This window comes from Phragmites australis, chromosome 7 (genome assembly GCF_958298935.1).
Source record: "Phragmites australis chromosome 7, lpPhrAust1.1, whole genome shotgun sequence".
Lineage (NCBI taxonomy): Eukaryota > Viridiplantae > Streptophyta > Magnoliopsida > Poales > Poaceae > Phragmites > Phragmites australis.
The window spans coordinates 8,496,112-8,640,290 of record NC_084927.1 but is presented as its reverse complement, the minus strand read 5'-3'; the positions used below and the strand labels follow the sequence as shown (position 1 = coordinate 8,640,290).

General features: G+C 44.7%; 5 protein-coding genes across 13 annotated transcripts in view; 3 read left to right on the top strand and 2 right to left on the bottom strand.

The window, feature by feature from the left end:
- Positions 1-15,418, bottom strand: part of LOC133923954 (acetyl-CoA carboxylase 2) — a 15,856-nt gene extending 438 nt beyond the window's left edge. Inside the window, exons 1-34 of one of the 3 annotated variants that reach the window (XM_062369276.1) lie at positions 15,053-15,418; positions 13,206-13,492; positions 12,649-12,706; positions 11,563-11,935; positions 11,155-11,361; positions 10,914-11,075; positions 10,710-10,802; positions 10,001-10,096; positions 9,730-9,903; positions 9,561-9,654; positions 9,299-9,486; positions 9,167-9,217; positions 8,994-9,033; positions 8,786-8,910; positions 8,550-8,666; positions 8,375-8,449; positions 8,245-8,301; positions 8,052-8,156; positions 7,872-7,958; positions 6,661-6,852; positions 6,380-6,568; positions 5,841-5,951; positions 5,532-5,621; positions 5,282-5,458; positions 4,955-5,032; positions 4,748-4,870; positions 4,414-4,653; positions 3,938-4,218; positions 3,607-3,844; positions 3,150-3,502; positions 2,850-3,063; positions 2,556-2,735; positions 294-2,444; positions 1-133 (exon numbers count right to left, since the gene is read on the bottom strand). The exon at positions 1-133 is cut by the window's left edge and continues 438 nt beyond it. In XM_062369276.1, coding sequence (XP_062225260.1) covers positions 77-133; positions 294-2,444; positions 2,556-2,735; positions 2,850-3,063; positions 3,150-3,502; positions 3,607-3,844; positions 3,938-4,218; positions 4,414-4,653; positions 4,748-4,870; positions 4,955-5,032; positions 5,282-5,458; positions 5,532-5,621; positions 5,841-5,951; positions 6,380-6,568; positions 6,661-6,852; positions 7,872-7,958; positions 8,052-8,156; positions 8,245-8,301; positions 8,375-8,449; positions 8,550-8,666; positions 8,786-8,910; positions 8,994-9,033; positions 9,167-9,217; positions 9,299-9,486; positions 9,561-9,654; positions 9,730-9,903; positions 10,001-10,096; positions 10,710-10,802; positions 10,914-11,075; positions 11,155-11,361; positions 11,563-11,935; positions 12,649-12,706; positions 13,206-13,410 — 6,981 coding nt within the window. In that variant the 5' untranslated portion in view covers positions 13,411-13,492; positions 15,053-15,418 and the 3' untranslated portion in view covers positions 1-76. The remainder of the gene's footprint in view (positions 134-293; positions 2,445-2,555; positions 2,736-2,849; positions 3,064-3,149; positions 3,503-3,606; positions 3,845-3,937; positions 4,219-4,413; positions 4,654-4,747; positions 4,871-4,954; positions 5,033-5,281; positions 5,459-5,531; positions 5,622-5,840; positions 5,952-6,379; positions 6,569-6,660; positions 6,853-7,871; positions 7,959-8,051; positions 8,157-8,244; positions 8,302-8,374; positions 8,450-8,549; positions 8,667-8,785; positions 8,911-8,993; positions 9,034-9,166; positions 9,218-9,298; positions 9,487-9,560; positions 9,655-9,729; positions 9,904-10,000; positions 10,097-10,709; positions 10,803-10,913; positions 11,076-11,154; positions 11,362-11,562; positions 11,936-12,648; positions 12,707-13,205; positions 13,493-15,052) is intronic. The other 2 variants (XM_062369277.1, XM_062369278.1) reach the window with 2 other exon arrangements.
- Positions 15,419-69,977: 54,559 nt separating this feature from the next.
- On the top strand, positions 69,978-83,826 carry LOC133923953 (glycerol-3-phosphate dehydrogenase SDP6, mitochondrial). The gene is made up of 7 exons (XM_062369275.1): positions 69,978-70,532; positions 73,080-73,553; positions 74,501-74,832; positions 75,713-75,873; positions 81,491-81,749; positions 82,901-83,198; positions 83,274-83,826. Exons 1-7 carry the CDS (start codon positions 70,169-70,171, stop codon positions 83,279-83,281), a joined length of 1,896 nt encoding a protein of 631 aa, XP_062225259.1. The 5' UTR covers positions 69,978-70,168; the 3' UTR covers positions 83,282-83,826.
- Positions 83,827-99,136: 15,310 nt separating this feature from the next.
- LOC133923952 (uncharacterized) lies at positions 99,137-104,717 on the top strand. 2 transcript variants are annotated; one of them, XR_009910694.1, is made up of 2 exons: positions 99,137-99,576; positions 100,028-100,605. XR_009910694.1 is itself a non-coding variant. In XM_062369273.1 (2 exons), exon 2 carries the CDS (start codon positions 100,613-100,615, stop codon positions 101,339-101,341), a length of 729 nt encoding a protein of 242 aa, XP_062225257.1. In that variant the 5' UTR covers positions 99,137-99,576; position 100,612; the 3' UTR covers positions 101,342-104,717. The 2 variants fall into 2 exon arrangements, 1 of the variants encoding a protein (XP_062225257.1); XM_062369273.1 differs by lacking the exon at positions 100,028-100,605 and adding an exon at positions 100,612-104,717.
- A 1,375-nt stretch (positions 104,718-106,092) lies between these two features.
- On the top strand, positions 106,093-110,053 carry LOC133923951 (probable LRR receptor-like serine/threonine-protein kinase At3g47570). The gene is made up of 3 exons (XM_062369272.1): positions 106,093-106,646; positions 107,133-109,420; positions 109,515-110,053. Exons 1-3 carry the CDS (start codon positions 106,108-106,110, stop codon positions 109,856-109,858), a joined length of 3,171 nt encoding a protein of 1,056 aa, XP_062225256.1. The 5' UTR covers positions 106,093-106,107; the 3' UTR covers positions 109,859-110,053.
- A 25,984-nt stretch (positions 110,054-136,037) lies between these two features.
- Positions 136,038-140,235, bottom strand: LOC133923949 (disease resistance protein RGA5). 6 transcript variants are annotated; one of them, XM_062369271.1, is made up of 4 exons: positions 140,163-140,235; positions 139,891-140,053; positions 138,959-139,794; positions 136,038-138,235 (listed from the first exon to the last, which is right to left on the bottom strand). In XM_062369271.1, exons 3-4 carry the CDS (start codon positions 139,756-139,758, stop codon positions 136,156-136,158), a joined length of 2,880 nt encoding a protein of 959 aa, XP_062225255.1. In that variant the 5' UTR covers positions 139,759-139,794; positions 139,891-140,053; positions 140,163-140,235; the 3' UTR covers positions 136,038-136,155. The 6 variants fall into 6 exon arrangements, with proteins under 6 accessions (XP_062225255.1, XP_062225254.1, XP_062225253.1 ...); XM_062369270.1 differs by having other exon boundaries at positions 140,142-140,199; XM_062369269.1 differs by having other exon boundaries at positions 139,863-140,192.
- Positions 140,236-144,179: the final 3,944 nt, after the last annotated feature.

Here is a 144,179-nt window from a genome sequence, read left to right as displayed (position 1 = left end):
TATTATTAATCAAGGCCTTCTTGTATGTACTTGAATAAAAACAGCATTTTGTGTTGGATGTGTTGGTACCATTTCATCAACCAAGGACCTTCTTGACTTCCTGAACAAACTGTGCTCTCTGAGAGGGATCCATCTGAACAAAGCATCCAAGTGTACGTATTAAAATCATGATTTGATAAGATGCAATTGAAATGGGACATCTTACAAAAGAGACACCATATACCACCAGTTGTACCACAGTATCAGCAACTTAATTGTAAATAGGAAACACGTAAAACTATAAGCATGCTTACCTTATCTAGTAGCGTAGCAAGACCATGAGAAAATGCTTGCAGATCTGAACTGGATCCTGCAAGATTGGAGAGAGATTGAGAAACTTTTTGAGCCCTTAGCTCTTGAATATAGCCCTTATAGTTTTCAGGATTGTCCTTCCAGGCAACGAAAGCATCATCATCATCCCATTCAGTGCTTCCTGTTTCACCTTGAGAGGCCAAGTACCATTTCTTGATCAGCTCGATTGCCGATTGGTGAGAAAACTGCTCACCAGCTACCCCCCTAATTTCTTTTGCAATAATATCCTCAGAGATCCTCCTCCGCAACCTCTTATAGAAGAAAGAGCGTGATTCATCCCAGTCCACAACTTTCTTAATCACACCTTTAGCAGCCATTCTGAGGGAAGTATCGTGCAATTCAGCAAACCGTATTGCAATCTGAGTGTATAAAGGCAACAAATGTTTCGTACGAGCTTCTATACTCTTCTGAATGGACTCTATGTCAGGTAGACTTCCGTTTCCAAGCTTTGCACCTTGGAGTTTTGCTTTGAGATTTATCAACTCTGGGTCAAGCCTACCCATACAGTCTTGGAGTTCCTCTGACCTGAACTTGATTTCAATTAACCCTTGAGGTTCGAGAACATTGCCTTTTGCAGTCCTCTCAGCATAACACTCAATCCGGTCTGGATTTATTTTGCTATCAACCACGACCCAAGCTCCTCCACGTAGTTCTCCAGCCATGGGAATGTAGACAAAGGCAGGCTGGTTGTATGTCCTAAGGTTCTCAACAATTGTTGACCCAGCCTGAAGAATTCCTTCAAACAGATCTCTTTGTCCACCGGAGAAGCCTCTCCAGTTAGCAAGGATGAACAGAGGTAATCCTTCACGGTTGAAGTCCGACAATGCCTGAGCTGTCTTGGTTGCAGAATCTGGGAACCACACTTGTCCAGCCAGAGGAACAGATCGCTCATGGGAATCAAGCTGGCCTGGATCAGCAGGGATGAGCTGCATCATGGTCTGTGTCTCCACAGCTATGACACCCACAGGAATTCCTCCAAGCTTTGCTCTGCCAGTAACCACTGTTTTCGCCCATCCTTCAAATGTCTCCACAAAGCTGTCTTTGTCGAACATACCACCCAACCATTTCCCTTGACTGTCATCAACACCACGGATGGCTGCACGAGGATCGCATGTGTTCTCAGGGATGTAGGCAACAGGTCTGTCCAGTGGGTCCAAAGGTTTTGTAATAGGAAGAGGTCCACCGATGTTAGCAGGAACATAGCTGAGCCACCTCAATATATTAGAAACACCTTCAAGGTCATCTGAAACAGTCAGGTGGACAACACCATTGGCCGCCATGATCTTGGGACCACCCAACTGCATGTGGGAGCTGTACACTTCCCGCCCGAGAAGCTTGTTCAGGGCAGAATACCCTGTTAAAATAATAGGTTGGTCAAGACGCTGTATGCACCGTATACCAAGTCGGGCAAGATAAGCTCCTATTCCTACAGTACGTCCAGTCACGAATGTAAGCGTAAACGTCTCCTCGTATGCCCTAGAATAAGCACTGGCGATAGCAGCACTTCCATGTGTATTCTCCACACCAAGTCCATCCTCCTTGCCCACAACAGAGTCAATAATCCACCTAATTTCACCAGTATCTAGCTGCAGCTTATGTGCTATAACAGAAGAGCCAATACGAGTATAGTCTTCTTCAGTCAGATAAATGTACTGAAACCCACGTTCAGGGCTGCCTTCATCAGACCACCCAACACGGAAGCAAGATTTCACTTCATCTGCTATGCCAATCCTAGCACCAGAGTTTGCGGCCAAGTATATAAGAGGAAGTTTCCTCTCACACGCTAGGTTGGTGACAGCTTCAAAAAATGCATCTTCCCTTGGGCCAAATGATCCAGCTCTGAAAGTAATATCATTTGCTACAACAATAATCTGCCTGCCATTGGGAAATTCAAGAGTGGACATGTCTAAGATCCAAGCTACCATACCAATGTCATTGAGCCCAGCAGGCCGCTCCATGGGGATTATAGGACTGCCCCAAGACCCATGCTTGTCAGCAAACACCAGCTCTGTTGCTTTAACATATGATCGACTATTTTCACTGCCTTCAGAGGCATTAGAGTACCATGACTGCTGCAGTGCAGTTTCAAATGCCTACAATTTTTTGAGCCTTTATCAGCTTAGGTTGAAAATACCTACTACAGATAGGTATGAGAGAGAGAGAGAGAGAGAGAGAGAGAGAGAGAGAGAGAGTGGTCAACTCACCAGTGGGAAATCATAGCAATAAGTAGCTCTGTTGTTCCTAGCAGAGCAGCGTTTTAGATCAATAACACTCAAAGGTTGATACGGACTGTTCAGTGCAACACCATGCAAAGGACCAGCTGATGAAGTGGCAGAATGATATACTAACTTCTGCAATTCTGTATCTTCCACCTCTCGGTAGATCTAAAACCATTAAAAGTACATGTTCTTCAGGACATAATTAAATGGGAATGATAGTCAAGATTGTATAGGAACAACATTGGTTCGAAATATAAAACAGCAGGGAGCACAACTTACATCCACAGTGCAGGTGTGACTCGTAACATTGGTAGTTACAACTCTCCAGGTACCACTGGCAGGTCCATCACAGTCCAACTTGAGTTTCACTTCCCATTGGCATACAGAAAGATGATGCATCCTTGCACCAACAAGTTTGTGTATCTTCAGAGCCATTGCTTTTAAAAGTGAGCATGCAGTAGCTTCATCTTGGCCAACATCAACAATTGTGGTCCTGAGTAATATGAAAAGCTTGTTGAGGAGCCCAACCTCAGAAGCAAGGCATATATGTTCCCCAAAAAGTATTATGTGCACACTTACCCTGAAACTGGAATGAGATCAAGAAGCTTTTGTTCTTTCAATATGCACAAGTACAAGTGAGTATGACCAGTCCTAATCGCATGAAGTTCTAGTTCTTCTATTGCAGTCATCAATGATCTTAAAATGCTATTCGATGTAAATGACAGAGATTCCTCAGAACCTCCTACTTCAATGTCACCAATCTGGGTTGCTGTAAACTTGTTGCCTGCTTTGGGTTGCCTGACAACAGTTCGGAAAAATACCCTATGCAGCATTTTGGGATTTTCAGTTTTTGTTAGTGTGTAGATATGCCACTGGCGATCACGTGATGGAGTATACTTCATTTCATTATATCCTTTCACTTTCAATTTATCCTGTATTCACAACAGGCAAAATAAGTACAAATAGTGAAGAAAATAAGCAAAGCATAATAATAGAAGTGTAGCAAAACAGCATGCAGTTATTTTGATAAACAGACCAATTCAAGAAGTGCAGAGAGAGGAGGCTCCACATGGCGGAGAATCTGCTCTTCCTCATAGCAAAGCTTTTCATCTGACCAGAGGAATGTGTGGCGCATCGTCATGCGTGCTTCATCTCTTTGAACAATGCAACTTATAACCTTCAGACCAGCAGCACGGAGATCACTTGTGACACTACTATCCTTGAGTATTTTGGAAAGTTTGGTCATCTTATGTTGAGCTTGATCATCGTCACTGCTGGAAGAAATGGATTCAGTAACTTAAAATATTTCACAGATCACAAACAAGAGACAATAGCTCCTTTGGACCTGGTACTGCACATGAACAGACCTGTTTTCGCTTATATTCGTCTCAGTATCAGCACCTAATACGGCAATGTGCATCATGTTGCCCTCAGAGCTGGTGTAGTGTGCCAAATCCTTTAGTGCAGCTCCAACGGCAGTTGGCACAGATTCAAGTAGCTTGACAATGACCATGGCACCCCATCTCTTCCCACCAGGAACGGCCCCTTGGACATTTCTTGTACCAACATGCCCTTCAGAGAATTCCCATAAAGCAATAGCACCAGATTCCTTCCATTTCATCTGGATACTATCCTTCACAAGATGAGGCTGAAAAATATTATTGGCAGGTTAGCAAGCATAACGTGCAGTTACATGTAGCTCAAGTTGTGAGATCACAACTTTCCACACCAGTTAATTTGTCAATGATGAGCATCTCATTTCATTAGCAGATTTTATAGCATATGCATACCAGATGTACTCAGAGAGAATATAAAAGACTTCAAAAGTTGGTTCATATAATACCTGGTATAATCGAGATATGTATGCCTCAATTACTTTCTGATAAACAGTTGGATCACTGTAATCAAACAAAGAAATAAGTGCATCTTCAACAGGCAGTGGAGCAGTGACTAAATCTTCCATGATATCCCTAATAGTCATTTCTCCCTTGTGCATCCCCAGCTCTGAAAGGCTTCTTGCAATGCATGTCCGGAGTTCACTTAGTTTGGTTTGTTCCAGAAGTTCACTTGCTTTAAGGGCCAACTGTGTTTATTAAGATGCATGAAATTCATTAGACTAAGATATAAAATTAAATTATTATTGAGAGACCTCCATTGTTTCATGTTGCCATCAGTACCTTATAATATCTTTTATGATTGAGGGAAGAAAAGCGAATCAACAGATCCCTGTAAGCAGCAGGATTTGGATAGACCAGCTTCTCCATGAGTGCTGTTATCAGCTTAGCTTTGTTCCTCACACCCTATGAACAAAATCATACTATGAATAACAAAGATTGCTTCAGGAATCATTTGCACACAAGTCATCAGACCATAAAGAAATTTACCTGGTGAGACAACACAATGTCTACAACCTTCTGCAGGTCTTTACTGTGTTGATGGCGCAGGCTTTCAATCACATCAGACTGCCGAGATATAATAATTTAAGAAAAAATGGGTCAAACTGCTTTCAGTAAATCCATCTTAAGCCATGTTAAAGTTATTTGCTACATAATCGCACAAAATTCTTTGATGTAATTATGTAATTGTAAACTACAATATGTGCCTGACATATTTTAAAATGTGCTTCTAGGTAAAATAACGGAAAGGGAATGAACAGTTTAGCTCTTTTTTAAAATTTTACTGAACTGCTTAGTTTGGATATGTAAGATAACCTGAATGCTATCACTGAAAAGTTCTTCCACGGAAAGATACTCCTCGAAAAGGGACTTCACGACAAAATGAGCATGGCTTTCTGTCCCTCCCTCGTATGACTTAAGTAGACTCATAAGAGGCTCAACAAGCCTCTCAGTCGTAGCCTTTTCCTTCTCAGAACCACACGTAAGGTTTGCCTACAAATAACACTAATTAGAAGAATAGCAAATATTTTAGAAAGTGATACAACAAAAGAAACCTAAAACTGACCCCAATGGTGTCTCTTAGCAACTTGGATGGAAATTCCTTGGTCTTCCCATGGTAAAAATTCAACTTGTATTCCATGTATTTATCCTCTAACTGAACGCACAAAAGTTAAATATCAGAGCTAGAACACAAAAAAGATTATGCAAGGACATACCAGAAGAACTAGAGTTAAGAAATCAAATAAAAACTTCCTGAAAGATTTTGCTCCTAGCATCAACATAAGCCAATATGTCAAATTATGATAATCTGTCTAGTAAAATGAATCGTCTTTCCTTTAAGCCAGATTGATACATCTTTCTAATTGTCACACACCTCACTCTTAAGATCTCTTGGAAGCCTAGTTGCTAGAACTGACATAAGTTCATCCCACTGTAGGAAACGAAGCTCAGGATTGTCCAGGCAGAATACCAAATCTTGTACGACCTGAGAAATAGAGTTTAAAACGACTCAATCAATAAGTGGCTAATTACATGCTATGCAGCTAGACACCAAATTTCAATAATTAAAATTAAATAATTATGACTGAAAATTATCAAACTAGAACATAAAATTTCTGAAAGAAAGCAAAATGATTGATGTAGCAGATAGATTTGCAATTGCACACTAACATGGGCATGATCAACATATATGTGAAAGAGCATTAGAATCTAGATCTGCCAACAAGGCCATCGAAAAATACCATAGCTTCTACACAGTTTGCAACCAAAAGTTAACAGACCCCAAAGAGGAACCCAGGTTAACCCAGAACTAATATAAACATACACAAAACATATTTCAAAAAAATAAAGGGGGAAACAGATAAACAAAGAAACGAAAATAAAACATAATCACACTACAGGTTCGATATTTACTTGGTTAATATTATGCTCATATCCTGCAAGGATCATTCGAGCAGCATTCAAACTTGCAGCATATCTTTTGTGTACTTGGCTAGAGGCAGCAACGGGAAGGCCCATTTTTGGGAAACTGCCATCAAATGGTTCAGCCCTCTTCACAGCAGAAGGGTCATCAAGATCCAGCCTTGCTATAAGATCACCAGCCTAGAATAAAATATAAGTTCTGAAATCATGCAATGGTTATGTGAATATGTGATGCATGCACAACACAAGGAGTGGTGATGTACAAAAATAACCTGCAACGCCTGGCCCTCAGACATCATAACATGAATGACACCAGAAGCAGGTGACAAGAGGGGCATGCACATCTTCATAACCTCAACTTCCGCATATGGTACATCGGCATCGACATGAGCACCATCAGAAACCAAGAAACGAAGAAGTTTGCAGGGTGTCTCAGCTAACAACTTCGATGGATCATGGTCATTCTGCAAAAACACAGTGTCAAGAATCTTTCTATTTCTATGACTTAATAGCACATGGCTTGTTCGAAACATGAGATACAAGCAGTCTAGAAGTAGAAGGTATCATGACATGATGTTAAAAGGCATCTTCTTGACTTTCGGTCACCCTTATAAGACATGCTTGTATTCTTAGAAGTATAGGTATTGTCGTTAAATTCATAGTTGTTATAGCGGCGTGGCGAGACGCGGCAACCCACCACCTTCACAATTTTACAGCGCCTATGGCGCACGGTGTGGCAACGCCATACAAACATCAGCATGGCGAATACACACATCATAGTATAAGATAGTACAAAATTATTGTAGCAAACAACAATGTAAATGTAGCTCAAAAGTGATAGTCTAGGATTTTAGTTAATCAAAATAGCATTGTAATAGCTGATTTGCTTTTTTTTTGTTTTTTCAGTGAACAATTAACCATCTTACATGTGGGACCCATAGTCCATGCACTCAAAAGCTCAGCACAGCACGCACAACACGGCACAACAGCGTCACTCCCTCGAGCTCGACGTGGGCGGTGGCAGGCAGGTGCGGAGCTCGGGCGGGCGCACGGAGCTCGAGCAGGCGGGTGGGCACGAAGCATGGGCGGCCAGATCTAAGCATGACAGCGCCGCAGCAGATGGATCTTAGCGCGGGCGGCGCTGCAGCGGGTGGATCTGAGACCGGGCAGTGGACACCATACACGCTGTCACCGTGGTGAGGTCCAGTTCACCGCCACACCGCTATATCGTCGATATGGCGACGCCATGACAGCTATGGTTAAATTTATTAAAATCAAGGATGGTATAACCCCACAAGGATTTAGTCACATTTTTTTTATGATGTGTCTTGTAGAAGCACACAACAGGATTCATCTTTTAAGGATAAGGTAGTAGTGACAAAAAAGTGAATGCAGTAAAAAAATAAGTTACGAATATAACCGGCAAAAGTTTCCAAATCAAACACCAAAATATATAAATAACAGGAAAAATAGACTATTTTACCTCTAACAAACATGTCTTTCCATCGATAAGAAGCCGTGTACCCGCCGCCTCTTCTTCCGCATAAATTACATGGCTGTTTCCATCCAACTGAAGCCATTACAGTTCAATAATTAGAACTGCCATCAATTTAACAACCATATATTATATTTATTAATAAAGTATAAAGGCAAGAACATGTACCTGCATTAAGAGGCCACCATCACATAATGTTTTTACATTCGCTTCAATCACTGATCCATTCATTTTCAATCTGTAGCTACCATGCCCAGTTCTTTCAGTTTGAACCTACACAATGTAGATGAAACTCAAAAATTATACCTACTACTTTATTGTAACAACTGAATATTTCCTTCTTAAGGAATGCCACACTTACTGTGTATTTGCTCCCCTCTATATTCAAATTAACTGTTGAATTGACAAGGGATATATGCTGCAGATAAGAATTATTGGTCAACCATTTTTCACCTTCAAAAAACATTCAGAGTTAGGCCCACAAAACATACCTTTGGTGGAATCTGACCCTTGGTGAGATAACTAACATAATCAGAAACAGTGGCTGCATTGGCGGTTACTGTTTTCTGTAGCATGTAACAATGATTTAAATTAGACCACACATTGATATGTTTTTCATAGTAGCTTGCCGAAAGTGCTAGCGGGAGTATGGTTTCTTCATCTTACATATAAAGCTCCTCCAACCACTGAAATATACCATGGGGGCCTCTCAGCTTGAACACGCAGAGCTATTCTGGTATCCAGCCAACCAGTATGAATCTTATTGTCTCTGAAGTCTGAGGCCTGGATTGATATAGGGAAATTGCACCGTGTGTTTAGTTTTAAGGGAAAATCAAATGTAATGATCGTATAAATTATAAAACCAAAAAAAAGGGCTCAAAAGGCAGTTAACATCTTCTTACATTCAAGAGATCAACTGTGTAGTCAACATTAGAATGAATTTCTCCACGAATTTGAATCTCTTTTAATGCAAGAGCCATGGTGGTTATTGCTGCTGATCTAGAGGGTCCATATGCAAAAACATGTCCTGTAATGAAAGGAGAAATCATCTTTCGAAAGTGAGGGCCGATATAAATTACAAAGAAGAATGTTCACTTGATTTACACATACCAAACTGAGAATCAGCAAATTCATGAATGCCTCCGCCAGACTGAAAACAGATAAAAGGGGAATCGGAGTGAAAATTAATTGGATTAATCAAATGAAACAACAAATGGTTACAAAACAAACAGCTCCAGCCAAATTATCTGTACAGCTCAAAACAATGTGACAGTGCAAGTTACCTTTACTGAGAAGTAGCCCCAAACATTAGGCTTGCTTTTAAAACTTATCTCCTGAAAAATAAGAAAATCAAGACCAGGTCATTTTTAACAATAATGTCTTTGATCTATATATCTGACATCACAAAATCTCACCTTTACTTTTCCACCAGTAGGCTTGAAACCATCATCTGGATCCTCGCTAGTTATTCTGACTGCCACACAATGGGCCTTTGGCCATTGAGAATCTACTTCATCAAAGTTAAATGGTGTAGCAAGTGCTGCTGCTTTCCTCCAGATGTCATAGCCTCCTCCATGGTCCATTCCATAGAAGCGTCTGATCTCTGCATATGGAGACAGTTCAGAAATTAAAATAACAAGGAAAAGTAACTAAATAAGTTGGTACATTAATAATTACCCGGAATCTGCCAAAGGGGTATGCCCATTCCAACAGCAACTTGAGCTGCAGGCAGATTTACTTCAGCTATCCACTCAGTGACTGGATGCTCGACCTGGATGGAGACCATTTAACATTTTAAAAGAATTCCCAACAGGTTAATTCTTCAAGAATGTTCAAGGGAACAAACCTGCAATCGGGGATTAAGCTCCAGAAAGTAGTATTCTCCTGTCTCCATGCTGTAAAGATATTCGACAGTAGCAGCACCAACATAACCCACAGCCTTAGCAAGCCTCCTTGCTGCCTGCTCAAGTGCTTTAACCGTCTCACGAGGAGCAACAGTAACAGGGCCTTCCTCAATAATCTGTAGTAAACAAAAAACATTAATTATTTGATCAGAACTACAGGAAAGTAGAAGATCATTTAAAAAAAAGATGGATTTAGAATGTGGGACAGCAGACCTTTTGGTGTCGCCGTTGCACACTGCAATCACGACTGTGAAGTGCTGCTACGTTGCCATATTGATCACAAAGCAACTGAACTTCAAGATGGCGACTCTACAAAAGAAAATAAGGTTTAAAATGAAATATAACAGATAAGTACAGATAGCAGAACACATTTCCAAGCTTCCAGCCTGAAAAGAAGGGTAAAGAATGGACAAGTTTTGGTTTTTTGGCAAAGCACAGTTCAATATTAAGTGAAACTCTTGAGAACCTAATGCGAGTGCATACAAGATAGTCCAACAAGTAGTTTGAGAAAAAGGGGTTACGTATCTTCCACATAAAACTAGTTTTGTGAAATCAGATGTGTTGTTTCTCTCTTCTATAAATTAGGCAGCCATTATCTCAGTTTTTCCACGATCATGGAAAAAGACATAAACTGCTCATGTCTAGGACATATGTGATGAACAAAACTAATGAAGATAAGTTTAGTCCAACTCCAGTGATAGCAATTTTTCTTCCAAAAACACTAAATTCTACACTCTAAATACTTTATGCAATTTTGAAGAGTGCATCAATTAAATTTTCATACATCTGTTGATCTCCCTAACCGATGGTCATTGATGCATTTGTCCATAATATACCAAATGAAGCTTCCAGAACATACAACGATAACTTTGAAACTACACTTAGGGGGCAATACAACTTCCAGAAAGAAAAAAAAACTAACCTGGGATGCAAGCCTCATGATAAATATTGGGGAGCCAGGGACTTCACCTTGTACTTGCTTAAACAGTGCTCTAACCTCATCATCATTATGAACCTGCAAGGAAAATTGAGTTAATCATGAAAACAGGGGGTTAGTTCTGCACACCGAACAACCCCAGTCCGCACAATCTCTTGGCCAATAGTTGGAACTACATGAATAACAAACCTTTCTTATTCCTTTACCACCACCTCCCCAGGATGCCTTGATCATGGCAGGATAACCAATCACCTGACAACTCACGACTGCTTCCTCTGAGGTAGTAACACAAGCTTTTCTATACATCTCCTCAGGTATCGAGTCCAAGCAGCACTCTAATGGAACTTCGACCTAAATGTAATGTAATTAGAATATAAAATGCATACACCAAAAAGATCAGCAGATAATTATAAGAGAGTGTGAGGCTCACATGTGATCCACTCCAAGCAAGAGTTGGAACCCCTGCTGCTTGAGCAATGAGAGCTGAACCAACCTTGTCTCCCAATGCATTCATTGATGAGGCTGGTGGCCCAAGGAAAACAATTCCTTTTGCAGTCAGAGCATCTGGGAGTTCAGGATTCTCAGAAGCATGACCCCAACCAGGCCAAACAGCAGAAACTCCTACTCTCTCTGCTATCTGCATTATTAAAACTTCATAGTTAACGGTGAAGATTGAACTTTCACAACAGCTGAGCAGGAGAAGTATGAACTTGAAGATTGAACTTTCACAACAGCTGAGCAGAAGTATGAACTTCTCTAACTTAAATATGCCTAAAGCTACAAAAGAAAGGAAGACAATAGTCCATCGATAGTACACCAAAGGATGAGCAGTGCTAACCTCCACTATGAGTTGGACATTTGCATAGTTGTTATTGTTTGTTCCACCAGGTACCTCTACAAATTGATCAGCAATTCTAATGTGTTCTGCATTTATCCTCATGTCTTCCGGAGTTGCCATAGCTATAAGCTGAATTGCCTTCTCTGATCCAAAAGTATCGTTAGCCCATGTTCGGACACTCCTCATGAACTTAGCTGCTGCCATTCCATTGTTGGCCACCAATATACTGTGGATTGGAGTTTTGCCACCTAGCGCCTCACAAAATTCAACAACCTTTGACACTGAGGCATGCCTCCCATTATGTGTTTCATTTATGATCCCATTCATTTGATAGGACTCTGCGGCTGTTGGTCCTCTGGGATCTTCAGATCCACTGCAAAAAAAAAAAGGATAAATTACTGTTGTGTTCAGAATGCATATTATAAAATATGCATGGCTATCACAAATCAGCAAACTGCAAATGAGCTCGTGCAACTATCGTATGGGTCCAGTTTAAGTCAAAGCATTTACATAAGATTTATGTTCATAATTGTCCATTATCCATTGTCCAGCAATGAATTTATTGATGATGCTGGAAAAGAAATTATGCAGACATGTTTTTATAAGTGTCCATTGTCCAGCAATGTTGCAAGTAAATGTGTATGATCTGTAACCACAACATATATGTGAACACAGTAATAGGTATTCATGTGTCCTATATAGCAGATTATGGAAGCAGGTCCCTTGCTATATTACAATCTGCAACAACACAACCCACATTTTGGAGCATTTATCATTCAAGAGAATATATAACTTGTATAATAAACAAAGTTTCTTTCAAAACAATACTACTGATTACATAATGTCTAATATATTAAAAAAATGCACAAAAGACAGTGCACCACATGCATCTAGGATCATGCTTCCAACAAATTCAGACTGCACATAGTGCATCATTATGATATATTGAAGTATACGGCTTTCAACATTTCAGCACGAAGCAACATCAAGACAACAATATTAAAGGAAACAAGTGTAAATAAGCTGCCGAATAATATTTTTACAAAACAAACATATAATAGAACTTTAAAACGCTAATTTGCTTACTGTGAAATATCCACCTCCAAAGCAGCCTCATTTGGGAGGTCGATGATGCCAGCAAGACCTAGATGCAGAAACACGTTCAAAACAGAGCATGTCTACATCAATACCTGGCAAGAGGAACTAATGCTTCCTACCTAACATTCTGTGTATTTCATTTAACAAAAAATGGTGTAAAACATTCCTTGTTTCTAGGGGAATGGATATAAAGAAAATAAAGGTTCAGATATAAGAGTTTTGATGAACTGCATTTATGTTACTTGCAGTATACTTTTTTGTTTAAGAAAATATTTTTAGATGCGCTAACGAGAACATCATATCGAATATTTAACAGTTATTCTTAGTTATCAAAAAAGCGAGATTAATCAATAACAATATGTAAGAACTGTAGGCTTGTTGCAATACTTTTGTATCTAAACCAGTTCTACATTTAACATTATTATGCCTTACTATTGAGGTTTCAAACATTACAATGTTAAAACGTAAAAGCTATCAGCCAAGAAAAATTTCCCACACATCTACACTTTTAGCAAAATTAAGTTTGTGCCAAAAAAAAGTCGTACCTTGACGAACTGACTGGTTATGCTTTTTGGAATCTGATACGCCTCCATCACCTCCATCCCGAATTGACCGAGTACGGCCATTCCTCCGGTTGGAGGGTCTTGATGATGCAGGTGATGGCAATGTGGTCCCAGCTGAACTTCTCTGGCGATTAGGGATTAGTGGCAGCGCCTTTGAGGCAGCTGCAGCTAATCCAAGCTGCGACATTGTTGTTCTGTAGCCAGATAGCACAATTGAAGAGTTTTTCAAAGGCACAGTGCCATACAAAGAGGGAAATTTTCTGGGAAATCTGGCAGAAGCAATTGAATAAGAATTATTAGTTTCCTCACCAATGCACAAAAACTTTATCAAACTTTCTAGCAGAACCACTCTTAAGAAGTTTGAATATCCAAAAATTGAAATCACATTTCTAGTTTATAGGCCACTCACTAGTAAAACATGTTCAGGATTTAGAAAGGTACCATATCTCCAGCCAGCAACTGGCACCCTTTTCTAGGGTTTTGTGTTGTTTCCAGTTTTCTCTCTCATTTTATAGGGTTTTATTAACCACCTCTGTTGAAGATTACAGAAAAACGTTCACTAGTAAAACATACGCAAGATAGAAAAGTCCAATTTCTACCTCCACAACTACTACTACGTGCTTGCAACTTTTTCCTAACATGTTTCTTTTTTACTCTCATTCGACAAGTATCAGCGCTACCTACTGGTTTGAGATCTTTGCTCAATCTATTTGTCATACAAAACCCATATTTAGTGTGTAATCAGTTGGCTTTCTTTTTAGTAAAAGGGAAGGTGGGGTGAGGGCTGAGGTAGGTAGGAAAACTCGACCTGGGCTGAGGAAATCAAGAAGCTCACTAAATGGCAAGAAAAATTATTTCCTATGAATCACCGTGCTTGTCTTTTTTATCAGTGGCAATGGGTTCATAAGGTTGGTTAGCTTGTCCAAGTAAGCTCGAGAGCAAAATCCAAAGTTTCGGCCATCCAGAAAATTGTTAGCCAGAAATATTTTTTTCTGAAGAAGATAAATCAACTTTGTGACATTAAATGACTCTTCAACTATAGAACGGATTGAACAAAAAACCATGTTTTTCCCCAAAGTTCAGGTTTCGTACACAATATACTGAGTAGACAACATTGTACTTTCAGGTTTGACACCCAGGACAAAAGAAGAGAAAAAAATAGCATGCAAATGTTGGTCAGCAGCAATACAACAACCGCTAGATAACCAGTGAAACGAGAAAAAACAAACAGCACCACCTATCATCAAACGGTGCAATATCATAGTACTACTACGTAGCATGGAAACGACGATACATAATCCAAAACTAACAAGCAACGAAACCAATCAAATACCCTCCCTGTCCCATAGGAACAGGGGAGCTTAAAACCTACATGCGAGTACCCACAAAAACTGCACCTTAAACCTCAAACCCGCACCACCACGACGCAGACCCACCACCTACCAAGTACCAACAGAACAGCAGCTAGCAATCTAGCATGGGCATCCCTCACAGGACCACAGCCAGCAACGCTAGACACTAGCAGAGCCAGCTACAGCGGTACAGCCTGCCCATCCATCCTGCAACCAGAGACAGCCTACAGTTCACCACCGCAGCAGCATCCCGCAACGACTAGAGAGCTCGAATCCATCCCCGACCCGTAATCTCACTCCCATTTGCTTACGAAGCACCTAGAATTCCGTAGCCCCGGGGCAAAACTCCGGCGAGAGCCGACGAATCCGGCCCGGCATTAAACCCTCTACCCACACAAAGCAAACCAACCCATCGACCAGACGGCCACCCGCAACAGGAAGCGCGACAGCAAGAGCAATGACGGCGCGCGGTCTCACCGTCGGGGGCGCAGATCAGCGTGCGGCGCGCGGATCTGGCTGGGCTGCGCTGCGACAGAGGAAGCGGCGCTGGCGACGAGCCGGCCTCCTAATAAATAGCGGGCGTGTACCTTCAGAGGGAAGCGCGAATGGGGAGGCGGAGAAGGCGACGCGCGGGGTGGCTTCGAGGGTGACGGCGGCGCAGTTGGATCCTTGCAGCGGCCGGGCGGAGGAGGCGCCGGGTGAGGCGAGGCGGATATCCCGAGGGGTGGGGGCGAGGCAGGAGGGACGAGCGGGGCAGAGGGATGGAGGCTTGTGCGGCCTAAAATAATTATTTCGCGGCCCGCATCGGCATCGGGGACTCCGCCTGGGGGGAATGGCACGTGACGGGCCGGGGTGGTGGCCGCCGGATGGGGATATGGTGGGCAAGTGGGCGGCCAGGATGGAGACGGGTGGATGGGGTGGTCTGACGCGCGTCGGGCGCAGGGTTTCTGACGGGTTGTCTCGGTGGGGAGGAGTTGGCGATGCGGGTGGATTCTCCCCCTTCTCGCTCGCTGTAATGGCGTGTCTCTGTTTGGACGGGTTTGACGGCGGTAACCGGGATTTAAGTCGCCATAAACCTCAGTGGTTGAGCTGTTACTTGCCGTGATCGCGACTCTATTTTGGAAAAGAAATTTTATAAGATATTTTTACCGAAAGACTTCTATAACATTTTATTTTATATTATTTTTACTCGATCTAATGACACGTGCAACTAAAAAAAGAAAAGAGACATATGGTATATCTTTTTGACATCGGATCTCATAAAATTTCCTTCCTCATTTTTGCCGATCTGAATTATGCAATCACCTATTATAATCCTTTTCTTCTAATCTGAAATTGTTTCATAATCAATTATGTAGGAGTCTTCCGGTAGAAAATGTTGTGAACAATTTCAAAGTAGAGTCAATATATGCTGCGAAAGTACTTGTATTAATTTATATAAGACTTGAAATGTTATGCGTCCTTAAAAATATGCTTTTAACTACCTTAAACATCCAAATCTTAAAAAAAAAAGAGTCCATCAAGGAAAAAATTTCTTTAAATGTGTTCAACGGTATAGCATTTCTTAGGATGGGTCACAACTTTAAGGTAGAGTTGTTGATTTTTATTCATGGATAGATAAAATCGTGGGATTCACTTAAACTTGTTCATTTAATATTATATATACATATATTTTTAAGAAAATAAAAAGTCAAACGCACATACACAACACACTCACACCAGCACAATCACATACTCACATGTCATGAACTTATTATAGACCTTACGAAAAGCGAGTATATGCTTTCACACCGAACGCTCAAGTTTATGAACTCTTAAAATTGGTGGACACCAATGTCAAGTCTCGGAATCAAACTCTGCCGACCAAATGATTAAGAACTAATGTATACATATGTGGTTATTGTATTAATTAAGCTTCTAGAAAAAATGTATAAACTATTTTAATTACTAAATACCTCATAATATATCTCATGAGCAGAAGACATAAATGATAGTATCTCCTTTCAAAAAATGATAGTACCGCGTAAAGGAGGCACCCACGGTCAGAGATGAATCTACTCGAAATTCGGTGGGCTCAATCCCCTACCTCTTGCAATACCATTAGTGAAAAGGGTAGAAGAGGAGAAGAAAAAGAGAGAAGATGAAGACGAAAATAGAAGGGAGGTAGAGACGGAGGAGCAAGAATATTGTCAGCCCCGCCTCTTCAGGCTGCGTCTTCCTTTGACTCGATACGCTTTAGGCTGGCTAGTTTCGCCCACCGCACCGGCCGTATCGAATATGCCATGGCTGTTTGGTCATCGCGTTGCCACCTGCAGCCTCTGGTCTGTCTGGTGAGAGGACATCTCAGAGGACAAATCTTTTAACAACCTATTCATTTCTTAGGAGGAGAAACCAGCAAAGTTTGTACTGTGTGTAGCTCAGTTTTTGTTTCGTTTTGTTTTGTTTCATTTCAGAGGACAAATCGCCGGTGCTTCCTTGGCCTAGAGGCAAGGTACGTATTCTCGACGGCACTTTTGGGTAGAATTACATTTAATTTGAATTACTATTGAAATTGAAGAGGTCGGACACGTCATCCAACTGGGACTTGCCGAACAACACTCGACTGGATCATTTTGTAATTTTAACTGGAGTTTTTAATCTTTTAAATGTGCTTCAAGAAAATTTTGAAGCAAGGCGATAGGTGCTCGACCATTTCATTTAAATAAGGATCGAGTTCAAAAACAGAGTAAAAGAAATTGGATGCGACAGCTCTACATGCTACATTGGTTAGTATAAATACGAGGACAGAGTAGTGCTCCTATTAGAATTCATGGGATGATCCCACGAATTGACAATCCCATTTTAGGATGGGTTAATTTCTGAAACCAAGCATCCTAAAGAATGTCGTGCTCCACGGCCTCTTTCACCCTATCTGCCCCAACCAGCAGTGAATAATTCTGCCATAACCAGCCATGTCTAAGTGCATCTTACTACAAATCCATGCGTGTGCAATGCGTGAGACTCAGCTGAAAAAGTTTGGCACCACTACATAGTATCGCCAGGAACCAAATGCTTATCTAACTTGATCAAAATTGCATAAGCGAATTGAAAAATCATAGCAGATCCAATGGAAGGGCGGACCTTCGGTACCTCTTTAAGACCGGATACCACCAAATACAGCCTAGTATGGGGCTGAGACTTTGGGCCTGATTCGAAGGAGTGGTGATTTGAGTTTGGCCAGTCAATGCACCCACGAGGTTGGAACAGGGGTGATTTTTTTTTAAATATTTTTTTCTATTTTTTTAAGATTATATGTCCGTTTCAAAAGTAATAAAATCTATTTTTACAGCCTGCAGGGGGTAATTCTTTACCTACACGACTCAAGGATCATTCATCTCATGTGTCCACACATGCCCACGTAAGGGGTACTCATGTCAACCTTTCCGAATAAGCCTCAATTATTTGATCATGCGTCGATAGATGCGGGGGTAATACAGAACTACTCCCGGAGCAAATTAGATACCCCTACAAGCCTATTATGCCCACGACACCATTGACTTACACGCCAAAAGGCCATAGCTACAAAGGTATTCGGCTTATCGTTCCCATATGCGAAATTTAGTAAGTACGGAAAGTGCAAAAACTAATTGCATCGACATATGGTGCTTAAACGATGCAAGCGCTCTATAGCAGCCGAGCTCCTCTCCCAAACTGCACCAATGAACCTCTCTGGTGAAAAAGATACCCCTAACATTGCCCACATCTCACCTCATCTTCACCTCTCATACAACCTACATCATTGTGATTGTGTTTATAAACAATAAGTGAGTCCTAAGCCCACGAATAATGGTTGCATCATTGCTCGACTTCTACCGATGACCTATATATTACTAAGCATTTTGAATAAATCTTAAGTTAGACATCAATAATGTTATCAATGCTACAAGAAAATAGATCATCAACAACTCAAGATAGAGATAATGCAAATCAATATAGATTCTACCCATCTAGACCCGACATCGACATCGCTAAACATGCAAACCTACACAAGCTATGACTTATCAATTTAGACTCTATTTAATTTAAACAAAATGGTGTACTATTCTTAGATGCTTGCCTTGCTACTCTGGCGGTTGAATGATACAACCCGCACATCACTCACAGAACTCAGGTAGCTCGACGTTGCCTTTACTCGTTTGGACCGTCAGTGCAACGCTCTCTAAATGAATCAAGAATGCATTGCATAAATAATCAAATGATGAAAAAGTGTACATATGATGCAAGCTTGAACATTAATAGAGTGCTGTGTTTCAAAAATATTTGCAAAAGGCCGCCAAAAAATTAGGGTTTCAAAGTTAAAAACCCAGACAAGGTAACTTAAGTACATACAATCTGAAATGGCTGGTGGTCAGACCGATGTGGAAGTGGTGGTATGACCGTCGGCCTGTAAAATGTTTTGGTGTCTAGCAATTGGACTGACGGTATGTCGGCAGTTAAATCACCGTCCGATGGTCAGATCGACCATAATGGCGGTCAGACCGTGAGACTTTACCGGCAACACCTTTCGAAGGTAACCAACGAAGGTTCTAGTGATGCCTTCAACCATGAAGGGTACCGAAATGCTCTATGGAACTAGTAGGGTGCTTATAAGGTGATTTAGATAACATTTATTGGGCTAAACTCAAAACACCCTATGGAGAAGCTCTAGGCTAGGGTTGAACTTGAGTCTAAACGGAATGGGGGCCGATTAGAGTTCGGGAACAGTGAGGAAATAGTAAGGGATGCCTCGTCTTAATGTAGAGAAGCTTTCTATTGGAGGGGTTCATTCCGGGGAAGCTCCGATTTAGAGATCGGGCTCCGGAGTGGTGTAGGGGCTTGAGGTGGATGAACGCGCATAGAAACTCCTCGACGACGAGGATGAAGAGGATGAGCTCAAGGAAGCCTTCAGGGAGCTGAAGAAAATTATCTCTATCGATCTCCGGTCGTTGTGGACGTCGAGGTTGTAACACACTAATTTTCAACTTTTTCCTAATAGTAATGAATTTTTGTTAGAGGTGTTGTGCTAGCTCTTGAAACCCTAGAGAAAAACATTAATTTATAAAGCAAATAATTAATTTAGGAATTGTTTGTCACATTCATGTCGGAGTAGATGCATTAGGGTTTTATTGTGTGGAAAGTCCCTTTTGAAAACCCCGCGAGGAGCCGTTTAAAAATCATGGAAGAAATCGTTGCAAAATCCTAAATCAGAAACTCAGAAAATCCTCCCGGGCCGATTTCTCTTTTTCTTCCTTTTTCCGCCGACCCAATCTTCTTTTTTTTTTCTTCCGACCCGGCCTGCTTTTCCTCCTCTTCCTTCCCCCGGCCGCCCGCGTGGGCCGAGCCGCGCCGGCCCAGCTTCTCCTCCCGCTCGCGCTCGCCCTCGCTGCCCGTCGCTAGCGTGTGGGTCCCGCGCCGTCTTCGTCTCCGCGCCGCGCCGCTCGCCGAGTCCATCTCTGCGTCGTCTCCGGGTCGCGCCGCCGTCTTCACATTGAATCCCAACAACCCGAGCCCGAATCGGTTGCACCGTGCTTATCCCCGCGCCCTCCTAACCTATATAAAGCCCCGAGCCCCCCCCCCTTTTTTTCCTTCGCCCAGATCCAATTGCCGAGCTGTGCGGCCGCCCACCATTGCCCTCGGCCGAGCTCGCCGTCCGCCGTTGCCGCCGCCTCTCCGCCGCTTTTGAGAGCGCCGTTGTGACCGCGTGCTTGCATAGAGTCTCCCCCGCCGCTCGTCGTCGCCTTTCCGCCGCCGGAGCCCCGTCCCCGACAAAGAGCCGAGCGCCGCCGAAGCCTCTCAGTCGCTGACCCCCTTCCCGAGCCACGCCATCAAAGGTGAGCCGTCCATCGAGTTCCCCGTGTGCCCCTCTCCGTTTTCCACCGCTCGCCGTCGTCCCCCGTGCCCGGCGACGAGGTCTTCGCTTTCGCCGGCAAAGTCACCGATGCCGTTCCCCTCCCGCCGCTGCGTCTGCTCTGCCGCCGCCACCGGAGCGCCTCCCCTCGCCCAGAGTCGTCGGATCTGTTCTGGACGTCCCATATTAGATCCTGATACCCCTTCGGCCACCCAATCCCGAGCCGCCACGTGGCACCACTTAAACCCAGTCAGCACCACATCAGCCTGCCACTTCAGCACCCATGCCGATGTATCATCCCAGTCATCATGCCACGTCAACCGCAGCAGCCCAGTCAGCAAAATCAGCCTTTTTCAATACAAAAATAATTCCAAGAATTCCAGAAATTGGTAATTTTGCAATAAAGCCCTGAACTCTTCTGAAATTAGGTGAAAGCCCTTGCCTTTTTGCAGTTTAGTCCCTGATCTTTCCCATAATTTCAATTAGGTCCCTCTATTTTTACAAAAAGGTCCCTGTTCTTTCTGTTTAATTCAAATTAGGTCCTTTTCTTTTTTTTTTCAGATTAACCCTAAAACTTGTTTCTAGCATAACTTTCTCGTTCTAGCTCCGATTTAGACAATTTTCGCGCTCCCGCGTTCGTAGCAACGTGTACTATCTTGTAGTACCTTTTTCATAGCTGTTAGTTACTGTGTGGTGTACTGTTCTTAGTTGGTTTTGTTGTTTGCTTTTCCGGTGTGTGTCGAAAGCAGACGAAGAGCAGTTCGAGAACCTTCAGGACCAAGTTTTTGAAGAGTCTGAGCAGCAAGTTGGGAGAGGAAAGTGTCCTTGAACATTTTGATCCCAGTTTGTTTAAAATGCGTTCTTTTCAAACATGCATGTTGTTAATCCTGAATCCTATGTATGTATAGTACCCTGTTCCATATAATTCCTTGTCGCCATGTTGATAATAAAGGATATGATGGGTAGTCATGCTTAGCTTCGCACAAAGGGATTGAAGGGTTAAGGGTTAAACATGATTAACTAATTAATGCAATTATGAGTGAAAATATTAATGATGGCAATAGCAACATGGAATCTTAGGCCTTGAGCAAAGTTGGGTCAGTGATGATGAAGTTATGATGTTGATTTAGTCTTTGCTCAAGTAACCTAAGTAAGGACCGGTTCGTGGAGCGACAACCCAAGAAATATTGTACCAACCACGAGACCTGGTATGGGACAGGCCTAGCCTATTAATTAGTGGATTCCAGTTTTTGTGCATGCCAAACGGAAGAGTGGATGTGTGGGGATGGTAAATACCAGAACCATTTGGTTAGTGGTATGAGATGTGTAGTGGAAGGGAAGGGTGAAAACTTCCTGGAGCTACAAGGCGCAAAAGGGGGCTTCTGGGTGGTGTGATGCCACTTTGACGGTGGTGAAACCTAGCGGGTATGCACTTACTGGATGAAACTTTGTAACAGCTTTGTAGTGACTTTCCGGACGACACACCACTGGAGTGTGTTAAGTGTTTCGCAGACACGGCAACAAGGAAAATCACGGCTTGTGGGGAAAGCTGGACAACCTCTGCAGAGTGTAAAACTGTTATAACAGCCGTACTCACGGTTATGAGAGAATTGGATCCTCACATGATTAGTCAAGAGGGTTGGGTCGTTTTGGTCTGTTGGGAGCCTGATGTGGGAACTCAGGTGGAGGGAAAAACTGTGGAGATGGTTCTAGGAGTTGGAGGCCTAATGATGATGAACCTAGTTAAGTAGGTTGCTTTCATAAAACTTCGTTAGTACAGTTGGCTTTTATGCAAAAATATAATTGTTATGGCCTGTTCCTTGTTTAAGCTTGCATAGCATTTTATTTCCCACACTTGTGGAGTACTAGTTGTACTCACACTTGTTGTTTTTACCCCAAATGCCGTTCAAGCGCTGCTCAGACAATGAAGGAGATCCAGATTTCTTCGATGATGAAGAGGAAGACTGCTAGGCTGGCATTTCCCCCGGTCAAGTGCCTGTGGAAGTTGGAGTTTCGCGGAGTATCGCTGTGTGCTTTTTGTTAAAGACTTTTTAGTCTCATTATTTGTTATAGTTAAAACGTTGTAATAATGACACTGGATGTGATACACTGATGAAGTCATTGCATGTATGAAACTTGATCCTGGCATACATGTGGTTTACATCTGGTTTTGCCCCTTTCTAAAACCGGGTGTGACAGAGGTGGTCTCTCGCCCTCTCTTGGTGTGGGTGAAGTGGTAAGTGAGAGTGAGAGTGTGAGAGGGAGTGAGTGTGAGAGAGTTGGCTGATTTTCTTAAATAGAGCCTCTGCACTATGGCGGTCATACCGTAGGAAGCCCAAGTGGCTGTCTCCTGACGGTCAGATCACAGTGAGACCCAGTCAGACCATGAGAAGAATTTTTTTGCTGAATTCTCTTAATCCCCCTCTTTTCTTTCTTCTTTTCTCAAAGGTATTTAGGGTCTTCCTAAATCATTTTCATTCTAAAAGATATCCAAAATAATAATTAATCGTATAAAACATAACGCCATGAGGACTATGCATGTTTAATTGCGTAATTAGCATTTTAGGATGTGACACCCTGGACCCAATTTCTCCTGGTCATGGACACTGATAGCGACGACGAGAGTCACAAAAGTGGTGACTGAAAAATCATAGGCAATGGTGGCTGAGAAACAGCTAGGGAAATCACCAAGGCCCTGCCTACTCTACAAGAGTTGAACAAGTTGATTCTGGTGACCATGACGGACCTAGCGGGGTGGAAGATGAAGATGGACACTGCAGTGGATGGAGTTCGGGATGATCTTGGGGTCCTGCGCACACAGGTGGATCTCATATCGCTAGCAACTGATGCTGACCGTGAAGCCATCAAATTTGCTACCCTTGATTGGGAAGCCTCCATCACTACCGATGCCACCGTCACCGCCAACAACAGAGTGGAGAAAGAAGGGTGAGTCTTCATCAAGAAAGGTGAGCCACACGCTTAGGCCGGGAGGCCATCATGAGGAATTATGGAACCGAGGACCAAAAATTATGGGAAAATCTCACCCAATTATACCTTCGAGTAAGGATATGTGGAATAGGCTCTTCTGAGGTAAGTCACTGGGTGAACAGTACCTATGATTTATTTCGTAAACAGTGCCTGTAAAACAGTGGGTTGTAAACAATAACTACATTAACAGTAACCTCGTACATAATATTTTATGAATAGTAGTATCATAGTCCATCCTTATAAACAATAAATTGCTATAGTTTCCTGTTCACTTAAACTTATAGCACTGTTCATCTCTGGCTTACCCAGAGGAACCGGTTTCAGTATATGTACTCTACACCAAATTCAAATCGATCACTAGATGCAATTGGTGAGGGGACACACCACGCGCGGGGGAATTATCACCTAGGAATGCTGCCAAGAATGGGTTTCCCCTCATTCGAGGGAGATAATCCATGGGCTTGGCAGTTAAAGTGTGAGGGTTCCTTTAGAATGTTTAGTGTTCAGGAGGATCTGTGGGTGAGTGTGGCCTCTATGCACATGGCGGGCAGAGCGGTCTTGTGGTTGCAATCTAATCATGGCGCCCTTCTTGCCTCTTGGGATAGGTTCATGCATTCAGTTAGTGAGAAGTTTGGCAACGGGGAGTTTCAAAACGTGCTGCAACAATTCCCGCAGCTGAGACATACTGGCAGTGTGCAACAGTATGCTGAAAAATTTAGCCTCTTAACGCACCATTCGTCCTGGGATCCTCAATTTTTCATCACCCAATTTTTAGATGGACTTAAGGATGATGTTCGAGCTCCTATTATTCTGCACCATCCTACGGAATTGGATGATGTTATTTCCTTGACATGTTTGCAGTAGGAGGTCTTGGAGACCAGGCTCCACTGAGATGCTCGGCGATACGAGCCGACCGCCGTGAGGTCTACTGCATGGACAGGGCTACCACTGCCCCCACCACCAAGTCGACCCTGACCCCCTACTGCGCCTCCATCCAAGGACCGAAGAGGAAGTGAAGCTGCCAAGATATCATCCTCTGAAGATAGCTTGGGCGCACTACGTGGTTATCACAAATCTCAAGGGATATGCGTGAAGTGCAAGGAAAGATGGTCTCGAGATCACAGATGTGCTGCCACGGTCCAGCTACATGTAGCAGAGGAGATGCTTGAGCTCTTGGGGAGTCAAGAGCATCTGACGGCATTTTTGGATAGTGAACAGTCCTAGGAAGGTGAGGACACACTAATGGTCATCTCAGTTGATGTCGTTCTTGGAATAGAAGGTCCCAGAACTATGGGCTTAAGGGGAATTATTAAGAAAAAGGTGGTGCTCATGTTAATCAACTCGGGTAGCTCCAATAGCTTCGTCAGCAGCAGATTTGCCAAGGTGTTGGCTGGAGTATATTGCCCTCTCCCTTCATTCTCAGTCAGAATAGCAGATGGGGGAGTCTTGCACTGTAATCACAAGCCGGCAGGTTGTGAATGTGGGCTTAAGGGGTATCTGTCGGTGTATCTGAAACCGGGGGTCCCTGAGTCCCGAGGCCAAGCAAGCTGTCCGCCACGTGTCACCATCTCGTGAGGTCCCTCCTGCGAGGTGAGGAAAGTCTAAGTTCCGGGAGAAGGTGCTCGGGGCCACAGTCCCTGGTCCCTGAGCACCCCAGTTCCCCGAGCACCCCAGTTCCCCGATGACCCGCAGAGTCTAAGTACTGGGAAGATAGTGCTCGGGGAGGTGCCCGGTCACCCCCGAGCACCCTAGTCCCCCGACGATCAGAAGAGCTAAGTTCCGGGAGAGAGTGCTCGGGGACTGCGCGCAGCAGTCCCCGAGCGCACGGTTCCCCGAGGGTCTGTGTGAGAGTTTTCGGGAGAGAGTGCTCGGGGCTGCACGTGGCAGCCCCCGGGCTCTCGGTTCCCCGAAAGATCTGTGCAAAAGTGCTCGGGAGAGAGTGCTCGGGGTTGCACGTGGCAGCCCTCGGGCTTTCGGTTCCCCGAAGGTTTGTACAAGAGTGCTCGAGAGAGAGTGCTCAGGGAGGTAAACAGTACCCCCGAGCACCCGGTGCCCCGAGGACAAGGATAAGCATTCTCGGGAGATAGTGCTCGGGGAGGTGAACAGTACCCCCGAGCGCTCGGTGCCCCGACGACCCGGAAAGGCCCCAGAGGGGCCCACCGATGAGGTGTCAATCAGTTAGAGGCCTGAGGCCGCATTTAATGAGCGTGCGCGGCCTGACATTCCCAACTGCTCCCGCCGCAGTGTCAGTTCCTGCCACGTTTTGGCAGAGAGGCATGGGGCTATTAATTGCACGGGTCCCGTCCCGTATCATCCGGTGTGTCTCGGGATAACATCGCCAGGATCAAGGCATTCGGCCTGCCACCCTGTCGTGGCAGAGGAACAAGACAGGGCGGGCATGCCGGGTAGCTCTGTGGCTGCCCGATGGGCCCTCTCAACGGCGCTCGTTGCCAGGGCGTTTATGGTGACAAGTGACCGGGCGTGCGTCGCGTTTTCCACTTCCCTGGTCACTTCACCCAGAGGAAATGATGACGCCTTTCCCAGTCATGGTGTCTTGGAACTTGTGCCCCCTCCTTCCTGTTTGGGGCATGTCGCAGCCGGCGAGTGCATAAAAGAGTCGGCATACAGAAGAGAACGGGCAAGGAACCGCCCCCCGATCAACCAAAAATAGACCGAAAAACAACCCAAGAAGATAACAAAAAGGACAGCAAAAACCCAAAGCACAGGACGAGAGCATAGTTCCAGCCGAAGAACAAGGAGCATCAAGCTCTTAGTTAGACAAATATTCTTGTAACCAGCAACATCCTTGAGGGACTTCCTCGGGACAGTTAGTACATCCACACAGGAGTAGGGTATTACGCCCCCGTGCGGCCCGAACTTGTCTAAATTTCCAGTGCATTTACTTCTTTCTGCACTAGATTATCGTCCCCACCACCGGCCGTTGCATTTACTCTCATTCATTTCTCCGACGAACTTGTTCAGGATCATCCCCCAGGCCGAATCTCAAAAAAGGGTCTCTCGGGATCCCTGCGACAGGAGTTAATCCTCCGACAGTATCCTTCCACACCAACCTGAAATTTTTGCCACTAGGGTGCTATGATGTCATATTGAGCATGGATTAGCTAGAAGATCACAACCCCATGTCCATACATTGGAAGCACAAACTCATGTCCTTTGAGTATCAGGGGCAATGGGTAACCTTGCAAGGGGTTTCAACAAAGGGGCAGGAGTTTGGAATTATCTCGGCTGGGGAGCTGCGCAGCCTGATCTGTCGAGAAGCCATTACCAGAGTGGTTCATTTATGTAGTGTAAAGTTCGATCAAGAAGATGACCAATTACCTGTGCCAATTGTGCAACTGTTAGAAGAGTTGATCTATTCACAGAGCCAAAAGTGATGTGATCATGCTACCTTCGGATATGACCACTAATGAGCAATGACATGTGAATTCGTTTATAAAGCTTTTATTTATGTTGGGTGAGAATATGCTACTCACTAATATTAGAGAATTATATGTTTTCAGGTTATTATCCTTGGTATGCTCTTGTGGGCTAGGGGCCATCTCGCCAAACTTGGGTCGAAGACAATGAAGCTTCTCCAACCTTTTACAAGCCATCACATCACCTTCAAGCCAAGTCAATTCGAATTGTAATTCATATCCCCACTTAGATTCAGAATCCAAATCAAATTTGGAGTCTCCTAATAGGTCTGCATAAAAGTATTAATAATTCTTTCATCTAAAATCTAATGGAGATGTGTGAGTACAATCTAGAAAGAGGACTTCATCTATATTCTAATGAATTTGGTCCCACCTCAAAACTCATTCAAGAAGTGGAAATTAAGATTGCAAGAAGTTAGCTCGGCCTTAGAATTTGATTCGGATTCAAACAGACAACTGTATGACAATCGGATCATATCTTTTTAATACGAAGTCCTACAAAGGTATTTAAATGCAATCTAGAAAGGTTATGAGACGATCTTTCCAACGGATCTGGTCTCACTATGTAATTCATTTTGTGCACGCCGCAATCGCGCGAGAGAGCCGCGATGTCATCCTGTATATATAGTTAGCCACAGACACTTGAACAATTCTGGTTTTGCTTAGATTATTCTGTTTTAGATATTTTCACCATATATCAGTTTGTGGAACACCAATTTGAGTTCGTCATTGGTAATTAGCAATATTTAGATTGCATCTACCGTGTTCTAGATTTTGTTCTCGATTCACATGCAGGAAAGTCTTCTTGGCGAGGTCAACCGTGTTCGGCATGGTTGGTAACTGTCGGAGGATGAACTCCTCAAGCGGAGATCCTGAGGGACCCCGTTTGAGATTCGGCTGGGGGGATGATTCTGAATCTACCTCGTACGTGAAATTAATGTGAGTATGAGAGATGTAGGTGGGGCAGATGATTGGATGCTAGTGGGAATAAATGCTCGAGGGGTTTTAGACAGGTTCGGGCCGCACGGAGCGTAATACCCTACTCCTGTGTGTATGCTATAAATGCTCTGGGAATGCCTTTCTCTGGATCTCTTGTATTACAAGGATTTTTGTCTACATCTAGAGCTTCGGTCTTCAAGTGCCGATCTCTCTGAGCTTGTTCTTCTTCTGTTAGACTTCGGATTCCAGACCTGTTCTTCTCCGGGGTGTACTCCCCCTTTTATCCCGTTGGGGAGGCTTGGCGTGCCCAGAAAGGAGGGCACGAGTCCCCATGAGCCATAAATGGAAAGCAACCATCATGGGGCTGCAGTTTGATGTTACAGGGGGTTCAAAATGCATCCCCGGCCAGACCTGTCGCCCATTATGCCACCTTTTATCGGGTGCAGTAGGGGGGCCCACCGGGCAACCACCGAGCAACCCCGCGTGCCCGCCCGGTCAGAGCAAGCCTGACACAGCCGGGCGACAGGCGATATGCCTCGAGCCCAGCGACGATATCTCCAAGCCGCGCAGGATGACGTGCGATGGGACCCGTCGCATTAAATGTCCCCACGCCTCCCTGTCAGGCGGTGGCAGGTACTGCCAACAGGCGTGGGGGGAGTGGTTGGAAGTGACAGGCCACGCTCCCTCTTAAATGCAGCATCGGGGCTCTCACCAATTGACACCTCACCGCTGAGCCCTTGTGGGGTCCACCGGCAAGGGGCTTCTCTGGTCCTCGGGGAACTCTGGGTGCTCGGGGACCACTATTCATAGCTCCGGGCACCCTCTTTTGGATACGTCTCTTCTTGGTCCTCGGAGAACTCGGGTACTCGGGGACCACTGTTCATGGCTCCGAGCGCCCTCTCCCAGAACTGTGTCTTCTCAGGTCCTCAAGGAACTCGGGTACTCGGGGACCACTATTCATGGCCCCGAGCGCCCTCTCCCGGAACTGCCTTCTCGGGTCCTCGGGGAACTCAGGTACTCGGGGACCACTATTCATAGCCCCGAGCACCCCTCCCGGAACTGGGTCTTCTCGGGCCTCGGGGAGGTAGATCCCGAGGGATGGTGCCACGTGGCATTCTGCTGTCCTGGCCTCGGGACTCGGGGATCCCTGGTTCCCATGTCACCAACAGCAGCCCCCGGGCCCATCGGCAGGCGATGGCCCAGAGACTGTGGATGGGAACCTACTTCTTTGAGGCCGATCACAGCATCGGTGCCACGTGGCTTGTCGTCAAGCGCCAAAATCTTGCGGTCTTTTTGGCCCAGGCTCTTGGTACGGCCCAGGCGGGAAACCGAAAGGACGCGCGTCCTTCCAACTTCCGAGGGGAGTGATAACGAGACAGGAGGTGCGCGTGGCAACCGTGCGGATCGAGGGAGATGCGCCTGGCAACCGCACCGATCGAGGGGAATGCACCTCGCAGATTGCGCCGAGGAATGTGCCGTTTGAAATCCCCACGATATAAAAAGGAGAGGGGCAACGAACCTTTGCCCCCCACACCACTCTTGCAATTGCCGTCTTCTGTCTTCTTCTTCCTTGCGCACCGGGAGCTCTCTCTCTTCAGCCCGCAGCGCACCTTTCTTCTCATCTCCTCCAGCACACTCCTTACCCCCAAAGAATGCGAAGGGCAGGAAGCGGTCGCTAGGACACGTCGAGCTCCAACAGCGCCTTGCCGAAGTCCAGCCTCATGAATGAGGAGGGGGCAGAGAAGGTTCGCAAGTTGATGGTCCCCGTTGGTCAGTGGGTGGCGTCGGTGGTGACGCCGGCCAACTTTCCACCCTCCACGTGCAGGCCAAAGCGGATCGTGATCTTCGTGTCCTTCATCGCCGCCAGACTGGTACTGCCATTCTCGACGTTCTTCCTGCAAGTGCTGGACACGTTCGGCGTCCAGCTGGCCCACCTGAGTCCGAAGTCGGTGGTGATCCTGGCAATCTTCGCCCACTTCTGCGAGATGTTCGTGGGAGTGCCGCCGTTGGTCGCGCTATTCCGGCACTTCTTCATCCTCCGAGCAGCCGGGAAGAGGAAGGGATCTGATGAGGTGGAGGTTGTCGGCTACTGCAACTTTTGCCTGCGGGAGGGACTCGGCGACGTCTACATCCCGCAGGTGCTGCGCGACAAATGGGAGGACTGGCGCTGGGACTGGGTCTACGTTGACGTCAATCCCCATGACCGCCTCACGCTGCCCCAAACACCAGCGGAGCCCCACATGCTGATCTGGGAGGTGGCCCCTGCGGAGGATGAGTGCATGCACTTGATGCTGAATCGTATCGACGACCTGCACCGGGCGGGGCTTACTTCATTGATAGTGGTTGCTGATTATTTGCGCCACCATTTGGCCCCTCTGCGGGAGCGTGCCTGCTTCGCCTAGATGTACACCGGTTCGGGCGGCTAACGAAGTGCAGATCGAATTCTGCGAGCTCGACCGCCCACTTGATGATACGCCCAGTGCCTTCTCGGTTCCGGAGGATCAGCCCCAGTGGGTATGTGGTTACCACCGAGACCTTGTGCGTCTGGAAGTAGTGGCGCATCTTCCTGAAAGCGATGAGCACTGCATAAAGCATCTTTTGGGCTTGGGGGTACCTTGTCTTGGCGTCTCGAAGGACTTCACTGACAAAGTATACCGGTCGCTATATATGGCAGGCCCGGACTGTCACAGCCCCCGAGCTTGGCGCAGTGGTCGGGGCCGGCCGAGGTCTCGGGCTCGACTCCCTGGTCGGGAGGAGCCGTGGTCTTGGGCTTGACTCCCTGGTCGGGAGGAGCCCCAAGATCCGAAGGCTGCTCGGGGGTAGCTGGGAGCTTGGACCCAGCACCTTGCCCCGAGCACTCGTCACGCTCCACCATTAGTACCATGCTCACGACCTGAGGAGTGGCTGAGATGTAGAGCAATAAAGGCTCACCCTCGGAGGGGGCCACCAGTATGGGCGGTGAGGTGAGATACTTCTTCAAGTCCTGGAAGGCCTGCTCGGCCTCCGGTGTCTAGTCAAAATGATCGGTCTTCTTCAGCAGTTTGAACAGTGGGAGCCCTCGCTCCCCGAGCTTGGAGATGAAGCGCCCTAGGGCCGCCATGCAGCCAGTGAGACGCTGGACCTCCTTGAGTCGAGCTGGGGGACGCATCTGCTCGATAGCCCAGATCTTCTTCGGATTGGCCTCGATCCCTTGGCTGGAAACCAAGAAACCGAGGAGCTTGCCCGCGGGTACCCCGAAGACGCACTTCTCGGGGTTGAGCTTCAGGTGGGTGGTGCGGAGACTATTCAAAGTATCTGCTAAGTCTTCCAGCAGGGTGGCCCGATCTCGGGACTCGATGTTGCGACCAACCTGCCTATTAAGGGTAATACGCATGGCCCGCTGGAATGAAGACTCAGCATTACGCAAACCAAAAGCATTGACACATAGCAATAGGTCCCCACCGGGGAAATAAAAGATATTTTTTCCTCGTCCTGTTTGGCCATGCGGATTTGGTGATAACCCGAATTTGCATCTAGAAAACACAAAAGATCGCGTCCCACAGTGGAATCTACAATCTGATCTATGCGGGGTAAATGAAAAGGATCTTTTGGACAAGCCTTGTTTAGGTCGGTATAGTCGACACACATCCGTGGCTTGTCGTTGGCCTTGAGGATGACGACTGGGTTGGATAGCCACTTCGGGTGGAGGACCTCTCGGATGAATCCAACGTCAAGGAGCTTGCTGACTTGCTCCCGGATGAACTCCTGGCGCTCGGACGCCTGCCGCCGGACCTTCTGCCTCACCGGCCGTGCGTCCGGGCGCACGGCAAGGTGGTGCTCGATCACCTCCCTAGGGATCCCGGGCATATCGGATGGCTGCCATGCAAACACATCGACGTTAGCCCAGAGGAAGGCGATGAGTGCGCTTTCCTATTTGTCGCCCAGATCACCACCGATCCAGATGACCTAGGACGAGTCTTCGCCCACCACGACCTCCTTCGTGGGGATGGAGGCGTCGGTGGTGAGTCGGGGTTTGGATGAAGAGGGTCCCAGGTCCCCTGGATGTCCTTTGACCTCGGCCTGAGCAGAGACCAAGGCCGAGTATAGCTGCTCGGCGCAGGAGATGCCGCAGCCGGTCTTTGCGGGCAAGGAGATGGGGCTAGCAGGGCCCGGCATCTTAACCATGAGGTAGGCATAGTGTGTCACCACCATGAACCGAGCGAGCACCAGGCGCCCGAGGATGGCGTTGTAGGGGAGAGGGACTTCCACAACATCGAAGACGACATTCTCCGTCTGGAAGTTGTCCCGGCTCCCGAATGTGATGGGCAGCTCAACCTGCCCGAGGGGCAATGTATGCCCCGGTGTCACCGCGTAGAAGGGGAGCGACGGCTTTAGGCGCCTTGAAGGCACTTGCAGCTTCTTGAAGGCCTCCTGGGATAGGAGGTTTAGGCCTGCACATTGCAGATGGTGGAGGACACCACCAGAGGTAGTCGCCCCTCACCTACAGTACTTGCGGGGTGGTCCGCCAGACTGAAGGTGATTGGGGTCTCCGACCACTTCAGAGGCCTTGCGGCCGTAGCGCCCAGGGTAGTCGAGCACACCTCACGCTGCATTGTCTTGACGCAGCGACGAGAGGAGGGCGTGTATGCGCCTCCGTTGATGAAAGCGATGGTGTGCTTGGGCTCTTGGAACCCGAGCTCTTTGTTTTCGGGGGCGGATTTGTCGTCGCCACCCCTGCGGCGCTCCTTGCGCTCCTTCTGGCGCCGCTCGATGAGCCCTTTGACCGACTGGCACTCAATGAGGTCGTGCCAGTCAATTTGGTGGATCTCACACCACATTCCCGGTTTGGGCCTGGGGGGAGCGGGAGTCCTCGCGGGAGTGGGCTTCTTGTCAATAGCCGCCTGGCGTGCCTGCCTGTGGGCAAGGCCCTCCGCCGGCACGACAGGGGCAGTGTCGCGCTTCTTTCTCTCTTTCTTTTCCCACCTGTCAGAGCGGGAAGGACCTGCCTTGTCGGCAGCGGGTTGCTCAGGGCACGGGACATGCCACGCCCGAGACTCTGCCACCTTGGCGCACTTGTTAGCCAACGTGAAGAGTTCCGTGGTGGTTTCGACCTTATGCGTACCTAGCTTTTCAAGCATCCGCTTCTCACAGACGCTTGAGCTTCAGGCGGGTGGTGCGGAGACTATTGAAAGTCTCTACTAAGTCTTCCAGCACGGTGTCCCGATCTCGGGACTTGACTACGAGGTCCTCGACATAGGCCTCGACGTTGCGACCAACCTGCATATTAAGGGTAATGCGCATGGCCTGCTGGAATGAAGACCCAACGTTACGCAAACCAAAAGGCATTGACACATAGCAATAGGTCCCCATCGGGGAAATAAAAGATATTTTTTCCTCATCCTGTTTGGCCATGCGGATTTGGTGATAACCCGAATTTGCATCTAGAAAACACAAAAGATCGCATCCCGCAGTGGAATCTACAATCTGATCTATGCGGGGTAAAGGAAAAGGATCTTTTGGACAAGCCTTGTTTAGGTCGGTATAGTCGACACACATCCGCAGCTTGCCATTGGCCTTCAAGACGACGACTGGGTTGGCTAGCCACTCCGGGTCGAGGACCTCTTGGATGAATCCAACGTCGAGGAGCTTGCTGACTTGCTCCTGGATGAACTCCTGGCGCTTGAGCGCCTACCGCCGGACCTTCTACCTCACCGGCCGTGCGTTCGGGCGCACGGCAAGGTGGTGCTCGATGACCTCCCTTGGGATCCCAGGCATATCGTACGGCTGCCATGCAAACACGTCGACGTTAGCCCAAAGGAAGACAACGAGCGCGCTTTCCTATTTGTCGCCTTGGTCACCATCGATCCAGATGACCTAGGACGAGTCTTCGCCCACCACGACCTCCTTCGTGGGGATGGAGGCATCGGTGGCGAGTCGGGGTTTGGATGAAGAGGGTCGCAGGCCTCCTGGGTGTCCTTCGACCTCGGCCCGAGCAGAGACCAAGGCCGAGTATAGCTGCTTGGCACAAGAGATGGCGTTGTCGGTCTTTGCGGGCACGGAGATGGGGCCAGCAGGGTCCGGCATCTTAATCGTGAGGTAGGCATAGTGTGTCACCACCATGAACCGGGCGAGCACCGGGCGCCCGAGGATGGCGTTGTAGGGGAGAAGGACTTCCGTGACATCGAAGACGACATTCTTCGTCCGAAAGTTGTCCCGGCTCTGAATGTGATGGGCAGCTCAACCTGCCCGAGGGGCAATGTATGCCCCGGTGTCACCGCGTAGATGGGGAGCGACGGCTTGAGGCGCGTTGAAGGCACCTGCAGCTTCTTGAAGGCCTCCTGGTACAGGAGGTTTAGGCCTACACATTGCAGATGGTGGAGGACACCACCAGAGGTAGTCGCCCCACGCCTGCAGTACTTGCGGGGTGGTCCGCCAAACTGAAGGTGATCGGGGTCTCCGACCACTTCAGAGGCCTTGCGGCTGTAGCGCCCAGGGTAGCCGAGCACACCTCGCGCCGCATTGTCTTGACGCAGCGACGAGAAGGGGGCGTGTATGCGCCTCCGTTGATGAAAGCGACGGTTTTCGGGGGCGGCTTTGTTGTCACCACCCCTGTGGTGCTCCTCGTGCTCCTTCTGGCGCCGCTCGATGAGCCCTTTGACCGACCGGCACTCAATGAGGTCGTGCTAGTCAGTTTGGTGGATCTCACACCACATTCCCGGTTCGGGCCTGGGGGGAGCGGGAGCCCTCGCGGGAGTGGGCTTCTTGTCAATAGCCGCCTGGCGTGCCAGCCTGTGGGCAAGGCCCTCTGTCCGCACGACAGGGGTAGTGTCGCGCTTCTTTCTCCTTTTCTTTTCCCACCTGTCAGAGCAAGAAGGACCTCCCTTGTCGGCAGCAGGTTGCTCAGGGCGCGGGACATGCCACGCCCGAGTCTCCGCCGCCTTGGCGCACTTGTCGGCCAATGCGAAGAGTTCCACGGTGGTTTCGACCTCATGCGTACCTAGCTTTTCAAGCATCCGCTCGTCACGGACGCCCTGCCGCAATGCGACAATGATGGCATGGGGGCTAATCTGCGGGATGGTGTTGCGGACCTGGCTGAAGCGCTGTATGAAGCACTTCATCGTCTCCCCCTCTTGCTGCTTCATGGCATGGAGGTCACACTCCAAGCTAGGGCGGTTGAAAGTGCCCTGAAAATTGGCCACGAATTGGTGGCACAGATTATCCCAGGAGCTAATAGACCCTGGGGGTAAGTTCATAAGCCAGGAGCGGGCAGAGCCCCTCAAGGCTACGTGAAAGTAATTGGCCATAACCTTTTCACTGCTGCTCGCCGCTTGGACGGCGGTGGTGTAGATATGGAGGAACTCGACGGGGTCGATGGACCCGTTGTACTTCTCCGGTAGCTCTGGCTTGAACTTCGTGGGCCACTTGACCCGAAGGAGCTCACTGGTGAATGCGCGGCAGCCTGTGCTGTATCCCACGATGCCAGCAGCGCCCTTGGGGGCGAACCCCGGCGGTCGCGGGCCGGCATAGAGGAAGCCTGGTCCTCTGCCTCGACCTCACGCCGGGACTCCCGGTGGCGCTCAAGGGTGACGTGCGCATCCTTGATAGCCCTCCGCTTATTGAGGTGTAAGAGAAGGTCTTGAGCTCCTGTAGTGACCAGGGGTCCCCTCGGCCGGTCCTGCTGCCTCCCGAAGATGGACCGGATTTTGTTGCACTGCGGTGGGAGGTGGCGCTGGAATTTTCGGCCAGCACCTGCCAGTGGGCCGTGCCCACCAAGGTGGCCACCTCTTGCAGCCAACGGCCTTCTGGGGTTTCCCCCGTTGCCTGGACAGATGGGTGCCTGAGGAGTGCTTGCGCCGCAAGCAAAGCGCTCCCAGGGCTGGCGTCACCAAAAGTGAGCTTACGCCGTAATGGTGCACGATGCTGTCCGGACGTAGATCTTGCGGTAGGGGTGTCTGCCGCTTGCTGAGATTTAGGCGGCCCGCCTGCGACGGTGGTGGCGGCCTTGCTGGGCCCAGTGTCATTGTCCCCAAGGGAGGGGGGGCGCCGTACGGGCCAACCACTGTTGCTGCTAAGGAACAACAGAAACTGGGGCCTCCTGAGCAATGGGCTCCACTCTTTCGCTCGAGTTAGAGTCGGTGCATTGAAGACGATGTCCACCTACCATTTTTCCTGCAGAAAACAAGGCAGATTCAGGATGCAACCCCCCTACGTGGCGCGCTAACTGTCGAGGGATGAACTCCTCAAGCGGGGATCCTGAGGGACCCTCTTTGAGATTCAGCCAGGGGGATGATTCTGAATCTACCTCGTATGTGAAATTAATGCGAGTATGAGAGATGTAGACGGGGCGGATGATCGGATGCTAGTGGGAGTAAATGCTCGAGGGGTTTTAGACAGGTTCGGGCCGCATGGAGCGTAATACCCTACACCTGTGTGTATGCTATAAATGCTTTGGGAATGCCTTTCTCTGGATCTCTTGTGTTACAAGGATTTTTGTCTAAGTCTAGAGCTTCGGTCTTCAAGTGCCGATCTCTCTGAGCTTGTTCTTCTTCTTTTAGACTTCGGATTCCAGACCTGTTCTTCTCCGGGGTGTACTCCCCCTTTTGTTCCATCAGGGAGGCTTGGCGTGCCCAGAAAGGAGGGCACGAGTCCCCATGAGCCATAAATGGAAAGCAACTATCATGGGGCTGCAGTTTAATGTTATGGGGGGTTCAAAATGCGTCCCCGGCCGGTCCTGTTGCCCATTATGCCACCTTTTAGAGGGTGCAGCAGGGGGGCCCACCGGGCAGCCACCGAGCAACTCTGTGTACCCGCCCGATCAGAGCAGACCTGACACAGCAGGGCGACAGGCGATATGCCTCAAGCCTAGCGACGATATCTCCAAGCCATGCAGGATGACGTGCGATGGGACCCGTCGTATTAAATATCCCCACGCCTCCCTACCAGGCGGTGGCAGGGATTGACAACAGGCATGGGGGGAGTGGTTGGAAGTGACAGGCCATGCTCCTTTTTAAATACAGCATTGGGCCTCTCACCAATTGACACCTCACCGCTGAGCCCTTGCGGGGTCCACCGGCAAGGGGTTTCTCTGGTCCTCAGGGAACTCTGGGTGCTCAGGGACCACTGTTCATAGCCCTGAGTGCCCTCTCCCGGATACATATCTTTTTGGTCCTCGGGAACTCGGGTACTCGGGGGACCACTGTTCATGGCCCCAAGCACCCTCTCCCGGAATTGTGTCTTGTCGGGTCCTCGGGGAACTCGGGTACTCGGGGACCACTGTTCATAGCCCCGAGCGCCCTCTCCCAGAACTGCTTTCTCGGGTCCTCGAGGAACTCGGGTACTCGGGTACTCGGGAACCACTATTCATGGCCCCGAGCACCCCTACCGAAACTGGGTCTTCTCGGGCCTCGGGGAGATAGTCCCCGAGGGATGGCGCCACGTGGCATTCTGCTGTCCTGCCTCGGGACTCGGGGACCCCTGGTTCCCATGTCACCGATAATAACCACAGAGTAATGATGTAGTGGTTGCGAGTGCTTTCAATATATTCTGATCGGAGCCTTTCGATCATTATTGTCGAAACTCGTTGGCTACCCCTTGGCAACAAAAGGTTATGACAAAGCTGTTGGGGTTGTAGTTTAAGGTAATTTATGAGAAAGGGCCATAAAACAAGGTGACCGACGCTTTATCTTGTTGCTCAGCCATCTTAGAACCTGAGCTGAATGTTGTGTCAGTTGTTCTGCTCGCCTGGTTGGAAGAGGTTTTAGTGGGCCATCACACTAACCCAAGTGCTCAAGACCTTATTGCAAAGCTTAGTGTGGTTGGTTCTTCGGTGAAACACTTCACACTCAAGGATGGTATACTAGGATTCAAGGGAAGAGTTTTGGTGGGCAATAATACAGGGTTTCAAACATGTATCTTGTCAGCATTGCATAACAATGCGATTGGTGGTCACTCTAGCTTCGAATTCGAAGTAACCTGTGCTTGCATTAGAGGATTATTTGTTTGTCCAAACATGAAAAGAAGCATTAAAGCTTTCGTTGCAGCTTGCATGGTGTTCTTATAGTCCAAATCTGAATGTCAGATATCCTAGACTCTTCCAACCCCTACCAGTGCTAGATCAGGCATGTCAAGTGGTGGCCATGGATTTTGTGGAGGGTTTGCCTTGTTCATCCAGGTACAACTACATCTTAGTGGTGGTTTACATGCTCACTAAGTACGCATATTTCCTAGCTCTCAAACACCCTTACTCAGCCATGCAATTAGGTGAAGTGTATCTGAGTCTGGTGTACAAACTTCATGGATTACCCACATCCTCAATCACGAACTGAGACCAAATTTTCATCAGTGCATTATGGAAGGAACTCTTCAAATGAGCTGACACAAAGCTTTGCATGAATTTAGCTTATGATTTGCAATCATATGGCTGGATGGAGAGGGTGAGCCAATGTTTGGAGTGCTATTTATGTTGCTTTGTGCACACTGGTCCGAAGAGGTGGTTCCATTGGTTGCTAATGATGAGTATAGAACTATTATATCCGGATACCCCCAATGTTTTCCATCATTCTGGGGGTATATCTTTACCTTCGTTAAGGGAATCCCTGGACACATAGAAACTGCATGCGGATACCCAGGATATCTCATAAACAAGAAAATTTATCTACACCATGGCAATCCAAGCGGCTGGTGGGGACAAGAATGTAGTGGAGAATTACCTCCTCACGACTCTTGAAGGGGCAGCCAAAGCCTGGTTGACCAACCTATCGCTGGGGACAATCTACTCGTAGGAGCAACTCTGCGATGTATTCCGAGCTAACTTCCAGGGTATGTACGTTTGCCCTGGCACAACAAAGATATCTACCATTACGAGCAGACGGAGAAAGAAACCTTGCATGAGTTCGTGTGCCACTTCAGCAACACCTGGAACACCATCCCCATGATAAGCGACTATGATGACATCGAAGCATGCACTCAAGGGGTTAGGATCTAACGATGCATTGAAGATGTCATTAGGAAGGAGTTTGAGACGGTTAAAGAGCTCATGAAGATTGTCGATATAGCAGCCAAGGCTGAAGATGCACTCGTGTTCGTCAAAGAGATGGCCCATGGCATCAAACGCCCCCAACCCAGGCTCAACAACGATGTGGCCAAGAGCAAGCACAAGAATAACTCTAAAGGAGGTAAGAGCAGAACTAAATCCAATGAAGTTTTTGCAGATCTGCCTGACACCCATCCCGATAAGCGCTTTGACTCATCCCAGGGCAAGAGCTACACACCGGGCACTAGCGAATTTGTGGCAAGCCTTTGTGTGATATCCATCAGACCGACAACCATAGCCTCCACGAGTGTCATCTCTGGAAGAGGATGGTCAAGGTCTAGATCAAAAAAGCCCAGGGAAAGAAGACCTAGGTCATGGCTCAAAGTAGGGATTCCAGCTCCAGCAGCAGCAAGGATGACTCAGACCCAATGTCTTTCCAGCCGAGAGAGAGGACCGTCGACCACATGATCGGTAGCTCTGCATCCTACGAGTCCAAGTGGCAGTACAAGATGGTAGCCCGAGAAATCCTAGCTACCGACTGCCATCCCGAGGGTTGCCAGGCCAAAAAATGGTCAAATGTCAAGATCTCGTTCGATCATGATGATTGCCTAAAGAACTTCGTATGGCTAGGACGCTTCATGATAGTGGTCGAGCCTATGATCAACAATTGCAAGGTCTCTCGAGTGCTTATCGATTGACACTTGAACATCCTCTTCGCAGGCACACTTGATGTGATGCAGATCTCCTGATCTGCAAGCAAGCTGGTCATGCAAGCCTTCCATGGTATAGTACCCGGATCCTCGCCCACTCCCATCGGCCAGATATCGCTCCCCGTCACCTTCAGGAAGCATGACAACTTTGTGATAGAAAATATTTTGTTTGATGTGGTCAACTTCGAGACATCATACAATGTCATCTTAGTGCGGCTAACCTTGGCCAAGTTCATGGTTATCGCGTGATACACCTACTAGTGTGTGAAGATCTTGGGACTTGAGAGAGTCATTGCTGTGCGGGGCTACGCAAAAGCAGTCCTCCGCTGCGATAAGCCAAGTCTTGATATGGCAACACAACACTAACCCGACAAGGAGACGAAGAACTCAAGGCCTAAGGCATCCGTAAAGTCCCATGGCAAAGTCAAAATTGTTCCTTTGGACCTAACATAGTCCTCCAAAATCATTCGGATCAACTCCATCATAAATCTCAAATAGGAACGCATGCTCATCACCTTCCTCTAGGCAAACGCTGACGTTTTTGCATGGCAACCATTCAACATGCCTAGGATCCCCAGGGAGGTGATAGACCACAAATTAGTTATCACGCCTGACCAGCAGGAGGCCATCAAAGAGGAGATCAAAAGGCTTATTGAGGTAGAATTTATCCAAGAGGTAGACCATCCTGAGTGGCTCGCTGTCGGTGACATGGGAACCAGGGATCCTTGAGTCCCGAGGCCAGGACAGCAGAATGCCACGTGGCGCCATCCCACGGGGACTATCTCCCCGAAGCCCGAGAAGACCCAGTTCTGGGAGGTGTGCTCGGGGCCATGAACAATGGTCCCTGAGTACCCGAGTTCCCCGAGGACTCGAGAAGGAAGTTCCGGGAGAGGGCGCTCGGGGCCATGAACAGTAGTCCCCGAGTTCCCCGAGGACCCGAGAAAACACAGTTCCGGGAGAAAGCGCTCGGGGCCATAAACAGTGGTCCCCGAGTACCCGAGTTGCCCGAGGATCCGAGAAGAGCCCCTTGCCGGTGGACCCCACAAGGGCTCAGTGGTGAGGTATCAATTGGTGGGAGGCCCGAAGCCGCATTTAAGATGGAGCGTGGCTTGTCACTTCCAACCACTCCCCTCATGCCTGTTGTCAGTCCCTGCCACCGCCTGGTAGGGAGACGTGGGGACATTTAATGCGATGGGTCCCATCGCACGTCGTCCTACGCGGCTTGGAGATATTGACGCTGGGCTCGAGGCATATTGCCTGCCCCCCTGATGTGTCAGACCCGCTCTGACCAGGCGGGCATGCGGGGTGGTTCGGCGGCTGCCCGGTGGGCCCCCTTCTGCAACTGCTAAGACCGAGCGTAATGGGAGACAAGACCGGCCGGGGAAGCACTTTTCAACCCCTGTAACGTCGAGCTGCAGCCCATGATGGTTGCTTTCCATTTATGGCTCATAGGGAGTCGTGCCCTCCTTTCTGGGCACGCCAAGCCTCCCCGACAGGATAAATGGGGGGGGTGCACCTTGGAGAATGAGGGGCTCAAACAAGTTTTAGAAGCTGAACAAGTTCGGGCGAGCTGAAGCAGAGGTTCATCAAGTTCGAAGCAAGACCAAAGCTCTAGACTTAGATAAAAATCCTTGTAACACAAGAGATCCAGAAAAAGGCATTCCCAGAGCATTTATAGTATACACACAGGAGTAGGGTATTACTCTCCGTGCGGCCCGAACCTGTCTAAAAATCCCTCGAGCATTTACTCCCACTAGCATCCGATCATCCGTCTCGCCTACATCTCCCATATACTGGCATTAATTTCACGTACGAGGTAGATTCAGAATTATCCTCCCGGCCGAATCTCAAATAGGGTCCCCCCAGGATCCCCGCTTGAGGAGTTCATCCTCCGACACTCGCCAACCACGTAATGGTCAAAAATATCAAATGGCAAGTGATGAATGTGCATAGACTTCACCGACCTCAACAAATCCTACTCGAAGGACACTTTTTCTCTGTCATGCATAGATCATATAGTCAACTCCACCTCCAAGTGCGACTATCTAAGCCTTCTCAATACGTATGCATAAAGAAGATGAGGAGAAAACCTCCTTTATTACTCCTTTCAGAGTGTATTGTTATGTCAAGATGTCTTTTGGATTGAAGAATGCTAGTGTCACCTACCAACAAGGTATATAGATAACCCTCCATGACCAGATTGGCTGAAATGTCGAGACCTACGTTGACGATCTCATCATCAAGACAAAAAAGAAGGAAGATCTCATCTCTAACCTATAAGAAACCTTAAACAGCCTGCACAAGAATCAAGTCATGTTGAACCCAGAGAAATGCTCGTTTGGAGTCAACGCGGAAAAATTACTTAGTTACCTGGTGTTGTACCAGGGGATCGAAGTTAACCCCGAGAAGATCAAAGCCATCGAAGAGATGCAACTCCCCAGGTCGATACGAGAAGTTCAAAGATTAACTGGATGCATGGCAGCTCTCAGTCATTTTATATCCCAACTCAAAGATATAGGACTTCCTTTCTTCAAATTGTTGTGCCAACACGACAGGTTTCAATGGTTAGAAGAGGCAGACAAGGCATTCAAAAATCTAAAGATGTATCTTTCTTCCCCCACTGTGCTAGTAGCTCCCGACCCAAATGAAGATCTTCTGTTATAAATAGCGGCCGAACCATGTTCCATGAGTGGGTATTGGTGGTGGAAAGGGAAGTGCCCAACAAGCGAGAGAAGAGCCAGCGACCGGTGTACTATGTTAGCAAAGTACTCCATGGACCTAAAGAGCGCTATCCTCAGGTGTAGAAGCTATTATACACTGTGTTGATGGCCTCTCGTAAACTATGACACTATTTCCAAGCGAAGATCATCGTACAATCAATATTCCCACTTAGGGAAATCCTCCACAACAAATATGAAATTGGCCAAATGGCCAAGTGGGCTGTCGAGCTTGGGGAATTTGACATTTGCTTCATACCTCGAACAACAATCAAGTCACAAGTACTCGCTAACTTCATTGCCAAATGGAAAGAACTTGATCAACCGCAGGTCAGCCACAGTGACTTCAAGGCGTGGGGGCTGGAATTATACTTATCTCTCCCATAGGAGAAAGCCTGCACTATGTTTTGTAGATTGACTTTCCAGCTACGAATAACGTAGCCAAATATGAGGGTTTGCTCACCGTTCTCCTAGTAGATTCTCCTCTTGGTATACGTCGCCTTTCATAAAAAAGGATTCACAGTTAGTGGTGAAGCAAGCCAGCAAGGAGTATCAAACCTCAGATAAGACTATGACAGACTACCTCGCGGATGTGAGGAAGCTAGAAAAGAAATTCATCGAACTCGAGGTCAAATATATCCCAAGGAAGGATAATTGCCTTTCTGATAGTCTTGCCTGCCTAGTATCCTCACAATCTCTAGAAAAAACCGCGATTTTCATAAAGAAACTCTTGAAGCCATCTGTGAAATTATCAAATGACACAACCGAAGGAGTGGTGGTATACAAGACCTATAACCAACTCAGGGGCTCACCAGGGATCGATGTCCCAAAACAGTCATGGGGGAACAAGTGGCTTAGCTCGAAAGTGAAGTTTAGTGGACGGACCCAATCTGCAAGTACCTTCAAAATCGAGTTGTGCCTGAATACGATGCACTACCTGAGCAGATTTCCACTGATACATGATGTATACCCTGTTGGACATCGTCCTCTATCGAAAATGCGCTCACAGAGTACTCAGGAAGTGCATCTCTCAGAAGCATGGTAGGTAACTACTCGAAAAAAATCCATGGAGGGTGCGCAGAGCTCATCCTTCCTTCTGATCCCTAGTCAAGAAGGCGTTTAGATAAGGTTTATATTGGCACTAGCCCACTCAAGCCCTATAGACGATCACCTTGTCATGGTCATTCGCAACTTGCACTACGTGAAAAGAAGTCATTAGTGATGGGTGATAACAGGCATTAGTGATGAGTCTTGTACCCATCACTCTTATTACGTCACTAATAATAGGTCATTAGTGACGGGTGATGACATGTCACTATTAAGGTCATTAGTAACAGGTCATAATCGTGACCCGTCACTAATGATTGATGAACTCCTGTCGCAGGGATCCCGAGAGACCCCTTTTTAGAGATTCGGCCGGGGGGATGATCCTGAATGAGTTCGTCGGAGAAATAAATGGAACTGGAAATAAATGCAACAGCCGGTGGTGGGGGATGGTCGTCCTAGTGCAAAGAGAAATAAATGCACCGGAGTCTAGACAGGTTCGGGCCGCACGGAGGCATAATACCCTACTCCTGTGTGGATGCAATATCCTTCCCCGAAGGGGATTCCTCAGGGATATATCTGGTTACAAGAATATATTGTCTAACCGAGAGCTTGAGGCTCCCTTGCTCTAGCTCTGCTCAAGCTCACTTGCGGTGTTCTTCGGATGATGCCTTCGATCGTCTCGATCTGTCTTCGGATGTTTTCTCGTGTGTTCGGGTTGTCTTGGTCTGTGTTCTCGATCCCTCCTCTTCTTATCTTCTTTCTGTATGCCCATCCTTTTATGCACTCGCCGGCCACGACATACCCCAAATGGGAAAGAAGGGGCACATGTTCCAAGACGCCACGGCTGAGAAATCACGGGATAAATAGAAAGCCTTGAAGTCCAGAACAATTTCTATACACCGGATAGTCCGGCGTAGCAAAGATGATCACCGGATGAATTTTTACAGAGAGGTTGTAAACTATCATCTGGCCCATTTTAATGCACCGGATGATCCGCTGTAGGCCAGAATTAATCACCGGAATTTTAACGGCTAATGGAACAGTTAACGGCTATTTTGTCAGAATTATTAGCATCGGATATTCTGGTGTGAAGCGTGTTATTCACACCGGACCTTCCGGCGTTAAGAAAAATTCTGGGTTGTTAGGCAACGGCTAATTTTTGATCCATAGCCTATAAATACCCAACCATTTGGACCTCTCTGTTGCTCTTGCGACCCTGTAGCAGCTCATACACTTGGTGTGTCATTTAGAAGCAAGAGAGAGACCACTTGTGTCCATTCTAAGTTCTTAATTGAGGATTAAGGACTTCTTTGAGTGCTTGAAGAGTAACAAGTGTGCATCTAGCTGTTGTCTAGGCTTGGTCTTTGTCAAGTGAAGCTTGAGGCTTGTTACTCTTGATGGTTGGCAACACCTAGACGGTCTTGGTGATTGGAGGATTTCTCGGTGAGCTCTTGGAGGAATTGTGGGAGCCCCGAAAAAAGAGGATGTACTTGGTTTGATACCCGCCAATCCGGAGATGGAGAAGGGGTAATCAAGAGGGAGCACTTGAGCCTTGGTGACTCAAGGGGGAGCGACATCCTTGGTGGATGCTCCAACGAGGACTAGGGGGAAGTGCCAACTTCTCGAAACCTTGGGAAAAAATCGGTGTTGTCTTCTCCAACTCTTTACTTTCTTGCATCTTATTTTGAGCTTTGTTATTATTGCAAGTTCTTCTTAGGAATTGTCTTTCTTAGTTAATTCTTGCTTGGTTAGCTATCTTGTGCTAGTTAAAATTCCTTATTTGTGTTTCTTTTAAATTTTATTTGGTCAAGCGGTAGTTAATTAAAAAAAAATTAATATCCCAATTCACCCCTCCTCTTGGGCTATTCGATCCTTTCACCTGTCACTAGTGACTGGTATAGGACGACCCATCACTGATGAGTGGGATCATTAGTGATGGATCAAGTTGTTACTCATTACTAATGACCAACCTAGGATGACCCGTCACTGATGATCTAGTCATTATTGATAGATCACAACTTGACCAGTCACTAATGACTGCCCGTCACTGATGATCTTATCATTAGTGATGGGTCACAACTTGACCGCTCACTAATGACTGGCCTAGGATAACCCGTCACTGATGACCTAGTCATTAGTGATGGGTCATAACTTGACCTGCCACTATTATTATCAGTGATGGGTCATGTTACGACCTATCACTAATGACCACTTATTAGTAACGGGTCTATATCTAGTCCTAATCAAAAGACACATTAGTGACGTGTCCTTATTGGACCCACCACTAAAAGGACATTAGTGATGCGTGTTGAGCAACTGTCACTAATGTGGTGCCTCCTTTGCTGGTTTCTTACGTTGTGTTTGGGACTGGATACTTTGGGGCCCTTCTCGGTAGCACTAGGGAGCTTCAAGTTCCTATTCTTCACAATCGATATATTCACCAAGTGAATTGAAGCAAAGCTAATCGGCAAGATCACCTCGGTGACGGCCAAGAAATTCATCATGAAAAGTGTCATGACAAGGTTCGGCGTCCTAAGCAGGATTATCATCAACAATGACACTTAGTTCTCCAGCATGGCGTTCATCAATTACTATGAGGGACTAGGCATTGTGGTCTGCTTTGCATCCATGGCTCATCCACAAAGAAACAAATAGGTTAAGCGGGCAAACGGTCTGGTGCTCCAAGGAATCAAGGCCCGCATCTTCAACTGCTTATCCACCCATGCTAAAGCCTAGGCTTCTGAGTTGCCTAATGTGCTCTGGGCACTCTGAACCACATCTAGCAGGGCGACGGGTGAAACACATTTCTTCCTAGTCTACGAGGCTGAAGCAATACAACCTTGTGAACTAAAGATCAAATCTCTTAGCTTCGAACTATATACTGACAAGGATGAAATCTCGAGAAGACACGATGACCTTAAACGTTCTCGAGAAAAAACAAAAGACACAGGTGCTGATAATATCGTCACGGTACCAACAAGCTCTCCAGCACTATCATGACCAGAATATCCATAAAAGATCTATGGAACTCGGAGATCTAATTCTACGACTTGTCCAGAGCCAAAAAAATAGTAACAAGCTATCTCCAATGTAGGAAGGTCCTTATAGGGTGGTTTTGAGTCTAATCGACTAGAGGCATATAGGGTAGCTATGGAAGATGATCAAGTCCTTAAAAACTCTTGGAATATCGACCAGCTTCATAAGTTCTATGTGCAAGTGCTTGATATATTTTGTACTATTAGATGTCATATAAATAAATCAATATAACCATTTCCCCCTATTCTGATCCAATGCCTTAAAACTGAGATAAGCTGCTATTCAAGTACTTACGCCCATGCGCGCACTCAAGATTCTAGACTTTGTACTCGGGAACATCTTTCCAATAACCAGTCGGGGGGCTTCATGCATACTCGGACTATAAAAACTTGTCATGCACACTGCAAAAACATTTTCTAGTGAAAAGGGAAGACTTTCTGAAATCATTTCTTTAGGGACCGTGGAGAACCTTATCGATTCTATGAGTGCCTAAAAGCTAATACACTTTTCACTTGAAGTTTGACCTAAGGTAATAACAATTAACATCCCGACAAGTGGTTCCAAAAACTCCCTAAACTAATCAGAAGATACGATTCAAAGGCCAAACACTTGTTTAACGATTCCTTGTATTCATGAAGATCCACAATCATACATAGGCATTGCAATAGAAATAGGATTTTTTTTCATTTAACAATAGTTTGAGCTCTTTGACAGATATGGTAAAGAGGAAACAAAGAAGGTTTACAAGAAGCCCTAATATCTACTCGGCATCAGGCATGAGGAGGAAGAAAGAAAACAATCACGGAAGTTTCTCCCTCCTCTGTTTCCTCCTCGACTGCTGCCGTCATCGTCGGCGTCAAGGAGGATGAGGATGAAGTGGAAGCCCTGGCTTCCCTTATCACTGTCGGTGTCATTGCCCTGGCTCTCCCCCTCGGCTGTCATTGTCGACGTTGCTCAAGAACGAAGGTGAAGAAGAAGCCAATACCTTGCCGTCTTTAATGGAGACTGTACCGGTCGCCTCCTCTTTCTTTGCCTCTGTCGCTACCTCTTCTTCAGGTATCTCTGCCTCCAAGAGGTCCCAGTCCATTTCATCTTGGATTGGGGATGATTCTTCGGGAGCTGGGGGCTTGCCGTCTTTGACAGAGACACTGCTGGTCGCTGCTTCTTCTGCCTCCTCATCGAAGGAGATGTCTACGACTTCCACGATGGAACATACTCTACTAGATATGGTGGCAGTGTTAGAGGAGATGTTGGTGGCAAAGGCAGAGGGCTCGATGGAAATAAAGACTCCATGGCTAAGTTCTACTCTGGTGCAATGGGGACTCTTCACTCGAGGGCTTATAAAGGCCTCTGGGTTAGGGAAATGACATCTCTTTGTCTTCAAGTGTTAAACACCGGATGTGACCACATAATGACTCACAGTTAACCAAGTGATAGTCAACCATCAACATCACGTCTTTATCGGCTGGTTCGCGCAGACAAAGAGGCGGCCCCTCGTTGTGTTCAATTACCCATTGTATTTTTTGAAGCACGCGGAGCGGTTGAGAGGACAGAACATTTATTCGCAGAGCTCATGCAGTTCCTTTTGTCAGATAGAGAATTTCTTCACCATCACACAAAACTTCTGCTATGACGGTTCAAATTTCAAACCTGGGTAGCAATAAGTCTTTTCTTCCCCGTCCTTTCGCAAGGTTGGGATGATATTTTCAAGCAAATCAGAAATCTTACTCAGATAGAACACCTTCTTGAGGGCTCGCTTGAGAACTCAGAGGCATTTGAAACCTCAAATAAATGACCTGAGGATCCTAAGGATCTGGTTAGATGCACCATCCTAATTGGGAATCCGGGTTCTACTCGATGATGCGGTCGGTGAAAATGCTTATCTTTGTTGACCAGATCTTTGATCCGTCGAAGCCTCATTTCACGTACTGATAAGGGGCTTGACGATGAGTAGTATAGAACTACCATATTCGAATACCCAAGATTTTTCCGTCCTTCTCGGGGCATATCTTTATCTCCGAGAAGGAAATCCTTGAAAATATGAAAACCGCCTGCAGATACTCTGGATATCTCATAAATATAGAAGTTTATCTCTAAGAACGGAAAGAAAGGACTCTAAACGCTGTACGATGACCCTTTATATATGTGGAGTCAGGGAACCTTGCGGAGGATAAGTCATTAGAAGGCACAACATGCCATTGAAGCATGCGGAAGCTCTAACCTCCTAAGTCTTATGTAGTTTAAATCTGTATTAGCATCTCCGCGACTGTATGGGAGCCATCCGACTAGGTTTAGATTCATCTAAGTTAGCTATACACCCTCTTGCAATAATCTCAGAGAGTAATGCAAGACAAACAGGACGTATGATTATTATCCTAATAGAGGCTCAGACCTATATAAAAACACGTCTGTGTTTTTTGATTTGTCTACTCAAAACATCTCCTATCTCTTCTATAAATTTGTAAGATCAGCAGTTTACCAATTATTGATAGCCAGTATTATTAGAATTTTGGTAACACTTAGCTTCATTCAGCTTTGTGTTGTTCCCCATTTGAGGTACTGTATGGACACCCACCGAGGCACTTTGGACTGGAGGATACTAACACCTGTGTAATTCCTAATCTGGTCCAGTGGCTGAAGGAACATCAAATCAGGACCAATTTGCTTCGGCAACATCTAGAACGAGCACAGCAGCGAATGAAATACCAGGCAGATAAGCATCGCTCCAAGTGTTCCTTTGAAGTGGGCAACTTGGTGTACCCCAAACTCTAGCCCTATGCGCAGACTTTGATCACTAATAGAGCTAACAACAAATTGATTTCCATTACTATGGTCCTTTTTAGGTGGAAGCTAGGATCGGTGTTATGGCCTACCGACTTAAGTTATTAGGGGCCAGCAAAATACACCCTGTTATATCGACACATATGAGCTGCTAACCCGACAATGATGACACTAACTGATCTTGTGGCACAACCCTCCCGTTGGGCACTAGGATAGATAGGCAACACCAATGGATGGAGTACCAGTAGCCACCCGGAGTTTCACCACGGGTACCTCTCCCGTCTTCTCCAGCGTTCTCACCGATGTTGATTGGGTGGAGATCCGTGCTATTCAAGAAGTAATTTTATACTTCTTATTTTCTTATGTGTTCTTTTCTAGTTCTAGTTTTTCTCTCGACCAATCGTTCATTCCCTGTCAAGTTGGTTATAAATAAACCCCCTTTGGTTTAATTTTCTATCGACGAGCAACATTTTTATCAAGGCGCAAGTCCTACCCATTCATCAAGATCATCGGAATTACACATTCTTCTTCCATGATTGTCGGAACCATATTGTTATTACAATGTGTCAGATCTTTGACAAGTAATATCAGGAACCTCAGCACATTCTTCATCTCGAGGACTTGATGATAGCAAGTTGTTCGTATAAGATCTCCAATATAAAAGCTGGAACTCATGTACTTGAATCTTATTAATGCATAGGCCAGGAGACATCTTCCTATGAATATACTTTAATCAAATGGTTTTCTCAATAAAAATAGCATTTATTTTCTTGTTTAATAAATAAATCTTGCAAGTGGGACATCATAAATTATTAGCACCCAACGAGCACATCAATGGAAAAAAAGAGATAGAGTAAACCCTGCTGATGAAGACATCACTCTTTCGAATACAACCACAACAAATGATCTTTTGATTGTTACATTTATGAAATGTTTCATGATAAAACCCGTACATTTCAATTAAATCATGAGGTAAAATCGTTCTTCTTTGTTCGTATCCATAATTATGAGGATGAGATTCTCCTTAATAATTCTTGTAATGTTTTGCTACTTAGAAATATGTGAGAAGATAGCTTAAGTCAAATACAAGTCGGACCACAAGAGCAAAGATGTCCAAAACAAATCGGACTCCAAGTTAGCTACAACTCAGCCTTCGAATTTGATTCGGATTCAGCAGATCAACGTGCAACAAAAGGAACATATCTCTCTTTCATACGTAGTCTTATGAAAGTGTTTAGCCACAGCTTGGAAATATTACGACGTGATCTTTCCAACTAATCCAACCCTATTAATAGATTCCTCGTGAGCGACTTGGAATCATCTAAATGAGCTGATGCTATAACATATAGAGTCGTATTTTACTTCCTAATTTGTTTCGCATAGTTTAGGGGGGATTGCATGTGTTAGTATCAGGGGTAGAGCCAGGATTGGACGATAGTGGGGCGAGAAGAGACAAATTTGAATTGGTTCTAGAAGCTATTAAATTGATCATTATAAAAAAAGTAATTTTCTCTTAATATTGGTTAATATATTTTCTATTTTTAGTAAAACAAAACACATATGTTACGATAAATCCATGTTCCATGATCAATTTAAAATATCTTTTTTCTTTATTCATACACAACTGTAGATCTTTTCTATAATAGATAATGATAGCTATCTATTGAACGTCTCAATATTTCTTTTTCTAGTTCGATATTAGCCTACCATAAAATTGCTAAAAAACATCTATAACTGAAAATAGCTAGAGCTCAGGTCAATAAAGAGTAGAGTAATGTAACATAAATCATGACCTTTAAGGATAAACACTTTAAAATTGATAAAGTTTGGCAAGAAAAAAACATTTCGTATAGATGTATTCACAATAACTATGTGTAGTAAATTATACTCGATGACATCTAATACCTGAAATGTGTTTCGAAAAAAGATATAATACTCGAAACATATATGGTAGATAAAATGAATTTATATACCAATTAGCTCTTAAGTTATTTAGTTTTTATATGCTATTAATTATATATATATAGACATATATGCAAACATATATATATACATACATATATATATATATAATATACATGTATATATACACATGTATATATACACATGTATATATAAACACATATATACACTATGGAACACATAAGCATAGGGGCCTGGCACCTAGCCGCCCCTTGTCTCCGCCCCTGTTACTACATGATTAATCATGAGTTAGCCCGGAGATGTTAGTGATCAGATAGTGTACACACGTCTCTTCCTAGAATCTAGATGCCACGATAGTCAGAGTGCAAAGCGCAGGAACGTTTTCAGTTAGAAAGTTCAGTTAGAGATCCGACAGTGTAATCGCCTATATAATTCAATTGAGCTTACAACGATTGTGTGTGAGAGATTATCCTTCACACATTGAGTTATCTCCACTGATTTCAACATGGCATCAGAGCCTCCAGTTCCTAATTCCATCTCAAGCATCTCCACCACTATTCCTCCTTCCGCCGGAATTCTTCCAATCCCGTCAGTTGGTCATCTCATCACGGTGAAACTGAACCGCAACAACCATTTGCTCTGAAGGCTCAGATTCTTCCATTTTTGAGAAGCCAACAACTTCTTGGTCTTGTCGATGGCACTGACAATCCCCCGGCGAGGATGATCACCGTCACCGAAGGCACAAGCAAAATTGCAAGAGCAGTACTCCGGCCAAACTGGCATATCAAGCCTGGATCCTTCAAGACCAATTCATGCTCAGTACACTTCTATCGTCTCTTTCTCCTGAGATTTTGTCACAAGTTCTATTTCTCTCCAGCACGCACGAAGTATGGACACCACTGGAACGCATGTTCGCATCCCAGGCCAAGGCGAAGATCAGGCAAATTCGTCGACAATTGGCATCAATTCAGAAAAGAAACCTCACAATGTCCGGTTACTATTATAAGGTAAAAGGACTTGTGGATTCTCTCGCTGCTGCTGGACAACCTCTGCGCGATGAAGAAATTCTCCCCTACCTCTTCACTGGCCTCAACACCGACTACGACTCGATCGTGACCTCTCTCATGACCCGGTCTGATCCCCTCAGCCTCGACGAAATATACGCTCATCTTCTCACACTTGAGATGTGTCTGGAGCACAATTCCGGAGCACATGTTGGTTCTTCGGTCAATTTGGCTACACAAGGCAAAGGTGGCAAACGCCGGGGGCATGGTCGCAGCCGTGCCAATTCATCTAAAGAGCGTGGGCGTGAATGGCAGGAGAACTGCGGCAACATCAACGGGAACTCCAGTGGCAAAATTGTATGTCAAGTCTACGAAAAGGTTGGTCCCTCACACTTAAATGCTGGTATAGATTCGACCATTCATACCAAGCTGAAGATAAATGCATCGCCGGCTCGGCAGTGATGGTGACAAGCTACAACATCAACTCCAATTTGTACACTGACATCGTTGTGACAGACCACATCATAAATGATCTGAATTGGTAGTAAGAAACCGTCTAAATAGTATTCTAATTAATTATTAAATTGATTATTTATTTAATTATAATTTTAATGATTAATAAGAATGCTGTTTCAATAATCTCGACACGTATTTTGTGCCTAAGATCGAAATATATGTATTTCCAACATATCACATCACAACAAAACTTAACAAAGAGCGAATGATTTAATTATATTACAAATTCTTAAGTATCCACAATTTCTTACAATTTTATAAAAAAAAGAGTTAGCAGTAGATTGAAACTAATCAACTCCTAGACAAAAGAGAACTATACGGCGTAAGCTAAAACTATAAACAACAAAAATATGATAGAGTCATATGTTCTTAAGCTCCACCACAAAAGCACGATCAACGAGTAGTTATCTACTCGTGCTTACCACCACCTTCGATGGGCGTAAAGTAGCCAAAGATCAACTCATCCTAGCCAATAGCACCTCAAAGAGCAGCGTGAGTGCGAAGTACTCGCAAGATGTAATACATATTGGATACTTAAAGATAACCCGACTCCAAGGATTATGAATTATGATGTAGCAAAAATACGACCACATGGTTAAGTATATTTATATACGAAAGCAAAATTTGACAAAAAAACATGTGTGAGCATCTAAACTTAACCAACACAACTATTGAACCCATAACCATCAACTGAACATATATGTCAAAGGAACCATAGTAATACCATCTGTAAAGGATCGCCTCAACCCATCAACCACCTCAAACCAAACTCCTAACTTTATGACTGCTGCAAATGGATAAAAGCATGCTTATGACCGAGAGCGTGGCATTTCGAAATATTTTTACACCCTATAGCGGGTACAACTTTACCCACAAGACTCGAGGATCATACGGCTTGAGTGACCACACAGTTTCAAGGGGTACTCGTGTCAATATTTCCTAACAAGCCCCAACCATTTGAATTATGCATCATTCGGTGTGGAACCTACTTAAGTTAACTCCCGGTGCATCCTCAAGTGTCTCTTACAAGTCCGCACGCTCACAACGTCGATGTGCAAGCTCAAATGATCACAGCTACAGGGGTATTCGGCTCATCTTACCATTAGATCGATATGTGGTAAGTACGGTAAATGCTAGAGCCAACTGCAACAACGTCGGTGATTAAGTGATGCAAGCGATCTACGGTGTCTGGGTTCCTCTCCCGACCTACCCTGGGGAACTCCACATCGGGGCAGGAGAGACACCCCTAACACCGCCCACATTTCATCTCATCCTCACTACTCAATCAACCAACACCATCAACCCAACATTGTTATCAACGTGACAATAATTAAAGCTTATAGCTCGCGAACAGGGATGAACTGTCGATTGACTTATACCGAAGAATCAATGCATGGCTAAGCATTTCAGTTAAATTTTAAACTAGACTATCATCAAATTAAACTCCGGTTACAAGGGGATGGATCACCATATGTTGTTGCCAACGTTTCATGTCCCATACCATCGTCTTACGGGACATCCTATGTAATTGTCACATGGGTAGACGACCATATCTACCATCGTATGGTGAATGTTCATACGTCATTACTAACGTATTCACTTTCTGTACCATACCCGTATAAAACATACTAGAACCCTGCCTCACACTAGTTGAGCCCCCGATATTTGCTGCTATCGGGATGCGTCGATGCAACATAATTAACGAATACATCATAATAGTAAACAACACAATGCATAAAGAAATACTCTAAATGCAACAACCAAGCACACATTACACTTAGGGACATAGTATAGCAAGTTTGTACATATTAGCACGAGGAAGTACAAAAAAAACTTTAGTGGGATGCTTAATGGGTTTGATGCACTTGCTAACCTACGATCAAATATTTTTAGGCTACTTCATTAAACCAAACCCTAATACCACACTGTAAGGAACCGTCCAAATAGTATTCTAATTAATCATTCAATCGATTATTTACTGAATTATTACTTCAATGATTAATTAGAATACCGTTCCGGTAGACCTAGCACGTGTTTTGTTCCTAAAATTGGGACACATGTTTTTCCAACATATCATATCAAAATAAAACTTAATAAAGAACGAGTAATTTAATTATATTACAAGTTCTTAAGCATCCACAATTTCTTACAATTTACAGCAAAAGAGAGGTATGAGGAGACTGAAACTAATCAACTCCTAGACAAAAGAGAACTATGCAGCAGAAACTAAAACTATAATCAACAAAAAGAGGATAGAGCCATATGCCCTTGGGCTCCATCTCAAAAGCACGACCTCCGAGTAGTTACCTACTCATGCCCACCACCACCCTCGGTAGACGTGAAGTAGCCAAATACCAGCTCCTCTTGGCCGGTAGCACCTAAAAGAGCAACGTGAGTATGAATGTACTCGCAAGACTTAATCCATATTGAGTATTTATAGATAACCCGACTCTAAGGATTATAAATTGGGATGTTAGCAAGAGTACAACCACATGGTAAGAAAATTTATATGCGAAAGCAAAATTTGACAAAAACATGTGTGAGCATCTAGACTTAACTAACAAAACTATCTAACCCATAATCATCAACTGAACATATATATAAAAGGAACCATAATAATAACATCTGTAAAGAACCATTTTAACCCATCAATCACCTCAAACCAAAATCGTAACTCTACGACTGCTGCAAATAGACAAAAGCATGCTCATGACCACGCAACATTTCAAAATATTTTTACACCTTGCAGAGGATAAAACTTTACCCAAAAGACTCTAGAACCATACGGCTTGAGTGACCACACAGGTCCACACTGGGGGCTACTCATCTCAACCTTTCTCAATAAACTCCAACCATTTAAATCAGGCATCGCTTGGTGTAAAGCCCACTTAGGTTAATTTCTGGAGCAACCTCAAATGTCTCTTACAATCCCATCCACTCACACCGTCAATGTGCAAACTCAAATGATCATAACTACAGAGGTACTCGGTTTATCTTACCATTAAATAGACATGTGGGAAGTACGTGTAGGGTCACGGGTAGGCTACGCTAGCACAAAATAAATTTTCTACCGCGTTCAACCAGGAAGCCATGCGAGTAGGGGATCATGAATCGTTACCACTTGACGAGCAGTGCAGCGGAAGAAGAGTTGGAGCAGACCAATCCAACGTCGTGCGCGTCAAGCAGTCGATCGTCAACCTCGTCCCGAGCACCTTCCGAGTACTCGCGAGTACATCCTGAGTACTCCCGAGCACAACCCGAGTACCTACGAGCAGGACCCGAGTACCCCCGAGCACGTCCCGAGCACCCCCGAGCACCCCTGAGGACGTCCCGAGCACCCCCCAGCATGTCCCGAGCACCCCCGAGGACGTCCCGACCACCCCCGAGGACGTCCCGAGTACTCCCGAGCAGATCAGCACCGCAAATAGTAGCAGCGCCTCTACAGTATCTACACGTACAAGGATGGAATCGCCGTGCGCCGGTGTGCTAGCACCGCGCACCCGGCTAGGGTTTCGAAGGGAGTTCGGGAATAGGAGGCGGCCAGGGTTTTGGTGGCAAGATCTGTTTTTCGGAAAAACTCTATGTGCCTTGGCCCCTGCCTATTCTTATATAGAGCACGACAATGGGCCTTTAATCAACATTAAAGCCCATTATGACTCTAAACCCTAATGGACCTTTAATCAGTGTTAAAGCCCATTAGCAGATCCAATCCGCAAACTCGATCGCCTCTAGGGCATATCACCAACAATCTCCCACTTGCACTAGAGTCAGTACAAGTTTTATATTCCATCCCCTTAAGTGTGTGACCCGTTAGGTTCATGTGTAAACGGACGCTATCCGAAAACCCTTTTCTGAATTACAAGTCAATAGCGGTACCTAGTAGGACATATTGACTCCCGAATGCACACAAAGATCATATCGGCTGAACCTTGATATACTCATGCACCAATGTCTTTACCACACGATATCAGTCAAGCTCAAGGCGAGATTCGTGCCACCCTTGTGATAGCTCGACCATTCACTCGATCAAGTAGTGGATTCACCATGATTAACTCTTTAATCATATTGGCATGGCCATGCACTTTCCAATCCAACTACCTCGAGGGGCCCAGAGATATCTCTCCCGTTATTTAGGAGGGGTAAATTCCATCTTGATCACTCACATCCCACGACATGTTTCACAACATACCCGAAAGCAACCTTTATAACTACCAAGTTACGGAATAGCGTTTGGAAGCCCCTAAGTCTGTTACTACATATTCTGGAATCAATGATGATCTTAGGTCAAAGGATTCTGTAGGTACACCATTTGAGATAACAACTGATGGCACATTAAAAATAACAATCCCAGCAGTATCTCAGGGTGGGTCTATCCAACATCATGTTCTCTAACATGTGTCCACATTACTGATTTGATATCTCCATATCTATGATCCGTGAAATATGATCATCATTCAGTCAAATGTGCTAATCTATAAATCATTATTGTCCCACATAATGATATGAGATTAGGGACTATTTAGAACAACATCATAAAGACAAAGAGTTTCACAAACAAGTCACATACTTGCTGATCAATGTAAATGATAATTATTCATGGAACCAGATAACAATTATCCAAAAGTACATTAGCATAGACAGAACACATTCTCTCACATGCACTAGAGTCTATCCCGCAAGTATCTAATACCCATAGAGCTCAAGTGTGCCTCATGCTTGGGCTGTGGGAGAGGCTTCGTCAACGGATCAGCAATATTCGAATCCGTGTGCACCTTGCATATCTTTACATCACCTCTATCAATAATCTCTCGAATGAGGTGATAACGCCGAAGTATGTGCTTGGACTTCTGGTGCGACCTAGGCTCCTTGGCTTGTGCAATGGCACCACTATTGTCACAATAGAGGTCCATTGAATTGGACGCACTAGGGACCACATCCAATTCAGAAACAAATTTTCTGATCCAAACAGCCTCTTTTGCAGCTTCCGAAGCTGCGATATACTCGGCCTCCGTCGTGGAATCAGCAACCGTTTCTTGCTTGGAACTTTTCCAACTCACCGCACCTCCATTAAGGCAAAACACAAAACCAAACTGCGATCTCGAATCGTCCTTGTCGGTTTGGAAGCTAGCATCGGTGTAACCATTTACAACGAGCTCCTCCTCACCTCCATAGACTAGGAACATATCCTTAGTTCTTCTCATGTACTTGAGGATACTCTTTACTATAGCCCAGTGACATTCACCTGGGTTCGATTGATATCTGCTTGTAACACTTAGAGCATAGGAGACATCTGAGCGTGTACAAAACATAGCATACATGATGGACCCGATAGCAGAAGCATACGGGATCGCACTCATCCTCTCGAGCTCATCAGATGTCAAAGGACATTGATTCTTGCTGAGAGTGATGCCATGTGACATTGGCAAGAAACCTTTCTTGAAATCCTGCATATTGAACCGATTCAATACCTTGTCAATGTACGTGCTCTGGCTTAATCCGATTAGCCTTCTCAACCTATCTCTATAGATCTTTATGCCCAATATGTATGCTGCCTTTCCTAAATCTTTCATTGAAAAACTCTTTTGCAATGAAGATTTGATAGCATCGAGCATTGGAATATTATTTCCGATCAATAATATGTCATCCACATATAAGACCAGAAACACAAGTGCGCTCCCACTAGTCCTTTTGTAAACACAAGGCTCTTCTTCATTCTTGATGAAACCAAACCCTTTGATCACTTCATCAAAATGAAGATTCCAACTCCGAGAAGCTTGCTTTAGTCCATAGATGGATTTTTGCAGCTTACAAATCTTCCCAGCATTTTTTGGATCGACAAAACCTTCAGGCTGTGTCATGTACACATCCTCACTTAGGTTTCCATTAAGGAAAGCCATTTTGACATCAATTTGCCATATCTCATAGTCGAAATATGCAGCAATTGCTAGGAGAATCCGAATAGACTTTAGCATTGTGACGGGCGAAAATGTTTCATCATAATCAACACCTTTAATTTGCCTGAAACCTTTCGCCACCAATCGTGCCTTATAGATGTGAACATTCCCATCAACGTTTATCTTTTTCTTAAAAACCCATTTACACTCAATAGTTTTCACACCATCAGGTGGATCGACCAAGTTCCAAACTTGGTTTTCTCGCATGGATTCTAACTCGGATCTCATGGCTCCAAGCCATTTTTCAGAGTCTGGTCCCACCATTGCTTCCGAGTAAGTCTTAGGTTCATCATTGTCCAACAATGATATGTCGCGCTGCTCCGTGGTTAGGAACATAAACCGCTCGGGTGCACGACTGAACCTTTTCTACCGACGTGGGGCTGGTGTCTCGACAACCGGTTCTGCAACATCTTGCATACCGAGTTGTGGTTCAATAGGAGCTGAAACACTTTCACGTGGTTCCCGAATTTCTTCGAGTTGCACCGTGCTCCCACTAACTCTCTTCGCGAGAAATTCTTTCTCAAGAAAGACACCATTCCGGACGACAAACACTTTGCCTTCTTCCCGGTTATAGAAATAATATCCTTTGGTTTCCCTAGGATACCCCACAGGTAAGCATTTATCAGATTTGGGAGTGAGCTTATCGGACGACAAACGTTTTACATAAGCCTCACAACCCCATATCTTAAGGAAAGACAATCCGGGACGCTTCCCGGTTCATATCTCATATGGTGTCCTCTCTACAGCCTTAGATGGAACCTGTTTAACGTGAAAGCAGTAGTTTCTAGAGCGTATCCCCAGAAGGACAACGGAAGATCAGATTGGCTCATCATCGACCGGACCATGTCTAACAAAGTTTGGTTCCTCCGCTCGGACACCCCATTCCATTGAGGCGTACCCGGTGGAGTCAACTGTGGAACGATTCCACATTGCCTTAGATGATCACCAAATTCATGGCTCAAATATTCACCTCCACGATCTGATCATAGAAATTTAATTGTCTTGCCTATATGATTTTGTACTTCATTCTGGAACTCCTTGAACTTTTCAAAGGATTAAGACTTGTGCCTCATTAGGTAGATGTAACCATATCTACTAAAGTCATCGGTGAAAGTAATGAAATACTGAAAACCACCTCTAGCTGTAGAACTCATCGGTCCACATACATCTGTATGTACTAGGGCCAATAATTCATTTGTCCTCTCACTTCGACCAGTGAAAGGCGTCTTAGTCATCTCGCCAAGTAAACAAGACTCGCATGTATCAAATGATTCGAAATCAAATGAATGTAGAAGACCATCTTTATGGAGCTTCTGCATACGCTTCTCATTTATATGACCTAATCGACAATGCCAAACAAAAGTGGGATTCAAATCATCAAGCCGAGGCTTCTTTGTATCAATGTTATAAATAGTTATATCCTCAAGATCCAATATATATAATCCATTTACTAATGGACAGTTACCATAGAGCATACCATTCAAAAATATCGAACAACACTTGTTCTTTATTATAAATTCATAACCATCTTCTTCCAAATATGAAGAAGAGATAATGTTTTTGCCCAAGGCAGGAATATAATAACAATTATTTAATTCCAAAACTAATCCTGAGGGTAGCGATAAGGAGTAAACGCCAATGGCCAACGCAGCAACTTTTGCACCATTGCCGACGCAAGCATCCAATTCGCCTCTTGCACACTTCCTAGTCCTTTTCAGTCCCTGCAACGATTTGCAAGTATGAATCATTGATCCGGTATCAAATACCCATGAATCATCAGGACGAGTAGCAAGATTAATTTCAATAACATTTATACCTGAAGAGGAAGTCTTACTTCCCTTCTTCCTTTTGAGTTCTTCCAAGTACAATTTGTAGTTCCTCCGCCAATGACCAGTCTTATGGCAGTGGTGGTAAGTGTCAGAAGCAGCAGGGTTAGCCTTGAGCTTTCCAATAGGTTTAGGCTTAGAACTCGAGATCTCATCCGAAGTTTTAGCCTTGCCCTTGCGCTTTCTCTTCTTGCTATCCTTTTGAACCATCATCACATGACTAGAGCTCTTCTTAACACTTTCCTCAGCAGTTTTTAGCATCCCATGCAATTCAGCCATGCTTTTCTCCATGCTGTTCATATGAAAGTTCAAAATGAACGGCTCAAAGCTCGCAGGGAGCGACTGAAGAATTACATCCGTAGCCAACTCAGGGCTAAGGGGAAAACCAAGTTTTTCCAGGCTCTCAATGTAACCAATCATTTTGATCACATGAGGACTGACTGGACTACCTTCTGTTAACCTGCACGCAAACAAGGACTTTGAGGTGTTGTACCTCTCGGCCCGAGCTTGGTTCTCAAACATGCCTCGGAGTCCCACAATCATATCATGGGCATCCCTGTTCTCATATTGCTTCTGAAGCTCCGAGGACATACAGGCAAGCATGATGCAGCTAACATCTAGTGAATCGTTGGTGTGCTTCTCATAAGCCCTCCGATCAGCGACATGTGCATTATCAGCTGGTTCATCAGGATAGGGGACCTCTAGAACATATTCCTTTTTCTCTTGTTTAAGAACAATTCTCAGATTTCTATACCAATCAATAAAGTTTGTTCCAGAAAGCTTCTCTTTTTCAAGAATCGATCGCAAATTAAAACTGGAAGTGTTACTAGCGGCCGGTGCCATAATCTACAACAGAAAATGCAGGTTCAGCATTATGCTTATGTGAATCTTCTATTAAACAATTTAACAAAAGATACTCCACTATATGTGTTTTTCCCTCCAACAACATATAGAGGATCAAGATCCATGTTCAACTAAGTTCTAGTGAGCTTTGACATCACTGCTAGAAACTTAGTGACATAGGGAAGCAACGCCTTGCTAATCACATCCTTATGTGACTCTTGTTTGTTGGGTGGCATCGAATGCCCCGGCGCCCAACACCATGCCCCAAAGCCCAAAACCGTTTTGATAGCTTTATCAAGTAAACCAATACTATGCGTGTAGATATCCGACATCCACTCTAACTGGTTAAGATAAATGATGGCACCCTGCTTTGGCAGACCTACCACACAATGATCAAAACCTTTGTAGGTGCAGCTATTGAAAGGGCATCAATTACTCTTGATTTTTCTGAGGAAAACTACTCTATCATGAAAATCATATTCACCACATATAAAACATGAAAGAATAGTATGATAGGAACATAAAAACATCACAGGCAATCATATTAACTGTGACATAGTATGGCCCCTTCACATGGTGATCTCCATCGCCACGGTTCCTGTCCTCCGGGTCATCATGCTTCAAATCTCCATGATCTTGTTCTAGTCTATTACACCTAATAGCACTAGACAAATTACATGAGAAGAAGCATCACAAGTCGACATGCAGGCCGTTATACAATAACGTGACAGCCTTGGGCTGCAATTAACCATGACATGCAGGCCATGAAAATCACACACATGCATCACATATCACAAGGCCATACCAGTCACAACATTCTCTGCAAAAACAAGTCAAGCGTAGAATCGAATTCTAATGTCGTGATGGGATCATGTTATTACAACAATCTATGCGTGTACACGACGGCGGTCCCAATTCATAGATCGCATCTATGAAATTGCTATGAAAATCTCATCGGATCGATCGTATCGAGCCAATTCCGAGTCATTCATAATGCCTCAATTTCCATTAGATCAATCCCATTGATCATCGCATGAGGTTTTTCCAGAAACGATGACAGCACACACGACATCGATCTGCTGTTCTCCCGACCATGTCGCGATGCACGCAGTTAGCCCCGATGGTGATTCCAGCAGGTAGGGGCAAGTCGCACGCAAAACCAGGTGGGAGATCGAGCTAATCTTTTTGGCTATGTGGTTCCATCGACTGGCATCTCATCCGATTTCTAATTCACCAAACCAACCGTGCATTGATCAATCCATCATATGAACTGATCAGAAAAACAATAGATCTAATCTATTTCTATCACATATCTTCTATAGACGTGAAGTAGCCAAATACCAGCTCCTCTTGGCCGGTAGCACCTAAAAGAGCAACGTGAGTATGAATGTACTCGCAAGGCTTAATCCATATTGAGTACTTATAGATAACCCGACTCTAAGGATTATAAATTGGGATGTTAGCAAGAGTACAACCACATGGTAAGAAAATTTATATGCGAAAGCAAAATTTGACAAAAACATGTGTGAGCATCTAGACTTAACTAACAAAACTATCTAACCCATAATCATCAACTGAACATATATATAAAAGGAACCATAATAATAACATCTGTAAAGAACCATTTTAACCCATCAATCACCTCAAACCAAAATCGTAACTCTACGACTGCTGCAAATAGACAAAAGTATGCTCATGACCACGCAACATTTCAAAATATTTTTACACCTTGCAGAGGATAAAACTTTACCTAAAAGACTCGAGAACCATACGGCTTGAGTGACCACACAGGTCCACCCTAGGGGCTACTCATCTCAACCTTTCCCAATAAACTCTAACCATTTAAATCAGGCATCGCTTGGTGTAGAGCCCACTTAGGTTAATTTCTGGAGCAACCTCAAATGTCTCTTACAATCCCATCCACTCACACCGTCAATGTGCAAACTCAAATGATCACAACTACAGAGGTACTCGGTTTATCTTACCATTAAATAGACATGTGGGAAGTACGTGTAGGGTGACGGGTAGGCTACGCTAGCACAACATAAATTTTCTACCGCGTTCAACCAGGAAGCCATGCGAGTAGGGGATCATGAATCGTTACCACTTGACGAGCAGTGCAGCGGAAGAAGAGTTGGAGCAGACCAATCCAACGTCGTGCGCGTCAAGCAGTCGATCGTCAACCTCGTCCCGAGCACCTTCCGAGTACTCGCAAGTACGTCCCGAGTACTCCCGAGCACAACCCGAGTACCTCCGAGCAGGACCCGAGTACCCCCGAGCACGTCCCGAGCACCCCCGAGCACCCCTGAGGACGTCCCGAGCACCCCCCAGCACGTCCCGAGCACCCCCGAGGACGTCCCGAGTACTCCCGAGCAGATCAGCACCGTAATAGTAGCAACGCCTCTACGGTATCCACACGTACAAGGATGGAATCGACGTGCGCCGGTGTGCTAGCACCGCGCACCCGGCTAGGGTTTCGAAGGGAGTTCAGGAATAGGAGGCGGCCAGGGTTTTGGTGGCAAGATCTGTTTTTCGGAAAAACTCTATGTGCCTTGGCCCCTACCTATTTTTATATAGAGCACGCCAATGGGCCTTTAATCAATATTAAAGTCCATTATGACTCTAAACCCTAATGGACCTTTAATCAGCATTAAAGCCCATTAGCAAATCCAATCCGCAAACTCGATTGCCTCTAGGGCATATCACCAACAGTACGGTAAGTGCTAGAGCCAACTGCAATAATGATTGGTGCTTAAGCGACGTATGCGGTCTATAGTGTCCGGGTTTCTCTCCTGACCTACCCGAGGGAACTTCACATCAAGGCAAGAGAAACACCCCTAACATCGCCCATATCTTGCCTCATCCTCACTACTCAACCAACCAACACCATCAACCCCACATTGTTATCAATGTGACAGTAATTAAAGCCTATAGCTCGCGAACGGGGTTGAACCACCACTTGACTTATATCGTAGAATCTATGCATGGCTAAACATTTCGGTTAACTTTTAAACTAGACTATCATCAAGTTAAACTCGATTATAAAGAGATGGATCACCAATAACTCAAGATGGGGTGTAATGCATCAACATAGGTTCTACCCATACAAGACCTGACGTTGACTTAACAACATGCATATCATACATAAAGCATATTTTATCACATTAGACGCATGTGATCAAATTAATGGGAGAATTATACCTAGATGCTTGCCTTGATGCTCAGACGGCTACCTGATGCTACCCACAGAGAATTCACAAAACCCGTGTGGCTCAACGTCACCTTCAACCACACCCGCGTCACGCTCCGGATCCTAGTTCACTAAAGAAGAACACATGTAATGATGAGCATGAATGAGGTACAATATGCATAACAACAAGCTAAAAATGCAAGACATGCGAAATAATAGCAAACTTTGCGATCTAAACGACTTCGGAAATCTCATAGGAGGCTGGAGACTCCGGGTTCAACTCGGAACCTTCGGGTTCTGGAACCTTCAGGTTGTACTCTGGATAGGGGTTCTCTGCTAAATCTAAATCGACTTAACCTAGACCCTCCGGGTTTAACCCGGACTATCCGGGTTGGGCGGATTATTCTGGTGAGGCTCTGAGCAAGGTTGCTCAGTTAAAAGTACCGTGAATTACACAGACCCTTCGGGTCTAACCGGACTATCCGGGTTAGGCAGACTTGCATTTCCCGATGATCTTCCTCGGTCGATTCGACTCGCTTGTTAAATATATCCTACATAAACATACATATACACTATACAAAAGGTTCTAGACTCAACTTGCATCATACACCCTAACAATTTTTTTGCACAATTGATTGGGGTTTTCACTGGGCTACCTGGACTATCTGGGTTGTATAGAGAGGTTGCTTCGAGGGGGGGGGGGAATCTGCTGATTTGATTTGCGAGCCTCTCCAAACCAAAGGAAAATATGTTTGAGATAGTTCATAAAGTCTAGAACTCTCTCACCAACCTAGCAACACGATTCCTAGCACAAATCTTATCTGAATCCTCTCTTTTTGTTCTAAAGCTCAAGAACTCCTCAAACTTAGCTCCAAACTCAAAATAAACCCACCAATTCACACATTCTTACTAAGGAAAGCCTAAGAGATTTACCCATGGTGCTTGTGGAGGTTGGTGACCACCGGGTGATGAAGGAAACGAAGAAATCACCCAGGAAGAGAAGTCCAACCGTAGTTCCTCGTGCTTCAAGCAAAAACACCAAGAATGGCTCGAATCCTTTGGAAAAACAAAAATGAATTGGATTGATGAGGAGCTTATGAGCTAGTGATTGCGTGAATACCATATGCGTACCTCTATTCGGCTTCTAGAGGGAGGAATCGAGGGATAAAGAGAGAGAGCTTGAGAGAGAAGGGGCTGCTCTCCTTGGCCTTTTGGAAGTGGGAGGGTGTGAGGGAGAGCACGGTTGGAGTGAGGGAGTGGGTGGGGGTTGCTTCCCCAAGAGGAGATGGGGTGGTTGGCCACCTATGTAGACTCCATATGCTAGAGAAATAAGCCTGTTTCAACTGGGAATTTATTTCTTTCTCTCCCGAATTTCTTTCTCTCATACAATTGAATTAAAACCAAGTGCTCTAATGCTCCAAAACACAATTACTCAAAATTAAACCTAATGATTATGAAGCATAATTAGGTTTAATTATGTAATTACGGCTTTGGGACGTGACAACCGGCTGACGATGCATGAGCGCTACAATGGCAAGGACCAAGTACACATGGCAAATGGCACATGTATGATCATATCCCATGTTGGTCTCTCTAAGATTCAAACTCCTCACAGCACACTTTATCTGAAAAATGTCCTACATGTCCCAAACACCACAAAAAATCTATTGTCGGTTCATCGGTTTTGTACCGATAATAGTGTTTTCTTTGAATTTCATCTCTCTTACTACCTCGTCAAGGATCAAGCAACTCAAAAGATTCTGCTCCAAGGTCACTATAATGGTGGCCTCTACTCCTTGTCTCTAGATTGCAATGCTCAGTTCAGAAGAGCTCTTGCAGCCATCTCTGCAGAACAATGACATTGACTGGGGCACCCATCTCCTTCAGTTGTTCAACAAGTGGTTCAACTCAACAAACTACAATGCTCCAACAATAATAAAGATTCTTCAATTTATAATGCATGTCAATTATATAAGAGCTGCTAGCTTCCCTTTTCTTTGTCCAATAATGTGTTGTCCACTCCTCTTGAACTAGTGCATTCAGATGTGTGGGGTCCTACCCACACATCATAAGAGGGCACAGATATTATGTAAGCTTCATAGATGATTTTAGCAAATTCACTTGGCTTTATTTGTTGAAGAAGAAATATGATGTTCCAAAGATGTTTGCTTGGTTCCAAGTTCATGTTGAACGTCTCCTTAATAAGAAAACTATTTTTGTCCAGTCTGATTGGGGTGGAGAATATTAAAAAGTGCAGTCCACTCTCTCTCAAACTGGTATCTCTCATCGAGTCTCTTGCCCATATACACATCAACAAAATGGAGTAGCAGAGAGAAAACACAAACAAATAGTTGAAGTTGGCCTATCTCTCTTAGCATATGCTAGCATGCCTCTCAAATTTTGGTATGAAGCATTCCAAATAGCATGTTTCCTTATAAACAGGCTTCTCAGTAGAGTATCAATTCTCTGACCCATTTGGAAAAATTATTTGGTACAAAACCTTCCTATCCTTTCCTCAAAACTTTCAGGTGTGTCAGCTGGCCTAATTTGAGACTGTACAACCGACATAAACTCCAATTAAGATTCACTCAATGTGTATTTTTAGGGCACAGTGGACTCCATAAAGGATACAAATATCTTTATCCTAAAACTGGTGGGGTTTATATTTCCAGAGATGTTAGGTTTGATGAGCTTGTTTTTCCTTTCTCCAAGATGGCACCTAATTTAGGGTTTAACTTGTCTGAATCTCAACTTTTGCTGCCAACACAGTTCTCTTCTATCTCTGATTCTAGTCAATCAAGGAGGAGTCAATCTTGTAAGTATAACATGGCTAATGATCATAATCTTGCTTCTTTTGCCTGGACTAATCCTTTTGTGTAGCTAAAATAGCAGGATGTTGCTGAACCTGCAGGGGCTGACACTAAACCAGTTGTTGTCGACAATAGGAACTCCACTGCATCTAAGTTTGCTGACAGCTTATCTAAGGAACAGCCAGCCACTACACAAACGTTTACAGATTCTGAGGTCCTCTCTAGCCCCTAACAAGCCTCCACTCATCTGCATCCAATGTATACACGTCTGCGTGATAACATCACCAAATCGAAGCAATTTTATGATGGCACTGTACGCTATGTAGCAACTGAACCTGTTGATCGTCACCAAACATTCAAGCATGAAGAATGGAGGCATGCTATGGATGATGGATATCAAGCATTGATGGGGAATCAAACATGTGAGCTGGTTTTACCACAAAAAAGGTATGAACCTCATTGATTGTAAATGGATGTTTAAACTTAAGAAGAAATCGGATGGGTCAGTTTATAGATATAAAGCACGGTTGTTTGTTAAAGGCTTCAAGCAAAGATATTGTGTGGATTATGATGATACCTTCAGTTCAGTGATCAAGCCAGCAACCATCTGTCTTATCCACTCCTTGGCTGTCTCCCGAGGTTGGTGCCTTTGATAACTTGATGTTCAAAATGCTTTTCTGCATGGTATTCTTGAAGAAGAGGTGTACATGAGACAACCTCCAGGCTATGAGCATCCTCAACACCCTATGCATGCCTATAAACTTAGGAAGGCTTTATATGGTTTGAAGCAGCACCAAGGGCTTGGCATGCTCGACTCAGTTCCAAACTTCAAGAATTGGGTTTTCAACCTTCAAGATCTGACACATCTTTGTTTGTTCTTCAGAGTCCTGCCGCACTAATTTATGTCTTGGTATATGTTGATGATATTATCATCACATGATCCTCTAATTCAGCCATTCAAAACATTATGCATCAACTACAACAAGATTTTGTCATCTAAGATGATAGGAGGTCGACAAATGGATTTGTTGTTTTCTTTGGTGGAAATCTCATCCGTGGAGCTCTCGCAAACAAGCCATAGTGTCAAGATCAAACATCGAATCTAAGTACAAAGCCCTAGCCAATGCCACCGCTGAGATCATTTGGGTTCAATCTCTACTTGGTGCGCTGGGAATACACCAGGGACGTGCTCCATGTCTTTGGTGTGACGACCTAGGGGCGACATATCTATCAGCTAACCCTGTGTTCCATGCCCGAACCAACCACATCGAAGTTGATTTTCATTTTGTATGTGAACGTGTGGCTCAAAGACATCTGGACATACGGTTCATTCCAAGTGGAGATCAGTTAACTGACATTTTCATGAAGCCGCTAGCGTCTCAACAACTGACGGAACTCTACAGCAATCTCAACCTGATAAAGCCTGCTCGAGATTGAGGGAGGATGCTAGTATACATGATTCAGTCATGAGTTAGCCTGGGATGTCAGCGATCAGATACACACGTCTTTGTAATCTCCTAGAATCTAGACGCCACGATAGTTAGAGTGCTCAATGCAAGAATAGCATTTTCAGTAAGAAAGTTCAGATAGAGATCCGACACTGTAGCTGAACCGACACTCTGTGCAATTGCCTATATAATTTGATTGAGCTCACCACGATTGTGTGTGAGAGATTATCCTTCATACATTGAGTTATCTGCACTGATTTCAACAACATGCCCTATAAATAGAGGCCAGGTGTGGCCGAAATACTTGGGTTTTGTTTAGATTGAACTTTAGCTTTTATCTACTTTATTGTGTAAACATGTGTGTTGGTTAAACCACCTGTTTTACTGTTGACGGAACCCCACCTTATTAAGTATTTAAAATTTATGATTGAACCTTAAGATTTCTATTCACAATATCAGATTGTTTTAATCTTGTTCTTGCTCGTTTTTCGATTGCTTGTAAGAACAAAGGTCTTCGTGGTCAGATTGATCATGCCCTGGCATGATTAATTACACTACGAAGTTGATGTATCGATTGCTACGGTGTAATATCTTGTACGATTGTAGTCAAATCGTAAACGTCGTCTCCACCAAAATCAATAGCTATTGTTCTTATTAAAAGATCGGACTGCGAGATATATCACCAGTCCACCATCACACGAGTTGGTTTTTGATGACGTAGTTGACCTCAACAACCCGATCATCCTCTCTGCACGATGTCCGATCACCTCCTAGGTTGGTGATAATCATCTTTGGCAGAAACAGTATATTTAAAATGTTGAGCTAGGTTCAGTAAAAAATGTTGAATCAAGTCTTCTAAAATATTAAATGTATATAAAGGCACGAAATGAGTAATCAATAAACACAACAAATTAATAATAGGGATAGAAAAATGCAAAACAAAAAATAAAAGTAAAAAAAATACTTGACACACTTGGGCTGTGGCCACGTGTGCTATCTGATACGGAAGCTATTTTTAGCTGCAAATTGTATACGTGGCACATGATTTTACGCGTATTATCTGATAGGATAAGAGTGTAATATAAACACAGGACATGTTTGATTGATACCAAACTTAGCCACATTTACCATAATTTCTTAGGCACGTTTAATTCTATCCACAGTTTAGTTCTATCGAACTTTTTGTCATCTAGGACCATACATCATACACGCAAGAGTTATAATAAGATTCTCTACGTTGTGGGCCTGTGGCACCGAACTTACTCGCCACGGCATCTTAGATGAGTTTGACAAGATTGTTTGGCGTACCTCGCGACAAACCAAATTTCACGAGAAAATCAATTTGAGCAGGTTTTTTAGGAAAAAATCCCCATCCCAAGACGGTTTAAGTAGAGGCCGGTAGGCCACTAGCATCTCCCAACTCGCCGGATTCACGGTTCAATTCCACGAACAAAATGCTGATGCCACTTCCCTTTCCTCCCCGCCTCCGCCCGCGCGAGCCGTGATCCCCCAACCGAACAAACCGACCCACGTGTCCGGCCACCGCCATGGCCGCGTTGCGCCTCCGCCGCGCGGGCGCCGCCCTCGCCGCCGCCTCCGCCGTCATCGCGGTCGGCGCTGCCGCGGCCTGGCCGTCAGCGTCCGCCTCCGACCCCTCCACCGCGGCCCTCGAGGCGGCGCGGCAGCTCGTGGCTCAGCCGGGGGCGGCGCCGCCCCCGCGCGCCGCGCAGCGTGCGGTTCTGGCGGGTTCGACGCCCGCGGAGCCCCTCGACGTGCTCGTCGTCGGCGGCGGGGCCACCGGCTGCGGGGTCGCGCTTGATGCCGCTACCCGTGGGCTCCGGGTGGGCCTCGTGGAGCGTGAGGACTTCTCCTCCGGGACCTCCTCCCGATCCACCAAACTTATCCACGGCGGTGCGTGGCGTTCTCAAACCCTACGCCCTACGAATGTTTTGCAAATAGATCCTTCGAGTTTTTTGCAAATAAATTTCAATTCATATACCTTAGATTTAAGATAACTTTTTTGAACACTAAATACTTTTGAATTCAAACTTGATAATAGGTGCATTTTTTTGAAAAATAATATACTTGACCAAGAAGCCTAAAAGTAAAAAAATAATTTATGTATCTTAGTGCCCGTTATTTCTGCTAACTAGGTGTATCTCCTGCGCGGTGCTGTGGGGCAGATTGTGCTTTCAAAGGTTAACATTTGAAATATCATAGTCAATAGATCCCATTAATGTGATCCAATAATAAAAGGATTTCATTTGTGGATTCTTTTTAGCTGAAATTGTAAATCTATGCTCAGCATCCAATTGATGTAGATGAACTTTTTCTCCTTTTATTTTTGCATAGTATTATATGCATTGACATAAATATATATTTGCATTGTTCAAACCAGCGTTAATGCAAACTCTCATGTATTTTTTTATCATTTAGGACAACTAATTATAAACAATGCTTAACACACTCATATCAGGTAAGCAAATTGAAAACTCTTGAAATTTCTGTTTAAGGTCCTATTTGTAACACATGAATTTTGCAAGAGATAGTTTGCTTCCTATAGGAATTGGGGGAAAAAAACCTGCATTCCAAACAGGACCGTAATATTGTTGCTGTGCTAAAGTTGATTCCATCTACATATGCATATCAGTTAACAGTGAGCAGATTCTTGATCTTGCCTGTCTCACTCATAAAATATCTAACAACAAATTAAGGATAAAAAGATTTGGAAAAGACTACCTGTTACATGGTTGGAGGTTTGTAGCACACAAGCGTAGAGGTTGTGGACAAAGTAGTTAACTGCAGACAGCCATGACCATGATTTGACAAATTCATGATCATGAATCCAGGGAGCCAACATGTGCTAGCCTTATGGCCTACACTGTTGAATTCCATGCATGGTCTGCCACAAGTGTTAACTTACCCAGCGTGGCACACTGGATCACAAGATTTAAAAGATAATATACAGAAAACAATCCACATATACCTACAAATTTAATTGGTTCAAGATAATAGCAATCGATAGGACAAGGTTGGGTTATGCGACCGCGAGAGGGAGGCGACTGGCGTGGTGGTCACAAGGTTAGGTTATGCGACTGGGCCAGATTGGGCCGGGCCATATACCTAAAGTATCCAAGGCGTATCCGTAATTTCCATATTTATTTTTATTCAGATACTTGGCGGATACATATCTGGCGTTTATCCGTATCGGATACAATATCCGATACACATTGGCTTCTGGACGTATCGGTGTTTCAGATGGGCTCAACCAGGAGTCTTCATTTGTAGTCAATAAGGTACTGAGCTAGCTCAGTTGGTTGAGTGTGTTGATGTACACCTAGAACACCTAGGTTCGAGTCCCCTTTGACGTGAATTTGGGTGCCTATTTATTCTTAATAAAATGCCGCCTAGTTGCTCCTAGGTTGGTCTAGTTTTTTTTTCATTTGTAGTCAATGTAATCAATAACAAAGGATAGAAGGATTGCGACACACTGTAGCGGACTGCTATTTCCGCTGGAGTGGTTGTTGGTTTCATAACAGAGTTTCATCATATAGCTTAGCGCCGAGGCCATGAAACAGTTGTAGCACCGCAATGGCCCGCTATTTTGAAACATTGGTGCATAGGCATTTGCTGAATAGATGTGCTAGACTTGATATTTATGGGCTGCCGATGCATGGTAGATGCAGCTTGGCAGTTTGATGAACAAATGTGCCCTGTTTGATGCTTGATGTATTAGGACTGATAATTGTTATGAACTATCTTAACAGCACACATGCAATAAGCTATGCCGGTTTTTCAGTGGAGGAAAGATTTGTTCTAGGAAGGCATTGCACTGCTTGGTCAGTAGCAGAATGTTTGCTGGCTGTACGCAATTCGAGCTTATTTAGAATGTTAAGTGCCAATCTAATAATCTATAGTGCGATACTAATCATGTCTGATGGGACTATACCATGTGTCAATTTGATGAGAAAACATTCAGTGTTTAATTTACTATCTTGCTATATTTCAAACATGTGACTTGGCTTGCATCTGAACATTTCCTAATTTGTATCACATGCTTCTCTGTATGTCATGTCAAACTGGTTTGTTTAACTTATATACATAAGATATCTGATATATCTAACTTGGTAGCCATAGCCCAGTGAAAATGGTACATGTATATCATATCTTTCCCTATTATTGTGAAGGTATCTTGCTGTTGTGTTCTCTCTTACTAATGCTATAAATTTTATTTGGGTTTTCTGCCTTCATTTATGGATAGATTGAACAAATGTAATGAATGGACATATTATAAAGATTGGGTAAACATTTGGTAGTTTGGAAATAGAATTTTGTACTTTTCAAAACAGAAGGACTTATTTGGTAAATAAGAAATGTCTGCAGAAAGATTTTTTATACCTTTTTAGGGATTGATATTTTAAATTTCCATTGTTCCTTATATTGGATTAATTTCTACAGGTGTGCGCTACTTGGAGAAGGCAGTGTTCAATCTTGATTATGGGCAGCTGAAACTTGTTTTTCATGCGCTTAAAGAACGCAAGCAGGTTATTGCGAATGCTCCCCATTTATGCCATGCTTTGCCGTGCATGACTCCTTGCTTTAACTGGTTTGAGGTTGTATACTACTGGTTTGGTTTGAAGTTTTATGATCTTGTCGCTGGAAGAAGGCTACTACATTTGTCACGATATTATTCTGTAGATGAATCAGTTGAGCTGTTCCCAACCCTTGCAAAAAATGACCATAATCGTAGCCTCAGAGGAACAGTAGTATATTATGATGGTCAAATGAATGACTCTCGGTTGAATGTGGGGTTGGCATGCACGGCTGCAGTTGTTGGTGCAGCTGTTCTCAATTATGCTGAAGTGGTCTCCCTCATTAAGGATAAATCTGAGGAGAGAATCATTGGTGCACGCATTCGTGACACACTATCAGGTAGAATAAAGTATTGTCTTTTCTCTACCTGCTATATAAGATAACAATCTCAGATTGTAATTCAAGCTTGTATCTTTCCTACATACGTTCACTGGTATTTGGTAATAGACTCTTTCTAGTTTTAAATGCAACTCAATATATTACTCATGTAGTTATGTATGCTATTGAGACGCAACTAAAGTAATTTAATAAATGATTAAAGCAGTTTATAGTTTCAACTGTTCTTTTGTAGACTAAATAGCTTGCATGAATTTATGGCAGAAGCTACATCACTAGAATTTATGTTGTTCTTCTTAAGATGGCTGTATTAAGTTCCTTGAAGTATTATTATATTTGGGTTCAAACAGTGTCTTAATACTAGAATTGCACTTAACAGTATGCTAATGATGTCTATCAATATGTACTTGTTCTTTTGAAATGGAATATGTCTCTGTTACATTTCTTTCAGATTCTTACTTTTGTTATTGATGTCAAGAGGCCCTACCAGAAATAATAAGAATGAAGCTTATTCAGTATTCACCCAAAAAAACCAGTGGCTTAATACTAGAATTGCACTTAACAGTAAGTTAATGATGTCTATCAATATGTACTTGTTCTTTTGAAATGAGATATGTCTTTGTTTCATTTCTATCATATTCTTACTTTTATTATTGATACCAAGAGGCCCTAGCAGCAATAATAAGAATGAAACTTATTTATTATTCACCCAAAAAAACCAAGATTAACTCTTTTCTCTATTGTAAAACTATGATAGAGTAGGGACTAGGAAATAATCAATTCACATGGCAGTAACCAGTTATCATAAACATGGGAAAAACATATTGTGTAAAGTTGATTTTTATAATCCACTTGGTGCTTCTGTAAATACAATCCTTATGAATATTGTTACTTATGTAACTAGGATACAATCCTTGTGTTGTCACTTAATGCTTGCTAATGTGTGTCAGGTAAGGAGTTTGAAGCCTTTGCAAAGGTTGTTGTTAATGCGGCAGGACCATTCTGTGACTCTGTGAGGAAGATGGCTGACAGTAATGCAGTGCCCATGATCTGTCCAAGCAGTGGGGTGCACATTGTACTTCCTGATTACTATTCCCCTGAAGGGATGGGGCTAATTGTCCCTAAAACCAAGGATGGTAGAGTTGTATTTATGTTGCCATGGTTGGGAAGGACGGTTGCGGGAACAACTGATTCTAGTACGGCAATAACAATGCTTCCTGAACCACATGAGGATGAAATACAGTTTATACTGGATGCAATCTCCGACTATCTTAATGTTCAGGTTTGTGTGCTTGAATATATGCTAACATTTATTTTTAATATTTATCTACAAAATATTAATGGTATATAATTCTTTGGTATCGTGGTGTTGTTTCAAGATTTCTCAGAAGGTATCATTTTGCATATTTTCAACTTGTAATTGGTTGCGAAATTGGTGATAATGGAAGAGAACATTTTAATGGCTATTTTGAACTCATTTCAGTTACACACTTTATCACTTAAAGCTTCTCTTTAGTTTCGTTAAGTTTACTGGATGAGTATGTGGGTGGCAGGTTAATTTAGAGTGTTATGAGGAGGCATGAGTGTGCTAGTATGTAGACTACAAAAAAAAAAAAAAACTCTGTTATCTGGTGCTTCTCACTGGGAAGCTCGTTTGGCAATCTGCAAGCTGTAAAATCCTGCCTATCAGCCTAATTATATTTAAATGGTGCTGTTGCACATTACATTTTCTATATGAACATCCCCAGCAACATGTAACTTTTCTGATAAATCAAGGATTGTTGGGAGAAAACCAAGCATTGAATTACTTGTGGACAAACTTAATTAATAGAAAGCTATAGACTAAGAACTAGAATAGTGCTAACGCCTAACCATGTATGCCAACTTTAAACTGTGAGGGGTTAAATTCACTACAATTCTGAGGGAGCACAATGGTTGTGTGCTATGTATTACTTCATGGTGTAGTTTTGAAATTTTTGATAGGTAGACTTGTAGCCTCGATTTTTAAGTGTGTCAATGTTATTCTCTTTAGTGTATTTTTTTGTACTTTCATATTTTCACCATGTTGCGATTCCGTTAATCGAATCATATGTGTCAACCAAAAAAGGGAGAAAAGGGGAGAAATTCAGATTGTACAAATATAACTTCAATGTCTACATCAGGTAAGGCGTTCTGACGTTCTTTCTGCCTGGAGTGGCATACGTCCTTTGGCCATGGATCCATCTGCAAAGAACACTGAAAGTATTTCTCGAGATCATGTTGTATTTGAAGACTACCCAGGGCTAATAACAATTACCGGTGGAAAATGGACAACTTATAGGAGGTAAGACTTTTCTCCAATTGATATAATCAAATTGTTGCTCAAGCTTTCAGCTTTGCTAGTGTACTTATTAGGCCTAGGTTATTTAAAAAATATCATGTGTCGACGATTGGTGAACCGTCGATCTTACGAACTTATAGAAATAGTAGGAGACATAACGTACACACAATTTTATACAGGTTCAGACCTTTCTTAGGATAATAGCCATATATTCTATTGGTCTTTATTAATCTCTGGAACTGTTTACAAGGGGTACTTAACTAGCATTTAAGGATTTAAACCTAGTCGGAGGGCTCCTTTGCGAGTAGTTAGGAAGATATGCTAATACAGATCTAAGTTGCAGAGGGCTCGAGGGTTCAGAGCTCCTGCAGGCTTAAATGGCTTCAATGGGCTTGTGTTGACTTCTATTGGCTTGTTCCTTCGTAGGGTCCTCTGACTTCGTATATATAGGGGGTCATCGTACAACTATTGGAGGCTTTTCTTATCATTCTTGGAGATAAATTTTCGTATTTACGAGATATCCTGAGTATTTACGGGCAGTTTTCATACATCTAGATATTCCTTTCTCAGGGATAGTGATATACCGTGAGAATGCAGGAAAACCTTAGGGTGTCCGGATATAGTAGTTTTACACTACTCATCGTCAAGCCCACCACCAGTACATGAAACAGGCTTCGATGGACCAAAGGCTTAGTCGGCAAAGATAAACGTTTTGACTGACTGCGCCCTCGAGTGGAACTCGGGTCTTCGGATAGGATGGTACATCTAATCGGGTTCTTGTAGTCATTGGGTCATCTATTTGGGCTTCCGAGCACCTTCGAGTACTTAGGCGAGTTCTTAAGAAGGTATTCCTTCTGAGTAGGAATTCCAATTCATTCGAAAAACAATGTCCTATTCTTTCGAAAGGATGGGGAGAAAAGACTAGTCGCTGACTGAGTTTGAAATTTGAACCGTCACAACAGAGATTTTGCGTGGTAGTGAAGAGATTCTTTACCTGACAAGAGATCATGATGACGCTTGGGAGCTACATGAGTACAACGAAGTAGTGGGGATACTATTCCAACTGCCCCGCGTGCGTCAAAAGAATACTCCGGGTATTGAATACGATGAGATACCACCTCTTTGTCTGCGTGAGTTTGTGGAATAGACGTAGTGCACTGTAGCCATGAACTTGGTCCCTCTCCTTGATAGCGTTGGTCGTCCCAAGATAGCGTTATATACGCAGTTTCAAAGTCAACCACATCAAATAAAATCTTCTCTATGCGGAAGTTGTCTTGCTTCCCGAAGGTAACGAGGAGCGATATCTGGCCGATGAAGCATCGTCAGGTCGTAACCCCTCAAATAAACGCTTGGATGACGTTATAATTGTTTATCTTGGGGATGATGTTCCAGGTGTTGCTAAAGCGGCTTACGAACTCGTGTAAAGTATCTTTCTCTGTCTGCTCGCAACGGAAGAGATCGTTTTTTGTGCTGGGGCGAATGTATATACTCTGAAAGTTGGCTCGGAATAGATCATAGAACTGCTCCCATGAGTAGATTGTTCCTGGCAACAGGTTGGTCAGCTAGGTCCTGGTTGCCCCTTCAAGAGCTGTGGGGAGGTAATTTACTATTACCTTCTCATCCCTGCCAGCCGCTTGGATGACTGTAGTGTAGATATGGAGGAACTCAACGGGATTCGTGTTCCCGTTGTACTTCCTGATTGATCCCGGGTGGAATCGAGCCGACCAGTTTACTCTCCGCAGTTCCGGAGAGAAGGCATGACACCTGTTGATGGTGCCTTGTTCGGTCTGAGTAGACACAAGCGTTCTACCATAGGGGTCGGAGATTTGCCCCGACTTCTACTCGAGCGGTGTCGGGACGTCCTCCGATTAGACCACTAAGGTGCAGTTGATTCCTCCTCAGGGGTCTTCGAGTGTCTTCGCCGTTCAATAACTTCGCGCAGATCATAGATGGGATGATCTCTGATCGGTGAGGTCCTGCTGTGGCTATGCACTCGGTTATCATCCCGGACCGTCCTGTTCCGGTTATTGCGTCTCTGTGAATCTGATTCACCACAGTTAGGGTTGACGTGAGACTTACCCTGATTAGAGCTATTCGCGGCGACGACTAGATGAGAATTTTCGGTTTGGATGGGAGCCTCCTTTGCCATTCCAGTCATCGAGTTGATCCAGCCCTTGCCATTGGAAGTTGTTAGACCTGCAGTAGGGGGTCGCATGAGGGCGTCCTGTAGGAGGAGCCTTTGTGCTGTTGCGGATTTATAGTGCTGAGTACCCTGCTGATAATCTAATCAGGTGGCGTTAGATCCCGCACTCCGTTAGGGTTTGGGATCTAAGGAGTTGTGATCAGCAGAAGCTGGTTGTTGTCTCATATAGTTGGAGCGATAGGGACCTATGTGTCTGCAGGATTGTCATCATGATCGACTAGTTTAGCACCCCCGTCTACGGGAATGTCATCATGATCTACTAGATTGGCACAGTGTTTTCAAGTCGTCCAATTAGTCAAAGATTAATTGACGAATCGGTTAGCTACCACCGACTAGGCACTGCGACTCGACTTGAGCGTCTAGATGGTTGGTCGTCCGACTAGTCGTCGATCAATTGCGATTAGTTGTCCATACAAGTCGTGGCAACTTGCTGGAACAAGTAAATTGAGTTGTTTCGGCCAGCGGCCCAGTAGGGTTTCATGAGCCCAATACCTCATATATTCCCATCCTCTCTCTCCACTGCCTCCAGCCTCTAGTCCAGCACACCACCGCTGCTGGTTGCCAGCACGTCGTTGCGCAGGAGGCAGGAGACGCTCATGATACTTCTACTCCTCTCTCAGCTTCTCTTCATCTCCAAGTCTCCAGCATGCTGCCGCTTGTTGCCATCGTGCTTCCTCCTCTCCAGGATGAAGATTAACCACTTGTGGTTAGTGTACTTCATCCTCCATCTTGTTGCTAGTTACTTGCCCTTCTTGGATGTGTGCTCATGTGTAGATGCCTATATATGTGCAGATGCATATGCTCGGCATTGTGTCATGGTGGAACTGGTGTTCCCTACTGAGGTAGCTGCTACTTATTCTGCCCTAGCTTCTATTGGTGCTTCCTCAATTGCTCCTGCTGCTATCTCCAACGATGGTATTGATGTTGCATCCCTTGTGGCTAAAGCCATAGCTGAACTGCCACCGGAACTTGCTGCCCTGGCTCAAGATCCTAAGAGGAAGGTTAAATGTATATATATTAGTATATTACTACTATATTTATAGTGCTACTATCGACCAGACACTAAGTGCCATGACGACATGGTAACCTAGTCGACCGACTAGGTACCAACTAGTCGACAGGCCTAGTCAGTCGTCTAGTCGACCTAGTTGCTTGAACGGTGCTCTAGTGTCTAGATTCAACTTACTAACTTGAAAACATTGGACTGGCATCCCCGTCTCTAATGGCAAAGACTTCTTAGGGTAGCTTCCACTGAAGGAGTCTAGATTCATCATGGATTTGTCACTGGAGTTCTTCGGATAGGTACTTCGACAATCCATATTATTGGAAGCTGTAGGGGAGGATCCCGACTTGCGACGAACGTCGATCTCGTGATTGTCTTGGCAACCGAGTGGTTCGAACTCATTGCTGTAATCCTTGGCACACTGATCCATAAAGAGACTTACCTCGTCGTTAGAGTCGTCTCCAGTTAGGTCTTCGTCGAGGACCACCTAGTCGGTCGTTGGCTCGTCATTGGTCGAGGGGATGAAGTTGTCGTAGAACCCCTCGTCTGAGAAGCCGGTCCTCGGTGCAAGTTTGGGTGAAGCTTACGATATGTCGTGTGTAGAAGTTTCAATGTCTTTTGTCATGATCTCCACGGACGACGTCAGCTGTCGACGATTGGTGAACTATCGATCTTACAAATTTATAGAAATAATAGTGGATGCTTTAAGTAGATAAATCACATAGCGTACACATGATTTTATACAGGTTCAAGCCGTCTTTAGGATAATTGCTCTACGTCTTGTTGGTCTTGTATTAATTTCTAGGATTGTTTACAAGGGAGTACTTGACTAACCTAGAAGGATCTAAACCTAATCAGATGGCTCCATTGTGAGTAGTCCGGAAGAGAGGCTAATACAGATCTAAGTTGCAGAGGGCTTGAGGGTTCAGAGCTCCTACAGGCTTGAATGGCTTAAATGGGCTTCTGTTGACTTCTATTGGCTTATTCCTCTGCAGGGTCCTTTGGCTCCGTATATATAGGGGTCTTGGAGTCTTTCCTTATCATTCTTGGAGATAAATTTTCCTATTTACGAGATATCTCGGGTATCTGAAGGTAGTTTCCATACATCTAGATATTCCTTTCCTGGGTATTGGGATATACCCTGAAAATGTAGGAAAACCCTAGGGTATCCGGATACGGTAGTTTTATACTACCCATCGTCAATATGCACAGTATTATGATGGTTTGTATATGTCATATACAGATTTGAATTCTAAAAACTATTTTAATGCTCATGCTTTGCTACGAATAAAAAAAATGTCATCTACAATGGAACGATGAGCCAGCAGCACCTAGCTGAGCTCCACCCTCACTCACATTGCGCAGCCACCATTGTGTTCACCTACACCATGTCCCTGTCTCCACCGCTATCCCAACCGAACACGACTACGGCATAATTTGTACATCAGATGCTGCTCTCGCCCGCACCACACCTTCAGTCTGCTATTGTGTCACTTGGCAGAGCAAAATTGGGCCCCACCTGAAGTGGGATAGGCGGCCTCGATGATTTGTGTGATGGGAGTATTTTGTTGATATAAAACTAGAAATGTCTACTCTTGGTCCCTTAACTCTTCACTCAGTTTTGTTTTCACCTCTCGTATCCGTTAACAGATAAAACCTGTCCCTCAACTCTCAAAACTTGTGCAAATTGCATCCAAGGCTGTTTTTATGGGTGTTTCTTTGGTGATGTGGCTGTCACATCATCAATTTGCCATGTGGCAGCCGCACCATCCTGTTCCTCTCTACTCTCTCTCTCTCATGTGGGGCCTTTAGTTGATGACATGGCCACCACACAACCCAAACCACCCACATGAGAGACAGTAGAGGGAGACGGGATGATAAGCCTCATGCCCTCATGGCAACAATTGATGAAGTGGCTGCTGCATGGCAAAAACTGGACATACTTTGCACTATTTTTTGAGGGTTGAGGGATGGGTTTTATCTGGTATTGGGGATGAGGGACAGAAATTAAACCAAGAGGAGAGTTGAGGGGCCAAATGTTCTTCTAAATTAGAATTTGCTAAAAAATTGCTAGTTTGTTTGGGAGGTGTTTTTCCCCAGTTTTTCTTCGGACTTTATTTATTGGAGTGGTGAAAAAGAAGGGGAAAGGTGAATGAACCACCACAGCCACGTCACCAACTCAAATTTTTAAATAGCGAATGTAATGCATCGGTAGGATTTTATGTGATGTTTAGTTGGACTGTCACTCTGTCACTTGCAGCAAACCACATGGTTTGTTTGCTGCTGCTAGGATTCTTTTGTCCTTGCACGTGTAGTCTCGTTGGCTGTACGAGTGCATGAACATGTGTGGGTACTACAAAATATTTATGTCCCATCGTTAAATTGATAAATTCTAATGAGCTTGTTTTATTCAGTATGGCTGAAGATGCTGTAAATGCAGCAGTAAGGTCAGGGAATTTGAAGCCAGCAAATGGTTGTGTGACAGATAATTTGCGAATTGTTGGTGGATATGGATGGGATCCTGCTTCTTTTACTGTCCTTGCTCAGAATTATAGGCGAATGAAAAGGACATATGGTGGCAAAGTTATTCCAGGTGCAGTGGACAGTGCTATATCGAAACATCTGTCACATGCATATGGAACTTTGGCTGAACAAGTGGCTACTATTGCCCAGGTGTGTTATCCTTCGGACTCCATAGCAAGTTACTTATGTGAACTGTATGTTCTAGTAAGATGGAAAACACAAAAAAAGATTTTGTTCCAATTTGTCTTTTCCACCTATCGGGGGAGTAAATGTTTTCTGTTAGGATATTGAAGAGCACAAGTGTAATACTACTAAAGTAATAATATTTGGTGGAAACCCCCTTTGGGTGGAATCATAAAAACCCTATAAGAAAATGTTTAGAAGTTTTGAAAATTCTGAAAAAAAAAACAGGGGTGGTGGCATACATGCGTATAGAATTTCAAGGCCGAACATGACTTTGTTTATGAGATATGAAATTGACAAATCATGAAGAAAGAGACAAAAATATAGCACATGCATTGTTTTTGTCTTTTTCTTCCCTCTTTCATTGCGGTTTGTCAATTTCACATCTCACAAATAATGTCGATTTTGGCCTTGAAATTTAATATACATGTCTGATTTTTTTCCTCAGAATTTTCAGAACTTCAAAACATGTTTTTTTTTGGGGGATCACGATTTCACCGAGAGGGGTCTTTCCACCGAATATTTTCTCTACAAATAATGATGCAGTACAGTACATACACTGAAGGTTTACATAACATTTGGTCGATAATCCATCTTCGTCTGCCATGAGCATGCCTGAATTTCCTATACCCAGCTTCCTTGGTTTGGGAAGTTGGATTATTGACCTATAATAGTGTGTGCTGTTGACATGAGTTGTGCGCGCATGCCAAAATTTTATAAACTCACTTTCCATGTTCGCTGAAAATTGTAATGATGTATAACACCTATAGCATTAGGTTGTTTCAGACATGAGCTGCCACATGATTCCCCCTGTATTGTTTCTTCAGTTACTATTCTAGATTGCTTAGAATGAGCAGTTGCGAAGTAATCATCATTTATATTTGAGGTGTTTATGTAAATTATCCATGATGCATTAACCATTGTGCATGCATGACGTGTTGATGGCTTCCAGTTGAGTGTGGCAATAACTCACATGATTGCATACATGATTCTCCCATTATCCATTCAATGGACACTCAATATGGTGCAATGGGATTAGTCTGCCCTAAAAATGTGATTACTTCTACCTATCATTTTAGCCATGTCATAAGATGTGTGCTTCATTATTATTATTTTAGAACGAAGGCTTGGGAAAGCGACTTGCTCATGGATACCCTTTTTTGGAAGCTGAAGTAGCTTACTGTGCTCGTCATGAGTATTGTGAATCTGCTGTGGATTTTGTTGCAAGGAGATGCCGGCTTGCTTTCCTCGACACAGATGCTGCCAGGAGAGCTCTGCCCCGGATCATTGAGATTTTAGCTTCAGAGCACAAGTGGGACAAGGCAAGGCAGAAGGTTGAACTGCAGAAGGGTAAAGAGTTCTTGGAAACATTCAAATCATCCAAGAACGCCCAATTCAGTGACGGGAAACATAATGGTAAGAGATTCTTTAATTGTTTCCTCCTCACCAAATCCGGTTTAGTTATAACGTTATTTGATCAATCATTTGTAGGACGATGACTGAGAGCATAATTCTGTGAATAAGCGTGAATCTTATTATTCCACGAAACAAGGTCACTTCAACAAGCTGTTTCCAATACAAGAGTAAGCCCGTGAATGTGTGTGTTCTGGGTCCTGAAAGGTTCAGATTCCACATTTGTACGCATGGTTGTGAATTGGACGTGATGATTTGCGGCAAAAATAAGATCTGGTCATGACACTATAGTTGTAACTGCAGAAAATTAGTCGATTAAAAGATAATTTGGTCGATTTGGAATTACTTGGACATATGTTCTGACGAGTCCACACAGATCCTCTTGCAGAATGTTACAAGACCGTCTTGAGGCTTGAGAAATTCTTTGTGGGGCGCCTATCTTATTGGATTCTATTTTACACCACTGAAAAGAGTGCAGATGGTTATATGCCCACTGCATATACAGTAGTGTGCTTCATATCAATGGTTGTTCATTCCATTGGCCTATGCCAGAACGATTGTACTTTATATGGTCTTAATGGCAATGGCATGACATTCCAGGGCATTTTGGTCCTGGTTGTTGTATGGTGAATATTCCGCTTGAAAAATGGATTTATTGGGTGGCACTGTGCAAGGAAAGCAGGGCTGCAAGAAAAGCTGGAGCGACGTTTGACTTGAAGAAAAATGGGTCAGAGTTTCAGCACCAACTTCACCTCGGTTAATGAATGAGCTGAGTTTTGAGTCTAAGCTATTAGATCGGTACAGCCCGAACTTGACGTACAGGTTACCTTTTTTGTTCATTCTCATATATTGGTATATAGTAGATATACGCAAAATCAATGCTATTTGTTAACACGAATGGTTGGCCATGTGAGGTAGTAACCTACGAACATACCCTGTAAATAAAGACGTTCAAATGGGCTGTATTTACTGGGTTGATCCGTGACTTGATACTGTAGGTCTGGTCTAGGCTCGGCTTGACAGGAGGTGAGCTGGATCGGTATGGCACGAGGTCACGGGTTGTGTTTGGGTTGAGCGTACGGTATAGTGTGCTGGCACAACACGGTTCAGCAGAGATGGGTTAGCACTAGCACAGCATGCCTTAGTTTGGCTGGGCATGGCACGACTTGGTCGGCTAGGTATGACCAGCCTGTCTAGGCATAGGACGAGCCGGTTGGGAGTCGTTGCACGTGGGGCTGGTCAAGCTAGGAACGGGTGGCACGAGAGGGCACGCAGGGGCATGCTTAGGTTGACGGGTTGAATGGGTCATGTCCTGCTCGTTTAACTCGTTAATCGGTTATTTTTGAATTTTCTAGCTATTTTTGTATCGTTTGTGTTCCTAAAAATTCAATTTTTTTTAAAAAAATCACCATTTTACCTATAAATAGAGAATCACCCTACCATTTTATTATATACCAGCAACAACATTTCCTCTCTTGTTTTCTCCTCGCATTCTTATCTTAAAGTTCTTTAGAATTTATGATAATTTAGTAAAATTAGTTTGAATTGTTGCCAAAAATCCAAGAAAATTCAAAACTGTCATCTTGCTGTCTTGAAAAAACCTTGGTGAATTTTTGCATCGTTGTTCTATCTTGTTTTACTATTTGATTATTTCTAACTTCGAATATTTGAATTTTTTTAAGTGCCATTCGACATTAATCATGGATACTGATGATCATGATAATACGTTCATCGAACATGATTTTTTCTTCAAGGACTCACAGGGTACTACGGCTCCTTTGATAGCAGTGCTGTAGGTGAAGGACCTGAAGGTGAATCTCCAGTTGGTTCACATGAATTAGCACCTCCATCGTCAGGCTCTACAAGTGCGCATATATTAGCAAAGCACTAACTCTAAAAGATCAAGAGTCCATACTTCCAAAGTTTAGTAAAACTTTGAAAGGTTCTACAAAGATAAAGATGGGGTACGTGGCAAGCATGCTAGGTGTTATATTTCTAAACATGAATTGTCTAGAAAACCCTCAGGTGAAACGGAACATTTGAAGAGGCACACCACAAGTTGCAATCGAAAGAGTGAAGCAGCCATAAAGCAGACGGTGTTGTAGTACAACCCTGACAGCTCTGTTCGTCATTGGGAGTATGACTCTGCCAATGCTCGAAAAGAGTTATGCCGCTTCATTGCAAAAGCGGATCTACCACTCAGCATCGGTGAGTCTGCTGTATTTGAAGATTACATTAAGCAAGCTCATAATCCTAAGTTCACACATATTTCTAGACAGATAACTAGTAGAGATATGGTAAAAATACTATAATACGTGTCGTAGCAAGCTTAAAGAAATATTGCAAACATATACATTTTCAGTTGCTTTGACCTTAGACATATGAGTAGGTAGGGATAGAGAGGATTATCTTAATGTGGTTGTTCATTTTTGTTAATAATGACTAGGAATTAGAAAAGAGAATAATAATTTTTTGGTTGATTGACAACTCGCATACCGGTGAAAATATTGCTAAAAAAATATCTCAAGTAGTTGAAGACTTTGATCTTACAAATAAAATATTTTCTATCATTTAAATAATACCGGTGTAAATTCTAGAGCAATAGATATTCTTACTCCATTATTTAGTACCTATATTGAATCTTTCTTGTTACATCAACGTTGTGTTTGTCATATTATCAATTTTATAGTAAAACCTGGTTTGGAGAGGTTGTCGTAATACCTAGACGATTTTCGTACTGTAATATCTTTTGGGAAATCCTCTAACCAACGAATTGTAGCATATAAACAATACTATGTTGCAATGGGTGTGTGCCACGTAAGTTTATTGCGGATATGCTAGTAAGATGGAACTCTACTTTCTTGATGCTCAAAAATATTATACCATATAAGAGCGCATTTGGTGTGTTTATTCATACACATTATCATTAGTATGTGGTTAAACTTTACTCACGGAAGCGTATTGGTATGTTGCCAAAAGGACACTAGAGTTTCTTAAATTGTTTTATGATTTAACTGTGAGTTTATCGGAAGTTTATTATCCAAGATCTTGTTTAGTAGTGTATAATATTGTTGAAATTGCTACTCACTTAAACAGCTTTGAAAATGACAATCTTCTAAGAGATCGTGTAGTTCCTATGAAATCTAAATTCTTAAAGTATTAGAAAGAAATTCCTTTGTTGTACCCCTTTGTCTTTATTTTAGATCCTAGAGCTAAAATTACAGCTTTCTGTAGAGTTCTCACAATTCTAGGTGATACTCTTGACCACGATTATTCTAATTATTATACCAATATTTATTCTAAGTTATTGGAAGTTTATAGTAAATATAAAACAAAGTATTGCAGAGTTTGCCTGCAACGACCTCAACTAGCACCCATAACAAGTAAGAAGACGACAACGTGGGGTAAAATATTTGGTGCAGGTTCTTCATCAAGAAGTTCAGACTCTTCGTCACGATCATCTACGAGCGCTGGAATTTCAACATCCGGATGGGAGCTAACTATTTTCATCGACAATGACGTTATCAGCTATGAACAAGAAAACTTCAATATAGTGCAATGGTGGCATGAGTACAAGACAAATTATCTAGTGCTTTCAATGTTAGCACGAGATTTATTAACGGTTCTCATATCTATAATTTCTTCTAAGACTGCCTTATTCTTACTAGAAGGATAATCGAAGAGAGAAGAACAAATCTGTCAAGTGAAATAGTTAAAATACTCACCATAGTAAAATATTGGGAACAAGCTGAAGCACGAAAGTAACACACTGCAGAGAACACTGAGCTTGAAGATTCATTCTAAAATTTGTATTTAGATGTTGATGAGAATGTGTAATTTCTAATTTTTTGAGCTAGGTTGTGCTATTTTTTTTCTTTGCTAGAAACGTTTTTAATGAGGCAACCTATCCGTAAAGCTTATTTTTAGAAGTAATTATGTGTCCCTATTATTTCTAAATTTTTTATGTTATTAATGATTTTTCTTTATCTTTTTCAAAAACAACCCGTCACCCACCTCTTATCTTGGCCTATAAATACCATCTCAAACTTCATGTGATCCCATCGGCCACCCATCTCTTTTGTTTTATTTTCTAGCCAGTAGCCACTTGCCCACTTCAAGAAATCAATTCCATATTTCTATTTATGGATCAAGACGTTGAGAACTCGCGTGCATGGTCATGGGTGTGACAATATTTTGAAAAGTTCTCTAGAGAAATTAATGGGGAACATGTAAGATTTGCTAAGTATAATATATACAACCATAAATTAGATGCTAGATCTTCAAATGGAACGGGATACTTGAGGAAGCATATTAAATGTTGCAAGTAAAATTCTAGGGTTTCTAATGAAATCATATAATTTTCGGAGCATAGCCATTGGTTGTATTCTTTTTTCATTCTAGTAGAAAGGTTTTTAATGGGGCAACTAATCAATAAAGCTATTTTTTATTTATTTTTCTATATTATTTATTTATTTATTTAATTTTGTAGCTATTGTTTTTTTATGTTTTTCTATTTTTGAAGTGCCGTCGGGCCGAGCGTGCCTCCACCATACCCATTGGGCCGTCATGCTGTTGGGCTGACATCGTGCCCGCTGGGCCCCGCTGTGCCGACCAGGCCTCACCGTGCTACCGAGCCCGTTGTGTTGGTTGTGCCGCCATGCTAGAATCGTCCGTGAGTTGAAGGCGCGGCACGCGGGTTGGTACGATACGACCCTTTATAGTAGCCAGGCCTATCAGGCCATGCTGTAGCAGAGCCATGCCGAGCCGAGCCCCATGCCAAGCTGGCCCGAGTGACCCATTTGGTCATCTCTGCTGGAAAGAATGCAAAATTGATATCATTAGTTACTTTAATCCCAACTTGCTTATACAGCCACAATTCAAGAATCCACCACAAAACATCGCCATTCCCTCCTCCCTGTGCCACAAAGTACCTTGTTCGATCACTTGATGGCATCTCTCTTCTGGAGGTAACCATGACCAAGTAACCATGCACGTGTGTCACACACATGCCTACGGACCCCGCATTTAAAAGCAAACTACGCTATAGAAATTTACGATCACCTATTATAATTATGTATAACTAAAATCAAATAACCGATATGATTATGCATTTTTGGGTATGTTAACATATACTTAGATGGTTTTAAACTATGTAAATGAGAAAAATAAACGGTACAATAGTCATGAGCAAAAATAATAGCACAACTATCTCTTATTTTGAATCATACAATCCTTGATGCGTTTAAAAACATCCTGTACAACTTAAGGGATGTCTGTCTTTAGATTCATTTCTATTGTATTTTAGCAGGTCAACCAAGAATTTCTTTTTTAGTTTGTATCCATCCTGTAAGTGCATTATATATCATTGTAATTGCCACGAAAAAAAGTGCACAACCAGATGACCAATTGCTTAATGTAAACCACAATACCATTAAGAACACTCATAGTGCAAATAAGTGGTTATAGTTGTTCACCTTTCTACGCTTGCATAAAGTTAATAACAAAAAACCCTATCATGAAAGAACAAATTGTTATATCTATGTGGATAATCTAATTGATTGAATAGATATTATAAGGAATATCAAATTGTATTCTATGGAGGTCGTAGGCCAATATACATACATGTACATGTGAGCAATATACAAAGAACCTCTTATATCACGGGGATATTACACAGGCACAAAATATAACAAATATATCTCTAACAGCCTCAACCATTTTACCTACTTCATGCCCCCTAATTTACCATATAGGTAAAATATATACCAATATCTTCGAGGCAAAGTCTCCTATGCGGTTTCATAGATGTTGCAGTGCCCTTTCTTCAGTTATCCCTTTACAATTATTGGGGGGGGGGGGGGGATACCCCAGCCCGTAGATATCACTAAAAAGGTCACCACCAGGAGCTCCATTGGAACCCTTGGATTTCAACTCCACGAAAGAAAGCCTGGCTTCCGGAAGGTCATGGGTTTCTCCGGAAGCTATCCCCAAGACGGGAGAAGAAGCCATCCTCTAGGGGAGGGTGGGAGTTGTCTCTAGGGACCCTCAACACCCTTAGAGACATAGCCTCCTAGAGCCCTCGATGCCCCCAGAGCCATCGTCTCCCAGAGCCCTAGTCTATTGGAGCCTAGGTAGGCTCCCCCGGAACCCAGAGGGAGGGGTCGTCTGATCTTGGAGAAAAATCAACCAGAGGGGCCCACCAGCTGTCCTCCTCCGGCAAGGGAGTGACCGACATTCAATGTGATGCATGTGGAAGCCGTCCTGACATCCCAACTGCAAGTGGGGGCTGGACTGACACCTTGGATAGCGCGGCGTCGCAATAGATGACCGACTGACTGCCTTGTCCCTAGGGCCACTTGTACTACTGTATTGCCATGGTAGATAATATCTTTGGGTTAGGGGTAAAATACATCCTGCCTAGACCCATGCTAAGTGATTCGACCGGTCCTAGGTCCCTGCGGGATAGCGATGGTTTATATCGCTATCTCTATAAGGGTATATTTGTACATTTACACCCTCTATAACACTATAAATAAAGACCCTTAGTCATCAGACCAAGTGACTAATCCTTCTTTATAATCACATTTTGGTGTTCCTCTCTCTCTACTTCTTCTCTAAGCTTGAGCACACCTATGAGTGTACTCTCGCCGCACTTATTTATGTAAGACATATTCTTGCACCAACAGCATGCCGTCCATGGGGATTTTGAACATAGAAGTACTAGGGTGTAGGACAAAAAAACACCAAGGCACTAACCATAGCGGCTGTTCTTCACCGGCCCACCCATGCAAAAATACGCATGGCAGCTACGACCAAGCATACCATGTGCCCCCGCGAGCTTCACAGCTAGACAAAACATCGACTCTCCGAACAACGCCGAACCAATAGCTTGGGTTGGCATGGAGCTCCAGGACGACGCTAAGGTCTTCCAGTAGTGGCACGGTGAGGACCTCGCTGCACCCAAGGAGGTTGCGCCTAAGGCCACAACTAGGCAGGCCGCCCTCAAATGGTCTTGGGTGCTCGAGTCCAGGGGCACCCATGACTGGGCCCATCCCCAAGGCATCTACAGTGAAAATGCCCAAAACACCTTTGTAGAGCTGACATCTTCAGAGAGTCTGGCCTCCCGACAACCTCCTCGGCCCCCTTTGGTGGAACGAGGCTCCAAGGAGGCCCAAGATCTCGAAGTGTGCAAACCCTGCCTGCACCATTGACGCGATGGTCGCAACATTGACCATGTGCAAGGGACTCTGAATCCACCACGGTCTCAAAGGCATAGCCAGGACCACTCCAGCTCTAGGGGCTTGGTCGCCCGGTAGCCACATCGACCTCCCCTGGTGGAAAAGGGACCCGGGGGACCACATGCTCCAACACCACCAGAGGGGTACCAATGCATTTTGCACAGGGCCGGACATGGCCACGACATAGATGGTTGCCGAACCCTCACAGTTTTCCGAGAGGAATACCTCGAGAGACAGGCAGGACACTTGACAGGGGAAAAAGCCGGTAACGGTGACCCAGGGGTCGTGAAACTAGAGCATGCCATAGGTTAGGTCTTCGGGCCTCCTTGAGCCCCCCTCGACCAGCTATGCCACCGTTGGCTCCACCATTGATACAATACCCTAGCGATGAGACAGGTCTCCCACATGAGGGGGCCCTACCCTAAACTCTGGATGATCGGAGCCCTCAGCTATCCTTCCCATGTCAGAGTCAGTGAGGGCAGAGTCGGTCAAGGTAAAAGGATGCTGGGCCCTGGCAGGAGGGTCCGGGGCGCTCTGGAGGTCTGCAGGCCAAAATCCTCTAGGGGCCGACCAAAGCCTCCAAAGCTTCTGGAGCCGAATGGGCTCCAGAGGCTTCATAGGTCGGAAGGATCATCCCTTCCCCCACTACAGGCTATGAGGGCCTCCGGGCCTCTGAATCCACCAAGGAGCCTCATTTTGGCAAAGATACGCCTATAACCCCCTAGTAATAGCTTGCCTAGCTGACTAATCTTTCATACAATAAGATCATCTCACATAGACGGTAGCAAGCCTAATTGTTGAAAGCCCTTATAGCCGATAATTGCCACGTGAATCTCGTAGACAGTAAAACCTAAGTTATATCAAAGTTTGATAGTGGTGTATTAAACTTGGTTCGAATTGTGCCCTTGCTCACAAGCGCTATGTAGAACACAACTAACAAGACCCTCCGACAAGTCGAAAGCATAAACCTTGACACTAGAGGTACATAAACTTAACTTAAAGATATATCTTTGATCAGTAGTAGACAACTAGACTTAAGCTATATCTTAGTTTGGCGTGAGCTAGGAATACCCATCTGACGTAGCTATAACTTATGCTATAATTAGTTTTTCACTGACAACAGTAGACTTTCAAACTTAAGATACATCCTTGCTTAAATAGTACACAACACTAGAGACGCTTACGTACCCATAGGTATAGCATGTCTAGGTTACATGGATGGCATTGAGCCTAGGTTTCTTGGAAGGCATAGCATATCCTCGGTAGGTAGTGGAGCACTAGAGACGCCCACATACCCATAGGCATAGCATGACTAGGCCACCTGGAAGGTGTCGAGCCTAGGTTTCCTGGAAGGCATAGCATATCCTCGGTAGGCAGTGGAGCACTGGAGACGCACACGTACCCATAGGCATAGCATGCCTAGGTCACCTGGAAGGCATCGAGCCTAGTTTTCCTGGAAGGCATAGCATATCCTTGGTAAGCAATGGAGCACTGGAGGCACCCACGTACCCATAGGTATAGAATGCCTAGGTCACCTGGAAGGTATTGAGCCTAAGTTTTTTTGGAAGGCATTGCATAGACTCGGTAGGCAGTGGAGCCTACACACTTGCAGGCACAACATGCCTAGGTCACCTAGAGGGTAGAGTATGCCGAGATCACCTGGAAGGCATTGCATAGCCTCCGTAGTGTGGACGCCACACACTGAAGGGACATCCTCGGTAGCGGAGATGCGTTGCACCCGAGGGACATCCTCGGGTGGCAGATACACTCATGCACTGATAGGCATAACATTCCTAGGCCACATGGAAGCATCGAGCCTAGGTCTCCTAAAAGGCATTGTATAGCTTCGGTAGACAGTGGAGACTACACACCTACAGGCACAACATGCCTAGGTCACATGCAAGGCTGAGTATGCCTAGGTCACTTGGAAGGAATTGCATAGCCTCGGTAGTGTGGATGCCATGCACCAGAGGGATATCCTTGGTGGCGAAGACGGGCCTGCAGATGCAGCATGCCTAGGTCACCTGGAAGGCACAGTATGCCTAGGTCTCCTGGAAGGCTTGGCATAGCCTCGGTATTGTAGATGTCACGCACCCGAGGGACATCCTCGATGCCGAAGATGCACCGGAGCCCTCAAAATTACCATCCAATGCCACTAAGCACCACTGAAACAATTACACCCTCCGACAAACTGTCACCATGCTTCGGATGGCTCTGCCTCCGGAGCCTTGCGGCGGCTAAGGGCCGATGGCATTGCAGGTTGCCTCCCTCGGCCCACTCATTGGCTTTGCCTCCGACAAACCGTCGCCAGGCTCTAGGTGGCTCTGCCTCCAGAGCCTTGTGGCGGCTAAGGGCTAAGGGGGTCACAGGATGCCTCCCTCGATCCACTTGTCGGCTTCGCCTTCGACAAACCGTCACTAGGCTCCGGATGACTTTGCCTTTGGAGCCTCGCTGCGACTAAAGGCCGAAGGATTGCAGGCTACCTCCCTCAGCCCACTCATCGGCTTCAGTTCTGGCAAACCATCGCCATGCTCCAGATGGGCTCCGAATGACTTTGCCTCCATAGCATCGAGGCGGCTAAAGGATGAGAGGGTCGCAGGCCGCCTTCCTCGGCCCACTCGTCAGCTTTGCCTCCAGCAAACCGTCACCAGGAAGCGAGTGGCTCTGCCTCTGGAACCTCACTATGGCTAAGGGATGAGGGGATCGCAAGCTGCCTCCCTCGGCCCACTCATCGGCTTTGCCTCTAGCAAACCATCACCAGGCTCCAGATGGCTTTGCCTCCAGAGCCTCGTGGCGGCTAAGGGCCAAGGGGGTCGCAGGCTGCCTCCCTTGGCCCACTCATTGGCTCCGTCTTCGGCAAACTGTCACCATGCTCTGGATAGCTCTGCCTCCAGAGCCTCACAGTGGCTAGGGGCTGAGGGGGTCGTGGGCTACCTCCCTCATCCCACTCATTGGCTTCGCCTCTGATAAACTATCGCCATGCTTCGGATGGCTCTGCCTCTGGAGCCTTACAGCGGCTAAGGGCTGAGGGGGTTGCAGGCTGCTTCCCTCGGCCCACTCGTCGACTTCGCCTCCGGCAAACCGTCGCTAGGCACTGGATGGCTTTGTCTCCGAAGCCTCATGATGGCTAAGGGCCGAGGTGGCCGCAGGCTGCCTCCCTCAGCCCACTCGTCGACTTTGCCTTCGGCAAACCGTCGCTAGGCTCCAGATGACTTTGTCTCCTGAGTCTCACGGCGGCTAAAGGATGATGGGGTCATAGGCTACCTCCCTCGACCCACTCATCGGCTTCGCCTCTGGTAAACCATCGTTAGGCTCTGGATGGCTTTGCCTCCGGAGCCTCACAGTGTCTAAGGGCCAAGGGGGTCGCAGGTTGCCTCCCTCATCCCATTCGTCGGCTCCGCGTCCGGCAAACTGTCACCTTGCTCTGCCTCCAAAGCCTCGCGGCAGCTAAGGGCCAAGGGGGTCGCAGGCTGCCTTCCTCAGTCCACTCATCGACTTCATCTCCGGCAAACCATCGCCAGGCTCCAGAGGCAAGCCATCCGAAGCCTCGTGGCGGCTAAAGGCCGAGGGGGTTGCAGGCTGCCTCCCTTGTCCCACTCATCGACTTCACCTCCAGCACCTGCCGAAGGGATTGCATAACATCCAATCAACATGGCTGCATAAACCAACCAATACGAGAGAAGGCATACTAACATTAAGTGAAAGTCCAATATGTGTAACATAGAGGCTAAAATGGAATCCTCTACGACCCATCACACGATCACTCAAGTCGTCTGCTTCGCCTCTTGCGACCGTTGCAGGGCTCCAAATGGATAGTTTTGAGTTAGAAATCTGGAACAAATTTAGAGTGAGAGTTTGCACCAACTTCAGATAAAAAAGAGGGCTCCCTGCTCCGACCGCCAAACAACCGTGGCATGCGAAGAGGCCAGGGAAGGTACCGTAGCTAGGGATCAAAGGCACATAAAACACATTCTGGCCACCTATTCAGGGGATCGACCACATTTTGATCCAAAGAAAGACATCAAGCAATTCCCAAAGATTCAATTTGATTACTAATAATTTGCGCATCTAAAGGACGTTTACAGATGGGGCATTGACAAACAAAAAAAAATCCTAAGAGAGCAATCCAGGGGGAGAAAGAGTATAATGTGACGATCAAGGATACTTCAAGCCCTATCAATGGCGCATGTCGTGACTGATGCGCTTCATCTGCGGCCTACTACTACGGAAGCTAATATAGTAGCCGATCTATGAATCACCAGAGGAGGAGGAGGAGGAGGATGGAACAAGCTCCGCCGTGGTTCTCTTTCCCTCCTCCTCGACCTTTTCCTTCTACACCTTGACTGCCTCCTTTGCCTCCACCTTCTCCGCCTCAATCTCCTTCTCCAGAGAATCCTAGTCAACCTCCTCTTCGTCATCGAAGATGTTGATAGTCTAAGCTGGAGCAACTGCTTGGACCAGAGACCAATACAGAGCAATAGGTGGTAGCCCCCTCTGCAAGGAGGGGAGTACAATGGTCACCGGCTCTAATCCTGCAAACACTGGCGCTGACGCTAAGGGCGACCTCACTGTCGAGAACATCAACATCTCCAATGAAGAGGAGGAAGAAGACGCCATGCTAAGTCAAGGAGAACCGCTCACCTACATAAATGGTGATGAATCAACGGAGTGAAGCTCGGCTTTATAGTCGGGCCAGCTAGTTGCACACGCCTGGGGAAGGAAGTGAAATTGCCACGAGTGTCAATTCATGGTCATTCCAATTACTCCCCTAAGGGGCCCGTGGTCACCCCCGGCTGATCCCCAGCCACGTGGCGTCATCCTACGGTGGCACTCGGGCTTTTGCGCACACGTCTCATCGCATTTATTTGATGAGCGCCTTTCGGCGCAAGCAAGAATCATTGGCATAGAGACCCAAGCAAGACTGCGCATGACCTTGTCAGGTGCACCACCATTAACTAAAGGGCTTGTGATCACACCCTGGCCCCATGTCTACATGGCGACACCCTACGGTGGCACTTTGGGTTTCCATGCACACATCTTGTCGTATTTATGAGACGAGCGCCTTTCTGCGCATGCAAGAGTCATGGGTGCAAGGCCCTAAGTGAGACTACGCATAACCCAGTCAGACACAATGTTGTTTCCACATGCCATTAGTACTTACCTCGAGGACAAAGAAAAAATCTTGCCTCCACGCATGACCCCTTCTATAACGGCTCAAGTGGCAAGAAGACTTACCATTAGGAAAGTTGAAGGGCTCATTCTAGCCTACACACGGACTCCAAAACATGGTGCCTCTACTAGCATCACAATGGCCTTCAGCCTCGGCGCCACCTACACCACCGAGCCTCGCCATCCCCATCCGGCTCCAACATTGTTGCTCACGGTTATCACTGAAAGACTCCTATACGGATAGAGGCTACGACGTGAGATATCCAGACTATGGAGCCGGGTTGGAGTTAGTTCTACATCCGCTCACCCCTCCTTACCTAGGGCCAGCAAATGAGGGGTTACTGTTGGAGAAAAATACCCTAGCCCATAGATATCACTAAACAGGTCGCCACCAGGAGCTCTGTTGGAACCCTTGGGTTTCAACTCCATAGAAGAAAGCCTAGCTTCCGGAGGCCGTGGGTCCCTCAAAAAGCTATCCCCAAGATGGGAGAAGAAGCTATCCTCTAGGGGAGGGTGCGGCTCATCTCTAGGAACCCTCAACACTCTCGGAGACACAACCTCTCGGAGCCCCTGTCTCCCAAAGCCCTCAACGCCGCTGAAGCCACTGCCTCCTGGAGCCCCTGTCTCCCAAAACCCTCGATGCCCCTGAAGCCACAGCCTCCTAGAGCCCCAGTCTCCCAGAGCCCCAGTCTCCCGAAGCCCTCGACACCCCCGAAGCCACAGCCTCTCGGAGCCCCAGTCTCCCAAAGCCTGGGTAGGCTTCCTCGGAACCGGAGGGAGGGGCCATCTGATCTTGGAGAAAGATCAACCAGATGAGGCCCACCAGCTGTATTCCTTTGGTAAGAAAGTGATCGGCACTCAATGCGATGTATGTGGTAGTCGTCCTGAAATCCTAAGTGCAAGTGGGGGCTGGACTGACACCTTGGATAGTGCGGTGTCGCAAAAGGGGTCCGGCTGGGCGCCTCGTCTCTAGGGCCACTTGCACTACTATATTGCCATGGTAGATAATATCTTTTGGTTATGGGTAAAATACAACTTACCTAGACCCATGCCGAGTGATTCGATCGGTCTTAGGGATAGCGATGGTTTATATCGCTATCTCTATAAGGGTATATTTGTACATTTACACCCTTCATGACACTATAAATACAGACTCTTGGCCATCAAACCAAGTGACTAATCCTTATTGACGAATCTAGTGTTCCTCCCTCTCCACTTATTCTCCAAGCTTGAGCACACTTCTTTGAGTATACTCTTGCCGCACTTGTTCGCGCAAGACATATTCTTGTGCCAATAAAAATTTTCTTAAAAAAATGGATGACTCGTCTACATCATTTAATGCAGATAAACAAGCAAAAAACTGAGACTTGGTACAAATTTTTGTGACACAAAAGTCACACTGCACACTTACTAACTGGCAGTGAGTAATTTGCAGAAAAGCAGGCCTTGTTGTGTCCTATGTATTGTTAAAATTTTAGTAAAGCATGGCCAAATTATAACCACCTATGGTCTCACACCAATCATGCACTACGATAAGCAAAAACATAGTAATATTTTAATCTACGACCATAAAAATGTCTAACATTTCCCAAATTTAAGTTCTATATCAAGAAAATAATGAAACATCAATCACTATGCTAAAATTTTGATGGATGATAATTATACACTCTTCTATGTTGGATGAAAAAATTATCGATGATTAGCCTCACCTTGATCCTCAGATCAAAGGAATATCCTCAACATTCTTCCTGCCATCCCCAATCACAATGCTTCCTGTGTTGGATGTATGGTCCACTAAATTGTACTAGTGAGGTACTGTGCTGTAATTTGTATGGCATTGGATTATGGATTCACCTAAACCAAAAGTTTACCTAGTCATCCACTAAATTCTTGAACCTTGAACATAAGTGACGATCACAACCCAAACAATCATTTTCAATTGTATATAAAATTGTGTGAGTGTTAGGAATCACATGAGAAACCATATTGGCATTTGCAGAATGAACAAAGGAAATGGAGCTTTAAACGATGAAGTCAATTGAAAAGACAATAGAAATGGAAATGCAGATGACCAAACAATCACAAAGAGTCCTATGAAACCATGGACATGGAAGAACCTCAGATGATAACGAAATACTGTGTATTGTATCTTGCATCCTAACAAAATATATATGAAATTTTAGTAAACTAAATCAGATTTCTTCACTGCATCCTTAGAAGAAATAAATCTTGAGTTAAAAGTGTTAATTCTCCATTGGATTTGCTTTTAATATCTTGCTTGAAGTGAAATATCTTGAATTCCAAGTGAAATATTTTTTAATTTTATTTTTATCTTATTTTTTTCTAACTTCAGCAGCACTAGAATAGAACCATTGTACACTTCTGCTCAATTTTGATGTAAGGAGTGGTGGCTACGGACACAAACATATATTTAAAAAACGATGCCGAAACTTTCGGAGGCAAGAACTCAATCTTTCAGGCCGTTTTTGCCTCGAAAAATTTACCAAACGGATGTAACTTTTTCTGTAGATGCCTGTAAAATAAAAAATGTCAAATTCAGAGTCTGTATGCAAAAGTTATGCCAGTTTTATTGAAGGCATTCTGGATCAACTGGTTTGTGTGTCTATTGTACAATGAACATTAGTGATGGGTCATAGTGTCTATTGTACAATGAATATTAGTCACTTAGGACTTGATAAGTGATGGGTCACAGTTATGACCTGTCAGTTATGATCTTCGATAAAAATGTTAAAAGGATATTTATCTGGCTTCCTTCAGGACGAACGCGAGGGTGAGGTGGTAAGGCTGCTACGTGGGCGTGGGTAGGTCGCGAGTTTGATTTCCACAGAACGCAAAGTATGAAAATAGTGTAAAAAATTGCAAGGGACACTTGGCGAGTGGTGATAGCATTGAGTTGGGTTGCACGGTTGGAATTTTTTTTAAACTTTTTTCATGTCCAAAAAGCGCGAAAACCGTTCATCGGTCATAAGTGACGGGTCACAGTTATAACCTATTATTTATGACTAGTCATCAGTAATACGTTCGGAGTGATAGGTACGAGACCCGTTACTCATGGTATTTTTTACATAGTGTGCCACAACTATGATAAATCATAATTTATTAGCTCTCTGACACACACTTTGTCACATATGCGGATTAAGAATTTATTAAGATATACTTTTTATAATAAATCACACTTAGCTTAGATTAATCGTGACTAGATATGAACCAAACCTGCCCTATTCAGCTAAGTCTACGTCGTCTGCAGTGAGAAAAGCAGTGACGCGCGAATCTTTAGCTACATGATGCGATGCATGTAGCTCCGGTGGCTCCATCAACCCTACCCAGTGCCTCGTGCGTCGCAGGTGCTTGCCACGTGTGAAACAGCACGTGTCGTCATGCCGTTGGCCCGGCCTGCAAGTACCATGTGAAGCGTGGCGATGGGCCACGTGCGAGATGCACCATGCATATCCTTGCGAAGCAATAGGCCGATCGAACTCCTTTTATTAATGACACATTGTTTGTCCAAAAGGCTATATAAGGTGTGGACGTGCATTGCTGGTTAATTTGCATGTAAAGCAACAAGGGCCAGCTAAGTGCATTTAGTTTTCCTTTGAATAACGTGAAATATTCATCATACAGAGCAATGGTGATGTGATGGAGCTGCACATGCACCTGCACCTAGCTACAGGGAGGGTAGAGAAAGAGGTGCTGGAACTTCTCTCTCCATGCATGCATGGTGTTCTTGATACTGCTCTCCCTTCCTAGGTGCAGTGGTAGATGCAGCTCCATGATAACTATTTCAAGGGCAGAAGCTACTCTTTTTTTCACCTTCTTTTTGGTTACTTGAGCGAGTCCCGTATCCTCTTCCTAACTTTGTAGGTGCTGTCGAAGATCGATGTAGCTGTATCACAACGCTTCCAGATTAGAAAGTCAAGTGTAGCACAATTCGGGAAACGGAAAAGGAGTCAAAGGTCTGTTTGGAACCTAGAAATTTCATGTCTGGATTGGTTTGCTAATTTGTCTGCATTGTTTATCAGTCACTCATTCTATCTTCGCACATGAATAGACCAAAAATCCATTGGAGCAAACTGGCTTGTTTTGACTTTATCATTTTTAAGCATGTTCAACAGGATCAATGTCTAGTTCTTGACAACTTATGGCTATTAATTTGTCCGTAATTTAGCTTTGATTGCTCGCAAAAAAAAGCTTGGATTACTATGGGGGGCTGTCCGGGGCCGTGTATCCCTAGCCACAGATCGCACACCCCCTCAGCCGTTCAGGTCGGCCCGTGTAGATATCTCATCGCCCCAATTCGACCCCGAGCTCGGCCCAATCGGCCTGCTCGCTCGATTCAAAGGACGTTTCGCCCAGTCATCGCCGCCCTCGGGGTCCAAATCTGAAATCTTTTCTCTCTCCTCTCAGGTGTCGGCGCCTCCCTGTCGTCCCGAGCTAGTTGCGCCCTGGGTGTGCGATGGGCGGTTTCTGGCTTCGGACTAGATGATTTCCGTACTACTTTTGGTGAAGGCCAGAAAAAACAAGAATTTATTTTATGGAGAGCGTCATAGTGAATTTACCTTCTTACCTTTGTCAGTTGTTCTCTTGATGGACTACGTTTTCTGTGCATAATCTAACGTAATGCATGACAATTAAAAAAAGAGACGTCCAATTTATAGAACTGATATATGGATGAGAAATTTCTGGATACAAATTCAGCGGGTTAAGGAAACAAGGGGGCTCCTTGTAATCGCGCACCTTGTTAGCGCTAGCCGTACCCCTTTCGTGGGCTAATAAATCTCACCTCAGATCGAAAAAAGAAACTCCAAACTGCGGACAGATACTATCTTTTATCGTTCTGCGATGATAAGGTATAATTGTGTTAGTCCAAGTCCTTCCAAATTTGTAACAATTATTTGCTTTTAGGATGTAGCATTTAGAAATAATTTTATTCGATAATTAGGAATATAGTTTATTGTCTTAACATTGGTTATGTTTGCGGGTGTTTTCAGGATGGCAGATAAATTAATTTTTCAGATATATTATGGTGAGGATGAAATTAGGTACGGTCCTAACAGTATAGATCTGTCTGGATTTCGTCATGTCATGAAGGGTCTTAGTAAAGCTAATGAGAGGACCATTGTGGGTGTGTGCAAATGGCTCATGCGGTTTTTCCAACTGGATCCGCAACAACATGAGCTGAAATTGAAAGTTGTCCTCAGCTGTGCTAGTCATGGATATTTTAGTGAGCTTGTTCCCATCGAAGCCACATCAACTTGGAGACAGTATATAGATATATGTTGTGAACGTGACCGGCCACTTGTTTTGTTAGCTGAGGCGTACCTGAAAGATCAAACTGAGGTGAACTCTGCGGAAGCAGTAGCAGGACCAAATGAGGCAGTGGAAGATGAATCAGAGGCGGCTAATGTCGGGTCCAGGGAGGATGTTGGTGATATTCCTGAGCTGCAATCGATGGGTGTAGCTGATGAAGGGGAGTACATCCCTAGCATCATTGAAGATATGGATTTGGAGGATGAAGAGTTGGAGGAAGGCCTTGCCGATGGGGATTCGTCTAACGAGGAGCGTAATGCTCCAGTTCTTGCAGAGTGGAGGGATCATGAATTTTCGAAGCTGGTGGTTAGCGAGGCTGACCGGACAACGTGGAAGTACCATAAGAACGAGGTGTCACATGGTGTTATGTACCCTACAAAAGAGGCAGTTATTGATGCAGTGAAATTCTGATCGTTGTCTCTTCGGAGGCAATTTAAGGTTGTTAAATCCAATAAAAGGGAGTACGATGTGAAGTGTTTGGTGCCGCAATGACCTTGGCGGGTGCACGCATTCAGAGGGAAATGGGTAGACTATTAGCAGTGCTCAATAGTTAAGGAACATAATTGTCACATTGAGGAAATAGATTTCGCCCACCGGAACCTATCTTCTGCTTTTATTGCAAATGTTATATACATGGAGATTATGGACAACCTAAGGTATGAGCCACGATCAATAATCCGTGCTATTGAGCAAAGGTTTCAGTACACAATAAACTATGCGAAGGCATGGAGGGCCAAAAAAAAGACTATTGAGATGAGGTTCGGAACATATGAAGATTTATATCACAATCTACCTCGTCAATTAGCCATAATTTGTGGAAGAAACCCAGGCAGCTACTATGATATCAAGCATTACCCCTCTACTGATGTGGAGTACAGCGGAAAAAGAGTGTTGCTGCGTGCTTTCTTTGCATTCGTTGCAACTATCAAAGAATTTCGATATTGCCGACCCATCATATGCCTAGATGGAACATTCCTGACTGGGAAGTACAAATGGCAGATATTGTCTGCAATTAAGTTAATACTTTCAGCAAATTAAGTTAATATTGTGCTCAGGTTACTTCGGTGACGAGGCCGGAGGCTCCGGAACCCGGATATTCCAGATTCACCGGGATACTCTGGGTCGGGCCAACAAAAGGCTGTAACAAAGCGCCTCTTCCGAACGTTCACCCGGAGGGTCTGAACTCGGACACTCCGAACCAATCCGGATACTCCGGATGGCTGTTATTTTCTAGATTTCGTTTAGATCGTTTAGTATTGCATTGACTCACATGTCTTATACTTCATACCTTGTTTAGCATCTTATCTAGTTTCTTTGGAAGTTGCGAGTTTTTTGCACAAAGACACATGGAATGGTCCTGAATGGAACATATGGTTCATATTCCATCTGTGGAGTCATGCTGCCATAGAAGTAGTCTTCTTGCTTTGTCTCTCTAATTCTTTTGCTTCCGCTTGAACGTTTTGAGGTGCGTTGGGTGAGAAATAGGAAAAGACCATCTATTTCGAAAGAAATTTGTTGAGGCGCCTATTCACCCCCCTCTAGTCGTCATTCTCGTTCCTACAGATCTAAACCTTGAGATGTGAGATTCCACTTTCTGAGAGACTATAATGAGAAAGGAGACATTGAGTTGAGCTACATAGATACCCAACATCAGTTAGCCGATATCTTTACCAAGCCTCTAGATGCAACAAGATTTGCCTTTTTGAGGGGAGAGCTTGGTGTGTGTCATCCCTATGACATTGTGTGAGGAGGAGTTGTCTTTGTACATACTCTATCTTACTTTTATTGCATTTGGATTGCATAGCATTTTGTAATATAATCATGTTAGCAAGCTTCACTTATATGTTCTTTGCACTTTCTTGTACTAGTTGTGAATTTGTGCTAAGTGTAGTAGATGTATAACAATTTGTGCAAATTTAGTCTCTTACAGAAACATGGCATAGAATCTGTTGAGCAGGCTTGTCTTTTCTAAAGAATAAACTTGAAATATGAATATGATCTCTTGTCACCCTTGAGTATTTGCTTTAGCTTAATCAGTGCTTAAATTAGGGCTAGTTTTGTGAAAAGCTTGTGCTAGGCCACTTTGATCAGTTCAGCGGATTGGGGGTCTTTGACCTTTGTCTATGTAAATGTTTAGCCTATGATTAACCCTTGGGAGAGCATGTGCTCTTTTGTGTCGCAAATGCACAACTTGTTTTGGCTTTGTGAAAAATTGCACATCTTGAAATTCTATGTTGAGTTAATAAAATGAATGATCAAGTTTTGAGCTAAAATTGAATCCAATACGGTGGCTTAAGGCTTCATGTGGTTTGCTAAAGAAGTGAACCCATGGTTGCGTAAAACTCACTTGAGGATAGTTAAATGATCAATGAGAAAGTTAACTTGTGCTTTTTAATGTGCTAAGAATGTTCTTTTTCATATTGTCAAACTAAGGCTTGGATTGATATGTGGGTGTTTGCATAGCCCGTCGAGTTGAACTTGGTTGCCTAGTTTGAACTTGATATAACACTAGTTTCTCTAATCTTTGCACTGATCATGAAACTGTGGATGCTTTTGTGGTGATATCTTTTGAATAATTGAACAACATGATCAAAACTTGCTTCACTCCCGGTGCTTGTGACATGAACTCACTTCGAGACTTTGTGCGCCTTTGAGTTATATTATTTACTTCTCATAGTGCTTTGATATCTCTAGTTCTTGCAAGTGCTTTGTGATCTATATGTGAAGCTTTGTAGACTTGCATTTCATTTGCACATCTTTTGCATAGTCTGTTTGTTTCATCTTTTGGTTTTTGACCAGCATAAAACAGTAGAAACTAAAACAAATAGGATCTTGAGAAACCAAGTTAAAATGTGCCGTGGTTTTCTTGTGATGAGTGATTGACATTATCATTTATTTGGTTTGATGATCTTCGGTTTTGCATGAGCTTTGATGTGATTCAAATTGATTTAAGATTTCATTTGAGCATATTGATTATGGACTAATTGGAATTGGAGTTGGAGATATGTGTTTGCTTGTCTTATGGTGTGCAAGTGATGGATGCAACTTGGCGGTCAACGGCGGGATGATCGAGGTCAAACGGAGTGCTTGGTGTCAGACAATCAAGGAGGCCGGGCGGAGTCAAGGGTGATCCTAGCTGAACACGTGGAGGTCAAGCAAAGCATTGAAGGCGGATGGAGACGGCGTGTTGACAAAGTCAAGCGAAGGGGATGCCGGTGCAAGTGACAAGGCGGCCCGAGGGATCTGGAGCGGGAGAGACTTACCGGCGGTCAGGATCGCATGACGGAGTACACGCGTCGATATCAAAGCGCTTGCTTAAGGTGTAAGCAATGCGGTGAGTCACGCTTTGAGAAGCGTGCAGGCGGTTTCGCTGTTTGGCCTCAAAACCGTGGGAGGACTTATGTGGCACCATCGCGAAGCTTGCGTCGAGACGATGCTAAGTCGAGAAGGCGCTGCGGCCATCCGATGAATGGAGAAGAAAATAGACCAAAATACCCTCGGTGGTAGTAGGCGTGCACTACAAGAGAGGAGTATTTTGGGGAAAAGCTAGGAAACTTAAGGGCCAAATTTTCTAGGCCTATAAATAGAGGGGTAGGACTAGAGAGAGCTTTGAACCAGCCACTTGAGCCCCCTTGTGCCACTCATTTGAGAGCCTTAGAGCTAGGTTTTTAGAGGAGAGAAGGATGAGTGCTTAGCCTATGTAATATGTGAGAGTTTTGAGAGATAAATCTTTATAATCCGCCTAAAATAGGGCTGACCTCTTTGAGTAATTAAGTTTATATTTTTGTATATGCTTGAATTCCCCTCCTTCTAGTTTTCTTCTATTAGTTCCCTTGCAAGTTTGCAAGTTTTTCGATTTTCGGTTCTGATTTTTGTTTTGGTTTTTGGGCTGAAATTTCAGCATCTTGTGAGATCATTCTTCTTATTGCTAGAGGCATAAAAACTCACATACGAGTGTATGCTCATGGGTCTTGAGTATTCTTACCTCTAGATCATCAACTTGGAGAGGTTTCTTGCCCGGTGATCTTTTTCTTTGAGCTGCAATATTTCACCTTTGCAGGGTTGTTTTCTTGATGCTAGTGGCTTAAACACTCACATACTCATGTATTTGAGCGGGTCTTGAGTCCCCTTGCCACTAGACTATCATCTTGTAGGATAACTTTATCCGGTGTCCATCTTATCTAGTTTCTTTGGAAGTTGCGAGTTTTTATGCACAAAGACACATGGAATGCTCCTGAATGGAACATATGGTTCATATTACATCTGTGGAGTCATGCTGCCATAGAAGTAGTCTTCTTGCTTTGTCTCTCTAATTCTTTTGCTTCCGCTTGAGCATTTTGAGGTGCGTTGGGTGAGAAATAGAAAAAGACCATCTATTTCGAAAAAAATTTGTTGAGGCGCCTATTTACCCCCCTCTAGTCGTCATTCTCGTTCCTACAGATCTAAACCTGGAGATTAGGCAAGTGAAACATCAGCTTCACCGGCAGCGGCAACGACTCTAGTCATAGACTGTTAAGCGAGTTACTAACTGCCTGATCTTTGCTTCTTGCCCTAACTTGGATGAGAGTAGTTGGAAACAAAAGCCCAAGAAGGTGCAGGTCTTACCCCTTGATAGGTGAAGATATGGTGCAACAAAAAACTAAAAAAAAAGAGGAAGATATGGTGCAACAAGTAGAAAGAAATCCCCGGCGTGCTCTAGTCCTTAGTTTCCTGCACAGTAGCAGGGAAGAGAATCTCTTGTGTGCCTGCAGGAGATAAGATGGGGTTTGGGGATGGAAGAAAAAAAGTTGTGCTGTGTGTATGCGTCAATAGTCAGGGCACGGTTGGATCAGAAAAGAAGCTGCTGGAGTTTTCCTACGGATGTGTACTCAGGTGATGGGATCAAACTAGGCAGCTGCCTCCCAAAAAATCTCCTTGTGCCTAACATCTTCTAATTGCTATGATAAAAAGGTAATTAGTCTATGCACGCATGTGACTCAAGATAGAAAAACCTGTGTGCATTCACATTTGGTTCGAGATGCTTCTTCATAGGATACAACTGATGACGCACACAACTCTCACACACCATACTCAAGCCGGCCATAGTTTAGCATAGTCCTTTATTTGTATATAAGGTAATGCTTTGCTCTTGTATACTTTCATTTCACACTCCGGTCACGCCTAGCTAGCACCGAGCAATGGCACTCCCAATCGCATGCATTCCCATTATTATCATAGCGCTCTCAGTATTCCGGCTGCCGGCGTGTACTGCTGTTACTTCTTCCATTGGAAGTGGTAGTGGAAGCAACACCGACCTCTCCGCGCTACTCGCTTTCAAGGCTCGTCTCTCTGATCCACTCGACATCCTCGGCACCAACTGGACAACCAAAACGTCTTTCTGCCAATGGCTTGGCGTCTCGTGTAGTCACCGCCACCGGCAGCGAGTTGCTACCCTGGTGCTGCCGGACATGCCTCTCCATGGTGATGTTGCTCCTCACCTCGGTAACCTCTCTTTCCTCGTCGTCCTCAACCTAACAAACACAGGCCTTACAGGCATCATCCCACCTGAGCTTGGGAGGCTCCATCGGCTTAGGTACCTTGGTCTTCGTAACAACGCTCTATCAGGTGTCATCCCCCCTACCATGGGAAACCTCACCAGCCTCCAATTTCTTGTATTGTCGAATAACAGCATCTCCGGGCAAATCCCAGAAGAGCTACAGGGTTTACGCAATCTTAGGTACATTAACTTCCAAAAAAATTCATTGAATGGTTCAATACCTACAGATCTATTCAACAGCACACCGTGGTTAACCCAGTGAAAAAATTATCGCCGAAAAAAAATCGATAAACCCGATAATCCTGTTTGCCGGCGAGGGCCGGTAAATTTACTTATCGGCCAAAAATATCGGTAATTTTTGAATTTGGCATCTTTTGATTTCCGAATCCAACACGCGAGCAAGAAAACGTCGGCCCGCAGGCCGCTGGACCACCCCTTCAATCCTAATTTATTTATATGTTATTATTTAGTCAAATAATTTGGATGCAATCTATGTGATTTTCTAGATAAATTAAGCTTTTTTTTAAATTTTGTCCGAAATATTTTGTCTATCGCCGATAGAATTCCGATAAATCCGATAATCCTGTTTACCGCTAACCTCCGATAAAAAAATTTTATCGATAAATTTTTCCTTGGGTTAACCTACCTCAACCTTGACAACAACAGCTTGTCAGGGATGATACCACGCTGTATTGGCTCTCTGCCCGTGCTCCAATCTCTTGGCTTGCAGGCGAACCAACTCTCCGGGTCGGTGCCTCAAGCCATCTTCAACATGTCTACGCTGCAACTGCTGTATCTTGGGGGTAACAATCTGACGGGGCCTATCCCTAGCAACAAAAGCTTTAGCCTCCCCATGCTTGAAATCATCGCCCTCTCTTCGAACCGTTTCACGGGTAAGATTCCACTGGGGCTTGCTGAATGCCAATACCTCGAAGTACTTTCTCTGTCGTCGAATTCTTTTGAGGGTAGAGTGCCTACATGGCTGGCCAAACTGCCAGAGCTCGCATTGATATATTTAGGTGCCAATAACCTTGATGGCCCAGTCCCAGCTGTTCTGAGCAATTTAACCAATCTCGTCCAACTGGACCTGTCATTCGGCAATTTAACGGGAGGGATTCCACGAGAATTTGGACAACTAAGTCAGCTCACGGTATTGTCACTCTCACACAATCAATTGACTGGATCATTTCCATCATTTGCTAGTAACTTGTCTGAATTATCTTTTCTACTTTTGGATGGAAATCTTTTGACTGGTTTTGTGCCAATGACACTTGGTAGCACAGGAAATCTTCTATCTGTTATTCTATCTGGGAACCATCTTGAAGGGAATCTCAACTTCCTGGCCAGTCTTTCGAACTGTAGACAACTCTACCAACTTGACATTGGGTTGAACCATTTCACTGGAAGAATCCCTAACTTCATTGGAAATCTCTCTAGTGCGCTGAAACTTTTCTTTGCAGATAGAAACAATTTAACCGGTGAACTTCCTGCTACCATATCAAATTTAAGCAGTCTCACTTGGATAGACTTCTCAGAAAACCAACTGAGTAGCCCAATTCCAAAATCGATCATGATGATGGACAAGCTCGTTTTCATGTACCTCTATGGCAACCGCTTGTCTGGACCCATTCCAGCACAGCTTGGTGTGCTAGGGAACCTTGAGCGACTGATCCTTCTTGACAATCAACTCTCTGGCTCCATACCAGATGAGCTTGGCAACCTCTCCAATTTAGTATACCTTGATCTATCTCAAAACCTGTTATCATCGACTATACCAGTAAGCTTATTCCACCTTGAGAGCGTTGCACAGCTCGACCTGTATCAAAACTCCTTGAACGGTGCATTGCCAGATGGAATAGGTATGTTGCAACAAATAATCAGCATAGATCTCTCTAGCAACAACTTCCTTGGTAGCCTCCCAAGTTCCTTTGGACAACTGAGAACACTTACCGACCTAAATCTATCACACAATTCACTCAATGGTTCAATTCCGGATTCTTTTGGCAATCTAACCAGCTTAAAATCACTGGATCTATCCTACAATGATCTCTACAGTACCATCCCAGGGTACTTGGCAAAATTTACAGACCTCACATGTTTGAACTTGTCATTCAATAAACTACATGGTCAGATACCAGGAGGAGGCGTCTTCACAAACATTACTCTTCAATCATTGATAGGGAATTCAGCTCTGTGTGGTGTCTCCCGGTTAGGATTTCTCCCGTGCCGAAGCAACTATCACTCAGCTAATAATAGACGCATCCTAAAATTCTTGATCCTTGGTATCATCATATCAGTTGGAACTGTAGTTACCTGTCTATACATGATAATAAGGAAGAAACTGAAGAATCAAAATATGGCAGTTTCGACTGGCATGGTTGACATGAACAACCATAACCGGTTAGTCTCATACCATGAGATTGTTCGCGCCACTTGTAATTTCAGTGAAACCAACCTGCTGGGTGCTGGAAGCTTTGGTAAAGTTTATAAGGGCCAACTAAGTGATGGCTTGGTGGTTGCAATAAAAGTTTTAAACATGCAGCTGGAACAGGCTATTAGAAGCTTTGATGCTGAGTGCCGTGTGTTGCGCATGGCTCGACACCGCAATTTGATAAGGATACTCACAACTTGTTCAAACATGGAATTTAAAGCGTTGGTTCTTCCGTACATGCCGAATGGTAGCTTGGAAACATATTTGCATACTGAAAGTAGGCAGTGTTTGGGATTGCTGAAGAGGTTGGACATTCTGTTGGATGTGTCAATAGCAATGGAGTATCTACACTGTCAGCACTGCGAGGTAGTCTTGCACTGTGACTTAAAGCCGAGCAATATTCTATTGGATGAAAACATGACACCACATGTGGCAGACTTCGGTATTGCGAAGCTATTATATGGTGATGAAAACTCTGCAGCTTCTGTGAGCATGCCAGGAACAATAGGGTATATGGCACCAGGTACTCGGAGTCACACTGCTCTCGATCTTTATCTTTTTAAGACATCTATTGTTTTAATTAATTAACTCGATCTCTTTCTGTATGTTGTTACCAGAGTACGGATCCAATGGAAAAGCAACAATAAAGAGTGATGTCTTCAGCTATGGGATCATGCTTCTTGAAGTATTCACTGGAAAGAAGCCGACAGATTCAATGTTTGTCGGTGAACTAAGCCTCAGGCAGTGGGTGAATCAAGCATTTCCAAAAAGTCTTATTGATATTGTGGATCAGCGTTTACTACAAGATCTCTCTAGTTGCGTGGACAATTTTCTTGTGCCAATGTTTGAGTTGGGTTTGCTATGCTCGAGTGACATACCTGACGAAAGGTTGACGATGAGCGAAGTTATAGTGATATTGAACCAGATAAAGAAGGATTACGTTTGTTCTATACCAAAATAAGACGCTGAATGATGTTGTGGTTTCAATATCTTCAAGCATCGTCTGTGAATTGAGTGACTCGTCACATATCTTATTGTCCAATTATATCTGGCATGAGTGTATTTGAAAATTTCAAACTTTGTATACTTTGATCAACACTTTGTCAAATTATAAGTATGTTCAATGTATCTAATTATCATATATAGATGGAACCACTAAAAGTCATTGGGCAATTGTGTTCGTACCCCTGTTTTGAAGTGCAATTGTGATTTTGTCCTTTTTTTTTTGACTTTGTGATTTTGCCCCTTTTTTTTCAGACTGAAACTTGCACTTGCCCTTATTCCGTTAAGAGAGCACTTAACGGTGTGAATTCAGTTATAAAAAGACATGTATATTCTTGCACCATTGTCCCTATTTTTCTAAGTACTTTGTGATTTTGCTCATATTTTAACATCCATCATTTTGACAGATTTCGAAAGAATTTTGACAGCAAAATTTGATCGAATTTGTATATATAAACCTGACCGAATTTTGAAAATTTTGACAAAATTTTGGCACAACTTGAATCAACATCCAAATGTTTTCTCACTCTCTCATCTCTCACACTCTCACACAGAGGTAGATAAGTCCATCCTTCCTCCTCTCTGCTGGCTACTGTTCATCATCAGAGAACTGCCAACATTCTCCTCTCCGTTCACACCACCAGCTCCTCCCTCCTCTCCCTTCACCTGCACATACACAACCATACACACAGGCATCCACAACCGAACACACCACGGCAAACACAGCATCACAAACGCAGCAGCGGCAATGGCGCCGTCCTCTGCTCCCTCTCCAAAAACAGAACAGCCACACCAGCCATCTCACGCCCCTCTGCTTGTTTCTCCACCTGCAAGAGAGCTTCTCCTCACACCTTTCAACCATATGCGCACGCTGCAACGGAGCTTTCATCCGCCACCATTGCCGAAGCACCGTTCACCCAAGACTCGCTGTGCTCAACCACCTCCGGCCGCCACCATCTCGCCCAACACCACGGTGAGCCTCTTCCTCTCTCCTCTGCTCCTCTCTCTCCCTTTTCCCATGCACCGCCTCGTGCTCCGCTGCAAGCACGCCATGGCACAGACCACCCGCGCCGCCGGGCCACTCCTCCTCACGCAGCCTCCAGCGCAGCCGACCCGCGCTACTAGTCGCTCGGCCGAGGCCGCCACCACCCACGTACATGATGTCCATCCCGCGTGCGCTGCAACTGAGCATGCCGCCGCCATGCGCCCTTCACCACCATGACCGCGCCGCTGCGCCTCCGTCTTCCTCCGCACGGCAGCTTCGCCCGTAGCCCCTCTACGCTCTTCTCCCCATCAAGACCGTCCCGCATTGCGCCGCCTCCTACTGCGTCGCTCTGGCCTACTAGTTGTCGCCTCCCTCATGCGCGCGCATGCAAGAGGCCAGCGCCGGAGGCCCTCCTCATCCGGCCCGCATTGCCACTCCTCTAGGTGACCGGCTTGCACTGCCGCGCTCGGCCGAGAACACCGCCGCCGAGCTCCTGCCCCAGCCTGTGTCCTTTCTTCCCTATGTGTGCACGTCGCTGGTGGGCCCCCATCTCCGGTGGCCCCCTTCCCTCCGGCCGACGTCCTCCTTTCTCCAGCCTCCCCTCTGGCTCCTTGCCCCGGCCAGCCTCCCTCCGTTCCCAGTCGCCCCTCTCTCCAGTCTCCACCTCCCTCTCTTCTCCCTCTCTCTCCGACCTCCACACGCATGCATGAACCAACCCGTCCTTATCCCTTCAGGCCTCCGAGAAGGGAGGGAGGAAGGGCACTACAGTCATTTTTTCAACTATTTTTTTCTTTATTTAAATTATTTTAATCGGCTTGCCTCTAACGGGAGTTAAAACTAGGGGCAAATGGCACCTTCATTCTGAAAAAAGAGGGGCAAAATCACAGAGTCAAAAAAAGAGGACAAAATCACAATTGCACTTCAAAACTATTTGTTTCATCTTCTAGTTTTTGACCAGCATAAGCCAGTAGAAACTAAAACAAATAGGATCTTGAGAAACCAAGTTAAAATGTGCCTTGGTTTTCTTGTGATGAGTGATTGATATTGTCATTTATTTGGTTTGATGATCTTCGGTTTTGCATGAGCTTTGATGTGATTCGAATTGATTTAAGATTTTATTTGAGCATATTGATTATGGACTAATTGGAATTGGAGTTGGAGATATGTGTTTGCTTGTCTCATGGTGTGCAGGTGATGGATGCAACTTGGCGGTCGACGACGGGATGATCGGGGCCAAGCGGAGTGCTTCGTGCCAGACGATCAAGGAGGCCGGGCGGAGTCAAGGGTGATCCTAGCTGAACACGTGGAGGTCAAGCAAAGCATTGAAGGCGGATGGAGACGGCGTGTTGACAAAGTCAAGCGAAGGGGATACCGGTGCAAGTGACAAGGCGGCCCGAGGGGTCGGGAGCGAGAGAGACTTACCGGCGGTCAGGATCGCATGACGGAGTACACGTATCGATATCGAAGCGCTTGCTTAAGGTGTAAGCAATGCGGTGAGTCACGCTTTGAGAAGCGTGCAGGCGGTTTCGCGGTTTGGCCTCAAAACGGTGAGATGACCGGAGGAGTATGTGGCACCATCGCGAAGCTTGCGTCGAGACAAAGCTAAGTCGAGAAGGCACTGTGGCCGTCCGATGAATGGAGAAGAAAATAGACCAAAATACCCTCGGTGGTAGGTAGGAGTGCACTACAAGAGAGAGGTATTTTGGGGAAAAGCTAGGAAACTTAAGGGTCAAATTTTCTAGGCCTATAAATAGAGGGGTAGGGCTAGAGAGAGCTTTGAACCAGTCACTTGAGCCCCCTTATGCCACTCATTTGAGAGCCTTAGAGCTAGGTTTTTAGAGGAGAAAAGGATGAGTGCTTAGCCTATGTAATATATGAGAGTTTTGAGAGATAAATCTTTGTAATCTGCCTAAAATAGGGCTGACGTCTTTGAGTAATTAAGCTTATGTTTTTGCATATGCTTGAATTCCCCTCCTTCTAGTTTCCCTCTATTGGTTCCCTTGCAAGTTTCCAAGTTTTTCGATTTTCGGTTTTGATTTTCGTTTTAGTTTTTGGGCTGAAATTTCAGCACCTTGTGAGATCATTCTTCTTGTTGCTAGAGGCATAAAAACTCACATACGGGTGTATGCTCATGGGTCTTGAGTACCCTTGCCTCTAAATCATCAACTTGGAGAGGTTTCTTGCCCAGTGATCTTTTTCTTTGAGCTGCAATATTTCACCTTTGCAGGGTTATTTTTCTTGATGCTAGTGATTTAAACACTCACATACTCATGTATTTGAGCGAGTCTTGAGTCCCCTTGCCACTAGACTATTATCTTGGAGGATAACATTGTCCGGTGTCCATCTTATCTAGTTTCTTTGGAAGTTGCAAGTTTTTGTGCACAAAAACACATGGAATGGTCCTGAATGGAACCTATGGTTCATATTCCATCTGTGGAGTCATGTTGCCATGGAAGTAGTTTTCTTACTTTTTCTCTCTAATTATTTTGCTTCCGCTTGAGCGTTTTGAGGTGCGTTGGGTGAGAAATAGAAAAAGGCCATCTATTTCGAAAAATTTTTGTTGAGGCGCCTATTCACCCCCCCTCTAGTCGCCATTCTCGTTCCTACAATTGGTATCAGAGCCGGTTTGATCACTTATTGACCTTAACCGGCTTTGTGATCTGTAGACGACATGGAGAGAAGTGGGAAGATTCCCCTATTTGATGGCCGTGATTTTTCGTACTAGAAGGTGCGCATGGAGGCTTATCTTCTAAGCCAAGGAAGTGCAATATGGGAAATAGTTGATTCCAACTATGATATCCCTGCTGCTCGCACGACTCAGGTTCATATCGAACAGCATGAGGCCAACAAAATGGCCAGAAATATTTTGTTCACAAGCCTGAGTCGGAATGAGTTTGATAGGGTTCAACACCTCCGTATAGCCCGGGAGATCTGGTCTACTATGAGTGTCTTTCATGAAGGCACTAATCAGATTAAGGCCAGATACCAAAGCACATACAACCAAGAATACCAAATGTTTGTGCAAGGCCCCGGAGAGTCTTTGGATGCGATGTTTGCTCGCTTTGATGGGATTGTTAGCAATCTTTGATCAACTGGTGTTTTGCCCTATTCTAACCACGAGAGAGCGATCAAGCTTCTCTATGCTCTTGACCGTAGCATATGAGAAGTGAAGATCTCGAGCATTGAAGAGTCTCCAAGTTACGACATGTTGACTTGTGATGAGCTCTTCAGCAAGCTCAAGTCGACCGAGATAGCCAAGGCGGCTCGAATCGGTCTCGGAAACCCCTTGTCTCAGAACATGGTGTTGGTTTCCGGATCTGGTGGTGGCAATCAGTCTGCAACTAGCTTTTCTTGTGCTAACACTTCATCGAGTGGATTTGCTTTATCTTCCTTGGTTTCTGTTACAGAGGAGCAGGTGGACGCACTGGATGATGAGGACATTGCGCTGATTGTGAAGAAGTTCACCCGTTTCTACAATAACCGCAGAGACCGGAGGAGGGGTGGTTCTCGTGCCTGCTTTGAGTGTGGTGACACTACCCACTTCAAGGTGGACTGCCCCAAGCTCAAGAAGAGGGAGGACGGCAACCACGACTACAACAAGCACAAGAAGAAGAACAAGAAGCCCTTCTTCAAGAAGAACCGTGACAAGATGGCCAAGAAGGCGGCCAAGTGCATTTGTGGCAGCTCTCAGCGACATCAACACTTCTTCTAGTGAGGAGGATAACGAGGAGGAGGATGAACCACAAGCAAAGAACAAGAAGAAGGCTAAGGACTTCACCGGCCTCTGCTTCATGGTAGACGACCACAATGATGACAACGACCCCGAGCTGGATCCCTCTGAGGTATTGCCTTCCTACGATCAGTTTTTCATCCAAGTAGATACCTTAAATGATGCTCTCATTAGCGAGGATAGGTTACTTAAGAAAGTTGTGCGTGAGTTGAAAGATCTTAGGCCTAAGTATGAATCTACCTCTGCTGAACTTGCATTACTTAGGTCTAGGCCGGATGTTGAGGAGTGTGAGAGTTGCCTGATTGTCATGGCTAAACTTGCTGAGCTTCGTAATGTGCATGTTCAAGTCGCCAATCGGCTTGAGAGTGCCGAGAAGAAGCTCCTTGAGGAGAAGTCTAGGTCTACTCTCTTAGGTGCTTGTATAAATTGCCCTTTGTTTGCAAAGGATGTTGATTTGAAAGACAGGCGTCTGAAGGAGCTAGAGTCTAGATTGGAGAGTGCTAGAAGTTCTAAGGATGTGCAGCCGAATTGTTCCACCTGCACCATCTTTCAGGACAAACTCAGCTGGGTTAGAGGGCAAGTTCAAAAGCTTCTGACTGAGAATGTGTATCTCATTTCTCTGGTAGAGAAGTGTTCAGAGGGCAAAGGGAAAATGAATTTGATCTTAGCCAAAACCAAGATGTGTGCTGACAAGGTGGGTTTAGCTCTTGGATTGGGTTTTGAGAGAGTAGCTTACAATGGGGAGAGTAAGACTGTGTTCACCATAACTACTACCCTAGATGCTGAGAAGTCCAAAATCAATACCACACCACAACCCATCAAGAAACCAATTCCACAACCCACAAAGAAGAAGCCCGCACCACAACCCAAGAGAGCTCCACAACCTAAGATGTGAGGGCCTGTAAGAGAGCCCCGAGTGACCAACAATCGAGTTCCCGAGAGACGCTACCACTGCACCTATTGCCAGAGAGATGGTCACTTGGTTGGGTTTTGTTTTCGCCGTAGGAGAGATGAGCGGTGTGAGTGGGAATGGAGCACCCGGGATATGTACCGCCCCTCTGTTGGTGTACATGAGTCTTTTTCTCGCTTCCACTCACGAGTCCCTAGCGCTTTTCAGTCTTTTTCTAAAGGTGTTGTCCGGCGTGGATTTTACCATGACTCATATGGTTTTGGTCCACGTGTAAGAGGCTTTGAATCCCAGCGCTTTGACTGACCACATTTTCCTCATCATGGTACTCGCCCCCAGCGTGTTGGTGTTGAGTTACCTACTGTTTCTGCTTCAGGGCGGATGACCCAGTACTGAATTCCTAGGAGGTTTTTGACTAACCCCAGTACTGAGCCATCCACCTTCTATTCTTCTCATGTGTAAGTGGCAGGCGGAGACCTGGAGAACAAGTGGCTCATCGACTCTGGTTGTTTGCACCACATGACCGGAGATTCATCATGGTTCTCTAGCCTCACCCCCGTGAAGCGACACGAGTACATCACATTCAGGGATGATCGGAAAGGAAGGGTGAAAGCCAAAGGTATGATAAGGGTGAATGAGAGTTTCACTCTCAAAGATGTGGCTTTGGTGGAGCATCTGGAATACAATATTCTCTCTGTATCTCAGTTGCTAGATGAGGACTTGGAAGTGCGTTTCAAACGCAATACTTCTCAAGTTCTTGATTCTTCTGGCGCTTTAATTTGCAAGATTTTTTGAGTTGGGAGAGTTTTTGGAGCTAATTTTTCTGAGTCTTCTAGTTCTTCTCGGTGTTTACTTGCTCAACCTTCTTCTGAGCTTTGGATGTGGCATAGGAGACTAGGGCATATGAGCTTTGATTTGCTTACTCGTTTGAGTGCCCTAGGCTTGATCCGAGGATTGCCCAAGCTCAAGTTTGAGAAGAACCTTGTGTGTGCTCCTTGTCGGCATGGCAAGATGGTTGCCGCTCCTCACCCACCAGTCAATCTGGTGATGACTGAATGACCGGGAGAACTTCTCCATGTGGACACTGTTGGTCCTTCTCGGGTTCGTTCGGCGGGTGGGAAGTGGTATGTTCTTGTCATTGTTGATGATTTCTCTCGCTACTCTTGGGTCTTCTTTCTTGTGAGCAAGGATGAAGTGTTTTCACACCTTCGGAGCTTAGCTTTGAGATTGTTCACAGAACTTCCTGGTGCATTGAAAGCAATTCGCAGTGATAATGGCACCGAGTTCAAAAACTATCTCTTTGATGCTTTCTGCCTTGAACATGGCATTGAACATCAATTTTCTGCCCCACACGTTCCTCAGCAGAATGGCATGGTTGAGAGAAAGAACAGGACTTTGTTGGAGATGGCTAGGACGATGCTCGATGAGCATAGGACTCCTAGGAAGTTTTGGGCTGAGGCCATTAGCACAGCATGCTACATCTCTAATTGGATTTTCTTGCGCTCGATCTTAAATTTGACTTCTTATGAGTTGCGCTTTGGGAGGAAGCCGAAGGTTTCACATTTGAGAGTTTTCGATTATCGTTGCTTCATCCTAAAGCGTGGCAATCTTGACAAGTTCGAGTCGCGTTCTTCCAATGGTATTTTCTTAGGGTATTCTCTTCATAGTAATTCTTACAGGGTTTATAATCTTGACACTAACACCATTATGGAATCTTGTGATGTGACATTTGATGAAACAACCCCCTATGCTAGTTCTGCCTTTTAGTATGCAGGTGATCAGGAGATGAGCGAGAGCATCTTTGTAGATGGCGATCTTCCAGCTTTCGGTGATGACGAGGATGATCCACTACTTCCCTCAACCACACCTGCTCCAGGGCTTGCTCCTGCTTCTTCTACTCTAGCAGAGGGTCCTGCAGCCTCTACTTCCACTTCGGCTACTCTCGAGCCTGCACCCGCATAGGTTGAGGGGGGAGTTCACCTCTAGGCGTGAGGCCCCTCTACACATTCAGCGGTGACACCCTCCACACATGATGATCGAAGATCTTGAGAAGAGGGTAACGAGGTCCAAGTCTGTTTGGCATGCTCATTTTACTGATTCTGCATTCGTTGCTTCTTTTGAGCCCCATGATGTTGGACATACTTTATCTGATTCGAGTTGGGTCAATATCATGCATGAAGAGCTTGAAAACTTTGAGAGAAACCAAGTCTAGGTCCTTGTAGAGCCACCCCCTAATGTTCACACCATAGGCACCAAATGGGTTTTCAAAAACAAACAGGGGGAGGATGGGTCTGTAGTGAGAAACAAGGCTAGACTAGTGGCTCAGGGTTTCACTCAGGTAGAGGGAATAAACTTTGGAGAAACATTTGCACTGGTAGCTAGACTAGAAACCATTAGAATCCTTCTTGCATTTGCGGCATCCTAAGGTTTTAAGTTGTATCAAATGGATGTTAAGAGTGCTTTCCTAAATGGCTTCATAGAGAAAGAGGTCTATGTCAAGCAACCTCCAGGCTTTGAGCATCCCAAATACCCACACAGAGTATACAAGCTTCAGAAAGCTTTGTATGGGCTTAAGCAGGCACCTAGGACTTAGTATGATAGGCTTAGGTCTTTCTTATTAGGGCATGGGTATGTGATAGGATCAGCTGATAAAACTTTGTTCACTCTTAGGCATGGCAATGATTTCTTACTTGTCCAGATTTACGTGGATGATATCATTTTTGGTGGCTCTTCTCATGCACTTGTGGCCAAGTTTGCAGAAACTATGAGTAGGGAATTTGAGATGTCGATGATGGGTGAGCTCAACTTCTTCCTTGGGCTGCAATTTAAGCAATGCAAGCAAGGTACATTCGTCCACCAGACGAAGTACACCAAGGATTTACTACAAGAGAAGAGTATTTTGGGGAAAAGCTAGGAAACTTAAGGGTCAAGTTTCCTAGGCCTATAAATAGAGGGGTAGGGCTAGAGAGAACTTTGAACCAACCACTTGAGCCTCCTTGTGCCACTCATTTGAGAGCTTTAGAGCTAGGTTTTTAGAGAAGAGAAGGATGAGTGCTTAGCCTATGTAATATATGAGAGTTTTGAGAGATAAATCTTTGTAATCCGCCTAAAATAGGACTGACCTCTTTGAGTAATTAAGTTTATATTTTTGCATATGCTTGAATTCCCCTCCTTCTAGTTTCCCTCTATTGGTTCCCTTGCAAGTTTGCAAGTTTTTTGATTTTCGGTTCTGATTTTCGTTTTGGTTTTTGGGCTGAAATTTCAGCATCTTATGAGATCATTCTTCTGGTTGCTAGAGGCATAAAAACTGACATACTAGTGTATGCTCATGGGTCTTGAGTATCCTTGCCTCTAGATCATCAACTTGGAGAGGTTTCTTGCCCGGTGATCTTTTTCTTTGAGCTGCAATATTTCACCTTTGCAAGGTTGTTTTCTTGATGCTAGTGGCTTAAACACTCACATACTCATGTATTTGAGTGGGTCTTAAGTCCCCTTACCACTAGACTATCATCTTGTAGGATAACCTTATTCGGTGTCCATCTTATCTAGTTTCTTCGGAAGTTACGAGTTTTTGTGCACAAAGACACATGGAATGCTCCTGAATGGAACATATGATTCATATTCCATATGTGGAGTCATGCTGCCATGGAAGTAGTCTTCTTGCTTTGTCTCTCTAATTTTTTTGCTTTCGCTTGAGCGTTTTGAGGTGCGTTGGGTGAGAAATAGGAAAAGACCATCTATTTTGAAAGAAATTTGTTGAGGCGTCTATTCACCTCCTCTAGTCGTCATTCTTGTTCCTACAGATCTAAACCTTGAGATCAGGCAAGTGAAACATCAGCTTCACTGGCAGCGGCAACGACTCTAGTCATAGACTGTTAAGCGAGTTACTAACTGCCTGATCTTTGCTTCTTGCCCTAACTTGGATGAGAGTAGTTGGAAACAAAAGCCCAAGAAGGTGCAGGTCTTACCCCTTGATAGGTGAAGATATGGTGCAACAAAAAAACTAAAAAAAAAGGAAGATATGGTGCAACAAGTAGAAACAAATCCCCGGCGTGCTCTAGTCCTTAGTTTCCTGAAGAGTAGCAGGGGAGAGAATCTCTTGTGTGCCTGCAGGAGATAAGATGGGATTTGGGGATGGAAGGAAAAAAGTTGTGCTGTGTGTATGCGTCAATAGTCAGGGCACGGTTGGATCAGAAAAGAAGCTGCTGGAGTTTTCCTACGGATGTGTACTCAGATGATGGGATCAAACTAGGCAGCTGCCTCCCAAAAAATCTCCTTGTGCCTAACATCTTCTAATTGCTATGATAAAAAGGTAATTAGTCTATGGACTGGATGTCCTGCAAGGCTAGGTATGCTATTTGGATATTTTCATGGAAGCAATGCAGATAGAGTCTCTACTACTAAAAAAATCTTTAATCAGTTCTGCGCTGACGTTGAATCCCATAATCCCACGCTCACCCCTAAAAAATAGTATATTTTCTTCCATCCCGCATCAAGTTTTTTGTTTTCGTAATTTTTTTCCGCTCCCCATTTTTTCTCCTCAGAGCTCGAGAGCTCGATCCACTTTTTCCTCAATCTGTTTTTCCTCCATTCGCTCCCCAGACCGCCCGCACCTCCGTGACACCACCGCACAGAGGCCGTCGCGGCCGACCGCCTCCGCAACCTATTCCTCTCCGTGGATATCGCCCTCTTCGGCGATGCCCTCTTCGCGCTGGGGAGCAAGCAACTCGGGTTCACAGAGCACCCGAAGGACGACGGCGATCTTACCTCGATCTATTGGGACTGCCTCGATTTGGAGGACGCCGACAAACTGGATCTGCCGCTCATGGCCATTGCCGTGGCGGCCGACGAGGAGGTCGAGTGGAAGGAGGTCGCCGCTGCCTGGACAACCGCACCGTCCTCCTCCTCGACCTCCTCCACGAAACCACGCCGCCGCCCGCACCACCGCGCCGCCGCCTGCACAGGCACACCATCCTCGTCCTCAACCTCCTTCGCTCCATGCAAAAGGATGGAGCCTCGAGGACCCTGACGACAGCATCCTCGTTAACAGGCCCATGGTCGACTGGCGGTAAGGTCTTCAGGGACGACCTGGACTGCCCAGATTTGTTCTTTTCCATCACACATGACGACTACATCGTGATCTGCAAAGCTTCACTCTCTGTAGAAGGATAGAGCCTCGCGACCGACCCTGATGGCATCATCTTCGTAAACAGATCCGTAGTTGACATTCACCGGTGGTGAGATCTTTCAGTGATGACCTTGACTACCTAGGTTCATTTGTGCTAGATTTAGTCCAGATTATTGATGGTGCTTTAATTACGCTTTGATTTTAGGATTCAGCTGATGCATTAATGGTGCTTTAAAATACTGATGTCAGTTTTTCCCGATTGTGAAATCATTGTCATGGAATGCCAAATCCAAGTAGTAGGAACATTACAAAATTTTGGTTTATATTGTTGTTGGGTCCAATCTTATCATAGTTGGTCTTGTCATTGCAAGATTACTCCACAAAATCAAACCTTAAAGACTGGATTACCATCTGTATTTGAATACTGCAATACTTGAATAGATATTAAAGTATTAAGCCCCAGTTTGTTATATGTAGGATTTGATCTGAACTAGGGGGCTTAAATGTTGTGAAAACGCAAGTAATTCAAAACATCTACTGCCAGATTAGCAACTGATGCCCCACCAACGGCAGTGGTGGTAGCTTATCTCACCATCTTTCTCACGTTGTCGCTGAAACATGTTTAAGCTAGCTCATTAGGTTTTCCATGACATTTTCTGCAGATCAAAGCTTTTCAAATGGTCCACAATTTGTAAGTCCATGCGAATCACTTCCATTTTTCACTAATTTGGATGCTGCAACATAGATAGCTTGTAAATCTTTTTTACAATACTGCATTGCACGCATTGTTTGTTGTTTGATAATAGATGTTGAAGAAAAGGCAGCGACGATTAGATTATTCCGGAGAGAATAGTCCATCATCTAATTTGATATACCTGTATGATCGATAAGTTTCCAAAGTTTTCGATTCATATCTGTCAGGACTTAGGACCAAAATATGTACATTGCAATTATTGATTGGTTATTATGTTAGTTCCTCATGTGATAGATGTTTTGATTGATAAGTAGGAACATTGCACAGTATCCAAATCGTTTACCTGCCTGATTTGTTGTTTCGATCAGCCATTGGTTCCCATCAGACATAAACTTCTGAACTTGCTTTATTGCAATGCATAAGTGATAGCTTCCATTGCAACTGTAAACCATGATGGAGTGTAGTTGCACATTTGCACAAAAAGTATTTAGGCTAAGACAGTTGCATCCAAGTAGTGGTGATAGCCATTTCATGAACTTAATTCTGTTTTAACAGATGGGCTCTGGCCATAGTGATGAGAAGGATTAGGCTTGATCTTCCGTTAGGTAACGGTAAGTCGATTGGTGGAGACTCGATATTGACGATCTAAGGCTTCCGATCAGGACAGAACGCAACCCTTGCAATCGCTACACCACTGCTCCGTTGGTTATCAACCGCGCGCGGCACGATTGACCTCGCCAAGAAGGCTAATTCCTGCAAGCGAATCGAGAACACAAGCAAGAACTCGGAAGAACACAATCTGAAATTGCAAATATGATTAAGCTCACGAGTTGGGGTTTCACAAACCGAACGACGGCGAAACTATTCAATGACAGATTAATCTAAGCAAAACCCAAAAAGTCAATGACAACTTCTGCTAGATATATGAAGAGGGGCGTGCTAGGGTTTTGGGCGACCAGGGGGCGTCCACAACTTGAGCTTAGATCCGAACACATTTACAAGGCCCGATATGGCTCAAAATTATGACAAGGCACATTGTTTTGATGACACAAAATAATCCATCATGAATCTGGAGCTGGGACCAGTACCAAAACAAAGCTATCATCCCTAGCTTTCTAACGCATCAAAGAACACCTTATTTGGACTCCATGAAGAAGTTATGGCCGTTTTAGTGCGGCGTTGTCTGCTGAATCCGAACCGAGTTTCGATTTCGACTTGACGTTGGCGTGAGTCCTGTCCGACTTGGCTGTTCCATAGGTGCTTCTCCTATATTTCTAAGCATAAAAAATTTACAAAAATTGAGTAGCATCCCATCCTTATAATTAGTAGTATGGACAGCGAGTAACGAATTCACCTCATGAGTTAAACGACGTGCACGAGCCCGTGTAATCGGTCCTTGTAATGGATCAATCACCGGAGGATCACTTGTAGCGCGTTTATCTAAATGAGTGATGTCCTCATCATCCTCCCCCTCTTGAATTGGAGTCGTCCTCGACGCAACCTCATTTTCGTCTCTAACATATGGTTTTAAATCTGAAATGTTAAATGTAGGACTAACCCTAAAATCTGCAGGCAACTCAAGCTTATGTGCATTATCATTAATCTTCTCAATAACTTTAAAAGGACCATCAGCTCGAGGCATCAATTTAGATTTTCTCAACTCAGGAAATCGATCTTTACGCAAGTGTAACCAAACAAGATCACCAGGTTTAAAAGTTAAATGTTTTCTACCCTGGCTACCATTTCTCATTCATTTTTTTTAATATTTTCTTTAGTTATTTCATGCATCTTTAGAATAAATTCAGCATGTTGTGTAGCATCCAAATTCAGAGTTTCAGAAGGAGGTAAAAATAGTAAATCAATAGAAGCACAGGGATTGAAATCATACACTACCTGAAACGGACTTACCTTGGTGGTGGAGTGGACGGATCTGTTGTAAGTGAACTCAATATGAGCAAACACTTTTCCCACATCTTCAAATTCTTCTTTAAAATAGCCTGCAACATAGTAGATAATGTGCAATTAACAACCTCCGTTTGTCCATCAACTTGGGGATGACATGTAGTAGAGAACAGCAGTTTCGTCCTCAATTTATTCCATAATGTCCTCCAAAAATGACTAAAAACTTCGCATCACGATCAGAGACAATGTTATTTGGCACTCCATATAAGCATATAATCTCCCTGAAAAATAAATCAGCTATGTGTGTAGCATCGTCACTCTTGTGACAAGGTATAAAATGTGCTATTTTAGAAAAACGATCCACCACTACAAATATATTATCCCTCCCCCTCTTTGTCCTAGGCAATCCTAAAACAAGGTCCATAGAAATATCCTCCCAAGGAACAGGAAGAGACATATAAAGATCATGTGGATTCAAGCGAGACTTAGCTTTATTGCAAGTAGTACAGCATGACACGTAGCGCTCGACATCATGTCTCATCTTTGGCTAAAAGAAATGAGTGTCCAGCACATCTTCAGTTTTCTTCACTCCAAGATGTCCCATCAAACCTCCTCCATGTGCCTCCTGTAAAAACAAGAGACGAACAGAGCTAGCTGGAACGCATAGCTTATTAGCGCGATAGAGAAGTCCATCATTCAGCACATACTTATTCCAAGTTCTTTCTTTACAATTTTGAAAAGCATCTTTAAAGTCCGAATCAGTTGCATACAACCCTTTTATTGTTTCTAAACCAAAGATTTTGTGATTTAGTTGGGACAACATGGTGTAATGTCTAGATAATGCATCCGCAATGACATTGTCTTTACCTTTCTTGTGTTTAATTATGTATGGAAAAGATTCTATGAACTCAACCCATTTAGCATGTTGTTTGTTCAGTTTAGCTTGACTTCTAATGTGCTTTAAAGATTCATGATCAGAATGAATAATAAACTCCTTAAACCAAAGATAGTGTTTTCATGTTTCTAAACTCGAACTAAAGTATACAACTTCTTATCATAAGTCGAATAATTCAGAGATGGCCCATTTAATTTCTCACTAAAGTAAGCAACGGGTTTACCTTCTGATGTAACACTCATCCAATTCCAATTTCGCTAGCATCACATTCTAACTCAAAAGTCTTACCAAAGTCCGGGAGTTAGAGTAGAGGTGCATGTGTAAGTTTCTCTTTCAGCGTGTTAAAAGCTTCTTCTTGTGCTGGACCCTAATGGAATGGAACACCCTTTTTTTCAACTCATTAAGGGGCGTAGCAATGGTGCTGAAATCTCTCACAAAACGTCGATAAAACCCTGCAAGACCATGAAAACTTCTCACCTGTGTTATAGTCTCTGGGATCGGCCAGCTCTTGATGGCTTCAATTTTCGATTCATCCACTTTAATTCCTTGTGGAGTAACAACATAGCCAAGAAAACCAACTCGATCAGTGCCAAAGGTGCATTTCTCAAGTTTAGCAAACAAACGTGCCTCTCGCAAAGCATCAAAAATATCACGTAGATGATCAATATGTTGTGTATGTGACTTGCTATAGATCAAGATGTCATCGAAATAAACCACCACAAATTTACCAATGAAAGTACGTAGAACCTCATTCATCAATCTCATAAACGTGCTAGGTGCATTAGTTAAAACAAAAGGCATCACTAACCACTCATATAAACCAAACTTTGTTTTAAAAGCAGTTTTCCATTCATCTCCCAATTTCATTCTTATTTGGTGGTAACCACTATGCAAATCAATCTTTGTGAACACAATAGAACCACTTAACTCATCAAGCATGTCATCTAGTCTAGGAATAGGATGACGATATCTTATGGTAATGTTATTAATGGCTCTACAATCAACACACATGTGCCAACTACCGTCTTTTTTAGGAACCAAAAAAATCAAGAACAACATAAGGACTAAGGTCTTCTCGTACATACCCACGGTCCAAAAGATCCTGGATTTGTCGCTGAATTTCCTTAGTCTCCTTCGAATTGGTCCTATATGTTGCACGGTTTGGTAAAGTCGCTCCCGGGATCAAATCAATTTGGTGCTCGATTCCTCTCAAAAGTGGCAGCCTCGGGGTATCTCGGTTTGAAACACATCCTTATACTCCTGTAAAAGGTTAGTGACAGCAGAAGGCAAAGAGGAAGGTATATCATCAAGTGAAAATAAAGCCTCTTTGCATACCAAAGCGTAGCAAAGAACATCATTGTTAACAATTTCAGCAAGGTCTGATTTTGTAACAAGCATAACACCACCTTTTAATTTAATGCCTGTGGAACTAGAAGAAGGTGTTGGTTGCTCTTTCTTTGGTGGAAAAACATGTTTAGCTACTTGCTGATTTTCAGATTGTAAATCTTGCTCTCTCTTCGCATTTTCAGCTATCGCTTTATCACATTGCACAATCTCACTCGGTGTTAGAGGAAGCAAGGTTATTTTCTTTCCTTTGTGCATAAGTGTGTATTTATTACTTCTACCATGGTGTGTAGCATTAGTATCAAACTCCCAAGGAAGGCCTAACAAAAGGGAACATGCTTACATAGGCACGACATCACAATCTGCATAATCATGGTAGGAACAAATGGAAAAATGAACACGAACAGTGTGTGTTACCTTCGCCTTACCACTGTTGTTGAGCCATTGAATGTGATATGGACGAGTGTGTGCGCGAGTGGCCAAGCCAAGCTTCTTGACCAAATCTGAACTCACCAAGTTATTGCAACTCCCACCATTAATTATAACTCAAACATGGCAGTCCTTGACAATGAGAAACATCTGAAACAAATTATGGCGTTGAAGCTACTCCGCTTGCTCCCTTTGAGCACTCAAAACCCGTTGTACAACAAATGTTCTATTTTTGTAGTCCTCAGTGGCAGCGGCACCTAAAATCTCATCACCATCACTATCGGTCTCATGATCACCTGCAAGGTTAGCTTGAAGTACAAATTCATCCTCAACATCACTAGTACTGATGTACCCACCATCATCGTTTGCAACGTAAGCGCGTTGATTGGGGCAATCCTTCATGATATGGCCCATGCCCTTGCAACGGCGGCACACAATACTCGCTGAACTACTCGTGGAGCCAGTTGAAGGAGTGGTCTTCGTCGCTGGTTGCTGCACAGAAACAGATTTGCTCACCTCGGTTGTACGTGGTGCTGGTGGTGACGGTGCTGCTGTACGCGCCCTATTATTGGAGGGTGCAGCAGACCGTGCCGGAGCGAACAAGTCTGATTTGGCTTTACCCGATTGCGATCTGGAGGAAAACGAACTCCTAATATTCTGCGACTTTGGCTCACGTCCCTGCAATTCTTTCTCAGCCAACATAGCAAGATGGAACAACCTATCCATGTTATTATAATCTCTATAATCAAACAAGTCCTGAATTTCACGTCTTAACCCCGAATAAAAATGAATCATTGTATCCTCATCATTTTCTTGTATACCACAGCGAAGGACAGCAATGTGTAGTTCATTATAGTATTCATTAACAGATCGACTACCTAGGCATCAGCATCACCTTTGGCCGACACCCGGGCCGCGTTGGCCGCGTCGGCAAACTCCCTGGCCTCCTGAAGGTATTCAGTAGCATTTCGTGCCTCAACCTCCGCGTGCTCCCGCTTCAAAGCCTCCTCTTGAAGACGGCCCTCTGAACACTCCGCCCGCATTCGAGCCCCTTCCAAGGCTTGATGAAGGCATTTGGCATCATCATGGGTCGCGGCAAGGGCCTGGCGCCCCCCCGTCTCCCAGTGCTCTCGTCAAAATTACTTGCTACAAGGCATGACAGAAGAAGGAAAAGGACCAAATAAGCTACTCAGAATCAGGCACCGGACCCGATAAATCACGACTAAACCACTAAACCTACAGGGCCACCGCTACCAGACGTGCCTCTACTTCCTCCAAGGGGCACTGGGACAAGGATCGCTCGACCTCTAACACATCGGAGAAGAGAGGAGGCCACCATGAAGGCCCTTGACGCCTCCGGGCGCAGCACGAAGTCATCCAAAGTTAATATCCCAAGGCCGGGGCCCCCCATCAGCCGTCGCGGGGGGGAGCCTCGGTGGAGGGCATGGTGCCTCCAGCACCGACCACCCGGGCTAGGTCACCAAACGGCTCAAGGCTCCACGGAGACGAGGCCATGTCCCCCAAGGTGACCTTCGGGGACACCCCCGCAGAAGTCCCCGACCCCTGTTGGAGCTGCTCAGCCTCCGAGGGGGGAGTCGAAGACACATTCACCTCGACGGCCACTGCCAATACCATGAAACACAAGGTCAAGATCCTGCTACACGACCCAAATAGAAATATAGCTAACGAAGCAACAATGATTCACCAAGTCCCCCAAGCCCTCTCATAGAAGGGCCCGTGACGTCATCGGTGTCCGAATCGGCAAACCCAAAATTGTATTCCATGGAGGCCATGCCTCCTCTCTGGCTCTGGTCATGCCCGGCAATGTCTGGAGAGGCCAGGCCTTCCCCTGCTCACGACCACCGAGCTGACCCTCACCTCCGGATAGGTCGGCCGTGTTCCCAGCTCCGCATCAGAGCCACTAGCCGCACCCACTCCACGTGAGTAGGTGGACCTAGGATCACCTCGGCAATCTCCACCGCACGCTCCAGCAGAAGACAGCTCTCTAAAAGAAAAGGCAGCTTACATCTGCGAATCAAAAAACTAGACAACAAAGAAGACTCACCAGAGCTGACGAGGGGGCTGAAGTACACCCTCGGCCACTCTTCCGTACCTTGCCCAAAGGTGTAGTCCTAGCCCATATGAAGGGGCCGAATACGCAACATAGTGAACTCCTTTACGAGATCACGCATGCTCATCCTTTAAGCCACCCTCCGGAGAAGGACCCACCGTGAAGTGAACTGGTCATTCATGATCCCCGTCTCTGGCTCTGGGACATACGTGATATCTTGGTTGGAGGAACAAAGGGGGACGCATGGCCAACGTTGTAGTAGAACCACGCTGCAACCAGCTGGTATACCATCGACCGTTAATACCCTTCACCGGGAAGGCATCACGGTACTGTAGTCGTATCTGGAAATTAACGCTGCTGAAGGTGAGAGGCCTCTTCGTCCCCTCACCCTTGACCATCTTCAGCTGACATCTGGTGAAGTGGAGGGCCGCAAAGAAATCCTCCCTCCCTTTGCACCCCTCTGCCCGCATGGTGCACTCGAAGGTGGCCAAGCGGGCGATGGCGTTGGCGTGGAGCTGCAGAAGCTCCACATAGTAGTGGTGGAGCACCTCCTTGAGCAGTGGCGCCGACGAAAATCCCAGGTCTGCTTCGAAGAAAGCCTCGAACACCACGACTTCGTGGGCTAGAGGCTCCAGGACCTCCTTGTCCAACGGAGGTCGAACGATAGCTCTGAAAGGAATCTTCCCCTCCCTGACCATCCAGTCAAGCTCCTCATCTTTGATGGTGGACACCTCTAGCACGGTGGTCTGCTCAAGATGACTCCTGCTGGCACGGCGGAGCTCCACCCCAGGCAGCGGCCCCATCAACAACACGTGACCCGGTGCCACCGGAGGCCTCCCCGCCGCGACCGCTCCAGCAGTTTCGCTCGCCGCCTGAGTTCCTACTCCACCTGGGGCACTCGAGCCAGCCATACGGAGCACGGGAAGATGGCGAAAGGTGCTATGTGGAGAAGAAAGAAGAGAAGCAATCGACAGATGCACGTGCAAAGTAAGGATAGATGGAGGCCAAGGGCATACAAGAACACGGGGCAGGCGAAAAGGCTGCTCAGGGAAATCCCTCCCCATGATAGGCCACGATCGTAGGGAAGCAGAACCACCCCCTGTGACCCCCTAACCACAGGACGCCATGTGTTCCACATCCGCCTAACAAGGTGCAGTCACGCCTTTCTCACAGGGCGCATTCAATGCCCCTTATCACTAGCGTCATCGGATGAACTGTTCAGATCAAGTGGGTTAACTCTTCCCAGGCAAGCCAAGCTATATTAGGAATCAAGAGTCCTCGATAGCAAGCCAACGACCACCGGAGGCCCTACTCCAAAGAATCGCGGGCCCGACCACTCCGCTCACCGCCCTCGCGAGGGTCTACTGTTGGGGGTTGTTGTTAAGGACCCCCGACGGCCCCATGGCTTCGCTAGCCCATGCCCATGGGCCCACGCCTCCTGAAGGCCGCTTTCTGACTCCCAGGATTCAGAGTAACTACCTCCCAGAGCCATGCCTCCTGAAGCATCCATCTCCCGGAACCATGCCTCCCGAAGCCTCCATCTCACGAAGCCACACCTCCCCCTGGAGCCCCCGTCTCCGGGGCTCGAGCAGGCTCCTGAAAGGCTACGGGGTAGGCCATCATGCCCGAAGAAAGATCTACCAGGAGAGGAACGACGGTCATCCTTTGCCTGTAAGGAAGTGACCGACATTAATTAACTAGGCTAGTGGGCGTCGTCCCGACACCCCAGTACAACGGAGGTTATCCTAACACCCCTGACATCACGGCGCCGGGCCGCAATTAGCGACCGCCTCACCCCTCTGGGTATAGGCACCCTAACAATTACCATGGTAGATATCTATCTCCTATGTAGGGTAAAAAGTAGCTATTCAGGATAAGATCATGTATGTCACACCCGGTTTTAGAAAGGGACAAAACCAGATGTAAACCACATGTATGTCAGGATCAAGTTTCATACATGCAGCGACTTCATCAGTGTATCACACGCAGTGTCAATATTACAACGTTTAACTAGAATAAATAAAGAGATCACAAAACCTTAAACAAAAGCACACAACTAAACTCCGCGAAACTCCAACTTCCATAGGCAGTTGACCGGGGAAAATGCCAGCCTAGCAGTCTTCATCTTCATCAACGAAGAGATCTGGATCTCCTTCAATGTCTGAGCAGCGATTGGAGGACATTTGGGTAAAAACAACAAGTGTGAGTACAACTAGTACTCCGCAAGTGTGGGAAGATAAAATACCATGCAAGCTTAAACAAGGAACAAGTTGTAATAGTTAAAGTTTTGCATAAAAGCCAACTATACTAACGAAGTATTATGAAAGCATCCTACTTATCTAGTTGATTCATCATCAGACCTCGAACTCCTAGAAACATCTCCACATATTTCCCATCCACCTGAATCCCACATCATGCTCCCAACATACCAAAACAACCCAAACCCATTCGGCTAATAATGTGAGAGTCCAAGTCTCTCATAACCGTGAGTACGGCTGATATATCAGATTTTACACTCTGAAGGGGTTGTCCAGCTTTCCCCACAAGTCGTGATTTTTCTTATTACCGTGTCCGCGAAACACTTAACACACACACCAGTGGTGTGTTGCTCGAAAAGTCACTACAAAGCCGTTACAAAGTTTCATCCAGTATGTGCATGCCTGCTAGGTTTCACCGCCGTCAAAGTGGCATTCACACCACCCAGAAGCCCCCTTTTGCGCCTTGTAGCTTTGGAAAGTTTTCACCCTTCCCTTCCACTACACCTCTCATACCACTAACCATATGGTTCTGGCCTTTGTCGTCCCCACACATCCACTCTTCTGTTTGGCACGCACAAAATTGGAATCCACTAATTAATAGGCTAGGCCTATCCCATACCAGGTCTCGTGGTTGGTACAATATATCTTGGGTTGTCGCTCCACGAACCGGTCCTTACTTAGGTTACTTGAGCAAACACTAAACCAACATCATAACTTTATCATCATCAACCCAACTTTGCTCAAGGCCTAAGGTTCCATGTTGCTAATGCCATCATTAATATTCCCAACTCATAGTTGCATTAATTTGTTAATCATGTTTAACCCTTAACCCTTCCATCCTCTTGTGCAAAGTTAAGCATGACTACCCATCATATCCTCTACTAACAACATGGTGACAAGGAATTATATGGAACATGATACTATAAGTACATAGGATTCAGGATTAACAGCATGCATGTTTGAAATAAAAGAAAGCATTTTAAACAAAACTGGGATCAAAATGTTCAAGGACACTTGCCTCTCCCAACTTGTTGCTCAGACTCTTCAAAAACTTGGTCTTGAAGATTCTCGAACTGCTCTTCGTCTGCTCTCGACACACACCGGAAAAATATACAACAAAATCAACTAAGAATAGTACACCAAACAAGAGCTAACATCTATGAAAAAGGTACTAAAAGATACTACACGTTGCTACGAACACGTGAGCGCAAAAATTATCTAAATCGGAGCTAAAACGAGAAAGTTATGCTATAAATAAGATTGGGGCTAAATCTGAAAATAAAAAGGGCTTAGTTTAAACAAAAACAGAGAGGTTAGGGGCCTTTTTGCAAAAATTGAGGGACCCATTTGTATTTAAGAAAAAGTTCAGGGGCTAATCTGCATAACTACAAGGGCTTTTATTTAAATATAGGAAAGTCTAGGGGCTTATTTGCAAAACTGTCATTACTCCCGAATTAAATCAAATAGGAAAATATGACTGGAAAAGGTGTGCTGACGTTCCACTGCCACGTGGGCTAAATCGATGAGGTGGCCAGCTTATGCAAGCGATGACGTGGCCTGATTTACTGACTAGGATTATGTGGCCACGTGGCAGCATGCGATTGGATGCCGAAAGGGTATGCGAAGCTTTTAATCACGGCCATCCAAAACAGATCAAACGGTTGTTGGCAGTGGGGGGGGGGCTTAGTTGACCAGCTCCAGAGATGAAAGCGGCGGCGGACAGCTCGGCGCAGCGGCGTTGTCACCGGAGAGATGGCGAACCTCGTCGCCGGGCACGAGGGTCAACGGCGAGCGGCGGCGGAGGGAGAAGTGAACAAGGGAATTCCGTTTTAGCGCTTACCTCGAGCGACAGGGCACCAAAGGCAGTCGGTGGCGGGGTAGATGGCGGCGGTCTCGGGTTAGCTACGGGGTGGGAGCTCCGGTGGCCAAAACTCGTCGGTGAAGACAGCAACGGGCCCGGTAGGCGGTGGAGATGCTCAGGCGCGGCTCAGCTATGGCAATCGGGCGACGGATTTCGCTGGGGCGGAGTTAAGCCGAGCAGCTATTGCGACGGCAGAAGAGCTCGAGTCGGCATGAATTTTAGATGGGAAACCGAGGGTGCTCGAGTGCTTATATAGGCGGGCATGCGGCTGCGGATAACCTTGAGTTGGTTGGGATTTGGCTCGGGGGAGGAGGGGAAGGCATGCGGCGCACGGAGATGTTCGAGTCCGGTTCGGTTGCGCTCGGGTGGCTACGGGAGGAAGGAGACCGGGGGTCGCTATCGAGCGGGCGGAGATGGTAACCGGCCAGGCGACAACAACCCAAGAGCTGTGCTACTGGGCCGCGGCCTTCGGCCAGCCCAGGCAGGAGTTGGTTGGCACTTGGCCCGAAAAGAAAGGAGGCCGACCGGCTCAGCCCAAAAGGATGGTTTGATTGGGCTACCAAGGAAAAGAAAAAGGAGAGGAAAAGAAAAGGAAAGAAAGGAAGCCCAAGGAAGAGAAAAAAACATTTCTTTTAGGAAAAATTTTGCAACATTTTCCAAAAACTTAAATGGCACGCCTCGAGGTTTTTAAAACTTATTTTTCGCACAGTAAAAACCCTAATGCAGCTATTTCGGCATGAAAGCAATCAAACTATAATATAGCCTAGGTTCATTTTTCTAGCTTTTAGAAAATAATTTCTTTCTCCTAAGATTTTGAGACAAAGAATAACACCATATTCTAAGGAAAAGGATATTTACTACTATTTCTAAAAAGTTAAAAAAACTAGGGTGTTACAATGTAACTCGGCCTTACCCTGGATATTTTGCACATAACGGTAACTTGCACGTTAAGCTACGCCCAACCCTATAAATAAGGGGCCTTGGCTGTCTGAGCAGGAGAACAAGCTCAACACAGTACGGAGGAGCATAATCACAAAGTTTTCATGTGATACTCCTCCTAGCTCGGTCCATATCTTTACGATCAATACATTCGTGGTGTTCCTTCCTCTCAAATTTTGTTTCAAAGCTTGAGTCTCCTCCTTAAAAAGAAACTCTCGTCGTACTTACTAGGGCAAGACAATCTTTTGCTTGAACATAGGGAGATTGAGCCTAGTGAATAATGCTAACATTCTATTGCTGCCAAACAAAATAGAAGCTCTAAGTGTGGGAGACTACACGCCCATAAGCTTAATTAATAGTATACCAAAATTGATTACCAAACTGTTGGCAAACATATTGGCACCAAGGCTAAATGAAATTGTATCCAAAACCCAGAGCTCCTTTATAAAAAAAAGAAGTCCATTCATGACAATTTTCTATGTGTGAAGAATGTGATCAGAAAGCTTCATAGAAATAAGCAGTCAGCTTTTTTCATCAAGCTAGATATTCAAAAGCCTTCGATTCGGAAAACTGGGCTTATCTCCTGGAAGTCATGCAAGCCTTGGGTTTTGGAAAAAAAATGGAGAGATCAGATATCGATCCTTTTAGCCACCACCTCATCAAAAGTTCTCCTCAATGGAACTCCGGGAAAAGAGTTCTGGCATGCACGTGGACTCCAACAGGGAGATACCTTACCCCCTATGCTTTTTTATTCTCACTATTGACCCCTTACAGCGGATAATTGAAATGGCTGCTCAAAGAAACATCCTCAAACCACTGCTAGCCAGATTGGCTCAATTTAGATGCTCATTATACGCAGATTATGCAGCCATATTTGCAAACCCAAATAGTACAGAGCTGTACGCTATGCATGAAATCCTTCAGGCCTTTGGAAAATGTTCTGGTTTGGAGACCAATCTAAGTAAAATGGAGATCTTCCCTATTCTCTACGAAGATATCCCATTAGAACATATTTTACAAGACTATCCAAAAAAAATTATCAATTTCCCAAGATATTTGGGGCTGCCTCTGCATAAACGCAAACTTCGTCGGGTGGATATGCAACCTTTAATTAACAAGCTTGGTGGTAGGTTGTCGGGATGGAAAGGAAAGATGTTTTTGACCTCAGGAAGAGAGACACTAGTAAAAAATGTTATGTCCTCACAACCCAATCTACCATCTAACAATATTCCCGCTATAAAAATGGCTACTGAAAAGGATCGATCGGATTCGTAGTAGTTTCCTCTGGCAAGGTGATGAACCAGAAAATGTAAAGGGTGGCCACTACCTAGTCAACTGGGCAAAGGTTTGCAGGCCAAAAAACTAGGGAGGCTTAGGTGTTTTAGACCTTTAGCGATTTGCAAGAGCTCTTAGGTTAAAGTGAATGTGGTTTAGGTGAAAAATGAAGAGGGACCATGGACAAACATGAAGACCCTATGTGATCAGATTGATCAGGTCTTGTTTCATGCCTCCACACGAGTCGAAGTGGGCAATGGGTTGAAATCATCTTTCTGGCACTCCTACTGGGTGCATGGCTAGGCCCCCAAAAACTTGGTGTTGGCATTATATGCAAAAACCAAAAGGAGAAAATGTGATGGTGAAAACGACATTAACAGAGCAACGGTTGATCACAAATCTGGGGCATCCAACAAGCTACGAAGAACTCACTCAGTTCATGAGGCTATGGGAAGATATCTAGAGCATCACACTGAATCGACAAATTTCGGACACAATCACATGGAGGTGGATGGTAAATGGGGAATACACCACAAAGAATGCCTACGAGATTCAATTTGCATGCAGCTTGAGAAGACTGAGCATGATGCCAATATGGAAGGCCAATATGGAAGGCCAAGGTGGAACCAAAATGTAGATTCTTTGCATGGATTCTCATGCAGAGAAAGATACTAACGGCAAACAACTTGGCAAGGAGAGGCTGGCCGCATGATCAAACCTGCAAACTCTGTTGTTTAGAAAATGAGACGCCAATGCATTTGTGCAAAAATTGTCCGTTCTTGCAGCAAGTATGAAAGGATCTTACTATGTGGCTCGGTTTCATAACCTACTGGATTTCAATGAGTACACGACAATCAACAAATTATGGTAAAAGGCAAGGAAAAAGTTTGACAAAGCTGAACGAAAGGATTTCGATGGAACAGCAATGTACTTTTGGTGGAACATTTGGAAGGAAAGAAATCGAAGAACTTTCCAAAATGAGGCACTCTCAACTACGCAAGTTGCACTGCAGATCAAGGAAGACATTGACCAACGCCGTTTAGCTCTTGCCCACTCTTAAGTTCCTCTGTTATGTAGTAGTCTTCTGGCATTTGGCTTAAGCACGTAGCAGCTGTATTTTCCTTGTTTTTCAGAGAGGGTTTCTGTCCCTAGCTCCAGTTGGTGCGAGGGCCGGATGACTTCTCTGTAGTTCTTGAGGAGCAGTGAACTTCTATTTTTTTTCCTGGATTTTATTCCTTCTAATATATAACGGCAATTCCCATTGTATCCGTTCAAAAAATAATCCGGAGGTGTGCGGGCCCCACCTATTCAGAGAACTCCACCTCTGTTCCTGTGTCCGCGCGCGGATGGACTGTTGAAACGTTAGAGATAAAGGTATCCAAATAATTCTCTGAATCCTTCACGCAATCACGCAGCTATTATCGGTAAAAAAAAATGGACGCTCATATTAGATCTATGATATTTCCAACCAACTGGTATTATGGAGCCACTGTAAAAGACCTCTTATTTTAATCATATTTGATCGGTTTTGTCCATGATTCACTGATCAAGTTTTAATTAAGTAAAAAATAGAACGACCATCCAAAAAAAAATGATGAGGTCAACTTCCTCTCATTGTCATTCTCGGTCCTCGAGATAGGATAAACGTACGCTCGCTGATACGCAGCAACACATGAATCGGTTCACAGCAAGTCGCATCTTTGTGAGGACAGCACAGAGGAGCAGTAGACAATTGCTGAATTGCACCACTGATGGGGGTTGGCAGACTGGCACTGTCCATCGCTGCAGCCATGCATCGTCCATGTACATCTGTAGCTAGTGACATTGGACTAAAACTCCTACTTATAGACAAGTGTTTCCATATTAATCTTACAACAATTTACGTGGTCCGCGAGAGAACGAATCCTTGGGAGCAAGACAAATGCTGGGCGACTCGGGAGAGCGTCCTGGAACGCGCCCTTGATCAGCGCAGACTTGCCTTCCATGGATTCAGATCCTGCAGCAGCCGGTGATGCCGTCAATACTCGGACTTCTTCGAGGCGCGAGAGGTGGTGAAGCCCGACAGGTGTGGCCTTGTCCCATTCCCGTGGATCGAGTCCTAACAGCAACCGCCGGAGCTGGGGCATGCCGCCTACCCCAAATGTCAGGCACGACATCTCACTAGAGTCGAAACAGAAGAACCGGAGAGCCGCAAATCCCGTGGAGCCTGCTATCACAATCTTCCTTCCCTTCGCCGGGATGCCTGGGACGATCCGAAGGCTGAGATGGACGATGGAGGGCAGCCTTGTCCCGATCATGTCAACATCTTCCTGGAGTATCTGCTTCGCCCCAAGTGCCAGCTCGCGGAGGCAATGGAGATGCCCGATCCACCTGGGAATTCTAGAGAAGGTCCAATCTAATAAATCAAGTTGCCCAAGGTTGAGGAAAGGAGGCGAAGGCCAGTTGCTCAGGGCATCAGCGCAGCAGCTATGAAAGGGACTGCTAGACCTCACAGAAAGCCCTTTGAGGCTACCGAGTTTCTCAAGGGAGCAACTCAGAGCGGTCATCCATCCCGGTGTAGTGGAAGTAGATTCCGAGTATCCTGTGCCACAATGGAGGGACAAATCTCCAAGATTGGTGAGCTCACCGAGGCCATTAATATTTTCTAACGAGCTCACCGGCAGATTAAAGCCATGCAAAGTGCGCAGCGATTTCACCTTCCCAATCCCGTCCGGCAAACCCCCCGTATGCTGTCGCAACACCAGATGGGACAAGCACGGCAAATCAACAATGTCTGATATTGCTGGAATGCTGCAATCTGATACCCAAGGTAATTCCAAAGTCTCCAAATGTCGCAGCCTCCGGATCTGACCAGGCAACACTATGGAGAGCTGTGATGGTATATCTCCATCCATTAGACATTCCTTGCACTCAACCTTTAAATATCTCAGCTGTGACAGTTGGTTGATACCAGTGAGGTCGATTATCATCTCACGCAAAAAGAATTCAAGGAATAACACCCGCAGAAACTTAAACTCCAACAAAGGAGGTATCCACTTTGATCCTCCAAATACGGCAAGAGAACGAACTTGTGACACTTGCCTAGTAATGGTCATAGCAATTTTGTCATCCTCTGCACCATTCAAGTCAATGGTCAGCCGACGAATCTTGTCTTGCACTTGTCTCGCCGCTTGTGGATCATGTATCACACTGATAAAATTATCTTCCTTGCACCTCCTTAAAATCATATCCAGCATCAGGTCATGAACTCTGCAATGAGACACCTCATTGTAGTAGTCCTTATACGGAAGTTGAATCATGCTCCTATTAACCAGCTCACTGAAATAGCTCTCGGCAACAACCCATGCATCTTGCCCAGGATAGGTACTCACAAAACCTTCTGCCACCCACCGTTTAACTAGCTCAACTTTGCTAATCACACAATCCTCTGGATAAGCACCAAGATAAAGAAAGCATGCCTTTAAATGGTGAGGGAGACTCTTGTAGCTGAGGTCTAAGATATGCATCATGTCTTCCAAGGTAGACTTTCTGGCAAACTTATTAGTAGCTAGTGAACTTTGTACATGCTCCCACTGCTCCTTCAGTCTTGTGGGTTGGCAAGCTAAAACACTGGCTGCAGTAACAATTGCAAGCGGTAGACCACCACACTTCTTTAAAATTTGGCATGAAACTTCTGTCAAGTAAGAAGGGCAATCATCTTCAGATCCAAATATTCTATTAAAGAATAATTTTCTTGAGTCTTGATCACTTAGTGGCTTCATATTATGAATGCACTTATGGTTGCTGGAACATGCCCTAGCCACATCCTCATGTCTTGTAGTTATTATAACTCGGCTATGTTGATCATTTTGTGGAAAAGCACATGCAATAATATTCCATGCTGGAACATCCCACAAATCATCAACTACAATAAAGTACCTACAAAAACATTTCACGTAGAGCATATACATTAAATCGAATAAACACCCACTTTCAAAAGAACTAACTATATCAAAGTTTGTGCAATATGAAACTAGATGCATGCTACAATATATTCATCTTTATATTTGAACATAGGACTGTATTCAAAGCACAACTATTTGTATTTCATATACAAATGTAGAATATCTATTAAATATTTGATCAATCTGCTGCATTGTTATACCCTATTAATTGACACAAAAAACCGTCAAAGAATAAGGGTTAGGATTATTACTGGAGTTCCAAACCACTCACTTTCTATCTTACAATTATATTTCTTCAAACGGGCATAATACAAAGAAGCATTTAACTACAAAAGTTTATCATCGTTTTTCTTCCGAAGTATTTCTTCAAACGGGCATGAATATATAAAGGCATAAAAATAAAATATCATAAATGTACACCGCACATAACCAATCCTTGGTAATAAAGTCTAATTCACTTTAGTCACTTCGTTCTTAAAACTGATTAAATTAATGGCTTGTCTACGGGTCTTAAATTTTGTTGGACAACAAGAAATCCCAGGTTTTATGGAAATCTAAACATTTGCATAAATATTTTGACCAAACGCTTAAAAGACTTTGAAGTTATTTTTCAAGGAAAGAAGATTTAGTAGTTAAAGCTCAAACTAGTACATCGCAAGATGAGGTTGTTGATTAAATAAGTAGCAGGAATGTATACCTCTTATCTTGTAGATATTCTCTGAGGTTGTTGATGAGGTCTTGCACCACGCAAGCATGAGAGGGTGGGTGTTGCTTGAGTTGTAATAGCACACTTGTGAGTAACCTTACCATGTCTGGTTTTTGAGAAACAGACACAAATGCCTTGCAATTGAATTGTCCTCCAACTTCACGATACACCTGGCTAGCAAGAGTGGTCTTGCCTAAACCTCCAAAACCTACGATTGACAGGACCTTTAATTGCTTCTCTTCATCCATTACCAATTTGGTAAGGTCTCTCTTTGGGTTATCAATGCCAACAAGGCTGGCTGCCTCCTTGTAGAATGCCGATATGCGAGGATCGACTATCACCGAGCTAGTACTAGAGATGTAATCTTCAACTTTGTACCTTTTGCACCGTTCATTTATCTCCAGTAGACGAGTCTTGAGCTCTTTGATTTGCCAGGCAGCCTCAAGATGGGCCCTGCAAGTCTTGAGAAAATGAGAAGCCTTGTCGAGGAAGCCAGCCTTGGCGTCGACACTTGCCACGTTGTTACTGAAATCATCGATACAATCTTCAATATCGTAGGTCATCTCCCTCACTTGGTTCCTCCAATTTTTCACCTGCGGATCAAGTTCATCAGCATCCTCCAGCTTCTCGAGGAGAGCGTTCATGGCGGGTAGCTCATCCTTGAGAAACAGAATATCCATGCTGGACATGCCTATGACGTTGGTGCACTTGTCCCCTGTCATCAGCTCTTTGAGCTTAGAAAGAACAGAGTCAATCACCCCCTTGTATGCACTCACCACAATTGCCGCCATGGATCTCGCCTTTTGCTTTTAATTCTTAATTTGGTTCTGCGAATAAAAAGGTCTTTAATTAGTGGATGAGTAACCGACTTGTGCTTGCTTAATTCTACACTTACTCGCAGCTGGGCTGGAGTGGGAGCTGACCTCACTTACTCAAGCAAGCGGTTTTCGAGCAAGATCTCGTCGTCGATTTCGAGGACAACCGCCGGCAGCTCTGCTCGGCACTGAGAGTAACCTCGACTCAGCAACAGATGAATTCAGCTAGCAGCTAGCAGAAGCATAGATCCAGAGAAACGTAAGAAGCGATCTGGAAGAAGGAACCGAAATGGAAAACATAAGAATCGAAATCCAGGAACAAATGAGCGAATTCAGCAGCTCACAAGACAGAGCATAACCAGAAGCACACACGAACGAACCAAGACGTGAGAGAGAGAGTGAGGGAGGGAGGGAGGGATAGCGCTCTGCTGCCATCGGTCATCAGGTGCGATATAAAGAACCAACACACACTCTGACCCTGTTAACGGGCGTACGGACGGACGGTGCCGATAGGCAGCAGTAGAGTCTTCTTTTGTACGTACCATGCATGTGCAAGCTGATAAAGTTTGCAAGACTTCCAATCTTTCATGGTAAGGTCCAGGCTGGTAATAACTCTGCAAATTAAGTACGTCCAAGGGTAAAAGTAGCATTTCATTCTGAACAACCACAGTGGCAGAGTGGCAGAGTTAATTATGATATTTGACGGAATGCTAGCTAGCTGCCAACTGCCTTTTTCATCGATCGTCTTCAAGTGTTGCAGTTGCAGCCTCTTGATTTGACGACTACAGAGGAGAGCTTTGCTTTGATTTTTCAAATGAGATCTTTGATTCATCCCATGACCGGGCCTTACATTGACTGATACCTCAGCTGTGACCATTGACTGATATTCAGTCAAGTCGATTATCATGACGTGCTTAGGAAATTCAAGGTTTCAAGCTAGGAATAGCAGCCGGAGAAACTTGAACTTGAATAACGGATCGGAGGTGTCCAGTTTGATTCTTCGAAGGTGGCAAGAGAACACACTTGCATAGGCGGCTAGTGGCGGTCCATCCAGTTGGCCGATCGAGAAGGAACGGAGGACCAGATGCATGCATCATCATTCATTGCTGGTCCAAGCAGGAAGAAGAGCAAGACACAGATGCATGCATCATCCTTCGGGATTTCTTTAGTGTTTTTGAACTCTGTAGCACTCTGTTCCATTGGTTTCCATATTCTTGTCTCTCAAATTTCCTTGGTCCAAACTTGGCCTACATTAATTCCTATGTTTTCCAACATTATCTTAGTTGATTTATCATTCCTTTGTTTGACTGAGCTCCATAATTATGGAGTGAAAGAGGCTCTCGTGTCATGTCTACTGCAATCGTGCTTTTTCGACGTAGTTGCCCAGTGCTCAGATTTAATTCACAAATTGAAGTCCAGCGTCCACACCACCAGGGAGACAAGGGATTTTTTCCATGAGATCCACCGTAAAAACAACAGCTATTGCTTGACAGGAGTAATTTTTTGTGCTCGATCACCGCCTGCATAAACCACCACCTCTGGCGGAAAAGCTATATTCTCCTCGTTGCTACTTGACAGCTATATTCTCCGTCGTCATCTTCATCGTCGCTGTTTTTGTCATCGTCCATCCCTCTCCACCGTGGGTCTGCCGTCTCCATCCTCAGAGACGTGGTGGAAGGCGAAGAGGTCCGAGGAACGCGACGTCGATGACGCAGGGGATCGGAAGCACCCACCTGCCCTTCCCGGGGCGGCACAATGTTTGAGAGGTTGGTCAGTGCGTTTGTTGAAGTACACAATGTGTGAGAGGTTGTGTCATCTCAAGTTGCAACACGAGTCGAGCAGAATGGGTTTTAACGCATGTATGAAATACCTAGACGAGGGGGATAAATTATTGGATGAGCCCGGGGGTGATTGGCCTAATATGTACAAAATGATGGTCTGGTGAGCGTACTTGTCACTCTGATAATTATACAAACTAATGCTAGCGAAATTTGTGGTTTCAAAGTGTGGTAACTAACGAAAACTGTAACTGCAACCTTAATTACCAGAAGCTAGGTGAAATAAATGAACAATCAAAAGAGCTAGGCGGCTACTCCATACACAGCTATAGCTCACAAAGACGCTTTCGCTGGTAATAGCTTAATAGCTGTGCAGAGAAAGGAAGAAAGAAAGATTTGCTGCAATATCTTTTTTATTATTATATTCTCATTGATTGGAGAGATATACGTTTTTTTAGACTTTGCGTGTAGATAGATAACTGCCCTTTATATAACTAACCAATTTTACCTCTAGTTAGTCATGGTACTGGTAAATGCCAATAATACATTTGGATCAGACATCAAATCACTCTTTACGTAATTAAATCAAGAAAGAAACCATGAAGGCCAAAATTAGAATGCAAGAATTTCATATGAAATCCATATAGTTATTGATGAGGACATCCCTCCTATTGTTATTCTACATCTCCACCACGTCCAAAGATGGATTTGACACGTCACGTTTCTAGCCCCAATCGGAGTGGAAGTCAACTTGGCCTCCAAATTCAATTCGGATTCAACAGACAACCGTATAACAGCCGGATCATATCTCCCTCTCATACGGAGTCATATGGAAGTGTTTAAATATAACCTAAAAAAATTACGAGACGTGCTTTCCAACGGATCCGGCCCTAGTACCAAATTCCGCGTGAACGACTCGGAATCGTCAAAATGAACTGACGGTGTAACATATAGAGATAGAATCCGATTTTGATTCCTTAGATTGCATTACAGCGTCTCCTATAAATAAAGGCCTTGTGCGACGATAATAGATGGGTTTTATTGAACATAGTTTCACCAACGGACAAACAATATTGTCTCTAGTTGTATATCGCGACCACGTAGTTGACTACTTCACAGAACTCCACCATATCAATATATCGTTCTTAATCTATATTCGCAATTTCAAATTGCCTTCAATTGTTCTTGTTCTTCGGTTGCTTGCAGGGATAAAAAAGCCTCATGTTCAGGCTAATGGTGCCCACGGCAAAGTCAGTAACCTCCATGAGTTAGTTGAGCGATTGTCTAGCTGCTCCGTCATCGTATGAGTGTAGTTGAAGCTGAATATGTAGCTGCTGGTCGCTGTTGCTCACAGATTTTGTGGATGGTTGCTACCTTGAGGGATTTTGGGTTAGATTTCAGGAGTGTGCCACTTTTATGTGACAACACCAGTGCTATAAACTTAGTCAATAACCTAGTTCAACACTCCAGAATCAAACATATAGAAGTGAGATTCCACTTCCTGAGAGACCATAATGAGAAGGGAGATATTAAGTTGAGCTACATAGATACACAACACTAGCTAGACGATATCTTTACCAAGCCTTTAGATGCAACAAGGTTTGCCTTTCTCTGGGGAGAGCTTGGTGTGTATCATCCCTATGGCATTGTGTGATGGGAAGTTGTCTTTGTATATACTCTATCTTTCTTTTGTTGCATTTGCATTATATAGTATTTTTGTAAGATAATCATGTTAGCAATCTTCACTTATATATTTTTTGTATTTTCTTGTACTAGTTGTGAATTTGTACTAAGTGTAGTGGATGTATAACAATTTGTACAAACTTAGGCTCTTAGTGAAACATGGTATAAAATCTATTGAGCAAGCTTATCTTTTCTAAGAATAAACTTGAAATATGAACATAATATCTTGTCACCCTTGAGTGTTTGCTTTATCTTGATCAGTGTTTAAATTAGGGCTAATTCTGTGAAAAAATTGTGCTAGGCCGTTTTGTTCAGTTCAACGGATTGGGGGTCTTTGATCTTTGTCTATGTAAATATTTAGCCCATAATTAACCCTTGGGAGAGCATGTGCTCTTTTATATCGCAAAGGCACAACTTGTTTTGGCTTTGTGAAAAAATTGCATATCTTGAATCCTATGTTGAGTCAATAAAATGAATGATCAAATTTTGAGTTAAAATTGAATCCAATACGGTGGCTTAAGGCTTCATGTGGTTTGCCAAAGAAGTGAACCCATGGTTGCTTAAAACTCACTTGAGGATAGTTAAATGATCAAATGAGAAAGTTAACTTGTGCTTTTTAATGTGCTAAGAATATTGTTTTTCATGTTGTCAGACTTATGCTTGGATTGATATGTGGGTGTTTGCATAGCCCGTCGGGTTAAACTTGGTTGTCTAGTTTGAACTTGACATAACATTAGTTTCTCTAATCTTTACACAGATCATGAAACTGTGGATGCTTTTGTGGTGACATCTTTTGGATAATTGAACAACATGATCAAAACTTGCTTCACTCCCGGTGCTTGTGACATGAACTCACTTTGAGACTTTGTGCGTCTTTGAGTTATATTGTTTAATTCTCATAGTGCTTTGATATCTCTAGTTCTTGCAAGTGATTTG

Bases quoted from the DNA above. Each gene is read 5' to 3' on its own strand.
- LOC133923952 (XM_062369273.1), top strand. From the start codon at position 100,613: ATGGCAGATAAATTAATTTTTCAGATATATTATGGTGAGGATGAAATT.
- LOC133923951 (XM_062369272.1), top strand. From the start codon at position 106,108: ATGGCACTCCCAATCGCATGCATTCCCATTATTATCATAGCGCTCTCA. The intron at 106,647-107,132 runs GTACATTAACTT...TGACAACAACAG, and splicing joins CAGGGTTTACGCAATCTTAG to CTTGTCAGGGATGATACCAC. The intron at 109,421-109,514 runs GTACTCGGAGTC...TGTTGTTACCAG, and splicing joins AATAGGGTATATGGCACCAG to AGTACGGATCCAATGGAAAA.
- LOC133923949 (XM_062369271.1), bottom strand. From the start codon at position 139,758: ATGGCGGCAATTGTGGTGAGTGCATACAAGGGGGTGATTGACTCTGTT. The intron at 138,236-138,958 runs GTATACATTCCT...ATGTTTTTGTAG, and splicing joins GAATATCTACAAGATAAGAG to GTACTTTATTGTAGTTGATG.
- LOC133923953 (XM_062369275.1), top strand. From the start codon at position 70,169: ATGGCCGCGTTGCGCCTCCGCCGCGCGGGCGCCGCCCTCGCCGCCGCC. The intron at 75,874-81,490 runs GTAAGACTTTTC...TGTTTTATTCAG, and splicing joins AAATGGACAACTTATAGGAG to TATGGCTGAAGATGCTGTAA. The intron at 81,750-82,900 runs GTGTGTTATCCT...TTATTATTTTAG, and splicing joins AAGTGGCTACTATTGCCCAG to AACGAAGGCTTGGGAAAGCG.